Genomic DNA, 139,932 nt, shown 5'->3' with positions numbered 1-139,932 from the left:
AGAGGTACATAGAAGTAGCAGTAGTAGCAGTGGTAGTAGTAGTGCAGTTGAAGCAGCAGCAGTAGTAGTAGTAGTAGTGGTAGTGGTAGTAGTAGTAGTAGAAGTAGTAGTAGTAGTAGTAGTAGTAGTAGTAGTAGTAGTTACGGTAGTAGTAATAACAGTTATGGCAGCAGCAGCTGTACTATTTGTATCCACTTTTGTAAGGAATCACAAATACATATGTAGGCCTACATAATAATCATTCAAATACATCTATTAACATTTGTCCATATAGTTTTGCCTAAAAATCATCTGATCAATAGGCCTCCATATGATTGATATATGATTTTATATATATATATAATATATATCCTATACTATAATACTCGAAGTTGTTGTTGTTGTCGCGGCCTTATGTATTTCCTGTTTTATTTCGGCGTTGCTGGTTTCTCTATCTCCTCCCGAGCCGTCGGCTCCGGGTAGTTGCGACCGGTGCCGTCGGCCGCAGGAGAGTATCCTACATCGAATGGCGCAGGTTTCGTCCCCTCTCCGTCTCCGTGTCGACGTCGAGGACGAAAAAGAAAAATTAATTAGCTACATGCATAATGCATTTTTGTGCGTGACGAAAGAGCCGAGCGTTTCAATATTCACGGAACCTGCGCTGGCCTCCTGCTTTCTCGATCTTCCATCTTTTAGCTTGCAGAGACACTGGGGGATACTAAAGATGATGGTGCAGCGAAATCTCTGACATCTTCCGGCGGACGCGCACGCACACACACAATGTACCTCGCAGAACTCTATACACACTCTACACTGTGTGTATATAGTTCTGTGATGTACCTTTGCCTCCGCCTGTTACGTGTACTGAATGTATTGACGATGGTTACACGAATCTGTGTGTGCGTGATATCAGGGCGGTGAGACAACTACAAGGGCATTTACGTACAGTTCGCCATTTAAATTGGCGTCCCCAAATGAAAACAACGAACGTCAGGGTACGTCATTTAGTTTGCTCGCCGTTTGCTCTCAAGTCCGGTGTCACTGTACGCAGACTGTTTAGGACGCGGCTAAATATATTTGCCGATCGTACCCTTACATATCAGATTACACGCGCAGCTGTGTCCATTCGTTTACTGCAGAGCTGCTGTAATCATACATATTCATAAGATGAGCGGACGTAGAGGAAAACCTCGCTTTGCCGACCGCCTATTTTTAAAATTGCAAGTGGAAATAGAATGTGTGGTTCTATGGTCTATCAAACCAAGTTTTGGTGACAAAAAAAGAGGGAGCAAATGAAGACGAATGCAGTGATGTATATATTCTTCTTTCTTCCATAACATGGGAAAAATATTAAAGAAAAAAAAAACGAGGTCGTGAGAACCTACTCCCACGGGTGCCTTATTAAACCTGATGACTATTAAACCTGATGACTATGATCTCCCCCTCCCCAAATAATAACAATGATGATAATAATAATAATAATAATAATAATGATAAGGATAATGATAATAATGATATAATGATAACAATAATAGGAGCAATAATTGTAGGCCTAATATTAATTATGATAATGTACAATCTGAAGCAGATGTAGTTCTATATTAATATGATATATCAAGCCAAGTTTTGGTGATTAAAAACAAAAAGGAGGGAGCAAAATTATGAAGACGAAAATATCTTATTTTTCTCTCATAACGTGGGGAAAAGAAACATGAAAAAAAAAACACAAAACAAACCGAGGCCTTGAGACCAGCCGTGGATTCCCGCGGGTGCCCGCGTGGATGCAAGAGCAGGGGGTAATCAAAGTCATAGTGTTAATATCTTCCCGTTTCGACGGGAACTACCTGTGGGCAGAAATTTCGGGGAATCTCATTTGCGTTTTTGGTAATTTTTCCCTGAATGTTTTTGTTTTTTACCCTGCGGAGGTGGAAATGTGTGTGTGCGTGAGGGGGGGGGGGGGGGAGGGGTGAGGGGCAACAAGACAACTGTTGGACTTCAACGGGTGCAAATAACCCCTCGAAACTCAAGTTCTATAATAAAAGCAAGTAGTGGCGGGAATGATCCCTACCAATGGACCGGATCGCCTGGCATATACTACAAAAATGTATTATAAAATTTCTGGGAAGGGTGGTCATTTAGAAGACAGCACAATTAACGAAAGAATGAGAAGACTTTTCTTTTTATTTCTTCAATAAAAATGTGCAAAATCGTATTATGAGAAAAAAAATAAAACCCCTCAGACCCGTGGATTTCCACGGGTGCTGCTAGTATATATATAATCATGTATCAATATATATTATATATTATATGTAATATCATGTCTGTGTATGTGGATCATATAATGTACTTTAAGTGCATATACTGTGCAATGCATAATATGTATTAAGAGTCTATACATGTGTCCTACTGAGCTGCTTGCAGATATCAGTGCCATAGACGCACACATCCAAACTGCCATTCAGAAATACGTCATGAATAGTACATACAGCAGACAAGAGCCGTAAGAGTTTTTTTGTGTCTCCCTATTGCAGAGAGAGGGGAGATGTCAGTTAGGCATTTCATCCCCCTCACCCCCCCCCCCCCCCTTCCCGGCTCTTCTCACTACAGGCGACTTGTAGTCACTGAATCCACCTCCGCTCGACAGGAAGTCTGGAATAATCCAAGTTCATGCCATACCAGGGTCAATGCCTCATCAAGCAGTCGTGATATATATATAGCGATTACGAGCTGGGGTCGCAGCCAGGTCAATGGTATAATTCATTAGTCAGAGCGACTCCCTCCACCCCCTCTCTCTCTCTCTCCCTCCTCTCCAAATCCCCCTCCCTCCACCTCCCCTTGATCGCTTTTGCCGTGGAAGTAAGTTTGATATCTCTAATTATGCACATTATCTCAATCACAGATATATTTCCACAATATCCTTCTTCCAACACCCCATTACAACCCCTCGCCTTCCCCCCCCCCCCCTTTCGATTCAACCTGAGCTCCAATGTCATTTTTGTCAAGTGCATCCGCGGTCACCTCACCATGAACCCACTTCGGGCCACACCCGTTATCATCTCCCACTTCTCCTCCGTGTGAGGTGGATAATTGCTCCGCACCACCTTTGATGCGGGCGACATGCCATCGTTATCCCGTTTCGCCCGTATCGTCGCCCATCGATCCGAATGGCTTTACGGCAACAACACGACATTTGCGATCAATTTGTCACGGGCTGCCATTGAGGATTCACGCGACCTTTCCCCGCGCAAAGGTCTCGCATCCAACGTCATTGCCAACTTTGGAAAGCTTGGCATCTGCAATACCACAGCACTGGATGATTTATCCATTCCTTAGAAGAAAACAACAATGATGAATTGCATACCTCTACATCTATCTATCTTTTATGCACACATACTCACACAACCACAATAAAAAAAAAAAAAATGAGCATTAATCAGAATTGGAATCCAATACACTCTTGAACAGTGACTATCGAGGAAGCACTGACACCTCTGGGAGGATTGCTAAATTTCAACCATGGGGGCATCCCCTCCATTGTACTTGTACCAACAAATAATGTGCTATTGGAAATAATATCCCATTTGAATTTGAATTTGAATTTGCTTTAGAATTTGAATTTGACTTTGAATTTGACTTTGAATTGTAATTGGAATTGAAAATTGAATTGGAATTGGAATTGGACTTTACTTTAGAATTTGCACATGGCAAAAATTGAGCAGCAGCACACAACATACGTCCAAATTCACATTAAGGTTTTGTTTTCTGTGATCTTGCCCTTAACTTTCCTGGTCCACTTTGTTCATCTCTTTGATGTTTCATTCATCTGGTGCCGATTCCTCCTCTAGGGGTATTTTCAGCAGTCCACTTACATCTACCTACCCACACAAGAAAGATGGGTAAATGATGCCTGACCCCTCTTGGTTCGCCACAGGTGACTAGAAAGAGTTCGCAAATGGTATCAACCAGGCACATTGTGTCATATAAGAAAAAGAAGAAGAAGTTTCTGGAACTCTTTTTTTCTCCAACTTTATTTATAAAATATAAACTACAGCTCCATATCTATATGTCCTCTCTTAAAAGCAAACATATAAAAAACACACAAACTCGTAGCCATACAATCTATCCTTTCTTTCCTACTATTCACTTCCTCTGTCTTTTTTTTTTTTTTTTTTTTTTGTCTTGTACTTGATTTAACCTTGTGGGTCGTCTCCAACTATTCTTGCAGACTCTCCACGGCCAAATGGTATTGCCTGCAATGTGACTTTTATGGTTCAATATATCATATCTTGGCCTCATACATTGTATCTTCCCACGTACATAACAAAAACAAAACAAAAAGAAATATCAGTCCCCCTTTGTTCCTTTCGGAGGGATATCCAAGTCAGTGGGCATGATGGTAATCGCCTTAATCTCCCCCATACAAGTCACTTCCTATTCTTTTGCTCTAGAACATGATCCTGTATGAATATGTGTGTGTGTGTGTGTGTGTGTGTGTGTGTGTGTGCATGAGCCATTTCCTGCCGCATTGTTCAATGACATAGTAATCATGAATTGATGAATATCCTTCCACTCATACACTGCTGCCTCCCCCTCCCCTGAAAATGCACCCCTCCCCTGAAAATGCACCCCTCCCCTTCCACGACACACCCCTCACCTCTCCCAGCCCCACCCCCCATACACCCCCTTCCCATCATGCTTAACTCTCCTACTTCCATACATTCTTCACCTTACACATGGTTTACACAGGCAGTTCCCATTCACATCCTCATACACTGCTACTGTGACATCACACTGCAGCAAGCAGATGAAAGTTCCGGTGTGAATCGGGAGGAAGGCTCCGAACGTGAAAGAGCACTTCTATACCCTTAGTAACCAAACTACTTTCTATCTGCTTACATAGGCCCTGTTCAAGAAAAAAAATTCCATTGCCCTCTGCGTAACCTTCCCGCATTTTGCTGATCACACAGCCGTCCCGCTCTCATTAGAACGTCAGCACAAGTGGAGCTGAACACGATTCACTGTCACTTAGGATGACAGCTGATACGGTGATATAAATCACAACACTCGCTTTGATCAGCGCGTTAATGCTAGTTAGCTCTTCAAGGGATTAGAAATGATACTAGCCTGCTTGCCATGGGCTAGCTCGTGGCTGAAAATTACAAACTGGTTGAAATGATTCCTCACTGACTTGTCTATTTAGTGTAATGTAAGGGGAACCACTTTAATTTCTCAGATGACAACTTCAATCTACATTCTTTGGATAATGCCAACTCTCATAACCCTTTGTGTGATTGGAGAGTCCATTGACACAGAAAACCCCACAGCATAGTACCCACTGTCCAAAGTCCCAGCACAGAAAGGGTTAAAGGGGATGGCTAGTAACTGATCAGATGAAATCAGTGGGAATGCTGGAGGATGATTGTTCCAATTCTTGTGGGATTCATTTAAGAGTACACTATATATCTATTGTTGTGTGAAAATTGTTTGCTTCAGAATGGTCTCATATCTAAGTAGTGTGCACTTAAATGTTTCCAGGTTAGTGTGCCTGGTCAGTGACGGGGCATTAATCTGCACATTACTTGAATATGAGACCGTTCTGAAGCAAATAATTTTCACACAACAGTAGATATATAATGTACTCTTAAATGAATCCCACAAGGATTGGAACAATCATCCCTCAGCATTCCCACTGATTCCCAACGATCGGTTACTAGCCACCCCCTTTAAGTGCTTTAAGAGTACAAAACTAAAGCTGTTTATGATAAAAGCAAAGGAAGAAATATGACTGTACTGAGAAAAAAATTCATATGAATCTTATAGAATTTGGCAGGGGATGCTTGAATAGAATGGCATTAAGTTATAAAAAAAAACATGGCAACCTACTGACACTTCCACTCAAAATTAACTTTCTCTATTCTGGGACCATTACTGGCATCACATAGTACTCAGAAATACACTTAGAGATGAAACGTCACTCCTTTGCACCATGGCTTTCTAATTTAAAAATACAAAACAAAAATGGACAAAAATTGAGAACATGATATGGGCACAAAGTACTGAAAATACAGTCACGTTTTCCCCTGCCGTTCCCTCAATCAGCCCTCTCATTTTGATATTTGCGTCAACGAGCCAAGCTTGGCTCGTCGTCTGTCGCTGGATGACCAGGCGATTCTAAATCAAGATCTCCTGGAGGGTCCAAGAGGGTATTTCCGCCCTGCTGTATTTTCTCTAAGCCGCGCCCCCGCGCCGCAAAGCGGTGCGTGTGCGGCGACCTTCGGGCGACCCGATCTGACCGGCTACTTCCTGCTGGATGTTGTTCTTATCACCGGCAACATGGTTTTGTCCCGAGGCCAGAAAACTGAGGCGCTTCACTCGGTCAAGTCCTCTTGACAACCACAACAAATGCATCCACAGAGGGGAAGGTGACAGGGGAATAGACGGTAAGTAGTAATGGGACTCTACATGTACGCCTTACAAGGAAAGAACATTAGAAAATAAAGGAAAACGGGAAAACAAGTTTGACTGTTTATCATTGGATGATCAGTTTTTTATATGAATGAGGTATATACACACATATATACATGTATGTATGCATGCATGTATGGATGCATGTATGGATGTATGTATGTAAGTATGTGAGTCTGTGTGTGTGTGTGTGTGCATGTGTGTGTGTATTGCATGTGTGTGCCTGCATGTAAATACCTTTAACAAGAGATACAAGCGAATCATAATCATTCTGCCCAAAATAATGGCCACAAATTTTGGGTAATTTATATCCATGATATACAATTGTAAACTGCACGGATATAGGCCTGAGTAAAATCATAAGGACCTGCCCAGGAGCTTGTAGACATGGTCAGTTCAGTTCAGGACACAGCCGGTCAGACTTCCCCTATACACAGAGTGATAAGGTCACCGCCAACCTGACCATCAGATAATTGCCTTTCAACTGGGAATCAATGTTATATATATATATAGGCCCTACACAGCCAATGACGAGAAAGTTCAGATTTTCAATCATTTGCCTAATTTTCGGCTTGCCCATTCCCACCCCGTAAAAGAAAAAGATGAAAAAAAGTTTGCAAATTTTCCGCAGCACTGTCACTATTTAACATTGGAAAGATATTGCTTGACTTCTGCATCTTTGCTTATAAGGCAGTAACATACATCCCACATAGTGGACTGTGTAGAAAGGGATAAAACATACTGGACCACAAAACAAAAAGGACAACAGAAAGTAGGGCTGGGTACCTTATTTCTGGTACAAGGAGTTAACACACACAAGGACAAGGGGGATGAGAGAAACAACAGTGGACAGGCAGACAGATGGTGGACGGTATCAAAGGATAGCCTGGGGGCAGGAGACTATCAGGGGACCTTCCAACAAAGGACAACTGGACAAGCAAGGTAGGGAGCACACATCGGCCTTTCACTCTCCCCCATCTCTCTGGACGCACGCACGTGACCTTAGCCCCTTGCACATGGTCAGACTGACCTCACAGGGCGCAATAATGACCACTGACCACTTCCCCTTGACACAATTACCTTTGTAGTCTACCAAACGCAGACTGTTGTGACCACTGGTCCTCCTAGCAATAAACCCTCCTACTAGCATGCCTTGGCGCCAAACAATGATCTGGACAATGTAATGGGGTGTCCAGCAACTTTGCAACTGGGCTACACATTATCAATACATCATCCTTTATCAACTTAATCACCTTGAATTCTGATAGAACACGAACCCCTGCTACACAATTTTATCAAAAAAATCTGCTAAAATCAAATCACATATTGAACATTTAATATCACAGAGACAGCCAGAACCGATAAACCAAGCCAAGAAGGAATGTCAGTATTCTTCATTTATGTACTGTATAGGCCTATGCCATATATTTACTAAAATCTAATTTTTTCATGAAACGGGACTTCCTGACAATTTCTCAAATGATAAATTTGTGATTGTGAAGTACAGAAATGAACATGGAAATATACGCATTCAAGTTGCATTCATTTCAGGATGAGAGTTCACATTTATGCATGTTCTAAAATTTGCAAATAGCATCCAACTCACAAGAAATTGTGAAAATAAAAACCCCGCGAAATACATGGCTCACACAATATTTCATCATACCGATCTGCGGAGTTGTGATGTACACCTGCATTACATTAGCTTACATTCTTGGGCTTGGTTTGTAAAAACTATAAGTGAAGTGAGTTGAGAAAAATGTGACTTGGCAAGGAAAGAAAATATGTGACTCGCCACAACAAAAGGATCCTAAAGTCGCTGACGGCTGAGCCGAGAAAATTGTGTTTGCAGTCAGATCGTCAAAATCGGTCAAAACCATCAGATTTCTGTTTTTTGGCATAATTTTGTAGTCCAATGTATCGTCCATCACCTGTCAAAATTTCGAAGCTAAATGATCAAAGGAAAGACGAGAAAGTAGCGTTTTTCTGGGCCATGATTTTCTGACGTTCAACGGAACAGAAACATGTCCGACGATTTGGATTTAGTGCAGCAGATAGACTCCGCCCCTAGCAAGGACGGAGTGATCTTATTGGTCAGTGCGTGGCACCCTGGTTACTGATTGGTCATGCGTAGACCGCTGGCACTAAGCTTGACTGAACATCGTGGAGGTTGCTATGAGCAAACCTTCCTTTCCCAAGAGGTGAAAACTGTCTTACCTCCCCTTGATCACGATTGTGTCGGAAAGAAAACTTTGAAGGCAGTTTTCTTGAAACACTCATTTCCTAGACCACTCAACATGGTCTCATAAAATCATTGATATCTCTGCAAACCAAGTACTTTAATGAGTCATGTCCTTTACGAAATTAAAGCAGAAGAGTAAGGAAATAATGTCATGTCATTTTCAGGAAAATTTCTTCCCCGACTTACGGATCCTTTTGTTGTAATGGGTCATATATGCTTCTCTGTGTCAGCAGGACTGCAATCTGAGACAAACTGACTTCATCAGAGGGTCTGCACCAAAGACTACATAATGACCGGAGATCATCTCCAGTCAACATTTATGACTGAGACATTGACCAACGTGACCTCATCGCGCAGGCTACTGACCAAATTCCATCTTTTGCTGGTAGCACAATGGAGTAGGCCCTACACAAGTGTACAGAGAGATGATGCACACACATCATCCACTAATTCTTGTCCAGATTTTTCTCTGTTTTTTTTTAAAGATGACCTCATTTTAAAACTGTAACTTTTTTTTCTGTAGTGAAGTATGCCAAAAAATGAATCATGAATTTGATTTACAGTACAAGGTTGATTTCTTGAGAAAATAATAAATGGATTTACTAATTCCAATGTAAAAGAAGACCATTACGTAAAGATATCCTATAACCTGCAGAGCAGGTGCAAGATGAAACAAGACAATATGGGGGGGGGGGGGGGGGGGTAACAGGGGAAGGAAATTGAATTTTTGACCATTGGAGCCCTTTAGACGGTCAATTTAGACCACTGCAAATACAGGAAAAAAAGAATCATGCATAATACGAATGGTCCTTGCAAAGTAAACATGTAAAAGCTCCTGAACACTTAGACTGCACAATGGCTGACCAACCACCCTCCCTTAACCCCCAGCAACAAATCCCTACCCTGGGGAGGCTTAAGGGAGGGGGGGGGGGGGTAGGAGGAAATCTAGCCAGACCATTCCTGGTAAGATCAACATAACCCGCATAATAATGCTGGCAGGAGGGAATAGCACCAGCTTGACCACGGTCAATACCACTCATCAGCCATTCAGGCGGACACACTCCCCCGCCATGTGGCTAAGGCTGCCCACTGACCCCAGGTGGCCATACACTGAATAGTCCATGAACATTCTGTCAGACAAAACACTGCCTTGGTTGTAGTCTGTGCTTCCCAGCCTCTCTTATTTCCTGGTGCTCTACCTGTGCTTTTAGTTAATGAATATCTCTATCATGGTAATGTAATACAAAGCCTCTGTACTTGCTATATGACAAATACAGTACTCATAAAAGTATACCATAACTATTTTCATCACAAATCCCCACCAACAACACAAAACATTTGTGCAATCTTTTGCCAGGTAGGTGCTCAATAAGAATACACCTCAATGCACTGGATATTTGATATTAAATGTAGAGCACCATACCACTGACCTGTGCATTTGTGACTATATGGCTAGACTATACCTATTGTACTTGTGTGTGAAGAGTTGATGCTTTTCTTTCATCATTACAGTGCGACTACATTGTAGTTCTTAGAAGCAATAGGCCTATACAGTGTAGGCCATATTCATTGAATGTATAAGTATTATTCTAATGCATACACAGACAAAGTGGTGGACAGAATTCTTATGCTTGGTAAATTGTGTAAATGCAATTTAACATTTCTTTCATTTTTATAATTTCCTTTTCTCTTCACAGAAACCATAGCCATGCTTTATACTGTAGATATTTCATTGTAATCTTTTTTTAACAAAAAAAAAATCTTCCATTGCGAGGTGGTTCCCCTTCAAATCAAGAATGTACGGTGTTGTTAAGTCATATATAGCCTATTACTATTTTCAAGTTCGCAAAGGACCTGAAGAACAACTCTAATAATTCCTGATCATACGAGAAGGACATCATATTTCCTACCTCCTCCATGTAAACTGATATATTTTCATTCTGTGAATGACATGATGGACAATTCCCCCCCCCCCAAAAAAAAAAAGAAAAAAGAAGAAGACAATAGAACATCAATCACTCTGGTCTACTGGTAAACTACTCCATGCAAAAATTCACCATTGTCACGCTAGCTAAAGTTCTATGCCTCTGCACTTTGCTAAGTCAAGTAAGAATGGCACATCATAAAGAAGGATAATTGAGTTCCTTTTAATGGGAAGAGAAATAGATGGGGATAGTGAATTTAAAGTTAAGCAAAAATAGATGAAGGGGCAAAAAGACAGAGAGAGAGAGGAAGGGACAAAGAGTACAGATATAATGGCAAAGAGCACATAAAAAATGACAAATAGACCACTTATACACACATAACATACATATGTAAATGCACAGACACTATGATCCAAAGAGAAAAGGGGAAAAAAAAATGAAGAAAGATGGTCTAGGCTAGCAGACTAGCCAAAGACCATGGGGGTCAGACGGGTTGACCTGGCCAGACAGCAGGCCCTCAGGGCTGGCTGACCTCAAGTGACCAAAGGACAAGGTCACAGACCTCCCCACCCCCACCCCCTTCTCCTCCACACAGTCTTGTCTCTAGACCCCACATTTAACACACCTCATTACTCTCTCCCCAAACTCACTATCATTCAATCTCCACTACTCGAGATAAAGAAAGAGCGACCAGCCAATTTGGGAGCCAATTTAGGAAGGACGGACCGAGCACACAACTATCAAAAGAGTCTGCCACTGGACGCGCAATATGCACTGAACATTACTGGAGGTACTTGGTATGAGTCATTGAGCCGGTACTGAATGGACAGTTAACAAGTACTTTCGGAGGGTCCCTGGGCATATTGCATTAGATCATCTGATTTACCTTACAACTCACTACGGGAGCACGGAGAGAGACTGAGAAAAAAGAGGGGGGGTGGGGAGGGAGGGGATCACCATTAAAAATGATGCTCATGAACAGCCAGACACATAGCACACAAATAACCACAAACCCATTCAGGGTAATATTTCTCCCTAGAGCCATAGAACTGGCAACCATCACTTATTATAGTGAGATCATGTCAGTTGTTTGTGCGCCCAGCCGGCCTGGCGGACCTGTACTCCAGCGATCATTTGAAGCAACTGAATCGCTCTCGTTGATAGCCCATCCAGAGACGACTAACCAAAGCGAGGACTCTCCAGTTAGCTCTACCGAGCAGTACCTGTCTCCGTTTTCTTGTTCTCCAATGATATTTACCATTTATGCTCATTCTTTCTTTTCTTCTTCTTTTTTAACCCGTTGAGGACGGGCCGATTTTGCTACAATACGCATTTCCCATAGACCCCTGCCCGAGTATAATCAAGACTTGTTCTCAACGGGTTAAGGGCACAGTGGATTGATCCTTCATCTTCCCTATAATACTGTAAAACCAGAAGCATTCCCAGAATGAAACTTTCGCAAATTGGAGCCTGACAGCCTTTTTCACACCATGAAACTTTCACAAATTGTAGGCCTACGTGTGTTGCGTGTGTGTATGTATGTGTTTATGTTCAGCAGACTGTTCCATCCAGGGATACAGAGTTTAGGCAGCTAATTAATGCAAAGCTCTTTTGATTATAGGGATAAGACGCATTTCTGAAACGCCTAAAAGTGCGATCTCAAACGCATTTGAGCCAGAAACATGTTTCTGTAAAGACGATAAACCGTTTTGAAACAGGTTTAAAGTCATTTTGAAACGGGTTTAAAGCGTGGACCTGCCCACGGCAAACCACTGCCACTACACATCTCTGCTCCTCGGGGCAGACTGTGCAATGGAGCTGTGCAGTGACAAGGCCTCCTTCACGACTAACGAGGGAGACGATGAACTCAAACAATTCGAGAAACGCAATCCGAAAGGCCTTTACAAACATGTTTTGATCATAGGGGTATCGCAGTGTGTTTCGAACATGAGGGAGATGATTAATGTAGCCACAGACATACCTGCCCCCGTACCCCTTTCTCAACACATGGCAGCACAATGTTGCTTGTGCGTCATCTTGTCTACAAGACCTATATAGAAGGACCCAAGCCATGTGAATGAAATCCAGACTGCCTGCACTAAAAGCGGGGTTGTGACTCGTTAAGTCACCTCACGTCACCAGTAGCTGGTCCGTAGATAGAGTATAGAAACCACAAGGGGGGGGGGGGTACTATAAGTGGGATAAATGTACTGTGGTAGTGCACTATACAATTGTGGTGCCCCCAACTCCATTTTCGAGGCAAATGCCTCCTGTTTGACCCATAAATCATGGCCCATTAGAGAAGCACCATACTTGTCTCCTACCAGCACCATATAATTCCCCTTCCCCATCAACCTCCATAATTGTAAGGAGGCAAGATAATTGTCCTCATTTCTTGGTCTCATTTCCGATGATGGGCTGCTTGCTGAGCCAATAAGATTTTGTTCTGTTTTGCTCCGTTTTGTTTTGTTTTGTTATGCCTGGTAATTCGTTCTATTTCCTGGAGGCCATTGACACTGACAGTTCTATGCAAACGATCATGCTAAACTATGCCAAGCCTAACACATATTTGAAAATGACTGGTTTAAGTATTTCCAGAATGGCTTAAATATACAGGTTTATGGAGCTTTTTATTCTTTATTGTTTTTATCTATATTGTCTGGAGCATTTTATTCTCTATTTTTTTTTTTTAATCTTTATTGTCTGGAGCATTGCATTCAACATACAGCACCAAATCTATGAACAGGGTATCAATAAAGATAATAAAATTAAGTTCTGGAATAAAAATGAAATAGGGTTACATAGAAATGTGTTTTAAATTGTTTGCCATATTTTTCAAAGCATAACTCTTCTGCAATGAAATGTTGCTTCATGAATAAGCCTACTTCAAATAACAATAACATAATGGCAGGCAGAGATACAGCTTCATCTGGGCTTACTAAATTGACCGTTCATGCCCTATGTCTTGTACTTCTATACCAATTTTCACTAAAACTTCAAATTTCATATATGTTTGTTTACCCATCAAAAAATTCCTCACACATTTGCTTTAAAGCAACCAAGGATATTTCAGAAGTTGTTGAGTGGTCTTTTCCACTGTCACAGGACTCATCCTTTGAGTCTTCGCAGAAAAAAGGGTCAACGATGACTGTGATGGGTCAGCAACGACGGTGATTGATTACTGCCGACAGCCACAAATTGGGGGCATTGTTGATCCAAAAACGCATCATCAACTCAGCTCTAAGAGGACACAATTAATCATGCAAAAGTGCAAGCAGACGTGCCCCAACTGACCGGCTGGCCCAGCCAAATCGGTCAGCGCGATCGGCTGCATTCCCATCATGACTTATAACTCCTCCCTCACCTCCACTACCCCCCCCCCCCCCCCCCCAATCCCCCACCAGATCTTTGTCGCTTACACCTGTGACAATAAGAAGTCCTTAATTAGCATCAAACACCGGTTGAGGGAAATATTACAAATTAAACGCAGCCTAGCTGCTATTCAAATGCCCAAATACAAAGCTGCGTATATTGGTATTATATGGGTAGAGTTTTGGCATCAGTTTCAATGAGGAAGTCCCCCAATTTCGGCAAGGTAGCACAAAGGACTTTTTGATAAGATCTTTTCCTTGATTGTCGTGCACGCAAGGCCACATAAAATTATGTTTCAATGTTATGTATGCCACATTATGACTGTTCCAATCCTGTGTGTTATATCATGTTATATTAGGTCGACATAAATACTGGTCGGAGATAGGTCATGATTCAATGGCAAAATTTACGCAATGAGGATCAATATTGTTATATTGCCTGCGGTGATGTCAGGTCAGGTAATATAATTCCTGAATCTGACTGGCTGCCAAAAGGGTTAGAATGAAATGATGCGTATTCATGTTGGCCAAATAAAATAACAAATATTGCCTTGTCTACTGTGAAGATATAACATTTAACAGTCCCTTGCGAGTTACATATTTCCTCTTGAGGCATCTTCGCTCAGAACCCTTTATGTATGCCATTTTCACATGTTATATCATGTATGTCGCAAGATTTAGTTGATAAGCGCAATGAAATGTTAATCGAATAAATCTGACCTCCTCTGTTTTTGAGATGACTGAGAAAAGGGAAAACTACTGATGTATTCCTGTATCATGGCAAATATTAAGGTCCATCCTCTTTCCATTGTTTAAGGCATCCTTGTTACTTTGGGAGAAAGTCTGACACATGAAACTTTGATTGCTACTGCTGGGGTAAGATGGACTGGGAAGGAGACTGGAAGGCGTGTCTCCCATTTACAAAAAAAAAAAAAAACAGCAACAAACGCCCCGATTCCTTCTACATATATCCACATTTGACATCTAATTTGCATATAATGTCAACGTTCTACATAAATCCGTCCTCTCCATCTTGGGTTGATGCCTGAATGAATGGGGTGGGGTGGGTGTGGGGGATGGATAAACTGAAAACAGCTAGCAGCACTTAGTTTGTTTATGTCATTTCTGCCGTCCAGAAATAGCACCCCACTTTAGACGAGGGAATTCACCCCCGAAAGAAAAAAACAAGTCAGATGTAACGTGCAGTTTTGAATGCAGGGCAGCCACATGAAAAGTTACATATCGAGGCGGTAATGCGAGTAGAATTAGATAAATATGAAAGCCAATCATTTTCAATCCGAGTGAGCAATGGAACATGGCATGTTAATGGCCTCTCAACAAGCCGTCTGAGCACTTATCTGCCATGCGTCTGACTAAAGATTTCCACATTTTGCTTTGGACGATGGATTTACACAACCAAGAACTCAAGTGCCCACACACGCACATACACATGCACACACATGCACACACATACACACAAACATCCCCCCAAAAAAGGTCCAAGGAGCTTCCCATGTCTTAGATGATGTGCTGCAATAAATCGTCTTTGATTCATCTCAAGAGTAGACGCACATAGAACACTCTTTTTCTCAAGAAAGCGCACGAGTGATATTTCATAATACTCTCTAGGTCAGATGGTTTACTCAATCATGTCTTAATATTAACTGACATAACATGCAAAAAAAAACATTCTTGTACATTCGTCTGATGTCCTTGGTACTTCTTGCTGGTATGATCATTTCAGAATTGCAGAGGTTTCCATTCAATTCCAAACTTTCTCATGGGGGAGGTGGGGGGGGGGGGGGAATAGAATATTATCCCTGACGAACAATGTCTACATGGAAGCAGGGTGAGGTCTCGCCCATGTAGGGTGATGCCATTGACCTTTCTTCATAGACTGGTCCGGCAGAAAGGCTTTTCTGCATAGACGTGCATGCAGAGGCAGCAGACAAAAGGACATATATGCCACCCTGTCCCCCCTAAGTACACATGACCTTTCGTGGACCACCAAAGATAGTCACTGAGCACATATCCAGGTGGAGTGGGCCTTGTGAATGATGCTAGTGCATGTGTGTGTGAGGGGGGGGGGATGAGGCTGGGAAGAGGGTGGGGCGGGGAGAGCTGCGAGTTGGGGGGGAGGAGGAAGAATGTGGGGAGAGAAGAAGAAGATGATGGATGTTTTTCAAGGAGTGTTAAAACTTGATATGGCACTGGAAATTGCATAAAATCCACTCTGAATTTGATATGTTGGCTAACTTGGCCAGCTGAATTTCACGAAAATGACTGTGGTTTAATTTTGCTGAACAGTTATGGTCTGGACACATAAAGACCTAAGATTATGTTTAAAAATACAAGTGCGTGTAGCCTTGTCTACTACATCTTTTAAAGGTGCTGTTATCAGTTATGCCCTACATAATAAATAATTTTCAACCCCCTAGTTAAACAGCTCACTGTCCGCTAAAAAATAATACCTCTTGGCACTTGAGGATACTACTCATCATAAAACACCCCTGCCAAAGAGTTTGTTAGATATTGGTTTGCATTTTTACAAGTTCTCGCTCCCTCTCCTCCTATCTTTGCCTTTTTCTCTTCTGTATTCATCCAACTGCCGCAGAGCTTCCTTCAACAATGACACATTTTCTAATTCATTAGCAATGAGCATGGAGACTGTATAGTATCATGCATACAAGAAAGAGCTTATCATCACTAGTTCTCTTATTGTATAGTTTAATGTTTGAGAAACATGAGTGTCCAGTGCTCAATATCATGATTGCCATGACAATGACTTGTCTGAAGACCAAAGATTTGATGTCTCCATTCACTGGCTTACTGACACTGGGCCATTTTTCTCACCTTTTTCTTTCTTCCAACTGCAGTATAGTGTCATATTTTGTTTCCTTTCTTTCCTTCCAATCATAACTCTACCAACAAATCTTCCATGGGGGTTCCAATGGACCCCTAAGCCTCTTGGTAGACCCCATTCACTAACCCCCCCCCCCCAACTCCAGACCCCTCTCCACACTTCAGATTCCAGCCCCACCCAGTGAGGGAAAGGAGGGAAGGGTGGGGAGGGGGTCAGTGGGCTGAGCAATGAAGTGACCCCCACCCTTGCTATGTACACTTGACCTTTCCCCATTCCCCAGAGGAAGAGGGGAAGGAGGTGGATGGGTACTGGATGGTCAGACAGATAAATGCCAGTGGGCTGACTGGACTGAGGCCAGACTGGGAGGACCAGAGGGGGTCGGTCACTCCTTTGGTCAAAAGTGATGTACTGCAGCCAGCTGCTGCTCATAGACGTCTCTGACAATATCTACAATCTCCATTGGCTGGAGGAGCAGTCAGCATCTTGCCGGAGATGCACCTTCAGGCAATTAGCCTGAGTTCCTGGTTCCCACATCCTAGCACTTTGAATTCAACTCACTTTCAATTCAGTTCACATTATTGATAATCACAAAAATTCAAACTCTCTCTCTCAAAAAACAAAACAAAACAAAACAAAACAAAACAAATCCCCTGGTTTGGCTTTTCATTGATGAATACCTGCCATTGCTGTTGTTGCCGTCGTTGATGCTGTCTCTTCTTCTGCTGGATGGACATTCACCTTAGAAACTTCTGACCAATCAGCACTTTCCTTGATGAAATGTATGCATATGCATACATAAACATACAAACACACACACACATATGTAAGCATACACATGATTACACACCACAAATGCACATTTGCAAACATACACATGATATCACACGACCTTGCAAATATTATGGAAGCATACACAATCAAAACATTATGAACGCAGAGGCGTGAAAACTGCAAATTATCTTTTCCCATTACACATCTGGGATACAAAAACTTTGTTGTTGTTGTCACTATCATTGTTGTTGATGCTACTGTTATTGTTGTTGTTTTCCCCTTCCTCTCCAATGCACATACATGTAGTTAAGCACATTGATGAAAGCATGTATGGTTGCCCATACTCAGAAGTTATTCGGGCCTACGCAAGGTTATCATAATATTCTCACTTCATGAACTATATGTACACATATTTTCATTTGAACTGAATGCTCTGCAGCTATGTGGGTCTCTCTGGCATACTCATTTGCTTTGTTTTGAAATTAAGTTATCAAAGTGGCTTACACCACAAAAAACAAATACACAAACAAACAAACAAACAAACACATCCCAAAATGAAACTGGAGTGGTGGACATGGTAAGTCACAAACCTATTTTCTTAGCTTTGTGATTGTGTTTCTGGTCACCCATTACAAGTGAGAATGAAAATGTGGATCCTCCTACATATACTTTATTTTCACATTTATATATCATTAATAAAAAGTTATTTCATTTCCATAACCGTGATGTGTTTCTTTCTTGCTCTATGTGTGGTCTGAAGCAGTTGTGTTGATTGGAGCAATGCCTGTCTTTACCTATTTTTTTTCTTTTGTGTATATGTGTGCATGTGTGTGGGTGTGGGTGGGGGGGGGGGGGGTTCATAGCCGATGCAACCTGCAGAGCTACTCATTGTTATTTCATCTGTTTTCATGTTCACATATCTGTAATGTGGCTCTGTTATATCATCATGGTGACCTTGTGCCACAAAAACAACAGAAAGTCATACAGGTCAATTTCCTGACTAGCCTGAAAATATGTGTTGTGGGTAAACATTGTTGACTTCCCATAATCTGTATTCCCCCCACAGCTCTAAGCCATCATCTGCCTGTCCGGGTCGTACATATGTAGTTTAGAAACATTGACTAAGCGAAAGTATTTCTGTTTTTCCAGTTTTTGCACTGGCAAGTTTCTCAAAGTCAAAGTACTTCGTATGTATGTTTCTGTTTTTTGTTGTTGTTGTTGTTTTTTTTTTCATTTGATTCAAATTCATACCTATGAAGCATACAGCATACTGCAAAACCCGGAATAAAATTCAACAAAGATATAACACCTTAGGGTAAAATTGATAATGTGATGTTATGTTTGAAAGAATGTGGTAAAGGGAGAAATTCAAAAATTATGAATAATCTGACAGCCAGGCTGCCCTTGTGGTAGTTACTGCAGAGTTTTATATAGGCCTACCTTCCTTCTGTAGAGAGAAACTTAACCTCATTGAGAAGCCCCATTCTTTTTCTATGCAGTAACACCACAGCTTGGTATATTGCAACTACGCTGTAATTGACAAATTGCCCTTCGATTATGTAAATAGATACCAATTATTCAGATTGGATATATTATTACATCTCTTATTATAGCGGGCCAGGAATGTCCAATTTTGATGAGCTGTATGTGTCATTTTGGAGCTGATAATCTCATTTTTTCCATCATCTCTCTGTCTTTTACTTTCCGTTACATCATCCAGCAACCGTTACCTTTGAATGAAATATGGAAGTCTTCTGATCACAGTAACGGCCAGTGCCAACTCATTCCTGTAGTCCCAGACAGTCAACTTTGTGAGTTCAACGTCAGTTTAGAGCCAGTCCTGCAGGGTAGATAAAAAACAATGGAAGAAGAAGGAAAGTGACTCACTGAGGTTCAAAGGAACTGTCAATTTTTTTTTTCTTTTTTCCCCTTCATACAAGGGATTGTACTAGCGGAAAAGAAAAAGAGAACTAAAGAAAAGAACCCACATGTATAATAATACACGCCCACATGGCAAACATGAGCTGGTTGCCTCAAAAGACGGAAAACCAGGACTCACATTAGTGGCCGCGCTGTCAGCGCATATGAGCCTGCCTCACCTTGAAAGTTTACACCTGTTAAGTCAACAGAACGACATGGCCCCCGCGTGCTTTCCCATCGCTTACTGGGAGGCGAATGGAGAGAGTTCGTGATTTTTCATACAATGCATGTTAAGTGAACGGGAATTGACCGTACAGATGTTCATGAACTGTCGGTTTACGAAATGTCGGATCAGTCCCAATGTTTGTTCATCATACCAAGGTACATGTATGTCATCGCATTCCTCCTCTCCCGAAACCCACTCCCCCCCCCCCCCAGGAGTTTATTCTACTCAATTAAAACAAGAAAAGATCATACTGAAGACAAGCAGCAACATGCATTTATCATTTTTTCCTCGTCTGTGGATAGGACACCTCAGGATAGAAAAATGGTACTTTAAAAGAAAGGAAAACTTGTGTGGTTGATAAAAAATACGCACACCAAAAAAAAAAATTAGACTTTATACAAATTGTATACAAAGCCATTTTACAGCAATACTTCGGTTACTCACCAACCCCCCCCCCCCCCCCCCCCCCGCCATCATTAGGTTTGTGAAGAGCTTTCATGCCAATAAGTCTTTCACACAGAGGTAATCATTTCCAAGTACATCAACAGAATCAGTCACTATGACATTTTACTGCACAATTGAATATATATTATGATTTTGTAAAAAACTGGAAATATGCGGATCTTTACGTCACAATGGATTTATCTCTGATAGAGTAGCCAAGAGTGCTTCAAAACTGGAGTGCTTTAAGTTTCGAGGGCCACTTGCACTTTTTCAAGAGGAGTTACTGAAAAACTTGATGCAGTTGCACATTACACCAAACAGCAGGGGAAAATCATCAGGTTTTTACATCACACACAGCAAAATGCTGCTTCTAGCCTTCCATGCTCTCAATTTATACACAAACACACACAAACACACACTACAAATACCTATATACACACATATAGATATAGATATAAACATACATACACACACACACACACACACACACACACACACACAAACAATGACACAATGATAAACAGCAAGACATAGTCATGGCAAGACGTAATAAAGACGTTTCAGTGTGTGGTATACGTGAATATATAAACATATAAGACAGCTGTGCGCCATTTCACCGATATTGACTCGAGATATCGACCTGGTGCGCATTTTTCCTCCAAGTCCTACCCTGTCACATGCAATAAATGCAATTGCGCAGACAAAGGGACCCTTAACGATTCTGACACCACAGCGCATTTCGGCGCACACGGCACACGTGGAATACCGAGCTGATACCCCGAGCTGATACCCCTTCCTCATCCCCCTCCCCTCCCCCCTCCCGGCAGATGTTTTCCCTGCTCCCCGCTTTGCTTCTTTTCTTCCTCCGATCGCTTTCCCGCATGTCGCTGCCAAAATAGAGTCTGCTAACATTATCCCCAGCCTACTACGCCGTTCCCCATCTATTTCTGTACCCGCGCACTACTCAGCTACTACTACGGGCTCACGCTGCAGTATATTCATCTTGGCAGCTTTAAGGCTGGAGAGTGCAGGTTGGGGAAACCATCGGGAAATATTGCAAAATTGTGCTCTCCATGCCGTGGTATCAAATTTCTCATTGGTCCATCCTTGGCAGGCATGATGTAGTTAGACACATGGTTCCCCTTGACAACACAATTTTGATACCTGACTCACAGACATACAATTTTGCATGGATGTAAATTTAAAAAACAAAACAAAACAAAACAATGATGGCTGTAGTCCCACACACCTACATTTATGTCATTATTAACTGCTACACATTATCCTCCCAAGTTCTTACCAATAATATATCAGTATTGATGTTTATTCACGACAGCTACTAAGTGTTTGGTGTGGTACCAAAGCAATAAATGAATAGGCCTATAACACACCCTCAGATTGATACAAGTGGCTTTCAAAATCATCTGTTGAAATAATCTAATAAAGTGATATTTCTATCAATAATTAAATCGTACATTCATTTCAAATTTGCCTTTTTGTAACTCTGATAGTGTCTCCAGACAGCCAACATTTAATAATCAAAGTCAGGTGGGTTCTAAGGAGGAACATTCACAGAGGTAATTAGTTTGTTACCAATGCCATCTCAACAGACAAGATACAACTGACATACCAGAGAGGCCTCTAGGCTTATACTGCCCTATTTTGGCAAAAGGAAGCAAGTGACAAAAGTGACATTTCTCGTAAAAGAGCAAAATGTGTCTGTCATTTACACTGATGTCAATGGACTATCATGATGTCTTATCTAACATATCTCTTTTAGTAGAATGAGTGTTTCTGCATGAAATTTGGCCTGGAAGAAGAGCTCATTATGTGAATTATGAAAACATCAATAACTCAAATTCGTATGGTATGTCACTTGCTTCCTTTTGCCAAAGTACAGCAGTATACTCTCTTGTCAGAAGAAGCAGAGAAATTTCACTTTTCTGGGAACATCTTGGGAACTCTGGGGTCTGTATAACGAGACTAGCATGAAGTCACTCTGCCCCTGTTAAATAGCAGGGTTATTACATAACCTGCTGGTAATCCCCCTAGCTGTGTACAGTTATATGACTATAAGGCAAATGAGGGGGACATCCCTAATCCCCCCCCCCCCAATCTCTTTACTAACAAAAGTTTGTTGACCTCAGGGAGAGGACATAGGCTAAGATGGCTGACCCTCACACTTCCCACCGCTCCTGTCTTTGGATTGAATTTCATTCCGAGGCCGGATGGGTTGAATTTCTTTTAGAGGTAAGGAGTCACTAGCTGACTGGTTTAGTCCTTGGCCCTGCCTTGGGGTAAGACAGCGATTCTATCCGTCCGCTACTTCTGTAAAGAAGGCACAGCATATTGTTCTTACTGCCAGCAATTCCACCCTGTCTGATGTGTATAGATGGGAATAGAACACATAACCTTAACGTCTAACCCTTCCAGAACTAAAACACTTGTAGCATTCCTAAGTTTTCATTTTGAACAAGATAGGGCCTATACCCTTGGCATCAAATCGTGGTGGCCTTGTAAAAACTTAGCAACAGTGTCACTAAGAGGGAGGGATATTACAATGTACAGTACAGACTACTTGCACCTTTGCACCTCCCTACCACAAACCTGGAGTTGTTTTTTGTTTGTTTTTGTTTTTAATGATATTCTTAAATTTGAATTTCATGCGATATCAGGTCCATTTAACAAGGAGTTCCTTGTTGAGAAGCTTGAGGAGTGTTATTGAGTCATGATCCTTTCCTCTAACCCTTACTGCGCTTTCTTTGACCACTAGCATACACTCTGGAGTGCTTTCTTAGCCAGTTGGCACACGTGTCTGGAAACTAATCGTAAATGAATAGAGATTACCTAATACCCACTCTAATCCCTTATTGTGTCAGCATGGCCTTCCTGTTGGATCGAGGCACGTTGCTACACCTCAGCTGGCTTGCTAAACTTACAACTGGGTCAAGTTTTGGAAGGATTATCTTAATGCTGATGAAGAAAGCTTGGCAAGTTAGGCTAATTGCCTGGGCATATAAAGGCTTAACACCCTTGCTCTGAAGAAGATCCACCAATTTCTTTCATTCTCTTCATGACAAGCTCTTCATCGTTAAATCCTCTCATGAGCATAAGAGACACACCATATGGAAGACTGCTCCTTAAGAATCCATTGAGGTTCATTACTATCAATGAGAGTGATTTCATTCACATCAGCGCAATAAGGGCTCCTATCACAGCCCCATTATGCAATAAGGACTCCTATCACAACCCCCATTATGTAACTTATTGGCTCTGGAGAGCACACCTCACGAGAGGGATGGTATAGTTTTCGTTGAGATGGGGGCTTCAGGTTTCCAACTCTTTTTGCGAGATGATGAGAAACTGCTTACGAGATATGAATGAGCATACAATTCTAAGCAGCATTCAAAGTTTATTTGATGAAAATTGGTTTTAAAATGGTAGAGAAATAAAAAAACAAAGAGGTCACAATGAAAGTTGGGACCTATCTTTTATTAGGACCACTTTGTTTTAATTTGTTTTGTGATATCTCTGTCATCTTAAAACCAATTTCCATCAAATAAACTCTGAATGCCTCTAAGATTTGTATACTCTTTAACCCGTTGAGGACGAACTGACTTTGCTACAACACGCATTTCCCATAGACACCTGCCCGAGTATACTCGGGACACATCCTCAACAGGTTAATATTTGATAAGTAGTTTCCAATTATCTCTCATAAAGTTGAAATATGAATCCCCCATCACAACTAAAATAATATCATCATTTTAAAGAGTAAGATGTCTTGTTAGGATTTTTTCCTGTGTATTTTTCACTGATTCGACTGATTCTCAGATCAAATAGCACTGGAAGAGGCCCACTCACATAATTCTATCAATTCTGAGAAATTCCACCAATGGCTTAACATTATCATTCAGATTCTAGAGGTCTATGTTATTTTGTACATGTGGTGAGTGTACATGCAATAAACCAGTACGGGCATATTGTGACTCGCAGGGCAGGTCTGAGCATAGTACGTCTCCCTGTACACAGTGCTTGTCTCTTCATCACTTTGGCTTAGGCCGTGCAGAAGCTGACATGTTTTGGAGCGCAGGACTCTGCGCTCGCCTTGTTTTTCATCAAGCACGCGCTCGTGTTGTTTTTGCAGAGTCCAATCTAACTGTTCCCATATGTTTTACAAAGTCCACAGGGGGATGCTATCATGGCTGTGTTTAAAACAAGAAAAGAAAAAGAGGAAGAAAAATTTCCCACATCTCATGCACTGGTCGTCTCTGCTGCAGCCATCCCTCGGGATGAGCTGCTTCCATCAAAATTCACTTCCAAAATATGTAAATATATCATCAGCTGACAAGCAGACAAGCACCAACACTGAACACAACCCGCTGGAGGTTGGGTTCTTTTATGCCTTTGATTAGACGTGCCAGCCGAGCTGCAAAAAGGGCATTAAAATACATCAATTCCTGCACAGACCTCGGCAACACTGAACTCAATATGCTCATGCCTTCAATGGCCTGAATTGTTGAGTAGGTTGAGTTTGTTGGTTGAGTTGAGTGGCAAAAAGGCATTAAAGTCCTATCTTTATTCTTCATCTCCTTTTTGCATGAAGTTAATCCCCTTCTTCTCCTGGAATATGCTCATGCCTTCAATGGCCTGAATTGTTGAGTAGGTTGAGTTTTTTGGTTGAGTGGCAAAAAGGCATTAAAGGACAAACTTGTCCTTTAAAGTCCTATCTATATTCTTCTTTTCTTTTTTGCATGAAGTTAACCCCCTTTTGCTTCTCGGACTCCGATACATACAACTGATCCCAATGATCACCGCAAGTATTAAGATTGCCTACTGCTTCATCAACCAAATCCTAAAAGATGAACGATGGCACACTGGAGTTGTACACGTTGGACAAGAACGTACGAGAGCGTACAAGAGCGTACGACTCTGAAATGATACCATTCAAACCCAAAGACCAATGCTTCAAAAAACGTTGCAGTCAGAGTATTTGGGTCATAAATAATGTTTGGTTAATCGTGATCTGGAGGCGTGTTCCAACCAAGTGTCTCTTGATTCTGGGTATGAAATATTGTAAATCTTAACAGTTTGACCTCTGACATATGATTGATTCAAGGAGCCTACCTTGACCTTAAATCTACTTCTGCTGTATTGATTCGATTGAAGTGCACATTCCTATGTGTAAATGAATGAAGAGATACGTGTTTGATGGACAGGTAATGGAGTGTTTGGCAAAGCTGTTGTACATAATGCCATTTGCAGCTAGCTAGCAGAACGTTTAGAAAAGCCAACGTATTTCAGTATTTGAATGCCAAGCAACTCAAAACCTGCTTAGGAACACGTTAAGAAAGCCAGCTTTTTAACAGTGATTTCAAAACAATCCCTTTTTTTTGGGGGGGGGGGGGGGGAATATGTCAGCACATTTCAGTGATGGATAAAGGTGAATCGAAGTCACTGACTACACTAGAGCTGTGGCCTTCTCTGCACGCTTAGGTCGTATGTGATTCTCGGAAGAGCTATTAGATGGTATGACCAGTCCATTCTTGACATCTTCATATCCAAGGTGATCTGAAGGGAAGCGAAAAATGCAGGGATTTTTCCCTGAATATGAGCTATAAACATTATGATTCCCCACCTCTCGCCATTCATATAAGGCAATAAATTTCATCTTTCTTCCTTCTTGGGTTTTATGTCCTCGTTTGTTTCTATCCCGGAATGTATTGCAGCTTGATTGACATTAGAAAAATATAATATATCATTCAACAAGACAGTACTGAGAGTACATTGTTATCATTGCTATTATCTCTTCAATTCATAGAAGTCCTCCCCCCACCACGCCCCCGCCCCCTACACAATCCTCACAGCGCGGGATGTTTGCGTGCATGAAGCAGAACTCATAAGGTGCTGGGGGATTGTGGGTAAGGTCATTTTCAGGTCAGTCAAGACATGTTTGTCGAGATGAGGCTAAATTTCTTCCAAGTAAAGATCAACCAGCTGTCTACATTTTTTTTTCCGCCTTCAAAAGCCAATGATCTATTCATGCCTGACATATTTAAAGAGAAGCCATTCTGCTCCTCCCCCTCCCCCTCGTTGCATTTGAATGAACAAGCATGAAATATAGCCTGGATTTTAAACATAGGGGGGTGAGTTTCTTTGTAGTCGAGTGTTAGATGTTGAAAGGGGGAAACAATCGCTCTCTGTTCAGATATACAAACTACACGCATCAACAGAACCACGAGCACGTACTGGAACAGAAAATAGGTGTCTGCAGAAAAAAAAACATATATATAATTTATATAATTTGTGAATGTTTAACTTTATCCTTATACACCATGAACTCTTGCACATGTATCCAATGTCACAGATACGCTTCATAATCCTTGAACTTTTTGAACACCCTGTGCTCACCCTAGCACGTATTGTAGACTGTTAAAAGGATACATTTATTTACGACTCTGCGTATCTTCGTGTATGATTCAAAACAGTTTGCATATGAAAAGATTTTCTAACTCATATACCCTATGTATTATCCACGACACATAGGAACGCTTGAAGATAAACATGTTGGGAAATGTCTTCTTTTTAGGGGGGGGGGGGGGGGCGAGAGGAGGGGGCGAAGAGATCCACCTGCCTGGGGGGTAAATTCTCCAGCTTCCAGACTGAGTTAATGTGAGATCACCAACATGTTTTTAGCCTTGAACCCTTGTGTCACATCGCGCGCTGAAGGATATCACCACATATCATAAATTTATAAAAACAGATAGCAGGAGGGGGCGGGCGGTGGAGGAGAGAGGGTTGAGTAGGGTGAGACAGAGGCCAAGATTTAAACGGAGATAAAAAAAGAAAACAGACAAAAGACTGAACTTGAAAGAAGGGATGGGGAGAGGTGAAAAGCATACGATGAAATCATCTGGCCTACATGAACACTTTTGATTTTTCTATTTTATCCAAAGAAAGGTCATTTTCTGGTCATGAACCTTTCCAAGTATTCCTGTTATGTTACCAGTCTGGGAGTTATAAATATGCTCCAAAGCAAGAACACATTTCTTCCAAGCTGGTAGACAAGGTCAAGTTTTCTTCCTAGTCACATCCATCCTAAATTTAGAAATCTCTTCAAGTATACTATGAATAGAATACTGAGAAGGATTGCTGCGTTCATATCAAACAAAGACAATCAAATGTGGAACACACATTATCTTTAATACGAGAATCTCAGGGGTCTTTGCATCTTCCAAACAACTTTCAAAATCGTGAAATTACTCTTTCTGTAATGCTTCGTCTAATGCCTCCTATTTTTTACCAACAATAGGGCCTATAGCCCTGTTCACACATGTGCCATACCCCACTTTTTGACACACGTGTGAACCCTCTCAAAAAATGTTCATCGGTGAGATTACTAAAGTCAATATTAACTTCTGTGTGAGAATGTGTGCCTATCTGTCTGTGTGTGAACAAATTATTAATGTGAATGAAGCAATGATTTTTATCTCACTGGGCATCATAAAAGCGCATACGGGCGAACCAAGCATACCCCGATCGTATAGGATTACAGGATAAGGGGGTTGCACTCGAGTCGGTGAACATGGACTTTTTTTGTATAGTCAGCAAAGCTCACAGAATTTTTTTTTTTTAATTCCACAATGCTAAATGCATGCAAAAAACAGAATAATTTCAGATCATCATCTGAAATCTAAATTTTGTGAGGCTCTAGCCACGTTTGGACCACTGTCGTTGTGCACGTTCAAACGGGTCTATATTCTTCAATTTTTCTGGTAGGCCCTATGTCCAAGGGTGGGGATGCAGTTGCTGCCCACCAAAGCGAAAAGAAAACAAGATGCCGAGAAGATGCGCCATCTCCACAGTAACCGAGCACACAACCATTTCCCAAATTTGATAGGCCCGCGTGTGTATACAGAAAACTTTGCCGTGGGGTGAAGAAAATACACACCGTACATCTCCTCCCCTTGCCAAGACAACATTCGTCTTCTTTTTCATAAAGTCCATCACCCACTGTCAATTCAGACAGAAATATGCCACCGAAAGCCGTTTCGTTTTTACCCTCATATTTTTCAGCCCGATAAATTACCGGTCTAAAAGCCAGACGAGGGATGGAAACGGGAGATTTCGTGTCATTCAAAGTTCAGTATCCCTGAACGTTGGCTGCACTACACAAGAGTAAAATCAACTAAACAGACTGGTACAAGTTTTAATAAAAATCTGACAAAGGATTTTTAAAAAAAACAAAAAAAAACAAGGTTACAGGCTCGTTTACCTGAGTACATGGAATCCTCTGTATCAACTGATTGTTGTGGCATAATAACCTTACTGTTCTTGAGTATTCAGGTCACAGGGGTTGTGGTCACTAAATAATTGACCAAAAACACAATTTTTCAAAGTGGTTTCCTGATTAGACCCACCCAGCAACAGAGCTATGAGGTATTGACATCTTCTCGTCACCTCATTTGAATATTGTCGTCTGATAACCCAGAAGGGCATTATCGCAACTTTGTAAGGTACTAAGTTATTAGTATCACAATGTAGAGCTTGATCTCCTCTGCTATATGATGTTGATTCTACATTCTTTTTATTTTCAGTAAAATGTTGCAAACCAAAACTACAAGGGCACTATTTCACCTGATATTTGGAACAATGCTGACAAATCTACCCACTTTTGATTAAGTAGATTTTATTCAAAAAATCCCAGAATGCACTAGTGCCCTTCTGGTTCTCAGCTGGTGATATGTGGTTACAATATATCATGGAAACACAAGAGTACTGATAATTCCATAACTTCATCGAGTCATATACAAATCCTGTGAAACTCCCATTGTTCCCTTTTCTTAATGATGTAATTCCAGATTGCTCATTTTTAGGTCAACCTGAATACAACGGCGTGGGAAACTGCATTTTCCAAAAACACACCCATTTTTTGCCATTCAGTAATGCAGGGGAGTGACGCTCCCCTTTAAAAGAGGTAGACAAAAGTCAAGCAGAGGTGAGGCTCAGTTCGGTGGGTGCGTGCCCAGTGCCCGCACTCACTCACGCCAGGGCCCGAGCCCAGCGGAGCTGTACAGCATGCATGCAGCCGCAAACTTCTTCTTCATACGGCCCCACCTCATTGGTAATGTGCGTGACCTGGAATTCAACTCTGCCATTCTAGGCCTGTTTGCTCGGCCTTGTTCAATACGAAAGTGAGAGGTGAGGGCAACGAGAATGATGGAAAAGAGGTAGCTAGGGAACAGGGGGGGGGGGGGGAGAAGGAGAGAGCCTGGAAGAGAGAGAGAAGGGGAGAGAGATGGAGAGAGAGGAAAAGAGAAGGAGATAAAAACCAGCAAAGCCAGACAAAATGGAGAGAAAAAGCAGCAGCACACAGAATGAGAATTGATGGTGCATGCGAGAGAATATCTTTCTTTCTTTCTTTCTTTTTGAAAGACAAACATACTGAGAGTGGTACATGAACACACAGAGACAGGTTCACAGGAGAACAGAGGTGGCAGACTGAGAAGAAAAGAGTCATATCTCCTGTTATACATCAAAAGGTGAGCTGTGTAAGATCACCCACGTTTACATAATGACAGTAGTAATAATCAAAACAGTGCGACTTCAGAGGCGCCAAGCTTGTCAAATGTTCAAGGTGCAGTAAGCAACAAAAAAAAAGAAGAAAAGAAAATAAACATGCAGTTCAAGATGAATGATTTACTAGAGACGAAAAGTGAGAAAGAAACGAAAACTTGCAAACACCAACCTGCCTTCTTACACTGGCAGTACACACAGACACAAGGACACAACACAAATACACAAACACAAAAACATACAAACACACATAAACACGGTTACAAATACAGTTACACAGGCATGATTACGCATGTACACAGTTACACAAACATAGATACATAAACACCTATGCACACACACACACACACACACACACACACACACATATACATACACATAAAATGCACACACACATACCCCCAAACACTTCTGATGGGAGAGTGGCCAGTAGAATACACAATTCACAATGCTTTGGGGGGAAAAAATATATCATAGGGCCTATACTTTTAAAAAGGTTGTGTCTGCTACAATGCATATCTGATGTCAGATCCCAAAAAAAGAAAAAAAAGTATACAAACACTAAAATCTGTAAGTTTCTCTGGATCTATACTCGAATAAAAAAAGGCAGATGAACTTTTAATCGGTGTAGCGCACTAACTGTCATAGGATCCCTGTAGGATTTGCAAGATCACGAAAATCGATTGCGACAGAATATATATTCTCTGAGCTAATAACAGAACACAATTTTGTGCAGCGACCCAGAAAAAGGGACAACAAATTGGACAGGGAAATGACGGGTACAGATTTACCGCAGGTTTGGGACAAATGAATGTCAAGGTCAAATGGTGGGGGGGGGTAAGGGGAAAGAGCCTGGAGGGTGGGGAAAAATATGAGAGGTTGTAAAGACATCTAAACTACAAACTAAATCGGCAGTGATCTATTGCAGCTCCTTACTCACTTAAACTGAGGGTCTGTATGAAAGGTTTCTCACTCTGCACAATGTACCAAAGGTTTGTCTATTTTGATACTTTGCAAAACAGAATTCTGTCTCTGTCAAGATATGACAATATCAATAGCTACTCAGAGAAAAGGGGGGGGGGATTGGAAATTCAAGAAAAGGAAACAGACAAAAAAAAAAACCAGAAACTGACACGTACACGTACAGCCATGGTATTACCCGCCACGTATACATGAACATGGCAGTCATGGAGGCATACTATTTTGAGTCGGGCAAGTCCTTTTCGTTTAATATCTCCAGCTTCCAACAGCCCTCCAGTATATCTCTCATACCATAACACATGCAAGCAGATGCGCACGTGATGTATATCATATACGTGACATCTAGACGGTGCAACACTCTGTGCACCCCGAATAATTGCACTGCCGACCGCCTGACCTCCCCACGACCTCCAGAGCCCGCTGGTTGCCCGCAGAAACCAGGGAAGGATAATGCTTTCACTTTGGATACACACAAGTTTCCCTGACAGGTATGTGTTATGAAGACACCCTGCCGGTTGTTCATTAAATCTGGATTCGCAGAGAGAGAGAAAGTGCATTTGTCATGAACATACTTTTCAACCTTGGAATCTCTCTTGAACCAGGGATATGCTTTGAATAAATGAGACACAGAAGCAGAGAAAACAACATCATGCCAAACAAGCTGAAATATCATCAGACGCTGCCTGCTTCAACCATAAACACCTTGCGTGAATGGGGAATTCAGCACGAAGCGAGAAATTTGTTTGCCACAAACACAACAAAGAGAGAATAAGTAACTGCACTGAAACTCGAAATGAGGGTGGAAGGGAGGGGATGAGATATGCAATGATTTATGAATGTTTAAAGTGACAAAGGATCAGCAGGTTAACATAGCCCCTTCACAGTCATATATCGACGTCAGAATTTTGGTCATATGACCAAGAGAAAAGAAAAAGTGAAATTTGTTGACAGCACTGAAAGAAATGATGCTCCTGTAACACAACCTTTCTGCTTGGTGGTGGCCCAAAACACTGAGCTTCAGAGCCGTATATAACCTAAAGAGAGTCTGGCCAACTCGGTTTTCGACTTATGACTTTGAACCGTGGAATCGGTCAATAGCTGGTCCCATGATCTACAGAAGCCATGACATTAGCAAACAGCGGTTACACGCCGTGCCCATTGTCAGCTATGCTCTATTTTGCTTGTTTTAATTATGACGTCTGAGCATACATGCTAACCTTCTAACGCGTAATGCGCTCAGTGACGACATGGCGCCCATTGTCAGCAGTTGGCCGAACTCTCTTTGTATACGGCACTGTAGAGCTTCTGCAAGAATGTGCTAAGACTTGCGATGTTTCACGCAAGATCATATCACACGATCCATGCACAAGAAGAATTCACAGTCACAAGACCACAATGGCTATTGTTTGATGCATGCAGGTCGTTTCATTTTTTAACGACTTGCTCATAAAGTTTTCACCGAAGTCCGATTTTAACATCCGTGCCCTCCTATACTTTCCCTGGTGTGTGCTTCTGTTTTTTTACTAACTAAAATATATACATTCATCTTAATCGTTTCACTATTAGCCCAGCTTGATTACGAACCATTTTCATGATCCTGAAGACTGCTTTGGTTGCAATGATAAAAAGGGTTATGACTCTCTCCATGATAATCTGCTATCTCTTTCTGAATACTCAATCGCCTGGAATCACTTGTGCAAGCCCCACAGTCTATTAATACCTGTCTTCGTTTAATATTTGTTTTACTTTCTTTTCTGGAAGAGCACAAGGCCAATCAGAAAATTTTGATAGGAAGGCCCAACTTGGCCAGCCCACACAATAATCAACAATATACAGCATTACATATGCCTTCATTTCATCAACCATAAAGAACCATATTTTCTATTAAAATTAAGTTTTTGTTGTGCTTTCAGTTGCTTAATTTTTCATTTTTGTGTGAAATAAATCTGTTCAGATAGATGAATTCATAGGGTGAAAGAATACAACAGACTGTTTCTGTAATGTATTATGATTTATTGATATTTCCTTTCCTACAGACTGGTAACAAAGTATTTCATTCATCTGCTTCCTCCCATTAAGTTCCATAGGCAGGAATTCACTCAGTTGTTGCTAGGTAGGGCAAGCCTCCACAAAGCTTTGTGGTTAAGGGCAAGTTTTGTGAACAAAACATGCATAAAATCAGAATACATTACACAACCGGTCTATCGCCACTACAGGATGTGTCTGTACTGAGGAACGTGTCCCGAGAAAGGCGGTTGTTTGCGAGGGCGCCCAGAAAAAGCTCTGTGACAGGCGCAGCTTTCTGTGAGGGATCCGTTTTCACTCGGCCCGCAACTCGCCATCGATTATTCACGAGATATTTGTACTGCCAACAACTATTTACATACGAACCGGGAGACACACTACCCTTCATCACTGACACCCACCCACACACACATACTACAAAAAAAAAAAGAAGTATATGGGTCATTAGGGACTTACATTTGGCTGGTAGCAAAGCATGAACAGTTCATGCCCATTCATTAACATTTTTATTCTTTGCCAAGCCTTTTCTATCTTTTTTTTTTTCCAAATGCATGAGAGTCATCTAAGACTTCTGATATCACTTCTTCATCATTCTGCATCATCAATGGATGGTTCGACTTCGTTCTGGATAAAATTAAGGTTATCTTAACCCATTCTATACGGGAACCTGGTGGCCTGTGTATTAAGTCTATGGGGATTTCAGGATTCAGTATCGAACCGGTTACATTTGGTTGTTTACAGAGGCCATTCCTGTTACTTATGATCTCTCTCGACAAACATGATCAACAATCACTCTTCCACCCGTAACCCTAACTGTTTTCGCTTTGTCAAAAATCATCAGTAGCAAATACAGGATAAATGGTGATGACAATACTAAGTATAAACCCTCTTTTTGTACCCATGAACCCTTTTTTTGTGCCTCGGCACCTGGCAGCAACTCCCAAACTTGACCTGATTGTGAGTGAGCGAGTCCATTCAGGCATCGTTTTCTCTGTGCCTCGGTCCAGTTAGGAAGACCCTGGTGATATGACAGGGCTTTAGGGGATGAGATAATCTTTATTCATCGGTGATCAGTTCCCCACACATCTGTGCCAATCAGCAGAGAAAATACACTCCATCGGATTTGCCAATCAGCTAAAAAAGCACAGAAGGATTTTTTATTACTACTACTACTACTACTACTGCTGCTATTACTGCTACTACTACTACTGCCACTACTACTACTACATGTACATAGATTACTGTATGACACGATATATCGCAGCAAGAAAATGTTGCGAATTGGAGTCGACGACCTTTCTCACGGCATGAAATTTTTACGAATTGTCACTGTCATCTAATGCACATTGTGTAGGCAAGAACTTTCGTATGCACTTTAATTTCGCGAATGTTGCAGCTCACGAAATTCGCGAAATTAGAATACATGCGAACATTCCTCGTTTTACAGTAAATTAGATTTTATCTTGCTGAAAAATAGTAGTATCGCCCTCACTCAGTACTGTCAAATGGTTGATTACAACCTGAAAATGTCAAAATTTGGATCAGGCTGAGCATTTCTGACCCTTACGGTTCACATAACTGGTTCATGCAGCAGTTGAAGGAGTAGTAGTAACAGAAGCAAAAGTAGTAACAGAAGCAATAGTAGAAGTAGTAGTAGTAGTAGTAGTAGTAGTAGTAGTAGTAGTAGAGGTAAAAGTCATAATAGTGGTAGTAGTGGTGATGGTGGTGGTAGTAACAGCATAAGTAGTAGTAGTAGTAAGTCGTAGTAGTAGTAGTAGTAGTGGTAGGTGGCAATAGTAGTAGTAGTAGTAGTAGCAGCAAAAGCAGTAGCAGTAGTAGTAGCAGAGGTAGCTAAGAAGAAGCACTAAAAGTAGTGTAAAAAGTGTCATTTTCATGATATAGGAGAAGAAAAACAAATTTTCAGCCATTTCCCATGTCATCACTTCTAGTACATGTAGGTGTTGAACACAAAGATGGAAACACGAGATTTACTACAGCTTCTACTTTCCTGAAAGGTAAGGAATATTCCTAACGAAAAGGAACAGATTGCTAGCATGCATTCCATTAACATGCAATCAGAGATTGCAACTGAACTGTGACAAAAGTCACTAGAAATGTCTGGGCATCAATAGAACCTCTGATCTACATTACATTGACGGAGGCATAAAAAAGTTTATAGTACATCACTACCAAAGCATTTGAACTCCATGTGGCCTCTATACAGCAAACACTGTGTACACATCACATGACCTTGTACACTACCCAGTCCTCTGGATACCAGCACAATGGAAGAAATGAAAGTGACTACATCACATAACGCACACTAAAAATATACTTTAGATGTACCCTGAAATTAGAATCATCCATCCAAGGTAATATGCAAGCTTGCCCAAAAAAAAAAAAAAAAAAAAAGGGGAGAAGAAGAAAAAAAGAAAAGGAGGGGAAGAAAGGCAAAAAAAAAAAAATTCAACATGTGTAAAAAGTTCAGGGGTTCAAAAGTTCAGTTTCCGCGATTGTTCAATGTGGAATGGAAGACTCATTGGGAACAACAGGAAGATGGCACTTCAGTTGTTTTTTATGGAAGTCGGTGGCAAGCAGGGATCTAGATTTCAGGGGGGGGGGGGTGGTAAAAGGACACATCCATACAGTCTGTTGTATGCAGAGGGGAAACCATAGGACGAGTCGAATGTCTATGATCCGAGTTCACTCAGGGGATAAGACCAATGCACAAAACAAAGCACAGGTTGCTTCGGCTATCACACACGCATCTGCCAGAAAAATGACTGTATTTCGAGTAACCACCAGTTTCCTGTGCAACCGATATAGATCCTGTTTGGATTGGTTTTGTTGGGTGCTTTCTATTTCTTTCTCAACAAAATAGGCCAGTAAAAAAAGAATACAACAACATCCACAACTTTAACTTGAACCTCCCAGAGGACTCTCCAAACAGTTTAAACGCACAAAGTTTCAGTTTTAATATTTCTCTGGTATCTGCGCACAGCTCCGTGAGTGGTAACGTGGAAAAGATCCAGTGGGGATCATACTATGGTGAAATTGGATACAAAACATGCAGATTATGTGACATTTGACTGAAAAATCAATCGAGAATCGATGAAAACTCCCCACTCATCTTTCGGGGCGCCGGGTGCCAACGTCGCCACAAAAGGTTGCAAAGGGCGGGGGGGAGGGAGAAAAAAATACAGTAGGAAAATCCATGGAGAGTGATTTTAGTGTTTAGGGTATCATGACAACATGGGGAACAGCGAAGACCACCGATAATGCAACTGGTGAAGATGATTCGAATGTTACGACCAGAGCGGTCACCACGTGGATGGACTGAGATCAGTGGCTGGGAGGCTCAACGAAAAACTCAAGAGCTGGATGGTGTGAAAGGGGGTACACGGGTGATTCCAGCTCCCAGAAAAGGAAAAGCCTTAACCCGTTGAGGACGAGTCCCAAGTATACTTGGGCAAGCGTCTATGGGAAATGCGTGTTGTAGCAAAATCAAACCGTCCTCAACGGGTTATGGTTTACTCAAAACAATGGGTGGAGGCTGGCCGGATGGCAACGGCAGACAGGAGGGTGACAAATTTTTGGATGCATGGGAGCAGTTTGGTACACAAAGCAAAGTGCCACAAAAGATTAAAACTATGACAACATAGTGACTGCATCCATTGTTTAATGGTGGAAAGCTTTTGCCAATATCCCTATTCCCCCAACACAACGACAACAACAACAAAGTAACAAACACGGGGGGACATAAATACTTTCAAAAGTTATATCCATTTTTTTCACCATCTTTATGTTTTCAGATGAACAAACCTTCGGAAAAGTGCACCCTATTTCATTTTTGGAGTAACGAACCTTCGGGAAAGAGAACCTTATTCTATTTTCGGAATTACAAACCTACAGAATAACGAACCTTCAGAATAACACCACAGATGTTCAGATTAACGAAAACATTTTCATTTTCAGATTAAAGAACACCTCTGGGTATACGAATATTTGTGTGTTTTGGAATAATAAACCTCTGGAATAACATACAGTATGTCACTTTCAGATTAACAAACCTTCAGAATTACAAACATCACCTGTTTCATCAAGCCAAATTTGTGATGATGATTCCACGAACGGGGCTGTGTATATAACCAATAGAGAACACAAGACGAAAGAGAAAAATGTAGAGGAAGAAAGAGAGGGAGAGAGAAAGAAAAAGCATACTATTCAGAAAGATTCTTAAGAGAATCATATAGGTATGAATTATGGGAAATAAACACCAATCCAGGATGTCTCACTGCCTTTGAAATAAAAGGGATGAAAAAAAACAACAACAGCAACAAATGAATGAACAATGAAATAATAAACTAAGAAAGCTTCGTAGTATTGGCAATAGCAAGGCCATCAGGACAATCGCGATGAATTTATCCCGTAGTTCAAGCAGAGTTCATTTTTGCATGATTTAACATGGACACTGTGCGAAAAAAAAAAAAATCAGAATAAGTGATGGAAAAGTAAGACTTCGGGGGAAAAAATCCAGGAAACATAAACAACAATGAAGTTCAGCTTATAACCTACATAGGAGGTATCCTGGGGGGGGGGGGGGGGGGGGGGGGGGGATGAAATTGAAAGGGGGAAAAAAAGGAATAAACATCAATTATACAATATTTTCTTCACGCTAGAGTAAGTCTGGCAGAATAAACATGACTGCAGCGGACCTCCAAGTTTTATCAAGGCATGTCAACATTTTGAAGTCTGCAGAGTAGCTCTTTTATAAATTCTGTTTACCATTTTCCCCCTATGATATACGTTGTATGTGCCAATGTGTGTGTGTGTGTGTGTGTGTGTGTGTGTGCCTGCGTGTGTGTGTGTGTGTGTGTGTGTGTGTGTGTGTGTGTGTGTGTGTGTGTGTGTGTGTGTGTGTGTGTGTGTGTGTGTGTGCCTGCGTGTGTGTTACTTGGAGGGGGTGCAGATTGGTAGACTGCAGGTTTTCTGAACTGTTTGCAAATCTGCCAAACACTGTCACATGGCTGCCAATCCTTTTCGGTGACACAATTCACGCCTTGAAACTAAAGAGAAATATTATGTATCAAGATTATGAGTTTGGGGGTTTAAGAATGACGAACTTTCGGTTATTTGTTAAGGCACAACGTATTATGTGGCTAAAACGCCTTCTATATGGAGAAAAAGAAGTTGGGTGGAAATTATTTTTTGACTTCTGTTTTAGTACTGTAGGAGGTAGATTCCTGTTTATGTGTGACTTTGATTCATCTATTATGACAGATAATGTACCACCTTTTTATTCGGAAATATTGAAGGTTTGGCTCGATATCTATAAATATAGACAATTGGAAAATGAGGTTGTAAATCCAATAATATTTAATAATAGGAGTGTACGCATAACAGGTAGGATGTTTTTTCATAGAGATTTATTTGATGCAGGAATAATTACAATACAAGATATATTAGATAACGGTCATTTGAGATCTCAGTCACATTTTCAAAGCTTGGGTCTTGGTTTTAAGGTAGAAGAATTGCTTAAACTGAATGATATATTTAATGCTATACCCCAGAAATGGAAGGATTCTATGAGAGCAGGTACACTTCAGCAAGTTGATTCCACAAACTTTGACTTAAAATTGATTTTTTCTGGTCAGAGAGTAAATTTGCAAGTTTTAAAATCGAGAAAAATATATGAGGCTATGGTGGAAGATTTACAGTCATCTTATGTTTTACAAATCAAAGATGACCACAGTAGCTATGATTATACAAACAAAGAAATAAAAGACCTTTTTATTAAACCGAGTAAGTGTACATTGATAAGAAAATATAGAGAATTTCAATTTATGATGTTACATGGCGTAGTTTACACTAAGGAGCGTTTAATGAAGTTTGGTTTTGTAACAGACAGCCTTTGTTCCTTCTGCCAACATGAGCCTGAAACTTATCTGCATTTATTTTTACACTGTGTTAAAGTGAAACCGTTATGGGAATTCATAATTAATTATTTTGATATAAATGAGTTAAGGAATATGAATTGGAGAGATATATTTGGGGGAATTTCTGGTTATTCAAATAGATCAAAATGTGTAAATACTTTGATTATCTTAACAAAATACATCATTTTTAAATCTAGAACGGGAAATAAGTTACCCACTGGAGAAAAGATGCAAAAGATTATTGTTGAATTAATAAATGAGGAAAAAATCCTTGCGACCAAGGCTGGGAAGCTACATGTACATTTACAAAAATGGGAATATTTTGAGACTTCGTTGAATAAACCAGTCTGAAGCTACGTGCAACGTCTGTGACTTTTAAGAAAATAGTAATGTTTCCATAGTATTCCACTCTTTCTTTTCTTCATTTTTTCCCCTTTCCTTCATTCCTCCTCCTCTTCTTCTTCTTCTTCTTCTTCTTTTTTTTTTCTCTTGTGTTGTTTTGTATTTTCTCCCCCTCCTTTCCCATGCGTTCCTGTCAGCCTGTTGGCGGGCTGATTATATAACTATATTTACTATATTGTGATGTGTAGGCAAGAGCAGTTAACCAAATTAGGTGCATGTGTATGTGTGTGTGTATGGGTGTGTTTGTGTGTGTTTGTGTGTTGCATGTGTACAGATAGGGGTGGGGGAGGAAACAGGAAGGGAGGGAACTGGTGGGGGTGGTCATAGGGACTCAGTAAGGGATATGAGTTAGTAGGTGTATGGGCGGGTATTGGTTGATAAATAATATGGTTCCATTATTTATTACTGTATAATTTTGCTGCATAATTCATTTGGATGATTATTAAGATTAATGCTAGAAGAATTGAATTATCACTGTTAAATTTAAGCAATTTTTTTGAGAGCATAGGGGAAGTGACTGTATGTAAATTGATAATTGTTCATGGAAATGTAATTTTTGTTATGTCATTATGTACAGCAATAGCAAATTTGCTATTATGATCACAAATGTATATTTTCGTCATTTCAATTGTAGCAAATGAAAATTGTTATTTTTTTTTCTATTACTTTGAATGGAACAGAATAAACATCGTTGAAAAACAAAAAAAAAGTGCCTGCGTGTGTGTGTGTGTGTGTGTGTGTGTGTGTGTGTGTGTGTGTGTGTGTGTGTGTGTGTGTGTGTGTGTGCCTGCGTGTGTGTTACTTGGAGGGGGTGCAGATTGGTAGACTGCAGGTTTTCTGAACTGTTTGCAAATCTGCCAAACACTGTCACATGGCTGCCAATCCTTTTCGGTGACACAATTCACGCCTTGAAACTAAGGTCATCAACTAATAATCTCTGTGCTACTCAAAATGGTGCCTCGGTGTGTTGAAGTACACATGTACACACTAGGTCATATCGTGTGATTCTAGTCAACTTTTTTTTTTTTAGTCATGCTCAGGAAAGTGAAGTTCGAAATCCACCTGTTCTACCTATTTTGGCAAAAGGGAACACGCAACAAAAGTGCTATTGCCAATAAATGAGGAAAGTGTACCCATCATTTCCATCGCTATGGAAACAAAATCAGAACATCTTGATAAATATATCATTTGCTCTCAAGATGAGCATTTCTGCTTGTACCCTAGAATCCAGAGTAGGATAAGCTACAAATCAGCTATAAGTGTGAATACATCTGATTTGGGGGATGTGTTACTTGCTTCCTTTTGTAAAGGATTGTGGCACCCAATACCAGACATTTTGAGGAAAAGGGAACACGGCCAGAGACCTTCATTTGATTTCCTTCGTAAAATTCAATAACAAAACAATCATAGCCATAAATGATTACAATCATATTTTCTACAGTATAAATTCAAAACAGAAATGGTAACAGTATGAGACAGTTTTAGAAAAAGGCAACAATACCCTTTCAGAACTCCACATTTAAATAGAAACGCATACACACTCATAAGTACATATGCAGGCACGCACATATACCATAAAACACACAGATTTTTGACCGGTTACTGGGACAACAACATACGCAAAACTGAAATTCAAGAGAGGATTACAAACAAATTCTCATGTATCATACTGATGTTTCTCCTTCATCCGTTTGGTGCAGGGCATGAATATCACACTCACTCTCCCTCTCCCATTTGTCCCATAATCCCATCCCACATCATCCAGCCTCCCCCCCCCCCCCCCCCTTCCCTTTCTTTCTTTCCTTTGAGCTTCTGTTTCTGTTTATTTCTCATAAAAAGGGCATGAATGGCTTAGTCCCAGCCACTGGCATTGGTGTTTCCCTAGGCCTTGGATTCCGGCCAAAGCCATTGATAGCTATTTTAGCCGGACCCAAATCTGGCGCATGAGTCAAGGGATCGGGTGAAGAAGGCGATGGGAGAAGAAAGGGGGGGAGGGGGGGAGGGGAGGGAAATCAAGTGAGCGAGCCAGCGCAAGGCAAAGCCAGCCGATGGAAAGAATGAGCGTGTTTACTTTGAAAGCTAGCCAAAATAGTATTGACTGGCTTTGCTTCTCTCTCAGCAGTAGCGGCAACCCTCCCATTGTATGACAATTGTAGTGACTTTCACGTGAACCCTGGCCGTTTCTCCCTCGACCGACCAAGAAGGAAACCGCACACCAGACCTCTCAGAGATGTCCGCCGACACGCTTGCCTCGTTTGGAAGCAGTACATCATGTCATCCACTCCAATTCCTTTCCTCTCCTTTTTCCTTCTTTCCTCCCCCCCCCTTCCAAGTTTTTCTTTCATTTACACTACAAAGGGACATTTCCTAAATTCCCTGAGAAATACCCCCCTCCACCACTCTGACTCCTGTGCCCTGTGTTTACTGCCAATGTGCCTGTTAACGGGAGTTATGAATTCCTCCAAAGCCGAGAAAAGAAAAACAAAACAAAGCAATAAATGTACACAATAATTCATCACGATATTCTCAGCCTTCATTTATCAATGCTCAGGGGGAGACAAGCCCTGTGAGATTTACAGTGCACCCGTCTGGCCGTGTTTACTTGTTCAGTTTGGGGGGCACAAGCGGCTAAGAGTTCATCACAAATTAAATCTTGCCTGACCCTCCCCTGACTTTGCTCGTAAATTTCCAACAGGCGCGAGGTATTTCGCACCTCTAGAACTCCCTCTTCATCTGCTCGGTGACAGGGGAGAGAGAATAATATTTGCCATTTTTATGCATCTTTTTGTATCTTTTCTATTCTCAATCTACCTACTTATAAATCCCTACACATATGTGAGTGTATGATTAAGTCGTGATCGAGTGATCATGGCAAATCATTACACCAAGGGTTACATATCATGTACGTGGTTGCTGGTCTTTGTATAATTCTTTCCAATGTTCAAGAATCTACAATATATTATGATTTATAACTTCCAGTAGAAATACAAGGAATTCACAATCTTCCTTGCTACATTCATAATATGAATGTGTATGCATTTGAGTAAGAGTGTGTGTGTGTGTGTGTGTGTGCGTGTGTGTGTGTGTGTGTGTGTGTGTGTGTGTGTGTGTGTGTGTGTGTGTGTGTGTGTGTGTGTGTGTGTGTGTGTGTGTGTGTGTGTGTGCGCGCGCACGCGCGCGCGTGCGTGCGTGTGTGTGCGTGCGAGTGTGAATGAATCAGTAGGTGTATGTGTCTTTATATGAAAGATGGATCAATACATATATTCCTGGTGTGCAGAATATGGGCGTGTTTGTAAGCTCACACTGTCACTATGTGAAGTTTTATCCAAGTCAATACTGATATATTTAGACAGGTAGTAAATGTTCCTTTGGCCACAGACAAAGGCTCAAGTGACCATGGTTATGAGTGCCGTAGTGCATGTGTAGTCTCGCCATTCAGACTCTGGTGACGGAGGAGTAACCAAGGTCAAGTTCGCCACCAGACTAGAATAGAGTGGATTTGTGCCTACGTCAGCGTAAAGCGAGGCACTTCAGCCAAGCTCCGTGCCCCCAGTGAGTCATCCGGTGACGAGGGCAAACACTCTAGCTAAGACTGGAGATGGGGAAAACTTTTGTGAAAGGACAGGGGGAGGGGGGGAGGGGGGGAGGGGGGAGGGGGGGAGGGAGGGAGGGGGAGGAGGCAAAGGCGAAAAGATTATGCAACTCATCCCCTCCCCATCCCTCAAATAGCAGTCACCTTGAACGAACCTTTCCTATTGTACCTGGCAATTGTGCGGAGCACTTACAAAGGTTGGAAAGAATGAAAGGAAATAATCACAGGCATGATTTGCAAGCATGGCTTTTGATTATGTTAGGGTCCTATTTATCACAAGCAGTGCGCTTGCAGCATGTGATGCCATACATTTAGACATCAATAATCATTTTCTGCAAAAATTTCGTCAGATATTTGCAGGCTCCAAGAGAAAAAAACAACTAAAAATATGAAAACTTATTTTAACAGATCTACCGAATAGGTACATAAAATTATGGTTTCTGGGTTCTGTATGTCCCTAGGGCTATGTCTAAATCATTTTTCCCATGTTTGAAACACGTTCCACTACCCGCTATCAACAATTCGTTATGCAAAGGCCTTAGACTGTGAAATAGTATTAGCATGTGGAGAGATGAGGATCTGAAGTAAGAAAAAACATAATTCTTGAATGTCTTTGAGCATTTTCTTCAGCATTACATCAATAGCACATTTCTGACATTATATTCATCCAGACCGTTTAAACCTGATACTTTCAAAATGAAATTACCGTGTTGACTTTTCTGCAGTACCAAGTCCATTTCTTATACTTGAGATTGTTAAACAAAGAAAGCTTATCACTGAGCACAAATATGATTGCTATTTCGATGGACAGGAAGTCAAGGGAAAATATATATATATATATTTTTTTTTTTTTAAGGGAAAGTATACTAATGTGAGGTATGAATATCCCACTCTCACTATCAGCTAGGATATATAATATAGATAACTACGTGGAGATAGATCAGTAGAGTATGAGTTGAGGGAGATAGTCTCACCCATGGGGTATGGGGGAAGGTGAGGGGACAGGGTGCATAGTACCATACATCTCCTCCCTCTCCCCCTCCCCCCAAAACAAAACTCGTACTTTGCCACCCTCAACATTCATGTGAGCTCATCTATCCGAGAGAAACCTTGAACAAGCTGTGAGGTAGGGTTGAAAGAGTCAAGGCCTCCTTCCAGCGTTCACCATCCCGTGCAATCTCGGGGAGACCCCGATCATCTCGATCATCTCGTCTCAGTAGGGCCAATCGTGATGGGCGACTGTCACACGCAACGCACAACAACCCACTCCCCCCCCCCCCCCAACCCCTTTCTTTCTCTCTCGACCTTGGTCCACTGCAGGCAGAATTTCGAAAAAAGATCGCGTGTCACCAAGTCAATTACTGGTTTCATTAAAGTGGGGGAACAAACAGGTTTTCGACACTGAACTACTCCATAAAAGTGACAACATTCCCCATTTCCTTTGACTCAACAAAACGGTCCTCCTCATAACTGTTGCTGAAGGTTATACCTTCTGCGGAGTATTAATCTTTAGGCCCTACTTGAATGTAAAACTAGAGTCATGTGGTGATATAATGAATTTCTGCATTATTTGTGTGTTGTTGTTTTTTTTTTTTTCAAATAAACATATACTCAGTAGTGGCATATTTCTCAAGAAATCAAAATAGTTCACAGACTACAAGTACCAACTATATCAGAACTCATTATCTGATCCCAGTCAGAGAATTAATATTTGATCTCTCTGCCCTCTTGGCCATGAATGATATTTCATTTTCCAGAATAGACCATTTAATCCTTCTTATCAGTTTCTGTAAAAGTTTGACTGCGATAGTTTTGCTACCACAAGGTAGCTTTTAACTACCATCATTAAGAAGTCTGGCCTTTTGGTTTTCTTCCAAGGAGGAGCAACTGTCGTGAAGTAATCGTCCTTCGCCCTGGCAAGGTCTCGAACTCGTGAAACTCAAGATCACTTGGCAAGTTTCCTTAGCCTTCATCTCAGTTAAACGATATGACAGAACTTTTCGAGGCAAAATGAAAATGGACGAACACATTCAGCTGTCTTAAGGTCCACTTCACAACATGTACCACACATAATTACCATCATCCTTTCTTATTTTGTTCCAATATTCTTTACTCTCTTTTTTTTTTATGAGAAGCTTCGTCTATTCTATATGTCTGTTGACTACAAGTATGTGCCCAGCAGCCAACCCATAATGCACTGCAACAGTGGCTATGCTTCACCAATTCCTGTCGAAGTGTACATTGTCACATCTCATCGTCACCTTCATTTACTACACAGAAGCAGAATGCTTCTTTTGAAATCCAGTGCTCATTATCTTTGGCACTCATCAAGAAAACTTTGGGGGAAAAAACAAAGGTTCCTTAAAAACATACACACACAAATATAAAACTACAGTGAAAAATAAAACTCAGAAAAACTCAGAAAAATCAATTTCTCATGCTCCATGTACTGTTATCATGCTGGCGATATGATAAGTTTAAAATGCAGTAAAAGTAGCATTCTGGTTGTCAAATTTACCGGTACTGTGTTCAACTTTTCTTCGTCATACGTATCTATAAGTGTCTGGGTTTCTAGGGCTACCAAAGCAGATTTGTTGTGGCAGATCTGCAAGTTTATTCCCATATCTCTGGCCTTGTTATTGAAATTTTGTCTTGATTTGAGCAGAAATTGAAGTGTTTACAATATTTCTTCCAGATATCACCTTCACTTGATGACATACAATAAACCACTTCTGTGATATGTTACAAAAATTCATGACGTTTCTTTTCCTATAGCCTAGCACACATTCTTCTTCTTCTTTTTTTCACTTGCTCCCTCCAATTAAGTTTCTTAGGCAGAAATTCACTCAGCTTCAGCCGTTCATACTAGGTATGGCAAGCATTCGTCAAGCTCTGTGGCTGTTTGGGCAATTCTATGAATAAAGCACACATAGAATTTGAAAGCATTGCAGAAATGGTCTAGTGTATCTGTGTGTATGGGCTAATGATTGCAGCCTTTCATTACTACTACATTGTGGGCATCATTGAATAAATATTAGCTTGTCCACGACTAAAACTCATCACTACAGACCTCCGCCAAGCATGCAAATCATTTTCACCACTGATCTTGTTCTTCCGTGGAAATATCAGTGATTTCCACCCATACGTACTTATAGCATTGTGTGCTGAAAGTTGCCAGATTTCCCAATATAGAAGCCTTTGTTACGTCATAAACACTCAGCTGCACGGCGCGCCTCACCCCAGCAGAAACTAGAGCACGCACTTTAGTGCGCGCAGGCAAACCTCAAATGCGCGCAGGCAAACCTCAAATACGCGCAGCCTGAACTCCCAAGTTCATTGACCCTACCTGCCAAAATGTCAAAAATCCTTCATAAATTCCCCAAAAATTCTCGGATCACTACCAAAAGTTAATCGTTTGGTACTTGTGTCATTCTCAACCTTTCCTGCAAGTTTCATCCCAATCCATTCACTACTTTTTGAGATATTTTGCACATGGACAAACGAACCAACTAACAAACAAACCAACGGTAACGAAAACATAACCTCCCCCCTTGGCGGAGGTAACAACACATTTACTAGTACCATTTTGTTTTGTTTTTGTTTTTGTTTTTTAAGACAATTGAAAATGCCATGAATGTACAGGAAATGGAACTTTCAGCAGCTTCATATTCCATTTTTTTTTTTGGCCATAATTCATGTTGCTTAAGCTAAGACATAAGACTCGCCCCAATGATAACAAATAATGCCTGCACACAAATTTGGTACAGATTGTAGAAGTTTTTGAAAAAAAAATAGGAACCCATAATCTTTTTCAGGTCAACAACAAATATCTCTAATTGCTTTTACCTGATTCTATTAAAGTAAACAAAAAATGACAACACATTTGAACGATTCCATAAATGAAGGCAATACTGTAAAGGACAACCAAACCAGGACAACCAAACCAACCTAAAGAACACAGTCGGAAAACAAAATACAGACATTTAAAAAAAAAACCAAAAAAAAATACGACCAAAGTACAAGAAGAGATATCTCCCACTTGCGCCACTGTGGGTAATGCCAGACAGTACGGTTCAGAACGACGACTGGGTAGAAGTCTTTCGCGATTACAAGATATTTGCTAGATTCTCGCTCAGGCTTTGGAGTATGTCTCTCATTCAGACAGTCAAGGCCGAGTTGTCAAACTCCTCAAGATGTAAGACACACTGTTCACATTTGGACCAGTAGAGGGCGCCGACATTGCCACAAATTAAAATCTGCTGTCAACTGGTTCAAATAAACTTCTTCTTCTTCTTTCCCAATCAGGATGTGCTGCTCAAAGCAGAGATGATATCAAGTACTTTCTACAGTAGTCTCTATTATTTCGAATTCTGTTTCTTTGTTATGTATCAAAAAAATAGAGAACAATCAAACTAAAACTTGACCTTAAAACATCACATGTGAATGCAGAGAAGAGATGCCATGTAAGAGAAAGAGAAAGAAAGGGTGGGGAAAAAGAACAGACAAACATTCCTGCACAAATATGAACAATTTAACTTTTTTTATCTCTGCAAAGTACACTTCTTTACATGGAGATATAAATTCACTAATCTAGCACCAAGGAAGGTTTGTTGTTGTTGTTGTTTAAGGAGTCTTTTTTTTCTTTTTCTTTTTTTTTTCTTTTTTTTTTTTTTTTTTGGGGGGGGGGGGGGGGGGGTGTTGTTACACACACAGCCCTTACAAGCTCGTGTGTAATGATTAGACAGACATCTACAACACTTTTACCAGTCCTGCTCTTTGCCATCCACATCGATCCTAAAAGACGAGCCAATGGCGACCTGTCGGGAGATGCTTGATTCATGACCAGGCAAAGAAAGCATCTCACATACGCCTTGAGGTCATCGTCGGGGTGAATGGGGGGGGGGGGGGGGGGAGGAAGGCACTCGGAGGTTCACGCTCCGACACCAGAGGTGTCTGACAATGCCCATCAGCACCCGCCCAACATCAATCAAAGTTAGGAATTTTATATCCACATATATACAGTATATATCCGTGTGTATATATATATATCCTAACCCCATCCACAATCTACATAGGCTCTGTTTATCAATGAACAACAGATGCACAGAAATGTCAAAGACAGCTCTGGAGTCTGGATGGGGTTGGAGAACCCCCACGAAAAGGGGAAAAAAAAAAAGACGAGGAGACCTCCCCCGTCGGCTCTTGTTCCAGCTCCACACACGGTTTGTTTTTCCAAGCTTATATGACAATACGTGCTACTTCACAACATTCACACCCAGTCTTCATAAATTGTCATCTACGAGAGGTGAGCGGCACTAGAACAGTACGTGTCAACATTTTTCAAATCAGCTTCGCGCAGTGGTTTCACCAGAAACAGATAAACTGATCAATTGGTCTTCTTTCTTCTCTTCTTTAATTTTTCATCCTTTTTTTTTCTCCAATAGTATCTGCAAACATTGCTCGAAAAAAACTTGTCCACATGTCATAAATTACCCCCCAAATTTAATGTGTTTTTTTCAGTTTCTGCAGCTCTTCACAATCTTTAACAATCTCTTGAACCTGATTGGTTTTGCCCTCTACTTCTTACTCACTTTTGGTCTTTAAAAGTGTTTAGTCTACTGGGAGCAAATAGAGCCAAACTGCTCTGCAAAGTGACTGGGTGAACGAAAATGTGAAATACCTTAAAAGATATGCTGTTAATTTCTGGCCAATCAAATTCACATGCAGATAGAACTGACTACTGATGCAGCAAGCTTGTCAACAGTGAGCTACAATGATCATCACCACGAAACAGGAAGTTTCAAACAAAGGCTTTTTTTGTCTGATCATGTTTTGAATGGCAGAGGTTTGCGACACAAGAGACTAGCTGGGCATTCACACGTATCGAGTTTGCTTGATTTGAAACAATTTTGTAATCAAGCAAACTCAAATCAAGTTTGTTAATTACAACAAATTTGCCATGTGAATGGAAACTGGAATCGTGGAGGGTGATTTGAAACTTAATTACAATTAAGTTTCAAATCACGGTCCGGAGATGTTTTTCAATCACGTTTCGCCAGAATTAAGCAACGAAACTGATATGTGAACATGATTGACCTCCAATCAAGTATTGGGGGGCGGAGCTTACGTGACCCTTCAACCGCTTCCGGAGAAAATCTGTACTATTACACAGGCTACAACAGTGATTGAAGGGAACTTGGAAAGAAGCCACACCTCCCCTCCTCGCTCAGATATTCAAAACCGAAGACTCCGCGAAGCTTCTTCCTACGTGTTAACGGACGGCGATTTGAAACTTGATCGCAAACAAGTTTGTAATTAAGCAACTCGGTATGTTTGAAAAGGCCCACTGCGTGCCTTCTCGAGAGATTCCTGACCCATTTCATACAGGCATCCCAGGAACTTGGAACATTTCCACAAACAGAAATGGAATTAATTCCTTACAGATACAGAAGAGAATCATTACATCCGACTGATCCCTCCCTCCCTTCCCCCCCCCCCCCCTCCAGAAAATCTCTCATCAGTATTTCATAAAAGGAACAACCTCAAGAGCTATTGCAGAAAAAGCAGATGACAGACAATGCGAATTGGTTGACATCAGTTCCCAGACATGAAACACGACACGAAAATCAATTCATCATCTCGTTATAATTGTCCGCTCTTCTTTGGGTAAAAGGGAGGGGGGCATCCTGGAAAAAAAAGATTTCAGATGGGTGACAAATGACAAAGAATGAGGAGGTGTAACTTACATGCTTGAATTAACAAACACATGCAAGACAGGCGCAAAGATCAAAGGATGGAAAAGGGAGAGGGAAAATAAAAGGCTGTGTTTTAATTCATGTCACACTTATTCCTCAACAGAAATGGTGAACTTACGTCGACCTAAGTCACACACATGACAATTTTCGGGAGGGGAGGGGGGATGACTGTGAGAGTCAAGGGGGTGGAGGAAGGCGGAGGGGGTGATAGGGAGGGATTGAGTGGCAGAAGAGGAGAAAAAAAATGATGGAAATAAATGAATGAATGGGTGCGCAGCAGAGGGTCTACTCTCCAGGCGCAACGGGCCTTGCAGATTAATAAAGAGGACGGGCGATCGATCGCCGTAATAAAACCGGCTGGTGACAGGCTGCAGGGGTGAACGTCTGGGTCAGCTCTGGGTCTTCAACTTTCTGCTTGGGCGAGTGACGCAAGCACGGCTGGGGAGCAGAAGGCAGTAACTCTCGACAACCACCAAACATGGGATGACAGCGGCACACTGCACTAGAGACCAAATAGGGAATAGCATGCCCTGTATCAGGTGAACAGACAGATATATATTCACTCGTTTCTGTTCCTATGCTTCACATCCTTTCCCTTGTCTTTAATATGAGCTCATCAATACGTCGAGAATCAAATTTTCAAGAAAGATTTCTGATCTAAAGTTGAAGCAATCCTCTGCCGCAGTTGACAGGAGCATCTTCAAAAATAGAGGGGAGGGGGTTAAAGAATTACTTCTGCACTAATCTACTCCTTTATCAAAACTAATAGCAATGTACATTGATGGATTGACAAATTATATGCAAGCTGGAATGTGCTGTTCCTCAACTATCCTGAAATGAAAGTGAGTATTACAGCAGAAAATGTATGTTAATATTGATTTCAACATCATCCACATTTCCCACTTCATACATTATTTTCCAGCAAGACTTTAAGTGAACATCACTCATTGTTTTCTTTTTGTGTGTGTTCTTTTTTTGTGTGTGAAGTAGAGAAGGGGGAGCAAGGGGGGGGGGGGGCAGGGAGATTTCAAATTCTAGTGGTAGATGGTCGTATCTCCACATGATACCAAACAGCAGCATACCTGTCACATGGGACTGATGTGCCTAATGGAGTGATGAGGAATTAGGCGGCACTTTGCGGGCGTCATCTTCATCAGCCAAACTCCGGGTCAGTAGGTGTCTCCATCAATTAGAACTTTGGAAATACATCTCCTCACCCTCCCGACATCGTTTTTACGTCTTCTCTATATCTTTTTTTTTCTCTCTCTCTTCTCTCATCTTATCTTTGGTTTCCTAATTGCAGTAGGCCGATGCTCGTACAAGAGAGAGAAGCTGAAACGGCAAATGAGATAACGTATCACGACATCTTCAAACATACACAATCCATCCATCTATCAAGAAGAGCGTATGGAGGGGGTGGGAGGGGAGGGGGGGAACTTCTGGGTCAGGCCCGGGTCTTCGACTGCTCTCACCTCAACCTTGGATACCATGGACAGGTTGACAAAGGACCTCATTGACTGACAGTGGCTCGCCCCCCACACACCCCGCACCGGGATACACATTTCCAGCATATTTGTCGAATGTTGAGCCTGTCCAATTAAGTTTACGCGCTGTGCAAATTTGCCTTAGAAGTCACTTTCCCCCCTCATCATAATTACCTTCCACTCTGCATTTTTCATCTGGAGCAAATGCAACGTTTCTGTTTGAGAGGACAGTAGACGTCCAAGTGCACATGCACGTTCAATCGGAAAACTAGACATCATTGCAGTCCTCAGAAAATTGCCCGCTTCTAAATGTGGGTGGACAATTTTTTGTGGTATTAATAGTCGGAATGATGATAATGGCGGTAGAGAAGACGATGATGGGATGATGACATTTACAATGATCATGGCAACCAAGATGATGGTGGTTGATGCCTTGATGGAGTTGATAATAATGCTCCTGATGATGACAATGATGCTACTGATGATGATGATAATGATGCTACTAATGGTGATGATAATCATGCTACTAATAATGATAGTGGTGCTACTGATGACGATGAAATTGATGCTACTAAGGAGTATAATGATGCTACTGATGATAATGATGATACTAATGATATGGCAATAATGCTACTGATAATGAGAATGATGCTTCTGATAATAATGCTACTACTGATGACAATGATAATGCTCCTAACGATGCTGACACTGATCCTACAGATAACAAAATTAAAACTCACGTGCATGATGCGAAAAACAGTAGTCAACAATATTGAATGCTTATCTTGCATGACCCTTGATAATAATACCCTTGTCATAAGAGAGATGTAGATGACAAGAAATGCTAATTTAAATGATGACGGAAAAAGGGAGAACGATGATGATCATGACAATGACTGATGATGATGATGATGATCATGTTGATGGTGATGATGATGATGACGAAGATATTGACAACTGGTGAGTACATTCATTTTCTGTGATTGATCACCATGCCCCTCTAGCAGGACACAGCTCCTGCATTCTATTCATCTGTGGTATTTTGCCGACTCTCACATTTCTTCTTTAATGGAATACGCAAAAAGGGGGTGAGGCAAAACCCCTCCCGCCCCTCCCGCGTGCCTCCAGTCTCGGAGGAATGACCCGGCCGAAATTGTCGTCATCTCCCCAGACTAAATCCAGATTTAATTGCCAAAGGATCATCCGCCAATTTGCAGCACATATAAATGTCTCTCTCTGCACTCCCAGACGGGCCGTCATTAATTGTTAATGAACGGCATATTATTTTTCATCTATGCAGGGAAAAAGGGCAGAGTTGACGCCAGCACTCACAGCGACTCTCCATTCATACATTCGTCTGCACACACGTAAATTTCTGCGAACAGCGTAATTCCTGTTTCGATGAATTCCGTTGTGTACTTACATGTGACTCAGCGATCCTCGCATGAATACTCGGCTAAGATCGTATCTGCGACTCCATCAATCACAGCTCTATCAATCTTAAGCGCAAGGAATCCGGGGGAAAAATATTCAGCCGCTCGATCACTGCTGCTGATCTCTGCTAGATTATCACGGCTAACATCTCACTGTGAAATATTGATAGAACAAATTGCATTGCAGCTTCAATATTCAGGCACTTGATAATATTTGGGGGGGGGGGGTTTGTCTGCGAGAACATAGGCAAACACTTGTCTTTGGCGAAAATGGGCAACATCTACTTATTCTTTGGGGACAGATTGCAAGTAGATTACATTCATCTCTCCTGCTACATCTTACACTACATCTCATGCTAATGGGAAGATTGAAATAGGGGAGAAAAAAAGAAACAATACTAAACTCCAATGCAGATGTGATAAGAAAACATGATCAAAAAGGAAACAATTTGCTAAGAAAGATAAAATCCTGAAGCTCCTTACAACCGCGTTCCCTCAGACAGAATCTGCCACAAAGCGTTTTGTTTTCTGTTTTTGACAATGACCTCAGTGCTTATAGTTGTCCTTGTCACAATATAAAATCATCCAAACATAGAGTTGATACCTAGTAATATTTCTTCCCCCACCCCCCACCCCCCCCCCCCACCCCCTACAACCCATTTTCCCATCTCCTTTACCCCCCTCCTCCAAACCTCTGGACTCCTCCCACCCCATTCCACCCCTCGCCAGCATGTGGCATTGTGATCGGAGCAATGTGCATGTGTGCACGTTGAAATCACTTGCCAGGCCCCTTTGAGCAAACAAACATACACATTTGTACATGTGCATTCTTCCACTGCCGTTATTACTGAGTCAATGACACTGGCTGAGCGTGACACAGGGCCAAGGCTTGGCGATGAAATTACCAGCCACTCAGGGTCTGGGTCCCCTCTATCCAAGAACTACTCTATAAGTAGAAGTTCGACGGCAGTGAAAAACTGCCTCATTGGGATCGCATCGTGTCAGTCCTGGCTGTTGCTTGTTTTCTCTTTGGCTGTTCGCTCGCTCGTCTTCCAGACTCTGCCTTCTTTGTCGGCGCGATTTTCTCTCTGCTCCGCCACTTTGCTTTCGTCTTCCTGTCTGTCTGTCTCTCTCTCTCTCTCTCTCTCTCTCTCTCTCTCTCCTTTTTCTTCCTTCTCTCCCCCTCACTCCCCCCCCCCCCCCTTTCTATCCTCCTCCCACTCACTATCTCCATCTTTCCAGCAATCATCCAAAGAGTCACATCTTCTGGTACAATAATATAAGTTAAGCATAATCACTTTCTGCTTCCAATACTTATTGTGGACTTTCCCGAATGATTTCCACCTTTAAAAGGCTTGTTCCACAAAGGTATGACTTTTCTGGTGATTGCCCTGCTCTTTCCAGGATATCTTTAAAGGTACATTACATAGCCAGAGACACCTGTGAAGCAAACTTTCCTATCTACAGCAAGACTCGACACAATTTTTTTTTCTTATAGTGGCCAGACCATGAAATGGGAAGAATTTGGCATAAGTTACAGTACCATGACAATGTCCGAGCAACATTTTGCGGGGACCATTTTCATAAGCAGGGGGGAAAATAAGGATTGCCCGGACGTCAACGCAGTAAATCTGATTTGAATGGCTCTGTTAAAATGGAGCCTCACAGTCTTGCACCAGCAGCTTTCTTGCTCGGATTCCACAGATTCCTCAGTTGTTATTCCGGTGAATTACAAAAAAAATGTGTATGTGTGTCTTTCCTGTTTTAGTGACAGGAGGATTTTTCTATCCCTGAAACTCAAATGTTATCCCAGAGATTCATGAATGAATGTCATAATCACAGGCTGATAAATCACAGCAAACCCTCAAAAGAAAATTGTCAAAGTCAAGATGTTCGCTGCGACAGCCTCGGTCTAATAAAAAAGTTGCTTTACTGCCCATGGAGATCTCTCGTACTCCACCTTAGATAAACAGGGTGTCAGCTGCATGGTTTAACAGCCATAACTCAACATGGCCCAAACCATGCTGAAACGTCTGTTGAATATCTATATATTATGTCTGCATTCATCCCTGCAACCAAGGAATATCCACGTTCAATGATATTGAACTGTAATGGCTGTCTCAGTCATTCATGTTTCTTTGGTTAATTTCAACCCATATTCATTTTGATTTAAAAACTTATGTAAGTACAGTACCATCCAACAAATCCAATTGGAGTAATTTTCATCAAAAGCAAGAAAATGTTATGAAAGTAATGAAATTTTTGAAACTCCCACACATATTAAAATAAGGAGGTGATGTCACCATCAAACAAGTTTCTGACTTTTTCCCACTAATTCTAAATACTTTTTTTTAAGTCATTTCAAAGGGGGAAAAAAAAGTTTCCCAGAGTTATAATGACGTAAAGACGAATACTTTAACAACAACAAAATACACATAGTTGCTTATACTTACAGTTTGCGTGTTCCTATTGAAACCCTGACAACCGAATTCTTTTCATACGCCAGCTTATTGTACAGGTAGGAATCAAGATTTTTCCTCAGAATGATAAGATTGGAAACTTCCTTATGACGGAGAGGAAATAAATACTATAGATTGAAATTTAGTTTATTTGGACCCCCCCCCCCCCCCATAAAAAAAAGAGCTATTCTTGGCACAAAAGGGGTGCATATTCGCAAGTAACAAGGGTTTAGTTTTACATTTCTGTTCAAAGAAAAGAAAAAGAAAAACTTTGAGGTGTGCATTACTGTGAGATTTTATATACAAGCTGTTGGGAGACACTACTCTTCACCATGCAAAATTTTGTGATGTCTGGAAGAGGTATACATATTGAGACAGGAAATGGTTCATCAGATACAAACCAATTTAAAGAGAGCAGAAAAAACAATAGGCTCATTGTTTGCATATAATAGGATGTGTCTTATATCACTGCTTCATAGGAATGAAGCCTGCAAGGTATAAGAAAGGTTTGGTGACAATTAACCGGTTGAGAACGAGTCCCGAGTATATACTCTGGCAGGGGTGTATGGGAAATGCGTGTTGTAGCAAAATCAGCCCATCCTCAACGGGTTACCAGCATTCAAACACGCTCCTGTTCTTTTGTTGTTTGTATGTTCTGCCTTAGAGGGCCCTGGATGTCTTCTATGCAGATTACATGCATTATAACTGCACAAAGTTAGATCTAATAGAACAAAACAAACAGAAAAGCCCCTATATGCATTCTTTGGGTCCTTCTTCTTCTTCTTTTCTTTTTTTTCTTTTTTCTTTGGGGGGGGGGGGTGATTTATCATTTGCATTTTCGTATCTCTTTTTGTCCTGGAAGAAATGTCCAGAAAGAATGCCTGTCTCATTGGCAGAACTTGCATAACCATCTGCACATGTATCGAGTTAGAATTTCTCCTCTTTCTACCCTCTTTGGCAAAACCATCGATTGTATGAAAATTTATGAGGATTAAGTTCTACAGACTCTGCAGAAGTATAATCCCGTGCAGGAGACAGTGGCCCACTTTTTCTTGACGTAAGCTGCGCCAGTTCGCAGCAGCACCTGTAGTGGTGGCATGTCTGTACTGCCACCCATGAAGGGCCGCTGCACATCCATCCACTCAAAAAAGGTGAACTCACTGCTATCATTACATTATTTTTCCTTTTTAAACTAAACAATAGATAATGAAGCCACATACCCTTGTCCCTCCCGAATTCATTGTTTCGTGGAAAATTTTGCAATGAGAACAAGGCAAAAGCACGGAGGCACTGATCGAATGAAAGCCCTAATTCTAATGAAGCCAGAATGTTATGGAATCTCAGAAAATTTTTACGCAACTTGTCACCTTGCCTCCAGAACAATGTAATTTTCCATAGGGTCGCAACATGACACACCCTGTTTGCCGTGACAAACCCACTACACACTGCTGTTTCAATCAGCAGCAAGACCAAAAACACATGGATTGCTCATGTTTTACTTTGAATAAACAGTCACACAGAAAATAAAATAAATACAGAAGTACCCACAGACACATGAATTTTGTTTACTGACAGGCACTGAAAAAAAAAAAATCCTCTCAAGGATATATGAAAAAACATTTGTTTGAAAAATATGAATATGCCATAGTAACACTCAAAACCAAATAATGAAAATGAAAAGAAGAACCAACTCAAGCCTTGGCTTTATCATTTCTTTTTGATGAAGTCTGATACAGACAATGAATATCAGCCTAACCAGCAAACATAGTTAATGTCTTTTTCCATCCTTGGAGGCTAATACTCTCAAGTCAACTGCTACTAACATACATACATACACACACACTCACACGCACGCAAACAAACACACACCCACAAACATGCATATGCACACGTATGCCAAAGACCAAAACAAATGAAATATTACCTTGGTTGTCACGGTAACAACTCTGGCAGCAGTTGAGCCACACTCTGGAAAAAAACAAATTTGAAAAAATATAGCAATATTAGAAAACAACGCACACAGTGATCATAAACCTCTGAACACAGAAAAAAAAAATTGTAATTAATTGCATGGATATCCTTCAAAAGTTAAAAAGCACTATGTCTTATCAATTTTGTTGGGCACATCATATTCTCTTAGGGTTTCTTTTTTTTTCAGCTAATCTCATGTTGAATGAGTGTTTCTTTGAAAAAATATCATGGAATATATAAAAATTTGAATACAATAATTGTAGAAATTGTGTACACTCATAATCTGTTGTGTGTGTGTGTGTGGGGGGGGGGGGGGAGAGGGGTATTTGCCTTTTGCAATAACTTGTTTTGTTCACGGTTAGTTCATTAACCCCAACACGGTTTGTTGAGGTGTGCTGCTGTACAGAAATTGCTCACTACAAATTCACTTTCACATGCCACAATGCAATGATCGATCAGGCATAATCATGTTCCCTCGAGCAATATTGTTCAAACGCCACCGTACCATGTGGATTTTCTTTCATGCACAAGTGAGCCTATTGTTAACGGCAAACCGCTCTGGCTGTCTGCCTGTCTGTCTGTCTGTCTCTTTCTCATACATATTCTCTCCATCTCCTCTGCTCCCACCTCTTCTTTCTCCATTTATTCATCTATCTCTATCTATCTATTTCTATCCATCTATATATTTCTATATACCTCGATCTATCTATCTATCGCTGTCTATCTCTATCCATCTATCTATCTACCTATTTATCTTTATTTATCTATATCTCTCTATCTATCTTTCTACACGTATCTCTATTTACCTCTATCTCTATCTACCTCTCTATCTATCCATTTATCTACCTCTATGTCTATTTATCTATCTCTATCTATCTGTTTGTCTATCTCTACCTATCTCTCTCTCTCTCTCTCTCTCTCTCTCTCTCTATCTATCTCTCTATCTTTCTATTTCAATCTATCTATCTATTTATCTACATAGATCATTTTCTATCTCTCATTTTTTGGCAAGAAAGCAATGTCAGGTATCAGACTTGTAGTGACCCTGCACAAATTTAATTCTTCTACCTATTCAAGACAGTACAAAATATAAGAAATTAATGCGCAGTGGCATAAATTAGGCGATTTTCTGTTCAAGTTCTTTAGATACCACCCTCTAAAGAAAAATGAGAGAGACATTGGGGAAGGGAAAAATAAGAGAATATGATTAACAAGTGTATAATGATTCCGCAGTCAAGATGCAGTGTGCTCATTCCTTGTATGGGTGTGTCTGTTGCGATAACAAAATGGTGTCCCAATTTCAGCGACCTCCAACATTTCAAAAAAGATCCACAACGCACCGTTTAGCATGGGCATCAAGAAATGCTAATTTCGAATGGCACACTGCAACAGCCTAGTTATGATACTCCGAAAACACATTTGCCCTCCTCTCCTCCTACCCCCCCCCCCAAAAAAAAAAGCTATATTTCCCCCCCCCCCCCCCTATCTATCCATATGAACACTGTGAAACCCTCTCACACATTCAGATCAGGTTGACTCACTTCTTACAGATCTGTTTATCTGAGCAATTGCAGTAAGCAAGCATTTCTAAATCTCCGAAGCTGGCAATTTCTGAGAAAGTGGAGTTCACTGGCAGCACAGCAGACAAACTGAAAACACCCTCGTTTTCGTAAAGAAAGGCTTTAAACTTCAATTCCTCTTTCATGGGGAGAGGGGGAGGCGAGGGGGTTGCATCGAGGACTGTTTTCATGCCCCCAAAAATAGGAAAAGAGAAAAGTGTTTTCAGCAGTAAAGTCTGCAAATGTTATAGGGGGAGTGGGAACACATTTTGTTTTTGTTTTTTTAAGGGGGAGCTACAGGTCATTGAAACAAGGGCATTGTGATACCCTCCCCCCCCCCCCCCCATTTTTAATCTTTTTGAGCGCAATATTCACATAAAGTTCCATGCCCTGAAACATCCCACATTTATGGTATAGTTTAAAGTTTGCAATGGCTGTTTGAATTGGAACACGAGATGGAATACGTCCACAAAAAGCTACCGGTAACATGGTTCACGAGGATCATTATATGGGTTCACGAGGATCATTATATGGGTAACTCCCACTACAGTTCATCAATTTTCCTTCCAAATGACTTTCTTTAAAATCAGAAACTCTCTGTGATTCTAGCCCAAAGATTCAGCAAACAATAGCAAATCATTCCTAGTGTGTGTTAAAGATATACTTCATGGTATTCAGGTAATGAGGTTTCCTTCCACAGGTGCTGTGGTTGCTTTGATGCACGCTACACTTCCAATGAGGTCAAGGGTTCAAGACTTGTCAAGTGAACTATGTCTTCAGGCATGATACTATCACCCCCCCCCCCCAATCCATGCTTTCCCATACCCAAGTGTCTGCATACTGACTGCAGGAAAAGGAAAGTTTTAAACATCATGACAGTGGGACTTCGGCATGATTTAGCCCCGGGAGAAAAATCTTGCCTGGCTTGAATGCTCCGTAGGAAGTGTGGGTTGCGAGTTCTCTGAGACTGCGAAGGGTTTTGCTTTCCTTTGTTCAAGGCAACAATGTTGCAAGGTGATCTTCCACACCAAGCCCCGACAGATAGGCCCTATATGTACACAATGATTCATATTAGCCCTTGAACTCTTCACTTTGCGAAAGGGCAAACAGTTGCCACGCACTAACACATCTGGCGCTGATTTATCGGTGCTGTTTCTATATTTGGTTGCTGCGAGCAACCAAACTTTGGAAAGTTGTGATAGAGGAGCAAAGCAAGCAAAGAGACCTCCCCACCACCCCCCCCCAAAAAAAAAAATAAGTTTGTGAGAATCATTTTAACAATGGCTGGATGCCACTTTTTCTCATATATCACTATATTACAGCAACATTATAGCAATAACACTTATCATGTGATATAGAGTACAACTGTTATACACCTAGCATTTTTATACAGCATAAGATATCACCCACATTTTCACCTCATATCAGCCAGCATTTGGTGAAAAGGAGGTTCCTAAAATTCCTTGATATCACAGGATGAATTATCAACAAACATAGGATGCATCCCCTAAATGAGCACTGCTTCTTTATACCAATGCCTAAGGACCTAAACCACCCTAACACTTCTTATCTCAATGCCTGGTACTATTAGAATACCCTTCATTGACAGCGAAAGCTGACTGCAGAAAGAGCAAAGAGAAACAGCCAGAAGAAGAACCGTGTCGGCTCTGAGGAGAATCCACGGCAGTTACGACCTTCTGCTTCTCACAAATTCATGAATTTCGGGTGGGAAATTCAGCTTGGCACTCAGAAAAACAAGGCTACATAGTACATCATTACTGCAGGGCAACTTTGGCACAAGAGGACTTGTAGAAGTTGGAGACTGTTATATGAGTAGAACAAGTTTCATGACAAAGGATGCCTGAGACTTTTTCACTTCTTCAGTAGATATGAAACTACTTGCATACCTTAGTACTGTAAAACGAGGTATGTTCGCGAGCATTTTAATTTCATGAATTTCGCGAGAGCCGAGATACGCAAAATAAAAATGCATGCAAAAGTTCTTGTCTACACGATATGCACTGAATGTCAGTGACAATTCACACAAATATTTTTGCATAATATACTTCTGTTTTACTTCAATGTTTCTGTTTACGCCCTGTTTTAACAGACCTTACCCTGACAACATCACGACTATGTCCGGAGAGCAAAACTCCTTACCTCTGGCAATAAAACAGCAGGAGAGAGAGAGCAAGGGGTACCATCTTAACAGAAACACATAGAAACCCATCTCAAGGTAGGTTTCCATAACAACCTACCCATTCATGCACGAAGGGAGTGTGGTTACAACACATGCGCACAGTATGATTGGTGAATGGTGTGTCTTTCTGTTTGGGCTATTGCAAATACATGTTGAGTGTGTATCAAAGGCATGTTACCGCCAGAGTGGTTTAACAGAGGGTTGTTGGGGTAATGTCTGGGTAATGGTAGGGTAACGTCTGGGTAATGGCGGGGTAATGTCAGGGTAATTACCCTAGCTGGCTAGGGTAGAATTTGGCAAAGTAACTGCAACAACGTCCAAGCAACATTTTGCGGGAACCATTGGAACCATTTTAAACACGAAGGGTAAAACGAAATTATCCGGACCTTGTCACATTAACTCTGTTTTGAAAGGCTCTATTAGAACAGGGTTTTAGTTAATTCTATTTTTTTTCTCTCTCTCCCAAGAGACCTATTTGATACAAGCATATTTTCAGTGGGTTTCTTCCACTACAATTAGTAAGGTTTAGTTAATTGCATGTATACACACTTTATGTTCTGTCTTGTCCCTAGAATTATTATGTCATTATTCAATGTCATGCCCCATAAGACTGAATCTCTAAGGTTGTATTAATTTGCTTCCTTAAAAACTGGAAAACTCTACATGTCTTTTTCTAAAACAGTGTTATGGGTAACTTATTACCAGTTATGTTCCAAACTTCAATGAGTTCATCTTGTGTCCTGTGTGTATAAAGTGAAAGTGTCATTTTTTTTTTCTTTTTATTTCATACCGATATCACAATGCAGTGATAGGAACCCTGTGACTTCATTGAGCTAGGCAACCTAATTGGTACGATCAGTGGTCTTCCACAAGGAACTCACATTATCATCATTACCGACGTATTGTCACGTACATGTGTATATCTATGTATTGCAACAACACCTGGTTACAGAGGGACAGTGTGGGTTGAGATATCCTGGGCTGTACAATTTACCAGACCAGAATATTAACCACTGTCACAGGGCCGTCATGTTCGTGCATCAAAATTGGGGGGGGGGGGGGGGGGTCCATTGGGGTAGGTCATGGGGGAGATACTAGTATGTTGCTTGTATCTCACTACGCAATAACAACTCCTAACTTGGGCGTGGGGGGGGGGGGGGGCTTTCATATATTCTTTTGTTATGTTTTGATGGATTAATCAGGGACATCTGGCAGCTCTGCTGTCTTCAGGTGGAGGGCCTGAGTAATTATACATAAATCTGAAAGCAATCATGCCATTTACTTAAAGTGGACACATTTTTACTAAATGACACTATTTTGGTGCAATTGTGGTCTTTCAATGGCAGGAGTTATGTGTCAGCAACACATGAGTGCCATATGAGACCGCAAAACTGTTTCGAAGCATGCACGAAAATGGGGAGGAGGGTGGGGCTGGGTCAGATCATATGGGAGGGAGGGGCAGGGGCCACTATTATGAATCTGTCAAGATTGTAAGAGCAGATGTACATCCCGACACATATGTTGCACCATAGAGAAAGAGAAAAATACATGCACTTGCCTTGAACTCTTCTACAATCAGGCAGGAAATGGGGGGGGGGGGGAGGGAGAGGGAAGCCGGAATCTAATTCCATCCCATCACAGCCGGATACAATTACGTGATGATTTTGCAGACAATTTTTTTTGTTTTTTCCCTCGGCCACTCTCTCGTGCCATTTACCTTGATGATCACAAACTGCCAACAGCACAGGTGGATTGGAAATTCCCAAGCAGGGTCGCTCCTTTCAATATCTGATTGAAAACTTGTTGTTTTTAAGTGCTGTCTCAATGACTGAGGATATGTAATAGGGGTATTTGTTTTCTCAACAGCCAAACAGACGATGTAACTATTCTTCTTCTTTTATCTAGAATGACAGCAATGTCACCACAGAAAGTAAACAATTCAATAAAAATTATGAGGGGGAGAAATATGAATGATGTACTGCACGTATGCCCTGAAACAGTTTCAGAGAGAGCTGCAGAGATATTCTGTCTAGAAGGCTCCAGCCTTTTCACATTTAGCATAAAATGCAGCCATGCTTATGCTTTTAGCAGGTGGTTTGGTGGAAAATACATTAAAACCATGAACGGCTGTTTTCAAGGCTAGAGCTGCTTGTAAAGAGATGCAGGAAAATATATCCGTAGATGAAAATTGTTGTCATACATATCACTAAGTTGGTATCCACGTTTTTTTTTTTGTTAAATACAACTAATGTTCCTCATGAGCAACTTCATAGTATTTCAGGGGGGGGGGGGGGGGGGGGCCTGCATAATTCGGACTTGCACCTGACTTTCACGTTCTGCCGTGCACAGCAGTCATTTACATCTTGCTTCTAATCCAGCAATCACTTTAAGAATGGCTGACACATCTCTGCTTCCAAACGCAATGCATGGAAACAAAATAACATTTTTCCTATGTATGCCAGTACTGAACATTAGTACATACCAGCACAGGTCCAATGCCCTTCTTTCTCTCCGGACAAGGGGAGCAATGGCACCACACTGTTATTTCCATCCCATTTGTATGATGCAATTTCACACCTTTCTAACCTTGTAATATCTATATGTACTTAGGCTCTCTTTGTTAGAGTTCTGCATTATTTAGAACTATCTCCCTACTTGTCTATCAATAATATATCTTGCCTGTCCATCATTTTGTTTTCCTGTTGAAACCAAGAAGCAGCAAAAGGCAGGTAACTTCAGTCAGGTCCCCGCAAATCAAACAAAACTCCATCCCTCCAATTGCATCCCTCATCATCTGGCATTTTCAAATGTGGCCAGAATGGCATCAGCACACCCCTCAACCCCCTTCCTCGCCCCCCTCCTTCCCTTTCATTCCCCCCCCCCCCCCCCCCCCCACCAATCTAAAGGAGTTCGACCTCCCAATCTGGTATGCGAAGCGTAAGGGTTAAGGCTGCAAACTGCCGTGAACTTCGCCACACAAAACCTGAAGACACCAGGCACCGCAAAATGCTCGCAGCATCTCCAGAACCATTTTCGTTTTCAAGTCAATGAATAATGCAAGCCATATTGTCAGCAGAGACATATGAAACAGTTTTTTCCAGGTCTTTTTTTTTCTTTACTTTTCTTTTCTTTTTTTCTTTATAGCTGCGCTGCAGGCTCTCTGATGAGGACACTGCAATTGCATCCATCTGCCATCAATAATGCAAATACTGAATGTACAGTCTAGACAATAACAGCCAAATCAAAAGTGCATTCAAAAGTCAAGGTGTACTTTTTTCTTGAGCAGTGACATTCCTCCCAAATAGCATGTACCAAGACACATACACACACACACACAAACACGCACACATCTCACACACACACACACACGCAACGCACACACACACACACACACACACACACACACACATGCATTAGCTGTTCTGTTTTTTCGGATGGGTACACTGTAATTTCACATCCCACACTTTTAATAGGTGTCTAACCCTTGCCAAGAGTCTGATATTTAAGACAGCTAAACTTTTTGCTTTTTTCTCACGAGTGAGAGATCAGGGCAAGTGATAACCCAATTGACTGACTGGACGCTGGATGGAGATCTGAATAGCCTAATTCTAGGCATTTTGTTATTTGTTATCTTATCCGTCCAATCTTTGTCTGTAAATTGGGTCTCATCACTTTTCCAAATATGAATAAATTGGACAGACTGGGAGATAAGGATGATGATTAAGTCAGACCAGCATGTAGTCCCAGATACTATGTATGTTTGTGTGTATGTGTGTGCATGTGTGTGTGTGTGTGTGTGTGTGTGTGTGTGTGTGTGTGTGTGTGCACACGCACTAGATGTATGTACTTACATCCACTAGTATGTCTATACTGTATAAACAGAATCTCTCCTCTCCAGTATATAATTTGATATGCCAACACGGAGATCAACTTTCATTTCATTCGGATTCCCAACCGAAGAGCCGTAGCAAGGATAAGAATTTGAGTTCTTCCAGTTTTACATTATTCCTTGAAATCTTGGGGGGGGGGGGAGGAGGGCTCAAATCAAGCATGGCCCAGCCTTCTTCGACCTATTCTGACGTCAACGATGAAATCTGATGAACTAGAAAAAGCAGGGACATTGCTTCCTTTTCCTTTTTCATTTATTTTTTTTCTCTGAAGTTTCTGACTGCAGCTGTAGCTACGTCCAAGGCCATCAGGGATCATATCAACTTAAGTCGAGAATTGGCTTTTTACTAAGAGCAGTGGTAGGATCAGATGTCAAAATTAAAATAACATGTTGTCCATACATTTTTATTCCAGGACATTCTGTGAAATAGCCACGGCTGAATTTTGTGGGTTCTTCATGAGGTGGGCGAGGCCTTTGACACACCCTACGTCAACCTCCTCCCAGGAGAGGAAACAATGTTCTATTACCCCTCTTCACCCCAGATCATCTTTCCTTTCTTTTTTAATCCCCATAAACTTTTTTTTTTTTCCAATCTGTTTTAAGGATTACCATTCCTCAACAAACATCAAGTCGCACACAGTCAACTCAGGGAAGAACGACTTTAGAGAAAAAAACTTTTGCTTTCCCAGTTATCTTTTAAAACTGCAGCAGATGGTATGCTGTTGACAGCAAGTTAATTCTTCAGACAGCATTATAGTATTTTATGGGATGAATTGAGATTTTCACATGATATAAAGAGTTTGATCAGAAAATGCATTAAGCACCATTTTTCCACATTTTAGAGGCCATCTGTCATAAGAAAGAGTAAACATAGTATAAAAGCTTTCCAATAATACCATGCTTGTTGCATTTTAACAAGGGATATTATTGAAGTTATGATTTAAAATATCCAACTTTTTCATTGTAATTCTTTGGTTTTAGCAGGTTTTATCACAAATACCTCAAACTGACAGGACTGAAGTTAACTTATTTTGGGTTCAGACTCTTTATATGGTTTTAATTGCAATGTTACCACTAACAGTACATTCATCACGAAACTTTCATGTGCTCATTTAGACCCCCCCCCCCCCCCAAAAAAAAAAAAAACAAGGAAAAGTAGAAATTACGCGGTGCGTAAAATATGTCCCCGCCGGAAGTAGCATTTAGTAGCAAAATGTACAATATCGGTAAAAAATCAAGGTCAAAGGTCAAAGAAGTCAAAGGTCAAAATTCTGTGTAGAAGTTTTGAAGCCCTCACCTAGTGCCATCACAAAAAGCAAACGGAATTGAAATCGGGTTAGAAATGGCGAAGGAGTAGCATTTTGTAGCCAATGTACAATATAGGTCAAAAATCAAGGTCAAAGGTCAAAGAAGTCAAAGGTCAAAATTCTGTGTAGAAGTGTTGAGCCCTCACCTAGTGCCATCACATAAAGAAAACGGAATGAAATCGGGTTAGAAATGGCGAAGGAGTAGCATTTTGTAGCCAATGTACAATATAGGTTAAAAATCAAGGTCAAAGGTCAAAGAAGTCAAAGGTCAAAATTCTGTGTAGAAGTTTTAGCCCTCACCTAGTGCCATCACATAAAGCAAACGGAAATCGAAATTGGGTTAGAAATGGCGAAGGAGTAGCATTTTGTAGCCAATGTACAATATAGGTCAAAAATCAAGGTCAAAGGTCAAAATTCTGTGTAGAAGTTTTGAAGCCCTCACCTAGTGCCATCACATAAAGCAAACGGAATCGAAATCGGGTTAGAAATGGCGAAGGAGTAGCATTTTGAAGCAAAATGTACAATATAGGTCAAAGGTCAAGGTCAAAGGTCACAACTGAAATTCTGTGTAGAAGTTTCAAAGCTCCCATGTAGTGCTATCATATAAAGCAAACAGAATCAAAATTGGCTCATAAATGACAGAGAAGTAGCAAATTGAACATTTTGATCACACACGGACGCACAGACAGACGGACGGACAGACAGACGGACGGACGGACACACGGACACACACACGTACGGAGCCCGTTTCATAGTCCCCTGCTCAAACTCGTTCGGCGGGGACAAAAAATAAATAAATAAATAAAATTAAAAGAAAAGAAAAAAAATATATATACAGAAAATACAGTAAAAATGGCTGTATGTATGTACATTTTTGTTCTTGTTAAACAAAGTCTGTTGCAGCTTGTTTGGATGAGACATTGTTTTTCCGGAATAGGCACTGTCTGGGCTGTGATGATGTGAGTCATTCGAGAGAGGGGGTTCACAGTGAAATCGTGTAACTCCTCCACAATGTCTGCGACAATATCGATACGGCATCGTCTGGATTCACGATCGATGAGCAAGGTCAAAATATTCTCTCTCGTCAAGCTGGCAGAGATAAGAGGAAAACAAGAACCAAACTGCGAGGATTTTGCTTCCAGATTATTACGTCACTGTCCTCGAGAATTGAAACAAAATGCCGGCCGAGGACCCACCATCGATATTTTGGTGAAGCTAGCAAAAGCGCCCGTGTGTCTTCTCCTTCCAACGATGTGGGGACAGACCGATATTGATGAGAGGGCATTGGGCTTTGGCAACCTGAGGGGCCTTTCTTTGCTGCATTATCCAATCCCATCCACAATTCACCACCTCTTGAACCAACTCCCAGGGTCAACAGCCTGCTCAATCATTAACACTAGAGGGAGCAATTTCAATCACCGTACCCAACATGCATGCATAATGCGGCGAGACTGAAAATGTCAATGTTGTCACATTACGACAGGGGAGTGGGGTGGGGCGTGGAAGGAAATGAAGAGAGAGAAAGAGAAGGGAGGAAAAAATATTGCAGACATAAGCTGAATCTTGAGGCGCACGAAAGGAGAAATACGAGCAGCACAGACGTCATGAATGAACTCTTCCCTTTCTGGCTTGCCAGGGTGAATAAACTTTCAAATGAGCGCCCGGTCAATCTTTTCTTCGGAACTCAAACTGCCATGAATTTACACAATGACGTACTAGCCTCATTCAAGTGAGGGGGAGAGAGGGCGGGGGAAAAAAAAAAGAGAATGAAAGAAGAAATCTACAGAGAGAAAAGAAGAATTATCAAGCAGATGTCTGAGAGAGTCTCAGACACGCACCAGTATCTGGGGATTTACACATATGCAGCATACTTTCATAACAGGTAAGTTTCCCTGCCATATATAGCACTTTAATTCACACAAAGCTAAACAAGATGTGTGAGTCTGTCACCATCAGGTACAAGAAGTGCAAACAATACACTCACAATCGTATTATTATCACAAAGCTAAGCAAAACACATGGCACCATCAGGTACAAGAACAGGTACACTAGCAATCAGATGTCAACCGACCTTTTTGCACTGCAATAGCCTTTCACTCATTCAAATACAAACACACATGCACACACACACACACACACACACACACACACATACATACATGATAAGATGGTATATATTTTCCCAGTAGCCATAATAGATAGATGAATACACACATACATACATCCACACATACATACATAAAAAGATAAATACAGATATATAGAGAGATAGATGGAAAGATAGATAGACATACAGATGGAGAGACAGATAGAAAGATAGATGTGAGAGAAAAAGAAAGATGAATATGATTTGAAAGAATAAGAAACTACATGAGGAAACAAACATGGCAATATGATTTAATAATGCAATATCACATAACTCTTGATATTTAGTCCAATACTCATTCCACACAGGAAACACATTTTTCATGGCTCTTTGCTTTGATGGTATGAAATAAGAAATCCATCTCTTTTCAAAAGTGCATATTATTCTGGCTGTTTTATGGCAGAAGTTCGCTCCTTTGTAGCAAAGAGGGAGAGTGGAAGGAGCATTTTGGATGCAGTCTACGTCGTCCGGGGAACTTCCTCCCTCTTAACCCGTCCTCTGCATTTCATGAATGGGGGGAAAGGGGGGGGGGGGAGATGGAATGGAAAAGTGCAGGGGGCTGCACGTGAACTTGCCCCTAATCCAAATGGAGAGGAGCGCTATGTACCGGCAAAGCCTGGAAAGATGGCTGGAATGCGATGTAACTTGGCGACAGTCATCTGCACCCACGTCTGTCTTTTCTTTTTTCTTTTCTTTCTCCCACTACATTCATATTATAGGCCTATATATTACACTTCCTTTCTATTTCTCTTATATATCTCTTCCCTGTGCACATATATTCCTTCTTTAACATCTCTCACCTTCATACTATATACTCTAAGAGCTTTCTTTCTTTCTTACATCATATGCACTTCTTGCATCTAACTTCTCTCTCTCACACACACACATATATACATACATATATATACATATACTTTTTGTCTTTGTCATTCTTTTATTTTTATTTTTCATATAAACAATATACAAATTAATTCATGACAAGACAACACAAATTTCATTATAGCAATAATATTATATCAATATTATATACACACACACAACACAAAAACATACACCAGTTCTCCTCTATACCAGGAAACCAGTAACATCGATGAACAAAATGTAACAATTCAGCGGTTTCTGTGAGGTCATGAACTTACATCTTATCCACACCATAAAAGCACAATTCTTGTTGATACCTCTTTCTTTCTATATTTCATCTCCCCCTTTTTCTCTCTCCCCTTCTAACACAAACTTAGGAAATGGGAAAATTCATAAACTCTTTTAACATTAGCAAGATCTGATGCATACCTAGCTTCTTATTTCTCCCGTCTTTCTCTTTCACATGTTTTTTTTTTGCCAGTATTTACATTCATCCTTTTTCAAATCTCAACTTCCTTATCTCATTCACAAAACACAAACATTCACACGCAGAGACATACACTCATACACAGTGAACCATGCACTTGCAAGCAGGGTAGTGAGGCTACTCCTATGGAAAACACGCAAGGTTGATGCTACAACCGCAACTCCCCATCTCTCCTCTGCTTTATCGTCCTTTCGCTATTTCCCTCGCTCGCTCCATCTTTCTTTTGCTCTCTCTCTGTCTCTTGCTCTCTCCATCTTCCTTTCGTTCTCCCTCTCTCCCTTACTCGTCTCCAGGTAACATCCTCATCGGAAACCATCAGATGGAGAGACAACATGGCTGTCTGAAACAAGAGACCCGCGGGTCTAGCGCTCACCTGAGTATCGCAAGTTCACCTTTCACGCAGTCACTAATCTAAATTATTCACAGCTCTACCAAAATTTGACGAGGCATTCTCAAGTGGAAGATGAAAATGTACAATAAGGGCCCAATTTTTTCAAGATTCCTTAATTTGGGGGAATTGGGGCCCCCTGGGGCCCTCTGGGTGGGGCATGGTGCCCAGTTTGATAAATTGAGATCCTGACCACCTAGGGATGCTACCTGCCAAGTTTGACAAAAATCCATCATGAGGTTTTCAGGAAGAAGATGAAAATGTACAATTCAGGCCTCCATTTGGACCCTTCCAACCACCCCCCCCCCCCACCCCCAAGAGGGGCACCCCTGGATCTCCTATGAACAAACTTGAAACTACAGTCATTACTGTAGTCACTCATAGTATTATCTCAGCTCTATAACTTCTGATTCTAGAGAAGATTTTTAAAGATTCCTTCATTTGGGGGGTTTGGGCCCCCTGGGGGCCCCCTGGGTGGGGCATGGTGCCCATTTTAACAAATTGAGATCCTAACCCCCTAGGGATGCTACCTGCCAAGTTTGGTGAAAATGGGTCATGGGGTTCTCAAGAAGAAGATAAAAATGTACAATTTAGGCCCCATTAGGACCCCTCCTCACCCCCACCCCCCCCCCCCCCCCCCCCCCCCCTGGGTCCAAAGGGGGGCACCCCTGATTCTGCCATGAACAAACTTGAAACTACAGTCATCAATGTGCTAACTCATAGTATTAACCTAGCTCTATCACTTCTGGTTCTAGAGAAGAAGATTTTTGCGGATTCCTTAATTTTGGGGGGTTTGGGCCCCCTGGGGGCCCCCTGGGTGGGTCATGGTGCCCATTTTAACAAATGGAGTTCCTAACCCCCTAGGGATGCTACCTGCCAAGTTTGGTGAAAATGGGTCATGGAGTTCTCAAGAAGAAGATGAAAATGTACAATTTAGGCCCCATTAGAACCCTTCCCCACCCCCCTCCCCTGGGTCCCAAGGGGGGCACCCCTGATTCTGCCATGAACAAGCTTGAAACTACAGTCATCAATGTACTAACTCATATTATTAACTTAGCTCTATCACTTCTGGTTCTAGAGAAGAAGATTTTTACAGATTCCTTAATTTTGGGGGGTTTGGGCCCCCCTGGGGGCCCCCTGGGTGGGGCATGGTGCCCATTTTAACAAATTGAGTTCCTAACCCCCTAGGGATGCTACCTGCCAAGTTTGATGAAAATCGGTCTTGGGGTTTTCAAGAAGAAGATGAAAATGTAAAAAGTTTACGCACGACGCACGACGGACGACGGACGACGGACGACGGACGACGGACGACGCACGACGGACGCCGGACGAAGGGCGATCGCAATAGCTCACTTGAGCCTTTGGCTCAGGTGAGCTAAAAAAAAGAAGGGGAGTGGGGAGGGACATAAAAAAGTTCAAGTGACCCCATCGGTGTGGTAATTGCCCCTCCGTTACCGGCATCGGCGCTGGCGCGGCAGAGCCAAGGTAATCTGACGGCAGCGCGAACGCACCGGCATACATACTGCCGCTTCTGATGATGATAATTGGGAGTTGGGGAGGGGGGGTGGGTGTAGGGCTCAGCCTCTTTCATATAGGCCCTCTGTAACTTGGCATCCCTAGAAGAGGGGGAATCAGAACGGTTGGGGATGGTCCCATCTGGGTGTAAGAGTCTGTGTTGAAATAAATAACATTTCCATATACATCAGTGGCGGATCCAGGCGGGGGCACACCGGGCGCCCCCCTCCTCCCTTTAATTTTCGTTAAACAAAAGAAATAAAAAGAAAGAATGGGGGCATGTGTTTCCCCCTTTAACTTTGGAAAGGCACCCCCCCCCCCCTTTTACGAATTCCTGGATCTGCCCTATATTATGTATATGCAGCAAGATTTTTAAAAAGAGAAAGGGCTATCTAGTCAGAGTTGTGCATTTCTACGGCCTCATAAACACTTCTCAGTCGTACCAAGGTTTGTGCGGTGAAGAAATGTCCCTTGCTACTTGCTACCAGCAGCCACGCCCTGGCCACGCCCTGAATCGACAATCTTAAATTCCTCATTTTAGTGTGCTTTTAATCTCTGTTTTGAAATGACATTTATTTCAAAATGAGTTGAGAGTCAACTGAGTTGTGAACAAAATACATTTCAAAAGCCTAATTAAGGCCCCAAAAAGTTAAGCATCAACGCACCCTCATACCATACAGCGACATCCACTGGCATATCTATTTGGTTGTATGATTGCTACTGCCAACTGTGGTCATCCCCAACCAGCCTGATGAAGGTCTGTAGAACGGCCACAGTTCGCAATTCTGAAGAATTATTAGTATGCATTCTTTTTTTTTCCATTCTCAGATTAACAAACCTTACTTCATTTTCAGAATAAGTCATCTTTTCTCATTTTTGGATTAGCTAACCTGCGGAATAATGAACCTTATTTCCTTTCAAGACTAACAAACCTTCGGAAAAACACAAACCTACAGATTAATGCCACCGTATCAGGGCAAGTACCCCCAAGTACAAGTACCCCCTGCTAAATACTGGTTAGTGATAAGGTTAGAGTAAAGATTAAGGTTAGGGTTAGGATTAGGTTCAGGATTAGGGTTAGAGTCAGGGGAAGGGTCTGGGGTAATTGTCCACTGGGTAATTGCCCTAGACCCAAATGCCACATATGTTCGGATATGTGGACATCAAAGTATACAAATTTTGTGTGTTTCGGAACATCAAACCTTTGGAATAAAAACTGTTTTTTGTATTTATATTAATGAACTTTCGGAATGACGAATATCGCCCACAGTAAAGCAGACCGAAGGATTGGTGAAATTAACCAATGTTGAAACCTACAACTGTAGGAATGTCAAATGCAACCTACCCCTTCTCACATTGTATTTATTATACATACCACATACGCACACACTCACACAAACACAAAAAGATGCTGTTCAGGGGTTTCCAAACCTATCATACGGCTTCAAGAGCTCCATGATCACACAGAAGGACATGTACCCACCATACTTCAAGTAGGTACAGAAATTACAAAACAGAGTGGGGAGGGGGGAGGTGGGGTGGCGGGAAGAAATGAAATATTACTATGAACGAATCCTTACAATCGTACATCCGAGCTCAAAATTCCTCCACGCTCATGCAGGGATTCCCATATAATCCCTACGTACAAAACATATCTTTATAAACATTCTTGTATAAAAGTTTGGGTGAGGGCCTGTAGGGTCAGAGTACAGTTGTATAATGGACAGTTTGACCCAGAACAAAGGGTGGGGGGGGGGGGGGTGATGTTGCACATGGACATGCCTATCACTCACTGTAACAGTGTGAACTTTGCATGTGACTAAAAAATACAAGCAGTATTATACATACATGTATAGGGCCTACGCCTATCCTTTCACAACATGTGTATATTTGAAGAGTTTAAATGAAAATCCGATATATCAATTTTTCATCAACTTGAGAGATTTGATATTGGAGCTGCCGAAAAACAAAGACACTAACTTTTTCCTCTGGTAGCCCAATTGTGCCACTATAATCTGCGCATTTCAAATGTTGGTATCCACATAAAGAAATGTGGTGGTCCAAAACAAAAGGAAATTACCCCCCCCCCCCCAAAAAAAAAAAAGACTCTGAATATCTAATCGGGCTATTCGGAAGTTTGTTGGCCAGACATCAATTTTTAGTGGCCCCGTCAAGCTCTGTACTTATATTTGGCCCAGGTATTCATGGACATTACAGCCAATTATGGTTATATTTATGGCTTGTGTTACGCATAACTGGAAAACACCATGAGTAATGTCTTTGAACTTCTGGGCTTGGCCAATCAATCTTTTGCGCAATTCAATCTTGCTTCACGACATCACTAACCAGTAAATATTTATCACGACCACTGCTGCATTTATTTCGCAGTCAGAAGGCAACTTTCGATTCTGTGCAAGGCAGAGGATGGGGAAAATCATGCAATGGATGAGAGAGGAACCAAATGGGAAAAAAAAAACACCTTAATCAACAAAACACTTCTCGGAGCAAATCTAGCAAAACAAATTAAGTACACATTGCATGCCACATCAACACCCATTTCTCTGAGGGAATTCTCCGGTATATAATGACTCAAAAAAAAATGTTCCCCAAGTCTCTCCCGGAAATTTAAGATGTTCGTGTAGTTCAACGCACGCTTTCCTCTTCCCGATGCCCCTGTGCTTGAGGGGAAACTATGATGGGGGGGGGGGGGGGACTCTGGGAGACTTTTCTGTGGCCTTGACGGAGGAGCGAGCAAGAAAATTGGGGGGGGGGGGGGGGGGAGGAAGGGGGGAGAAGAAATCTACGAAGATTGTCTGCAAATGCCAGAATGAATGTTTCAGCGAAATCTACAAATCCTAGCTACAAGGACTTGACCCGAGCCACCCCATTTGCACATGGTGTCATTAAACTCCCGTCGACGACCTTCTAGATCTGTCTCGCTCGTATCTCTCCTATCTATGTTCTCTCCTCAATTTCATCTGCTCTCTCCCTCTCTCTCTCTCTCAGGCTCTGTGTCGCGATGCTTTCATTTCCTTTGCACCGACTGTGTTTCATCATCGTAACACTTTCATCTTCGTTTCTTCTTCTTTTTTTCTGCTGAATACACTGCCCCTGCTTTTCTAAGTTTACTTTCACGTGTCAAAGCATTGTGGCGAGGCTGAGGTAGAGATTGTGAGACATTGTTTTCAAACTGAAATGTAACGTGACCCTGGGCATCCGCCGTGTGCGGACATACTGCGGCAAGTTACATTATGGGATAACAAGATTCGATAAAGGTCCCGCGTAGAACAGATTATCATGAGAGATTTTTTTTTTTATCAAGCAGGACTGACTTTCGCAATTGCAATGCAAGTCGCCAGAGTTAACAGTTTTGTTTTATTTTTTATGTGTGTCCATGCACACAAATTAATGAGAGTGGGCGTTCGTATATGCTAGCAAAAACTGATTTCCAAAAACATTCATTTCAGGGGAGTGCGAATGCCACTAAAGTCATTCGTTTCTCTAGAATCAAGAACTCCAACCAATCCAGCGGATTCCTCCTGAGCAAACAATCACTCTACCAAAAAGGTTCACACCATGAAGGAAAATTCCCAATTCAACTATACCTAATACAGGTTTGCCACTTGACAAGAAAACACATTTCTTTTTAAAAGCAGTGTGTTTAAGATAACTTCACGATATATTTGAAGTACGGGCCAGCTGGCACAAATCTCACAATTCCAAATGTCACACGATGTCCAAGAGAAGTAATCAAATACAGAAATCAAGAAGATGTCACATAACAGCAAACAAGGGTTTCCAACAAGGAGGTTTCTCACTGCAAATTGGAAAGGCAACCTTCATGTGAAGCCTCAAAAAAAATCACACAAAGTTGTGCAATTTGTTTGTTATGCAACTTTCCAAGTTATATAAATTTTCTAAAAATCTCTGCACTTTTATGCTGTTAGCACTTGTGATTATTCCAATTGATCAGAATATATTCCAGCAACCTGCCCCCACAACATTTCAAAAAGTGAACCAAAATAGATTATATGATAAGTGTGTACTAAAGTATACATAACAATATAAATGTATGTGCCTAATTTGATAATGTAATTTATTCATTCATACACACACACACACACACACACATAAACACTTTCTAAATGTAACCATTACCAATGTGTTGGTATGTGGACCATCATTACCTTAAAGGGATCGTACAGTTTTGGTTGAGACCTAATTTCAGGTTTCTAACATTTTTGGTGAGATAATGAGAAACCTCTTATGATATATGAAAGACTGCATGTAATTCTATGAGGAATTCAATGTTTATTTGATGAAAATTGGTTTTGAAATGGCTGAGATATCCAAAAAAAGAGTGATTCTAATGAAGTGTGGGACCCACACTTTATTACAATCGCTTTGTTTTACTTTGTTTTGGATGTTTCAGTCATTCCAAACCCGATTTTCATCAAATAAACTTTGAATTCCTCTTAAAATGGTATGCTCTGTACCCCTGCATAAGCGTTTTCTTGATATCTTGCAAAAAGTCGAAAGCCCAATTCTCATCTCTACCAATACTGTACCATCCCTTTAATTCTCCAAAGATCATTAGTACAGCCAGTGATTACATCCAAACACTGCAAAGGAGCTAATTCCAAACAAAACAAAATTCAAATCATGTCACCACATTACTAAAAAAGAAAAAAAAAATGTCCATTTCTTGGTCGGGCATTAGCAAAATTACCCACCCTCAATAACTTTTGAACAGTCCAAACCACACTCCACCTCACCTCATATGTTTCTGACTGTTCCAGCATGAAAGGTACTGTTTACCTTTGGGAGCAGTGATCTTAAAATTTTCAAGATATCACATTTAATGCGTATGTGTAGGTCAGTTGTATCACAAAATATCCTACCATGGAAAAAAACTGTTTGCATTAAAGCCTAAAATATAAGGAGATATCACCATTTTTCTCAATAATAAACCGTAACTGGAGACAGATTAGTCTAGAAACATTTTTGATATAACTATTGTTCACATTTTGAATATTTAACAATACTTAACATTGATCATACCAACTTTTTACAGTGGTTGTTTCTATCCGTAACTCACAATTTAGAACTATTTTCAAGCACTAAAGCTGTTTTTATTTTTCATCTGCAAATGGTAAATTATGCCTTTAACAGGTGGAGAATAGTTTTTACTAACACCCAAGGCAATGTGCATTATTTGTTTATTGTTAACATTACTACCATTACTGCCACTGCAAAGTTCAGTATGTGTCAGAATAACAATGAGAAAAAAAAATTCAAAGATCTACAACAACAACAAAAGATCAAGTGAAATGGAAACTCTGAACAAGTCATAAAATACAAAACAAATAAGTAAAAGGATAACCCCTAACAAAACCCACAATATTAAGCACAGACAAAATTAGTAACACATGCTTGAATTCTACTATCAAACACAAGCCCGGGACAGTCACTATAATTGAAGGGAGGGGGGTCCTTACTCTTGTGAACATGAAATGTGAACGAAAGATCCCCAACTTACGAAAACAAAAAAAAAAAATCTCTTATAAAAAGCTCTCATCTTAAATCAACATATTTCTTTTGTTGATCATCAAATTTAAAGGCAGATCAGCCCGAGGAAATACAGGCCTACAAATGGAGGACTAAATGTTCATTTCCTGTGTGGCTGACTCATCCAGGAACCTAGGACTTTGTAGGGAGGGAAAAATCTACCCTGCAAAAACTTGAAATCCATGACATTGAGGCATGCTAGTCTCAGCTCACAGACTGGGATGGATCTGTCGTAATTTATTAAGATAATGAACATACATGTTAAGAGTTTATCTCCATTAAATGCACCCTTCTGTTGTAAAGATATGGACGGTATGTATCTATGTATGGCTGTTTGTATAATGTGAGTATAAGTATGTAGGCACATGTATGCTCATGTGTACGTACATACAAATTGTATGTACAAATATGTTTATATTATGCATTTCTTTGAAAATCAGTCAGAACGATACTTTTTAACAAAATAGGAGACTTTCTATGGTCATGCATGACAGAGTTTCTATGTTTCCTGCTTTGTAATTTTTTTTTCAAGTTTTTTCAATCAAGTAATCAACACCTACTGTCCATTTGGGAAAAAATAATAATAACATTGCATTATAAAATGCAAATTGCAAATTCATTTCCTCTATTCGGCAGTTCCTTTCCATAGATTTCTTAAGCCCTTTTTACACTTGTGTTTCTTAACCCCGTACTTTCTCTGACCAAGGACTATCATTAGTCCCGTACCAATTTTTTCAGCTGTTTACACTGGCCAAATAGTCCTGTACTAAGCTCTTGTCCCAGGCTAAGGAGAAAACTGACCTTTTTACACTCGTATTTCTTAGTCTGGTACTTTCCAAACCACATGAATATTCATGATTACGTTGTGTACTGTACACGTTCACGCACGCACCGGCAGCCCTTGATTACCTAATTTCTGATTGGTCAGTGGGGGTCGGACTTCGTCTCCGTCGCTTAGCCCAGGATTATTTTTTCGTTCTGTTTACACTCGCTTGCTTGGCACCGCAATTGCGGTGCTAACCCTGCTATTTTGCAGGGCCAGATAGTACGGGACTATCGGTGGGGCTAGCCCACTTTGGCAAAAACAAGTGTAAACAGAAAGTGGGCTAAGGAAAGTCCGGTACCAACGGTGGGGCTAACGCCCCCCTTAGCCCCACCGTTGGTACGGGACTAAGCAAAAATTTGCAAGTGTAAAAAGCCCTTTATACAGTCATTGTGATCTTGCAAGGTTACAAAGCTGAATGGTCAAAGACCGCACTTTGCTGGATGTGGGAAGATAATGGCGGACATATGTAGCATGTCAGAAAAAAAAAGGAACCAGCAGGAATCGCACCTGTCCAGTGCGGTTCCAACATGTTTCTTAAAATTGCAGATCAGCATTTGCGATTGTACAAATTTCATTTGTACGGAGGGCAGACAACTTGAAGAAAATTCATATGCCATCTTGACATGCTGTTCCATCAAATGCTTCTTCAATGCAGTATAATACGCAGTCACATTCAGAGCTGCCGATACAAAGCAGACGGTTTGATAATTTCCCCAGAGGTCTTCGCTGGTCAACAAGAAAAAAGATAATTATGATAATGATTGCAATACTAGCAAAAGCTTCTGCTGCGCTAAGATCATTAAAGAAACCACAGTCTGGAGGCTGGAAGAGTAGACTAATGGAGAACATGACCCTGCAAGGGGGCAACGAACCACCCTCTGCGATCACACTCACACACGTAAGCCCCCTTGGTTTATCCCACATCTCGGAGATGTCCCACATAAAGGGGATATGTGAAATAGATGAATTATTTGCTTCGTAAAGACAAACGAGAGGGAAAGAAAAACGCATTCATTATCATGCGATACTGCATCTGATAGAGAAAGATTAGCAGGCTAGGTCAGGTTTAAGACGATTCTCGGTCAGTGATTCGCAGACACATATGCTCGTCATATCTATCCATCACCGCTGCCTGGCAGAAATTAAATCTGCAAACTGGTTAGCTCCTTCTACCATAATAAAAAACAAAAACAAAAAAATTGAAGTTCGACAAGACACAGGACACTTGCCCTTTCTTTGCTTGTGTGCAGCAGCTGGAATACAAGATCGGTTTTCACTTGTGACTTTGCTTGTTCGTGTTACTTAGGTGACAAAAAGCAGCAGCGGAGTGTTACTGATCTTGTTTCGAGAATGAATTTGTACACCATCATGCATATGATGACATACTACATCAGTCAGTGCGCAATGCAACAGATATCAAATGGATCCTCTTGAACTCAAACGCTGAAACTTTCAGCGAAGTTCCAAAAATCATTTACTTGAATCTACAGAGAATGATCTTGAACACTAATTCACAAACTCCCCAATTCCTGATTCTGCTTTTGATGTATATTACTAGATAACTCTGCAAAATCAAATGTACCGTATACTGCAAAAGCTTTTATTTTTGCGAACAGATATTTTCACAAATGAGGAGATCACAGACATTTTCAAGGGAAGTTGTTTTTGCGATTTTGACTTTGAGGCTACTGAAAGTGCACTAATGCCTGTCCGTTCGCAATATTTTTGTGCGTTGTTAAGTTCACAGCCCAACCGTGATTTGCGAAATGCGTTAAAAAAAATTAAACTCTCATGAAAATAACAGCTAGTACAGTATGTTATGTGGCTACTGTATCCATTTGCCTAAGACAGTGGCCATTGAAATGTTCCCTTTGAATGAAAAAAAAAATCCTATAATACCTTGCACTCAGAAAAGATGGCCAACTCTGGTTGCCAAACCACCCTATCTATAGCGGTTATTTTCCTATACCTGCCCAGAGGTGACCATTCTATACAGGTAAGATTATAACTACACCTGCTTGTCACGGATACGAATGAACTTCGGCTAGCCCCGAGGCACGGATGATATCACACAAAATAAGCATGCTGTGGCAAATCACATTTTCCCCGAAAATTAGTGAGAAAATATCCCCGCTCAAGGAGTTTTTGTACGCACTATTACTAAAATCACAGTTCTCTCTAGTTGACATGTGGCAAAAAAAAATCGCTGCCTTGCAATTTCCTTATGCAAAAACCTTTTCGCATAGCAAGGGCTGAAAGAAGCCTCCAGGAACAATCAAATACCATCCATTTACACGATCATTACTTACTCACCGTTAACAAATTGCAATGGTCCATCCCATATGCCCTGATTGATTTCTTTTTTAAGAAAAAAGAAAGGCAAAAAATATCCTATTTCTGGTTACAGTTCTGAACAGGCCGCACGCAACGATAACAAGTTTAATACATTATGGATGGAAGAAAAAAATGCAGTTGGGCAAAAAACAAGTTTGCGTGTTACTCGGTAACCGGATGTAAAGATGATCGTTCCTATCTTTAGACTTTCTCATGCATCTTCTATCCAAATATATCAGCAAGAACATTGAGGATGTATCAAACATATGAGATATGTGGCATTTAAAATGGTGGACGTGGCCATTTCTGCACTACTCTACATGTAAACTTGCTTTGCATTCACGTCTTCATATTCATCGATACAAGCTTTCGGAGATCTTGTGCCCCTGTGATTCTGCACGTACGCGGAAGAGACTGCACAGAAAGAAAAAGACTACCAGCCACGTGAAAAATCTGAATTTATCAAATCATAAAGCGGAACATACTTCTGGATTAATGATAATCATTTCACAGAAAGTCCATCCCCCCCCCCCTCCCCCAAAATAGCATGAACCCTGAAAAAAGTACAGAGGGTGAGAGGTAATTGGAACAAGGCACCGCCGGTTCATCCTCCCTTTCACTTTAAAACAACTGGGAAGAAGTCTAGGGGCAGGACGGCAGGTTAAACGAGGGAATTAAGCGTAGTGATAGATTTTAGGATGGAAGATAATCATTTTCATTCGGCACCCATGCACCCTATGAAAGACTTGAACTTTCGAAAAAGTACACAAGGTCAGAGGTAACAGAGAGTGAAAAAAAAAAGAAGAAGTGGAATGATAATGTTGACTCCGCAGTGCCAGCGACTTTGATATAAAACATTTTATAGGACCACAAGTACAGGTTTGCAGTCTAGCAGCGGAACATATATCGATATGCTGGAAGATCAGACATCAAAAAAAAAAAAAAAAAAATGGTGGATAAAGAACATGAGACTGTATATTCCCTTGAGCCAGGAATAAGGTGGATACGCTTTATTTTTGGAAAGGGATCACAAGGGCTCAACTTTTGCCGCCCTAAAGTCCACATTCACCTCTCTTACAATTTCCTAATCATAAATCATAATCCTTCCACCCCCCCCCCTTTTTTTTTCCGGACTGGGGAAAATGAAAAAATGTACATTATGTATTCATATTCTCATGTGAATATGTTTTGTTGTTACTAAGCTCAAACTCAACCTTGTTACAATATAATACAATAACATTTGAAATGAGATATCATAATTTGATATAAAATCATACCACTTACTATATTATTATATGACATGATATAACGCACATACAACAGACATTTATAATGGAATATATGTCTGTGAGTGGTCTCAGTCACCCAGGTAAAGCATCACATGAACTATATCGGTATATCTAGTCAACCCGGAGAGGATGTGAAATGTCGCTACTCCAAATTACAAGTAAGTCCAGCTGACTAGATTTACCGATATAGTTCATAATAGATCGCTGCTAATCTCCTCAGAGACAAATAATTCACCATAAACTTCAAATAATTTATCTGACAGCGGGCACTCCATTGAAACTTTCACCTCTGTTCTGTTCATGCGATTTTATTCAATTGAATATCGTCACCTTGAACATGAGATGGCATTGTACTTGACAAGTTGCCTGAGCGCAATGGACATGATTTCCTTAAGGGTTTACAAGTGCTCTGCAAAGAATTTCGAAAAAGAAGTACAGTTTTCGCAGACCGCAAGTAGCCTAAATTGATAGGCTAATCTAGTTATCCTTTATACATGTAAATATCTAAGCCAACATGAGTCCGGCCAAATTAATGTCACCTCTTTCCAACAGCCATTATCTATTCTCTCCACTTCTTTCCCCCCTTCCCTGTAACTTTTCATTAAAACTGAGCCAAGCGATGAACATAGACAGAGGGTTGATTTTCACACATGACGACTCGCCCTCCCTAGGCACCTGGACATCTAAACCAGGATCGACTCAAAACACTCACTGTTTGTCTTTGCATCAGCAATTCTGGCACGATGTTTTTGAACTCTGATAAAATGCTCTTCCGTTAAACTCACAATAGCTACAAAACACACACACACACACACACACACACACACAATTACAAAAAAAGCCAACTTCTAAATGCAACATCTGGGCCCTGTCTCTGCACACTTTTTTTTTTCTCTCGCACTTTCCATATTTCTCTTCTTCTCTCCCTCTCTCATCCTTATGTTCCCCACTCACTCATATGCCTACTATGTCTCTGCTATAAGCCTCTTATATTGTGTATGTGTTTGTGTGTGTGTGTGTGTGTGTGTGTGTGTATTCTCTTCCTCTCTCTCTCCACTATGCACCTGTTCAGTGAAAGCCAGAAGTTCATTCACCCCACATAATGCACATGTCACCACTACCGAGCATTCTAAGGCTATTCTCTCCACTGTCACCCCCCCCCCCCCCCCACTTCTTTCATCTCACTTTAGACCACGGAAAAGGATAGCCTGGCTTGGGAACATTCAAGTTCATGTCCGAATGAAGCACCCAAGTCATGCGCACCTGATATGTCGGATTAGATTGGGTTTATTTTGGGAGGGAGATTGGCTGGGACATGCTGGGGTCAGATGGCTGGATTGGGGGGGGGGGTAGGGGAGGACGAGATGGGGAGAGAGGGGTGCAGCAGCAGAAGTGTAAAGGGGTGCATAAGGCTGGGGTGAGGGGGAAGAAAAAATGGACAGCACAATATGAATCTAACCTTGCTTTCACACGTATGAAGAGCGCTTAATTTACAACATGATTGTGATGATGCATCACTAGAATCGTGTTTAAAATTGAGCATTCTTGCTGTGTGAATGCCAGCTGGAATCGCTGAGGGTGATTTGAATCATAATTCCAATTGTGTTGCAAATGATCTGGAGGTGTTTTCCGATCACATTTTGCCAAAATTCAGGAGCGGAACAGTTGTGTGAACGGATTGACCTCCAATCACATTTTTGGGGCGAAGCTTACGGTGACCTTTCAACCACTTCCGCAGAAAGGCCGCGTTTCTCGAATGCTCGCACTGCAGTCAAAGCGCATGCTATTTGCGGCTCAAGAGCGATTGATGGGAACTTGGAAAGAAACCAAACCTCCCCTCCTCGCTCTATAATTCACAACCACAGAATCCATGAAGCCTTCCTCGGTCGTGCGAATACATGATGATTTGAATCGTAATTGCAATCGTGTTAGTAATTCGGCATTACAATTACGTTTCTCGATAGGTGTGAAAACGACCAAAGAGTCAATGCATGGCCTAATGCTACACATGTTTCCTCTTTGATATAATCACAACATCTACCCAAACAGAGAGGGTACGAAAAGGGGGAGCACCATGTTCTATGTCCAATTGTATATTATCAAACACAATATTGACTCTAAAGGCAAGATGATCTGCATTGTTGCTACTCAAATGTGAGAGATATACTTTTGTTTTGAAGTCCTGCTGACATTGACTTCAACAGAGGTAACAGTGAAAGCAGAGCTGCCATAGTTTTGAATTCTCTTTGTTTATCATGCAAAGGTCCACACTCTCTCTCTTCTGAATAGCACCTGCCACATTAACCCTCAATAAATTGTTAACTGCAAGAACTTGATAGCTTTTTTTGCATCTTCGTTTCCTGTCTTTGGTCTGATTTCGTATCATCAGACATCATCATATGCAGACCATTACCTACATGTACATTTGTGCGCCTTATTGTTTCTTCCTATAGATTTCCACTGCATCATTAAAAAAAAAAAATTATATATAAATATATATATATATATTAAAATAGGCAAACTTTAATTGCAGAAAACTTTAATGCACAAAACATAAATAGTAAAAGAATTTGCAGTTTTACCATGGCTTCTTCCTTGTAGAGCAATCAAATTGAACAATGAACCCAAATGGTATGAATCTATAAGTATATCAATAAATTATTTAGGGTTCTGTATTTTAAATATCCAGAAACATTTGTTGGTTATAGAGTGTCCTGGCTTGAAGAGTATGAATACGACGTGATCTCTTCAAAAAATGGATTAATATATGTACATTTTTTCCAGGGATGCTCTTGTTGTATTATAATGACTGATAAAGAACACAATTTAGCTTCTAGCTAGCGCATACTTTGGGCTAACTGAAGTTTTTATTCATGATAAGCGGAAATAAAGTTTGGTTCCCATCACTTGCCATCCGAAACCTCAGCGGACAAAATGGACATCTGTTTCTACTGTTTACCACAGGCAAAATTGGTTTCCATTTCTTACGGAACAGCTATCCCCTCTTCAAAACACAATTTGGGGTCCAATAGTCAGATCTACTGTAGATCAAAACATGTCCATCTGAATGACAAAATATACAAGTTTTAACATTTCAAAATAGCTCGATGTGAAATATAATTCCATACAATAGATTATCCACTATATCATTGTAACTCTTAACACTATGGACTTCCTATCTACCGTAAAGTTCCGTGTATAAGACGCACTATTTTTTCGTCGGAAAACGTTGAAAATCGGGGGTGCGTCGTATACACGGGTACAGTCGAATCGAGGAAAAAAATCCGTCATGTACACCCAATTTTATAAGGCCAACTTGGGGCCATGTATGCCCATCGACGTTTGGAAGGTAAGCAATCACTAGAACTTACGGATAAAAGAGCGATCTTTCAATCTGGACACCCACAAAAGCTGCAAATACGAGATACACTTACATCGGCCTTGTGCAGTAACGATGTATCAATCTGGCCATAGACAACAGCTGTAATAGCACTGCTGTATGCTACCGATGTCAGTCTACCAAGCTACCAACAGCCCGTAAATATGAACGATGTGTGAAGCATGCATGCATATCCATGTCGTTCGTTTGCTCTTCATTTCAAGAGTGCGAGACCAGCTAGGATAGCATAGCTACACTGTGCTGTAGCTAGCTAGTAGCAAGCCTTTGGCAAAGGCAGCAGCTGCAGAGAGGCTTTTGCAATGGACTCGCGTGCACACAGCGATCGGATCGAAGCGCGCTAACCCGTTGCGCGCTGTGTGTGCAAGTCCATTGCTCTCTGTGTGCGTGTGCTGAAATTATAGCGAGCTGCCTTTTGCAAAAGGCTAGCACTGTGCATACAAGCATGGTACAATAGACACACATGTTACTGGTAACAGTGCATGAGTGTAATTACCGTACGCACCGTACGTCTTGCCGTATGATCCCTCTGCTACACTTGTTGATGTTTTTCTTATTTTTCGTGATGAACCTTCCAGTCTGACATGCGTCAATATGCGAGACACCCTCTGCTATGTATGACAGCAAAGATCGTACTGTGTTGTCAATAATTCTACTTATGAACCAGTATTCTTCTACTCCTGCAGTATAGACAGCCATGTTTGGACCAATAGTAAATTGTCAGTTTACAGGGAGGTATCCTGGTCCAGTGGACTGAGCACTGTGCTTTGAATCAAAGGTCTAGGGTTCAAACCCTAATATGGCATTTGCTTCTCATAGGGAGACAGATGCACAATAAGCAGTCTAGTGTGTATGTTCTCAATGCATTGTGTAATGTATGAAAGGGAGGAAGACATAATTTGAAAAGTACACTGCTTCCAATAACAGATCAGAAGAAACTATCACGACTTGCCCTGGGGTAGCATAATAGCGAAATCTGGGGTGAACTCACGACGGTCCTTATGGACACAAGAGGTGAATCTTCCTGATCTCCATTTCAAGTGTTTGACTACTGCCCGAGATCTGTGTTATAAGCAGTGTGTGTATTTATCTCATCTCCCACAGTGTGCTGAGGAGCAGAGTTTAATATACAATATGTAAACAAATGCCCACAGCTCCCTCTTGAGACAAAAACATTACAGTGTCTACCCCCATACTGCCAGGAGCTTCAGATATGTGGCTGAGAACGAACTGAGGTACATTGTCTTTCTATGTGTTTCTAACTATGGACAACTCCCCCTCCCCCCCCCCCAAAAAAAAAAAAAGTATTGGTTATAAGAAGCTTACAGAAAGTGATTGAATGAAACATCATAGAGTAATCAGTGAAACCAATGCTACAACACTGTATGATACTTGAATGCAGAATAATTTTTTGTCTTGTTTTTCTTTTTGTTTCATTAGATGTTATTCACCAGTCATCTTAACTTTTCCAACATACAACAAAAAACAACAACAACCTCTCCCTGGCTGGTTACTTTGAGAGGAAGACAAACAGATGGAGTCTAGGTTTTAAGACTCTATATCCATGGTTCTGCCAGACTTTGTGTACATTCTCTCTCACCATGGACGCCGATTTATGCAAGCCCATATTAATGCTGAAAGTGTCCCCTCCCCACCTTCCCCCAACCCCCCCCCCCAAAAAAAAGGGGTGCGTCAAGTGACAAGTACAACACCCACTCTATAACATGTCGTTTGCTGCATTGAAACACAGTGACTGGAAATACAAAAAATATGATCGGTCTGGAAGCACAACTACACATCCAAGTGCAAGGAACTCCTTCAAATGCAATTCCCCCCCCCCCCCCCCCCCACCGTAACAATCCGCAGGGCGGATTTTTCAGAAGGGTACGCGAGGTCTCGTCTCATAATGGTTTCTGCCAAGCCCTGAATGAGATAAAGTGAGGTCGTTGAACTCTCCGGGACATGGACCACAAGCCCGTGATTATTTTCCAACTGAACACAAATCAACACTTTGCATTCTTCCTAAGACTGATAATTGATGGCGAATCTCCTTCTCGATTTTTCTACCTCTCTCTCAAAAAGTAACCGGTGTAGTCAATCCTTTTATCGCCTGCTTTATTTTGTTTCTCCCAGTCTGCATCACGCCAAATGCTTTCACTAAAAACACAACAACAAAAGCTGCTCGGCAATCCTCTACAAAAATCTGCCAAATGGATTCAGTTATCACAGTTAACGCACACTGATGCTTTTTCATTCTTCATATTGGTAGCACTCTCTGATCCGACACGCTGCATGAACAAACACACAAACAAACACACAAACACACAAACAAACACACAAACAAACATACAAACAGACAGCCACCAAAAGCTTCATGTCTTCATCCTACAAAGATTCATTAATGCAAGCTCAATTTTGTAACTTTTCCAAAAGTAATTTGACTCTTCCCATACAAATGAATCTTCTTTACAAAACAATACTATCCACCCCCCCCCCCAAAAAAAAAAAAAAAATCACCAGTGTCAAGTCAACTAGAACAAGTGCTAGCAATAATCTCTCAAGAATTATAAGTGATCAGTAATCTTTAAAAAATAAAAATAAAAACAAAACTATATCAATGTGCTTACAATTGTACACTTTCATAGCTTCACGCTCATGTTTTTGTTTTTGTTTTTGTTTTTGTTTTTGTTTTTGTTTTTGTTTTTGGACAATATAGAACAAGTTATGGGGATTGATTTGTTTGTTCTATGACTGAAAATTTCAATGAATGACTATCAAATGTTGGTCTTCTTTTCTTAAAGCAGACATCTTTGTTTTTTCTTTCATAGAATGACACTAAGTAGCCCTTAATGTACTGTGGCTTTCCATAAAATACATACTACTACACCTACAAGCTAGAGATAATTTCTTTAAATTAATGACAATCAAATTTTGGTAAATGAAAATCTATTTTTTGCTCAATTGTCATACCATTGTCAAACCTTCACCTAGATGGAATGACAATGACAATTTGTCCTGATTTTGCTTTTCTTCTGTGGCTTACCACAATCAAAAAAGGGTTTGCAGTTAAAAGCTAAGAGTCAACGTTCTGACGGAATATGAACACAAATGAACTCTGGATGCAACCACCTCTTGACGTCATTATGGGTAACTATCTATGATGCAAATTGAAAGAAATGAAATACGTACCTCACAGAATCCAGTTCAAAATCGTCCCTTTTCTTCTAGTTTGCTCAGGCTCTGTAACAGGGTAAAAGAGAAAGAAAATATTGATCTAGTGTGACTGAAAAGAAGCATTTTATACAAAACCAGAAGGAAAACTGATGCTGTGAAAAGAGATTGATTCCAATTGAATGGCTTTAAAATGGTTATTCAATCACAGAATGTGGTAGTAAATACAAAGGGTTTTTGAACTTTTGGGGTGAACTTTTTTTTTGGGGGGGGGATTCTTCATAACATGACTCTTCATGGTTTTTTTTCCTTGCAACATAAACAGTTCACACACTCACACACACAAACACACACACTCACACACACAAACACACACACACACACACACACACACACACACACACACACACACACACACAGACACACCATGAGTCATGTATATACTCAAATGTGACTGAATTCAACACATGTGTAGGGATGGCTGATTCCCATTACACTTCACAGACGTCGCAACCATTCATGCATCACTCTCCCTGACATTTTCCACCCCCCCCCTCCCCCCACCCCTCTCTCTCTTATTTTCCAGCCTCGTCACTTTCTACCCAAGTTTCTCACACACCCAGTTGAACTGAAGAATGGGCTAGCATCTATTATCAAATAAAAGGAACATGCATAACAGCAACATTTTTCTCAACTCCTATGGTGATGACCGCACTAGATAGTAGAAGTTGAATGACACCAAGCTGTAGGCTTCAGGTTTCCACTGTGCAAGGTGGGGGAGGGGTTGTTCCTCTGTGAACACTAGGTGGGGCTATTTCACTTCGGTATTCTCAGACACTTCTGTGTACTCAGAACAGATGTGTTCCATTTCAAGTGAGGTTGCACATGATTGTATACACTTGGGTATGTGCTATCACTGTGTGTGTTAGGGGGGGGGGGAGGGGAGGGCTTAGGGGAGGGGGGTTGGGGTTTGGGGGTTCTTCAGAGACTCCAACCCAAAGCACCTTCTGATCTGGAGATTCTCCCGCCTGAAACCCCTAGCAAACGGGAGACTCCAAGTTGATGTGTGCGAAGCGCCAAGTTCCTAGGGTTCTAGATGCTCTCTGGTGCTATCTAAGGCTTATTTTTTCAACATACAATAGCAATAAGTAAGAAATCCTTTCCAACGGGAGACACAGAGCCAGGGCGGGAGAAATTAAATCTCAAGCGGGAGAACGAGAGATTTTGCAAAAATGGGTTTTGGCGGGAGATCTCCCGTCGAAAACGGAAGAGTTGGAGTCTCTGGTTCTTCCTTCATTCGCCTTCCCCATCAACACTTGCTCTTTGCAGACTTCCTTGCTTCACATAAGGCCATAACACTGCATTCATGATCTGTTAACTCCAATGCCATCAATTTGCAGTGTTCTGACGGCGGGCTGCTACTTCTTTTGAGGCAAGAGACGGCGCCGCCATCTTTGCTTTTTATTTTCAAGGTTCTGGGCTGCACATCTCAAAATGCACATACCGCAATAGATGTCACCGGACTGTGGATTAATTTTGCTTCATAATCCAATTGCTGAAATATACAAACTTCTATCACATCAGAAATGATATTCACATCTCTGTATGATTTCATACATCATGGAAACATATGAAGATGCACACTGTTCTCAATGTTTGTAATACAGAATTACATGAAATGTGGAAATGATGAAATTCCACACCATGTTCAGTTCATCTATTGAAAAGTGTGCAGGTTTGATTTTGGATCTAATGAACAGACATCAAGATGCTACATTCATGGCAGGTTGTTGGAACATCAAAATTGATGATATAGTGATAATCTCATCAATAATGTAGCAATCATTTGTGTGCCTGAGTGTGTGTGTGTGTGTGTGTGTGTGTGTGTGTGTGTGTGTGTGTGTGTGTGTGTGTGTTAACAAATTGAGTGGTTGAGTTATACATTTGGTAAAATGAATATCAATTACTCTTTCAAAGCTACCCTGTGGCCAAACAAGTGCAAATGGCATATTGGAGAATATCCCATGATAATAGACGCAACTTAAGTCAGGTACTTGTTTTTGGTTTGTCTGTTTTTTATATTCCCAATCATGTAGTCAGACTTCATCAAACAAATTCATTTCACTATCATTCTCGTTTCCCCGGTGATAGACGGAATAACTTACGGACAAAGTGGCAATTATTCAGAAAACAACTTGCTGACATTTGTTCACCCCACAATCATTCCACTCTACAACTTTTGGTTACCCTCATTCCCTACATTAATTTCACCTTGAAAACGTTATTTCTTGTGGATGCTTTCTAAGGACAAACATTGTATTTTATCCACGAGTCCAAAAACTTTCACAACCATCCCACCCCCATTTGTGTTTGAATTTATCTCCTACTGAAGGTACAGGTCATCACAAAGTTTGTTTTTTTTAAATTAATAGGGGCCAAGGCCAATGATGAGATACTTACTCGCTGTACTTCGAAGTGACAAACCTTACACAATAATAACGGCTTTATCAAAATTTCTAATCATATCTCAACATTTTGTGACAAAGTACATCTGAAAATAGATCTAAATTCATTGTACAAAAGCAAAGAAATTTAGAATATGCCAACAAAAACATTTGAGGTAATTCAATATCAAACATATACACATAAGTTACACTACAATTCTCTTGAGGTATGACAACTTATAACACAAAGCTGCAAGTAAAAAAGAAATACTATTCAACTCATCTAAACTTGAGTAACAAATAAATCTAGCATAATCATGCCTGTAGTCCAACTTACAGACAGTTTGCTACCAAAACAAGATAAACAAGATGAACAGTCTTTAAAAAGACCACAATTATATTTGTATTCATCTTGATGTTATTTCTATATGATATTCTGTAACCTGTTGAGGACGAGTCCCAAGTATACTCGGGCAAGTGTCTATGGGAAATGCGTGTTATAGCAAAATCAGCCCGTCATCAACGGGCTAACATAAAACATGGTGACATCAAATACGAAATACATCATTTCAGGGAGTTTTATTCTTACTAATTTTAGATGTCAATTGATAATGGGAAAAATCATCACAACTCCAGATATTATTGCCTCTCATAACTTAAATGTAATGTTCATCAGCTCCTGGGTAGAAAAAAAAAAGTACACTTTTATTCTTTTTTTCCGAAAAGCAGGATAACATTCCTCTCTTACCTTGCCAATATCTTTCTCAATCATGAATTCAACCACTCGCAAAATTACCTGACATCGGCAAATCAAAATTCACAATAAACCATACTCCCAGCACACGTGGGTCAGTGCACACAGTAGAATATTATCCACAAGCATTAACCCGTTGAGGACGAGTCCCGAGTATACTCGGGCAAGTGTCTATGGGAAATGCGTGTTGTAGCAAAATCAACCCGTCCTCAACGGGTTAAGGTATTTCTCGAGATACAGATTGAATTAAAGATGGAAAAGTATCCTCAGTCTTGTCCATAATTCCAACAGCAACGACAACACAACTGAAAGAGAAAAGACATGGCACAATGACAAAATAACTTAAAAAAAAAAATAAACAAATTAAAAAAAAACCTTTAATGATCACAAGGGCTCATTATGTCAAAAGATTTCAAATCCAGGGGGCATTTCATCAAGCATTTCTGTCAAGTATTTTTTATTTTCTGACCAAATTTGCCCTCAGCCAATCAGACGCAAGGATTTCCATAGCTTAAAAATGTTTGTTGGGGGAAAATATCTGACAAAACGCTGGACTGAAACGCCCCCAAAATCTATGTCTCCAGACATTTATGGAAAACGTACTTCAATGAAATCTTGACAAAGCAGCTTTCAGTAATGTACTCACCCGACAAAATGTCTTTGACACTTCGAGAAAGGCAGACAGGAGGGGGTTAATTGTCTATCTTCTGTACAGTATTTTAGTACAATTACATCCCTGTCCTTTTGGCTCTTTGCTGGTAACTTGCACCCGGCTATTGGCTGGATATTGAGCCTACCTATCCTGGCTCACGTTCGCTTGTTGTCAAGGTAACATAACTCTAATCCACATCCACAATCCAAGGTAGATGTTAACAAGGCCATGGACAAATATATCTGAAAAATTCCTGCTTCTCGCTGTTTTTGTTTTTGTTTTTGTTTTTTGATTTGTGCGGGGGTGGGGGGGAGTGTGGGGGAGGGACATCATGAAATAAATAAGTGATGTACATGTACATCCTGATTACAAAACTTTTATATGGGTGTTGTCTATTAGGCCCGAGGTCAATCAACCAAAAGCCTAGTTTATTACCACAGCTCTTTCTGACCGCAATCGACCCTGAGAAAGAGAGAGAAGTGTTTGGCTGTGTATCCATATTTTTTTTTTTTTTTTGTATCTTTTCTTTTGTCGCTCTTTGCTTGGAACGCTTAGTCGGGCGTGGTGGAGTAAACAATTAATCACCAGCCATCCTGTACGTCATCTCATCGATGTTCTCCGGAAGTTCCCCCCCCCCCCCCCCCCAACCTCCCCATCCACCCCCCATGTTAGCGGATTTGTTCTTTCTCCAATCTCACCCCCGAATCGTCCCAGATTCTGCCCCAGCATTCGTATCACACCAAATACACACAAACCAATTTTATTAACCTTATTGTAAGGGCATATCAAGATTTAAAGGCTGCAGTATACAAGTGAGTTGATCTTATCTTTTTTTTTGCAACAAGGCTAAACATGAAAATGACACAGGTGACAATGTGTGTTTTTCAATGTAACTTATCAATAATTAGGTAAAACACAATGAAGATCACAGGTACCGTGATGAGGGAACTAGATGGAAAACTGTTTCGGAGCAGAATTTCACCATCGATAATAAACATACACAGAAAAATCACATAGTCTTCTGTTCATCATAATTCCACATTATTTACATGTCATCTAATATCACAACTCATGATGCACACTCAAGCCATGTCAACATTCTTCCTTTTTCCTCTTCTTTCATTTTTTTTTTTTTTTTTTTGGGGGGGGGGACGTCAAATACACATCCAAAGTCAAAAGCACGGGTAATTCTAGTTGGGTGTTGTTTACGAGAAGAAGGGGCGTAACACTAAATTTCACCCCTTGGCTGTATATTAAGCTCCTGTTGTCACAAAATCCTCCTCACCCTCTTCCATCCTACCTCAGCTTTCACTCCCGCAACCATTTCCCGCTCCCCCCACCCCCCCCACAAAAAAAAAATAACAACTTTTTCCACAAAATGCCGTGACTAAGGCAAACTTGGCATAAAATCAACAGTTGTGAGTCATGGCGGGCAATTGCCCGCGTTGACAACCGATTCTCAGGGACTCGATCGCAGGATGCATCTCCCTCTTGACTCACCGTTCTCTCTCATACCGTTTCTTTCTTCTCATCCATCTTTGTCTGCGACTTTACTCCCGGCAAATCACCAGCAGCGCCAAGTCCCCACTGCCAACATACCCCGTATCGCGGCGCAGTCATCATTTTTCAACCATTCGACCATCACTGCTATCGTTATCACTGCATTCTGAGATCACGCTCCTTAAGAGTATGCCATCTTTATCTGTTTTTTAAACCCAACCTACTTCATCCCCTTTTTAGTCACCCCTCCCTTATCAAGAGGGAGCCAGATTTGGCAAACAGTCATGCACTATTTCCTAACAACACGAGTATCTACTTTTCATTATTTTCTTGGGATGTGAAGGATGGGGGGGGGGGAGGGGGGGTGGGGGTAGGGGACAGAAAACCTGACTCGTGATATCATGAAGCATGAAAGACTGTTTGGAAGGATTTAATCTATTGATCTGAACTGCTCCGTTGCACCTGTTCAATCTTTTTGGAAAGTCCTCCCCAATAAAACCTGCCACTCAAAAAAACTCCAGTGGCAGATGACAGTAGTTTCAATCTCTCATAACACTTTGTTAAAATTTCACTTGTTCTGACAGTTTTCTCTCATTGTTGGGTTGTCCCACATATTCTGAGCTATGTGGACAAATCCAAACTACCTACTGCCTCATCTAAAAGGAATCTAAATGATCTGGGGGTTTTTTTCAGATTAGGATAATGCAAAGCTTAATGGAAAACTCCAGGAAAGAACAGAATGAGAGATGAGATAAAAATGTAAATTCATCTACCAAAAGCAAACTACAGGAGACATTGTTAAGGTCAAGTGGTTTTACCAGTGGAAACATTCTTAAATAACCATCTATAAAACAGCCAACATGATTATAGGCACGTGGGACTGGCACTACAAGTTAAATTGAAAATTTATGATGATCTTCACACAGTTTTGTTCTGTAAAACTGAACTGATGCAGTTGGGTCGTTGCAACATATAACGAAAACTTCACTAATTAAGATTTAAAAGAAAGCCCAAATTCTCCCCCCCCCCCCACCAAGTGGTTCTAAAAAAAAAAAACACACACACACACACAAATAATACATTTGGATTTTGAAAAACTTGTCATCACTCTAAACTCCTTTCTACTACTCTCTCCAAGGCTGTGATGGACTAGAATGTCTGTCGACACTCGGCTATCTGTGTTGCTTAGTCTGACAACACGGGCCTGTCATGATACTGGGCATCCCACCAGATACCACTCTCCTATGGTTACAAAGAACCCTGGATGCCTACCCTTGGATGTTCAGAAACCGATAGCCCCCCTGGTGGCATCCCCCAGCGCCACAGTCCTTCACAGAGCTGTATGGTATTGGGCACAGGAGGGATGCCAATGGCATAATAAACAGCACCCTCTTGTGGTCAAAACGGGAGAGGGGGAAACCACGAGATAAGATCAGCTGGCCATCTCTCTTTTCTCACGTTGGGTCCATGTTTATTTCCTCTCGCATGATAATTCAACTTCTCATTAATACCCATGAATGGCCAGTCAGAAATGATAGCAAAAGTACAGTGCTTGTGCGATAAACTGCCAAAATTCTGTTCCACAGGATCGATCACACTGCAATGAAATAGAATCCTCTTTTTATTTCCTCTTTGAATCCTCTTTTCAGATTTGATAGATCAGACGCCAGGTATATAAAAAAAGACTCAGATGAAAAAAAAAAAGAAGAAGAATATAATTGCTAAAGACTGTATACTCTAAGGTTCTAATGGCCTCATGGAAGCATGAATCACCCATTACAATACTAGTAGATATCATTTGTCATCACAACAGTAGTTTCCTGTATATACCATAACATTGTGTGGTAGTTTGATATTTGCAAATTTTGCAAGTCAGCTGATAATTGTGAATTTAACAACGTGCAAAACAATTACCTTCTATGATGTAAGTGAAATGTATATTACATCTTCTCCAAGATGATAAATTGCTTTATTTCACACCTAGAAGATGGGAAATAGTTATTCCTCATTCTGTTGCCTCAGGTCTCAGTCATAAATTTGACTGGAGAAATTACTTTACTTTTGATTACTCTACTATTAAATGGACAACTTTTCCTAACTATCCCTAAAAAAAAAAAAATATATATATATATATATATATATATCCTTCTTGCCTGACAAATTTGCCTGACCAATAAAGCCAAATATCTCAGATTGTCTTAGAAACAAGATTTGCCAGCTTATATAAAAAAACCATCAAAGTTTTCAGTCGATCAGACAAAACTGGCACCAATTTGCAACTATCAAAAGGACGTTGACAGGTTCCAACAGCCAAAAAAGAAACAAGACAACTGTTTTAAGAAACGTACTGATCAAATCTGAACTTTCTCGCCAGCAAACATGATAGCCTTCCTAATGACAGCCCCCCTTCTAACCTTTCCCACTCAAAATGGGAAGGTTTACGTCCTGACTCTTCTCTTCTTCCCCGTTTCGAGGCAAAGCAAAGACGACAGTTTCGCTGAGCTCCGTGGCTCGACTGCACCGAGAAGAGGCGCTAGGTACAATCTGACATTCACACGATAATGGCTAATATACACACAGCATGCTGAGATAAAATGGCTATGTTAACCGCTGATTGCGAGCCATGACTAAGGATCAGAAATGGAGGGGGAATGTGTGTGTGGGAGGGGGAGAAAATCAAACTTTCAATCTATATTGAATGTATCCGCCTTAACACTTTGCAAAAAAGGTCAATAGGCTGGAGTTGACATGTAGGCCTACCCTCACAAAATATTTTTCTCCAAAACCTGAATAGAGACAGAGCTAATTGCGGAGATTTCTCTTTATTCAATTATAGATGCACAAAAATCCACACACATACATGTTTTACATAACTACACACATGCACATACATACTAACAAATATATGCTCATACACCTATTATACTTACATACACACTTACATACATACATAATACATACAGAAACATACTACAAAATAGTAAACACACACACTTACACAAAACAGACTAAATGCATATTTGAAGGATCTGATACAGCAAATAGAAAACAAAACTGTTTAACAACCCCCAAATCAAGACAAGCGCAGTAAATGCCCCCCCCCCCCCCCCCTCATGGATGTGTACAGCCAAAAGGGAGTGAATGTTTTTGGTTACAAGATATCACAAGGTTGTGTTTCAAAAACACAGCATATCTGCAGATGCACTCGTTTCTGATTAACTCATAAACAGCAAAAGTCAGTTCTGCCAATGTGCTTTTTGCGCTTTTATGTTTTTCTCTATCTGCGTTACACGACATTCAGATACACCCCATCAACAGATCCAGCTAAAAGGGCAAGGTTAAAATATAAACACGTAAAACTGGAGTTCTGCTGGCATCCAACCAGCTTGATTTGGGGCCAAAAACGTGGAGGTGTCACACTTGTGGAGCTGCTTTTACACAGGGAAAGGACACATTATGCAGATATTGCCTTTTAGAGGTATATATTTTTCATGAATATCACTTTCTGGTTTGACTTAAAAATTCAACATAAGTATGCATAATTCAGTCACCTCAATGAACTCAAAACGGCACAAAGTCACCTTGCATCAATCAGAGCTGTGTAGAGACATCTACAGTATGTTTACATCAGGTGGTTCTCTTCTTCTTTATCCCAGTGCGTTGCAATGAGAGATATTCCAACAGGAAACTTATTAATATGTTATCTGCACACTTGTGGCCCATTGCACAAAATATCTTAACTTTGAAGTCAGGTTACTTTTTAACAGTTTTTTTTTTTCCCCTGCGTTAAATTAAATGGCAGAATCATATCAACTCAATTTTTCTCAATTCTAATCAAAGTTTTTCTCTCTCATAAAAAGGTTGTACACAACAGGTGACCGATGTGCTTTATTCGTTACAGTCAAATATGCGCAAATATATGCTCTGTACTTGCAATCAAATTTCTTTTGTTTTTTATTTTGCTCTTGCATTACTATAAACACAAAAAATTTTTCGCAGTATTTCACACTACTTCTGGCTAGCGAGAATTCTAAAACCCGCGAAAATATCTTCACAATTTTCATTGCACATTATGAATGGTTTGACAATTGGGCAGCACGAATTCAAGAACCCGCCAATATGTTTTTGAGCAGCTCAGTGCAAGAAAATTAATCATATGAAAGTATCAATGTTTACAATATGCCCTCTGGATGATTAAGGGTTCACCCTATACCTTCATGGTTAGTATTTTGTACATAACCATTTTTCTTGTTCTTTTTTTTGTTTGTTTGTTTTTTTTGAGAAGTTTAGTTTCTGGAAGCTGTGACATGCACACTTAAAAAAAAAATGTTAGCTGTTAATGCCTTATCTAAAATTATTGGGTACAACTATAGACCTCTGGAACTAAGACTACTCGCCATGGTTGGGGGAGGAGGGAGAAAAAGAAAGGGATGGGGGGTGCCTTTTCTTACAATCAAAGACCCGTCCTACTTCGCCCTCATGTGCACAATGTTGGCTGGAAGCCAGGTGAAGTGCTAGCCAAAACATACTAACCTTGGTAGCAACCCACTCGATTTGCAGGATTTTTTTCTCTTTTTTTTTCTTCTTAATGAGTCCATGCACGAACACATGCACATCTACAGGTATCTCAAAGGGAGTCTTCTACAATACCAAATGAAGCAAACCTTAATTTCATGTTTACATGATTCAATTTTCATACAAAGAAGCTACATCACCTGCTAACACCTGTACAGGTATATATATATTTTTTTTCTTTCTTTTTTTTCTTTATTTGTTTATCCATAGAGAACAAATGTCCTAGTGCACGTAACAAACTTCTGTTATCAATTCAATTCAATTCAAACTTATTTTGAACTACATGTAGTTGACAGATATACATCGAGAGCTGTGTACCTCACACCATTACTTGAGAAGCAGAATGGTGTACCTCCATTGACCTTGTCTAGTCACAATGTCATTTTCAAAAGCTGATACTACACGAACCATACATTTCACAAGCAAAACATTTCACAAATCTGGATTTTTGAGACAATATCAAAATTGCTTTTGTTAAAAAAGAAAGAATGGAAATTCTTGGTAAAGGGAAAGCCCTTTCCCTTTGTCAAGAAGAAGAGGTCATGATTTCTGACCTTGGAAACAAAATACATGGCATCTGTGTTCAGGGAGACAATTTCCTTGTTGTTAATTTCATGACTGATAGTCAACTTTTAATATTATATAATATTTAATTTCACATTATATAATAGGTCAATTTCATATTTTCACTCAATTCTTGACCTTTTTAAAGGCGGGTCTGCTGTTAAAATTTTGGGTCCGGAGTCCACAAAACGTATTTTAAGAATGAACATTTCTTCACTTGTGGCACATCTGCGGGTGATCACATTTGGTGAATCTGAATCTGGGGGGAATGCGCCAGTCACAACTAGAATGAAATATATAAGAAGTTTGATCGCAAAACAAGATAAGGGCCATTTTTTGATCATTTTTCTTAATATCTCCATGATCACACAGAGCTAAACAAAATCATTTCACTGATACTGAAGTTGTTGCATAACAGAGAATATTCTTGAAGTTATGATTTAAGATATCCAAAATTTTCTCATTATCTGCTCTTTTGTGGGTGTTTTTTTTTCCAGCTTCAATTGCAATTACCTCAAATTAGCAACAATGGAGTTAATTCCTTTTGCAATCAAACTCTTCACATATAGCAAACTGCTTCCTCATATATGCCACTGCCAACACGCCATACTTCCTAACAACATTCATCGCTTGAGTTTGACTTCTCATTCCTATCCACATCTTGAGTACAAAAATTTTTTCCAAGAGTAAGGGGTAAAAAAAAATGGGGTGTGTTTACAGGTGCTGAGGCTCTTGTTCTGCGCAGACAGCTGGTCTGAAATTCACCCTCCCTGGGTTTTTACAGGACTCTAGGCAACAGCATGATCTTAGAAGGTTTTGCTGGAATCGGGTGGGGGTAGGGGTAGCCGTGTGGATGAGGGGTTAAGGGTCAAGCCAGCTGCAAAAACATGATGGAGAATAAGGAGTGGCTTTGATTGGCTGTCCAAAAAAAAAAAAAAAAGTTCACTGTCCTTCTTACATGGTGTTCACAGTTTTTTCAGCATGGTTCTAGAAGACCATCAGTGAAAACAGTTACGCTCACACGCAGTTGCCAAACTTGAAGTTCAGGTCAAAATCTTCAACTGTCGATGGTAAACTCAACTCGTGAATTCATGATGCAGGTTCACACACACAACTAAACTTTCCTCTGACTTTTTTTTTTCCAACAAGTACACATAAACTATGTGCATGAGCATGTATACTAGATGAGAGGATATAAAGTCCATTACCATTGGCAAGGTGTTTGCATGCATTGTCAATGGCATCTTGAGGCTGTGGTACTAGGATGGTCAATACTGTAAAACAAGGATGTTCATGTGCATTTTAATTTTGCAAATTTCGCGAGCGCCAAGATTCGCAAAATTAAAATGCATGCGAAAGTTCTTGTCTACACTATATGCATTGAATGCCGCTGGCAATTCGTGAAAATTTCATGCCGCGAATATATCATGTTTTACAGTATCTGATGCAAAAATAACAATTGACCAAAAAATTTGTGCACGTCTCTCTCAAACTATTATTTCAATACAATATATGGTCTTTGGCCCACGAGCTGACCATACAATTCTTGAAAAAATGTCTCAGTGAGGTATTTTGAGCTGCTTTTTTTTTTTCTCTCTCTTTCATCTACTCTGAACATTTGAAGGAGGAACAGCCTTTCATCTACCTGCCACACAGGGGGAATCAACTGCAACTTTGCAGTCGCCGCACATCAGCGCAGGCGCGTCATGGGTGTCAGCTACAACCCTACTGTCAACGAAGCGTCAGCACCGCTTCTGTTAGCGCTCCAAGATATCGCATTTAATTTGGCTGATTTGATGGGAGGGGGAGCAGAGTAAGCACACACTTGACACGGGGAAGGAAGAGCGGCTTGCCTGATGCACCGATGAGGGAAACTTCAGTCCTGATGCCAGCTCGCTTCAAAACAAAGAAGGGGTGTGGGGGGGGGGGGGGGGGGGGGGGAAGGGGCAGGGGGGAGGAGTGGGTTGGAGATGGATACCTGCCAAATCTTAGCCCCATTTCAACACCAGCCTTAGTGCATTCGGTGACATTACAGATCCTGTTGCTACGAATGTATGTATGTATGTGTGTATGTATGTATGTGCGTTTGTATGTGTGAATGTATGCATGTATTTGAATATGTGCGTATTTATGTGTGTATTTACACATAACAGAAAAGCAGATTAGGAGCAGGAAGACAAAACTTGATAAGGTTAGCCGAATTAACAAACCAGATAACAGAGGAAGAGGAAAACGAGGACCTGAGAAGAGCTAAAGATAAACGGTGAGAATGTAGGACATTCCACATTGTTCGATTTCACAAAGATAGCACACAGTCAATGTTACACAGATATGCACGAACACTGTATACCAAGCAAACCAGGTGAGTGACACCGCTCTACCTCCTCGATGTGGGTAACGTGTGACTGAAGATGAAAAATCACCCCGCCTCATGTAGAGATGATGGCAGTTACCAAAGATAAAGACTCTGATCCCTATACCTGCCATACACAGACCACCAACAACCAGCAAACAGGGACAAGACTTAAAGGCATAATTTACCATTTGCACAAGAAACAAAACCCCAGCATTAGTGCTTCAAAATAGTTCTAAAATGTGAGTTAGGGATAGAAACAACCACTGTAAGAATTTGAATCCTTACAATCGATGTTAAGTGTTGTTAAATACACAAAATGTGAACAATAGTTATAATAAAAATGTTTCCAGACTAAACTGTCTACAGTTACGGTTTAATGAGAAAAATACTGATATCTCTTTATATTTAAGGCTTTATTGCAAAACTTTTATATGGTAGGATGTTTTTATGATACAACAAACCTACAAATATGCATCAAATGTGATATCTTGAACATTTTTTAAATCACTGCTCCCAAAGGTAAACTGGACCTTTAAGTGTCGCACCAAAAATAATAGTAGCACCATACTTTAGGATTCATGGACAACTACATACATAGATGAAGAGGTGGCTACCACAACATATCAGTGCATTAATCAGAGCTAGCAAGAAGAGGTGTCCATGGGATGAGATGAAATAATCACTTTACAATTACAGTGCACTCCCATTGCAACGAACACAGTAACAAAATTTTGGATTCAACAAAGCAAAATTTAGGGCCAAAAATTACAATCTAGATATCTCAAAGAAATATTGCATTTGCATGGCTATTCTCAGTATAAAAAAAGGTGGTAACAGTGAATACAATAACTAAACATATCTCAGATGCTTGAGTAGAAATGAGAATCTCCCCTCCCCCCCCCCCAAAAAAAAAAAAAAAATGGTGTTAAAAGCTTGCAGAACGGTGGCAACAGAGGATCTTGCATCCATTAATCAATTGAAGCAAATCTGGGTTTGGAATCTTCAGTCGAAAAGATGAGAAAAAAAAAAATGGTGTTTGCATCCTGAGTCAAGAGTTTGGCAGAATTTTAACAGCTGTTCGGGTGCAAACAGGGACACTTCTACATTCTACAGGGAGAGCATACAGCGGGTCTGGATGCTAGGGATATAGGGATTGGAGCGTATCTGTCAACAGCCTACCTACATTTGAGCAGTGAATCTACTGTACAGGAATCAATATCTCTCATGCGTACATTTTTTTGTATCTCATGTGAAGTTTGAATTACCAAATGAATACTACGGTACTTCGTAACGTATTTTGTGGTGTATTTCCAGGTCTACTCGCATTCACATTACAAAATGAAACACAAAATACCACAGTATTTCATTGGCAATGCAAACGCACCTAAATACATCCAATGCATGCAGTCTACCTCATAAACTCATCTTTGAGCAGAATTTAGGGGGTCTTGACATAACCTAAATCTTTGTAGGATGCCCATCCAGATTGATGGTCAGTGTTTCAGTGATTAGTTTATTAGTTTGTATTAGTTTATATATCAGCATATTAATTTATATTAAACCATAGAGTTTATATCCAACCATAGAGGAGATTAATACCACATCAAAGCTTTGGAGCAAATGGAAGACAATGATAATAAGGGTGGTGGTGGTGGTGATGGTGATGGTGATGGTGATGGTGATGATAATGATGATGATGATGACAGTGATACTGAATATGATGTTGACCATAAGGACCCCGGAAACAAACTACCATTTCACAATTCTACTTTACTTGGGATCAATTTGTTTAAATCCTAGATCAAACACAATCCTATTTCTATATCCGTTGCCCTGCTCGAGTACCAATCTCTGACGAGTCTTTCGCCGGGAAAGACCCGACCAAGTCTTGGCATGGGTGGAGGAAGCTCCCAGGGGTGGTATCCAAGGAAGACGGATGTGGTCTACGGGATGATACTTTTGGTGATGCGAGATGGATACGCCAGGGCCAAGTGCCAGAACTACTTACCTTTCTTTTCTCCTTCTCTCCCCCCCCCTCCCCCGCCTCTCTTCCTCAATCTCTCTGAAGAGGCTACAAGAGATGAGCGCCGATTGATGAGGATGTACCCTTCATTCAGTGGAGCTAATACCAGTGGGATCTGGTTTGCCCTACATTTGATTGACGGAAAGGGGAAAGAGAAGGGGATGGGAAGGGGGGGGGGATAAGAAAGAAATCGAGAGACAGAGAAGCAAGGGTGTAGAGTAGCAATGGTGTCTGACAATGTCTGATGCAGGATGGAGCCCTGGGTGTGAATTTCACACAAAGGAAACCAAGAGTCAGCGAGCAATATCATCTTTCTCTCTTTCCTCTTCTCTTCCGCTTTAAGTCTCTCGAATTTTTGCACTGCAGTGCCAACTAGAAGGCACTGAGATGATTTATATGATATGGCAAACATTCAAGTCGCGGAAGCATCGAATCCCAAGCATCCTCAGCAGCGTAACCAACCATTTGCGTTTCCATACAGATAACATGAGAGGAAATATTGTGACCATTATCTACATTTTAGTACTCAAGTTTTACCTCTCTCTCTTTGTAGAACTTACCTACAGAGTCACAGACTGGGTCTACTTCCGCTGACAAACCACCCCCTGCACTAATTTTACAAAACAAAGGAATTCCAGCCGCAAAGCGATCTATTCTGAAGGCAATGTGTAAGTCTGTCTATGTTTCTTCCTGTTTCCCTGTGACTCTTTTGTAGAATGCTTTGTTACACTACCTTTGACTAACAATCATGGTTGCACATTTTGATTTTCTATCTACTGTGATGTCATAAATGCACATCAATGTTATTGTTGGGAATACTTTTACATGAGAAATACAAAACTGAAATCTAATTGAGACTAAATCTAAACTTGTGTCTGAAAGTAAAAGCGAAGTATGCTGAAGAGCAAAGAAAAGAACAAATATTACTGTACTCAACATTCGTGGCTGAGAGCTCAACTTTAAGATTCATACGATATCTATTGAGACTGTCTGTTGAGAACCCCAATGCAACTCAAGGCAAAGATACTCTTTGGATGCCTTGTGCTACCTTGGGATACATAGTCCAAGGTCTTAAAGATAAAAGGTCAATAGCGTGTCCTTTTAAAGGAATTTTATAGCTTTTGGTTGAGATGAGGCTTTAGGCTTTTAACTTTTTTGTAAGATGATGAGAAACCTCTAATGAAATATGAAAGAGCATATAAATTCTAAGAGCACATCAGTGTTTCTGATAAAAATCGGTTTTGAAATGGCTGAGATATCCAAAATCAAAGAGGTTCTAATAAAAGGTGGGACCGATCTTTTATCAGGACAATTTTTTTTTTTTTTTTTGTATGTCAGCCATTTCAAAACCAATTTTCATCAAATACACTTGAATTCTTCTTAGAATCGTATGATCTTTATCATTTCATAAGTGGTTTCTACTTATCTCGCAAAAAAATCTGAATCTCCCAATCTAAACCAAAACTATACCATCCCTTTAAATCTGCAGATGACCTCCAAGAATGTGGAAGAGATACAATGCATGTCACCACCCAGTGCCAGTACTGAGGATGAGGTATTCACAATCTGTGCTGGAAGAATTCTGAGTCAAAACAAAAGGAAACAAAACAAATTGATGAAAGAAAAAAAAAAGATGAGTCATTAGCGGTCACCTCCAAAAATAGAATTGACCTCATTCTTTTTGATGAGAAAGTGATCTGGCCGTAGGATACACTCTAGTCCAGTTTGGGGCTGCCAGAGAATTAGAACCTGGCACTGGTCCACTAGGTGATGGAGAAAACTGCTTTGGAAGGTGTGCGTGTGTGTGTGTGTGTGTGTGTTTAAAGTCAGTGTGTGCATATGTGTATATCAGTGCCAGTAAGTATAAGTGTGTGTGTGTGCGTGCTTTTGTCTGTGTGTGTGTGTGTGTGTGTGTGTGTGTGTGAGTATATTTGTACCTATGAGTGTGGGGTGAACGAAATTGTGTGTGTGTGTGTGTGTGCTTGTTGGTTTGTGGGTACGGGGTGAATAGGTGTCCAGCCTTGTCCAGCTGTGTCCAAGTGGCCTCCAGAGGACAGATGGTCAAATATGAAGCATGCAAAATGAATAGCCCCATAAAGAATTAGCATCATCTCATAAACTGCATTTCCTGTGCCCTTATTTGACCGTCTCGTTCCACACTGACCTTCCCATAGGACTTCATGCGGCAGAAAAGTGCATGCTCAGTGGGTTACAACATGCAAAGTTCAGTTTTGGTTTTATCTTGATAATTCTCGGTTAATCTCAAAAACCCAACTCACATTGCATTGCTGTAGCAAAATGTATACCTAGGGTATGCTGGGTGATGAGCATTCTGAATACTACGTTACCATCTAATGGAGATATCTTCATAGCTGCTGAAATTCCATTTAAATTTCACCTGTTCTATGGCATCTGCCATCGAAATTCTGAACAAATTCACAGTGCAAATCAGAGTACTTTCAATCTCATCGTTCAAAGGGGGAAAAAAAGCCCTTTAATTTATTTTCACTTTGTGTATGCCTAGGAATTTTTCTGTTTTGAGCATTTTTTTTTAAATTCAAAATCCTCAGAGATTTCATTTTTCTCACATTCATAAATTACATGACTGCAGATTAGTGGCGTTGAACAGCTAATTAGCTAAGATGCCACTTTCAACAACATGGGTACAATCTCCGTTTGTGATCCTCACCCTCCCGTTCACATGATGCCTTCCCATTTGCATCCAGCTTACAGCCTGTCCAGCATGGAAATCCGCTTGTAGCTCTTTGAAAATATTGTAATAAACCCTATGAGTCATTCCTTTTCCCCCCATCAGAGCTGACCACAAAACAAGGACAGGCTTACAGTCCAGGATGACTCAAAAAAAGTACATCTGCCCGTATTGCTATTTACTCTTCCCAGGGAGACGACGACCACAATCTCTGGTGGGGCCGAAATAAAACATGATGACAAAATCTACAAACACGCTCAGGAAAAAAGAAAAATCCGAAGGTGTGGCAGATCTGTGATTGTAGTCAGAGATTTGAGAGAGAAAAAAAAAAAACGGAAAAAAAAAACTGAAGCGTCAAAGAGGCAAGAAACTTTCATCAAAACTTGGGAGTTTTATAACAGACCAAATTTAATGATATACTGCTTCTGAAAAGGCTTTCATAAATACTAGCATCATATGATTTCAGACTCATCATCATCAACAGGCATCCCAGCGGTTGTGTTACTGGTGTGAACGCATCCCAAGGGGGTGATTTAGCCTGATAGAGTTTGGAATTTGAATCAGGTGAAATTTTTGCCCCGCGAGGGTAAAAGTGAAACAAGTTGAAATCGCGGGTAAATGCCAGTTTAAAACAATTTTCCCTACGGGTATCAAAGATTGATAGGACAAAATGATGATGTATATTTCAAGAGGTATAGAAGATGGGAGCCGTTCTTATGAATTTTTCCAGGCTCAATACAAGCACAATATCATATCCATATCTTGATAGCAATGCACTGCAGATGATACCACTGCAGTAGCTCAGCTTTTAAATTGTCATCTGAACTTTACACAACCAGTAATTTAAAGGAGATGCCACAAGGAAATGTCATGAAATAAGCACACATTTATTGATAAGAATATGAATGCAATTAGTACAAAGCTTGCAGTAAGTTCCTCGCCTGGGGTTCCATGGAATTCAAAAATTACAACAACAACAACAACAAAAGAAATGCCTAATACCAAAAAAAAAAAAAGATGAAACTTTCCAAGCAATGTCCTCTACTCTTGCAAAGTACTGTATCTGCATCCCCCTCCTTCTAGTTAGATAAAGCATCAAGCATAAACCAAATAGGACAGAAAGAACACCTGCCGAACAGCTGGGGCAAGACCAATAAAAAATACATTGTCGAGGCTGGGAGGTAGGCTAGACAAAAACAGCTTTGTGCTGGAGTTCATCTTACAACCATCACCTTCTATTTACACCACAGGTCCTTCACCTTTCAAGTACACTTGCTCCTGGAGAGGCTTTGTGAGGTATTTTCTCTAAAAGTTTTCTACTTTCTTCTCAAAGTTTCCTCTTCCCCAGGAACCCCCCCCCCCCCCACCAAACAATGAAAAAGGGGAGGAAAAGAGAATCATGAGATCAAATATCGGGGTCAGAGTTTACACCCGAGGGAGGAGTCCCAAATAGTCCTGAACTCCATACCACTGAAACAGGAGGAAGTGCCAACTGCTGTGAAGTTGGCAAAACATTGGCTAGTCTGCTTCCTCAGACCCTTTATCACAGCTGGAGTAAACTTCCTGACTAGATGAGACTTGGTCGTCTTGTCGTGGTTGGCTTCAGGCTTAGTTTTCATTTTTGTTTAAATGGAGAAAAATTTGCATCAAGAAAATTCACATTAAAAAAAAAAACATACATACACAGGCCTATAGCTGCATCTGTGCATATTTCGACGAATAACTGCTACACAGTAACAAACAAATACCACCAGCTTGATGGGGCTTGAAGTCCACTCTGAAATAGGGTAGCAGTTCCTTTAAGTGCACTTTTACAATGACTCCACTGTAAAGGCATCGTTTCAAAATTATTTCCAGTTCGGAAAATCTGACCTTCATGCTGTACCAGGGACTATGACATTGTGTAAATATGAAGCTAAAGCAAAAAAAAAAAAAAAAAAAAAAAAAAATCAGGGTTATATTTAAACAATTTTTAAAAAAAGATGAAAATCTATTAATTGACCGTATGAACCATTTTCGATGTTTTCCATAGGTTGCACTGTTAGAGCAGATCATTTAGTAAGCGCTTTACATGAGCATGCTGATATTTGTTCATAAATCTCATCGTAGTGACAGCAGATTTATATAACTTTAGTACGCTGGAGTGTTGTTTTTTTCTTGTTTTTTTCCTCATATATTCGGCCATCATTACCGAACCACTCAGTAATCGCAACAATTTCAGAACTTTGAGCCGCAGCAATACTTAAACAGTGTCTGTAAGGGAAAAGCAACAAATGGACACAATTCTGAGACGGCTTGCTCGCTGCTGCCACTGCTGAGTGAATGGAGTTCACTGACCTCTGCATAGAATGTTAATACATTAGACACCCACAGACTCAACACAAAGGCTCCCTCCACTATTTTTGTGTATAACGCATTGGGAACGAGAGAGCATTGTTAGAGAAAACACACGAGAAAGACAGAGAGAGAGAAACATATGGAGAGAGATAGGGAGAGAGAGAGAACTGAGATCGGAGAAGAATTCTTTCCCCAACAGCGAAATATGAAAACATATATCCTTGACTTTGACATCACGTTTCTGTATTTCACAGGAAAATTTTGGTATCTTTGTACACTTGTATTTGCACACAGTAAAAGGCAAAAAAAAAACACCAACAAAAGACAGATTGAATGAGAAAGAGGGGTGAGAAGAGAAGGGAAAATATCTATATATTCTGATCACAATAATGTACAAAATGATTATATGTACCTTTGAAATCACAATAACTGTAAATGAAAGAGGGATACCTTGGCGTTTGGGGAGAAAATCAGCATCAATCCATAATCAACATCTGGGGCCTGTTTCACAAAACTTGTCATCAGTGACAACTGCCACATTTCTATGACAAATTTGCTCTCAGCCAATCAGATGCAAGGATTTCAGTAGCTTGTCACATCTATGACAACTTGTCACTGATGACAAGTTTTATGAAACGGGCCCCAGGACAACTTTTATCTTGTGAAAAGCCAGAAACTACATGGCAAGACCATCCCAGTAATGATGGATGAACAACTCACATTATACCTGTGGCAGTAGATATATTAACTGTCGGGACAATAAATATGTGAAATTCTTGTGTCACACAGGTATGTGTAATAACGCGGGCTCAAAAAGTGATTATTGTTCTTGTTGCCATGGCAACTCAAAGCAATAAATGGCACCGCACCATCAGACAGCGGAAGTAAACTTCCTACTGGCGTCTCTCCCATTGCTTGTGCCCCCCCCTCCAATTCTAAACTAATCAAAAGAAACTAATCAGACCTCATATGTGTATTTTTACAGACTTTTTTTTTTTTTTTAGTGTGATCAACTAGCTATACGCTTTGCTGCCAATCGAGACTTCAAAGCAATTTCCACATTATTATTCCTGAGTAAAACCACAGGATGTTTACAGCAAGTCACACTTAAACATAATCTCCATAGCTTGCTTCGTAATAATTCTGTGTGTATATATCTGCATATTATACATTAGTCTGAGCTTTTACAGAATTTCTTTTTGAAGTGTGATCAACATGCTATAGGCTTTATTGGTGTCTTACTTCAAAGCAATTTTCAAGTTAGTATTCAAAAGTAAAACCACAGGATGTAAGTCATACCATGAACATGATCTCCACAGCTGTCTTCGTATTAGATCTGTGTGTATGTTTGCATATGTATACATGAGTGTGTGTGTGTACGTGTGTGTATGCATGTATGTTTGTATCAAAATTTCAAATTGATTCCAGTATCAACATTTGCTATGACACATTCAATATGACTCATCAGTTTCCTGCCGCAGCGATGGTTTTTATTTTCAAATAACTATCACCACCGTTTAGATTATTACAGCTGACTTTCATGGCAGCAGGAACACTCATCTGTACTGTCTAGACCTTGCAAGAATATATGCTAAGAAAAAAAAAAGAAACTGACAGCCATGTTAGATGGAGGAAATGAAAAAAAAAAAAGTGATCCACTGTTATTATTGTACTTCCTCTAACACAAACCCATCCTCCCCTTCCCCACCCCTCCCCTCACTTCCCAACCCTACCCGTCCCCTCCATACCCATCCCCTCACTCATCCTTCCCCCTTCCCTCTTCCCCTTCAAATTTTCCAGTTCTCTCCTCCCACTTCAACTTTAGATTCTTCCTTCAAGAGTTTGGGGGGGGGGTTGTTAATCTATGTTTATGCTGCAAGTCTGTGTGTTGGGGGGGGGGGGGGGCAGCTCCCATAATATCTCTAACGATTTCTTGCAATGAGAAGATCTGGGCCACCTAACACTGCAATATAGGACCCATTCACACTTACAGTAAAACACTGTCACATTTCGCGCAGTATTTCGTTAACGTGAACGCAAATGTGCCACCATGTATCTTGCGAAATACACCGTGGTATTTAGGCTGGTAAATCAAACTTTAAGCAAAATAATGCATGTAGGCTTTCAGTGTGAATAGCATCACGAAGTACCACCTACCGCACAGTGGAGAATTTCTCAAGTGATCCAATACGCTTCCTGTCTCCTCCATATTGGAGGTATGCATGCGTAATCGCAGTACTTACATCAGAGAGATGTACTTTCGGGTCAGGAATACCACGGCATTTCGCGAATGACGATGGTACTGACTGAAATACCGCGATATCTGTTACAGTGGTATTTCGTCGATGAGAACAGGAGAACAAATTATCATGGTATCTAATACCACGGTAATTTCAATGTGAATGTACCTCTTGTCTACTGGAAGATGAGCAAGACTGCTACGATGATGAAATACATAATGGCCACTCATTTTCATTCCCCTAAGCCCATAAAAATAAGTATGAGTCAAAGAAAAAACAACAACAATATGACATAATGGCATACTATATCACCTTGGCTTATTTCTGAGCTCATAAGTTTTGTGTGATCAAATGAATGAGTGAGGGAGTGAGTAAGTATGAGTGTATAATGTGTTATGGTACACAATTCCGTACCTTTCTTTGTCCTAACCTTTGTTTCCGTTTTCATTTCAGGATGCTTCTGTTTTGCTTTCTTTGGGTTTGTTCGGTTCTGAGAAGCTGGAAGGGGTCGTGATGAGAGGGCAAGGAACCCTCCCTTTAATCCCCGCTGATCCCCCAGCAGACCCGACTAACATTCAGGCCCTCATGGGGCTACTCCTGGTAGCCATGGCAGTGGTGAGGGGTTGCCACGTAAACAGTGTCAGCTCAATTAGGGCACACGGGCGTGAGGGGACCGGGCGAGGGGCGCACCGCCCGTCCTCCATCTCCCCGCTGGTTTGTTCTCCCTCCGTCGGTCGGTCCTGATGCATGCGATAACCCCCTCATCTTGGCAGAGGCGGGGCACCACACACCCCCCTCCCTATGGTCCTACCAGGCCATTCTGCACGTAGCCCATCAGAGTTCCTTACCCCTTGCTTCCTCTCCCACCCCCTTCCCCAGCAACCAAAGTACCCTTTATGTTAAGGCAGTATCCTTTGTGTTGTTTAGGCAAGGCCCAATATCAATTTTTTCTTTCACTTGCTCATCAGGGATGTAAAATCATCAATTTTTTTAAGTCTTTACTTGCCCAAGAGAAAAAAGTACTTGCCCAACATAGCACCAATGTAATGATTTACTTGAGGAACTTCTGATTTTCAAGTATTATTCAGCATCTTTGTATTTTCACTTGCGCAAAATACAATTCTACTTGCCCAGGGCAAGCAAGCAAGTAGTAATCTTGAGCCATAGTAGAGGACTAGTACAGTAGTAGAATGTTAGCTCTACATCTATGTGTGTATACATACATACATACATACATACATAAACACACATACACAAACATGCTTGTGTGGGGGGACTAATGTTCTACTAGGGTAATATGCTACAATAAGATTTTTCCCATCCCATGTGAATTTTAGTGTCAACAAGAGCAAGAAATCGGCATAAACTTGATAAAGGTATAATTTTAAGCAGCCCACATCATGAGAAATTCACTGTCATGCCAATGTCTGCCGGTCATCTTAACTCGGTATTTCGTCGATGCCGTGGAGCAGAGATGATGTCATCACGTAACCGCCATGTCATTTGTGGTTTCTGTGTGCAAAGTGTCGCTTGCTTCATGCTCCGTTGGGATAGCATAAGCATTCTCTCCATGGCTTTGCTCGGCATTATACAAAAAAAAAAAAAGGAGATCATTACAAGATGAGACATGCGCAAAGACAAAGGAAGTTGATTCCCTCTTACGACTACAAAATGACTCACGTTCATAATTCTTTTTTCTCTCCCTCTCCACTCAAAACAAACACAACATCTCCTTCAAGCAACATCAGGGGTAATGAAGCAAGATGTCTATATTTCAAAGTTTCCTACAAGGCACAATCATTGTATGACTCAGAGATAGACTACTACTAGTCATTACTCCCATGGTACTTTCTCCATTATTGCGCTCAAACTTCTCCCACTGGGTGCAGAAGATAATTCATCTATGCCATAAAACACACACACACACACACACACACACACACACACACACACACACACATACATACATACATACATACATACATACATACATACATACAGAATTTCTAGGGTGGGGTCCTTTCCATTTGAATGTGACACTGTAATTTCTTTCCTAGCCCTAATACTCTATCTTTATACTTATATCAAAGTTGTTAACAAGTTGTGATAAAGTTCTTCCGCTTGTTGTATTTCAAAAAGCAAAGAATAAGAATAACTGCTCTGCAACCTGTCAGAAAAATAAGAGCAGCAGGAAACGGCACAGATATCAGAACTCCAGCACATCTGAATTCTGCCTAGACAATGGCACCGTCTGATGTGAAAGGCACGGATTATCAACTTTCCGCTCCCCCGATGGGTCGCATGAGAAGAGCTGCAGAGGCGCTGGGATGACAGCTCCATGGCAACCCTGCCAACAGGAGCAAAGTTTTGAAGCCCCCTTACGTGGGGTTGATGGGGCTGGGGGAGGGATGGGGGAGGAGGGTTCTGCCACACATCTTCTGAGCTGGCGATTCTGACATCTACTCATGATTGGGGGGGGGGGGGCCTGCAATTTGGCATCACCAAATTACTCCCTGCAATTTGACAAGTCCCCATTTAGACATCTTTACTTAAATCAAGTCTTCTGATGCCCCATCTCTGCACCTCACTGGAAGAGGTAAAAAGAGAGCTATGATTCAAGGCACTGAGAAACTGTATATGCCATATATTTCGCGAGTCTAAACTTTCGCAAATCGCGAATTCCCGACGATTTCGCAAGTGGTTAAATTCGCGATCGTGGAGTCCTGCACTGAACGGAGAAATGTACACGCGTACGTCACATCCACATCGGGATCAGAGTCAATATTTTCGCATGTTTTTAATTCGAATAGCACCTCGCGAAATATTTGGCGTTTGCAGTAATGCTGAATACTATCCCACATCCCCCAGCCCCACCCATCCCCCAAGCCCCTAGCATCCCCCCTCCCCCATTGTGTAACCCGTGAAGGAAGATTCAGTGAAAAATGTATTATGTGTCTGTTTGAGCAAGTGCATTCTCCTTGCCTGAATGAACATAGCTCATGAGAACTACTGATCTTTCTAAATTAATCTGTTTGCACTTGAAATATCTTATTTGCTATATATGTCATACTCCATTAATGGATATCCCTTTACTGTACGGCTATTGCAACATACACCCCTGCAGAAGACCAGATACTGAACGAATTTGGCCACCTTTGTCAACCCCCCCCCCCCCCCCCCATACACCCATCTCTTATTTTGCTTCCTAATTTGATGAGACCTTCATCATTTTTGCTTGTCTGGTTTTATTCTATTTATCAAATATATTACGACTTGAACATGGAGTGAAAATAGCAACTTTAAAGGGAGGATAAAGTTTTGGTTGACATGGTGCTTTACATTTCCTACATTTTTTGTGAGATAATGAGAAACCTATGTAAAATATTAAAGAGCTCACAATTCTAAGAGGAATTCAAAGTTTATTTGATGAAAATTGGTTTTGAAATTGCTAAGATATCAAAAAAGCCCTTATATAAGGTGTGTCCAACCTTTTATTAGAACTAATATGTTCTACTTAGTTTTTGGATACCACACCCATTTCAAAAACAATATTTCATCATATAAATTTTGAATTCCTGTTAGAATTCTTGTATGCTCTTCAATATTTCAAAGGTGGTTCCTAAATTATCTTGCAAATAGTTAAAAATATGAATCCCGATCTTAACCAAAACTGCATCATCCCTTAAAAGAGAGTTCATAGCCGAGGCTTGGTAAGGGATACCAGTGGGTCTGAATCTAGACTCTGGCATTCTTCCCAATCAAAAAACTTCTCTGCCAAAACCTTAACATTTTCAAGCTGCCAAGTCTCTGACATTTTAAGCATCATAAATAAAATAAAATATAATGAATAGAAAAAAAAATCTCAAATCAGGATTTGGCAAATAATCTCTTCTTTTCCTGTTTTCTTTCTCGTTCTTATAACCAAGTAACAGCAGACATGCCTTCTGAAAGGTCAGAAATACAATCTGTTGAAGGCAGAATTTTCATATACTATTTTTTTCTTTTTAACAGAAGATATTTTATTTTCAACCTTTTGCAAAGTGATCGGAGAGACAGCAGAATTAAATTAATTTTGTTTTTCTTTGAAAGAATCTGTTTGCTTGCTTGTTTTGATTGGTTATGATAAAAAAAAAAGTTGAAGAAAGATGAGAGAGGCATTTCTCTCATAAGAAACTAAAATATTTTAGCAGGTGCCTTAACCCATTGAGGACGGATTGATTTTGCTACAACACGCATTTACCATAGACACCTGCCCGAGTATACTCGGGACTCGTCCTCAACGGGTTAAAATTTTGGGGATGGTACTTTGAAATTTTTTTAGGTGGTACTCTAGCATATTTAGTCAGAAATTTACTGTGTTAACTGATAGGTCTATAATGATTGGGAGTTTCCAAGAATGTTTTGGAGGAAATCATTCTGATACAACCCTGGACAATCTTTTCAACTTCAGTCCATTTGAACAAATTTTATGTAACCTGTTCATACGGTGAGACACAAAAATGTTGCTCAACTACTGAGTATGTGTGCATTATTATCCTCCTCATCAAATTATAATATTAGTAGTAGTAGCAGTAATTGTGATAAAGGCAGTAACAATAATACTAATATGACAATAATGATGGTAGTGATGATGATATTGATAATGATGATGATAATAATAATAATAATGATGATGATGATAATGATGATGATAATAATAATAATAATGATGATGATGATGATGATAATGATAATAACATCAATGACAATAATACTGATAATGATGAAAATGATAATTCTATAATGAAAATCACTATCAGCCTTTATCATTATTATCTTTATTACAATCATTACCATAACAAACAGTAGTAGCAACAATACAATAACAACAATATCTTCAACACACATCATAGCAATAGGCATTTACAACGCGCTAAATCTGCCAGACGGATGCTGGCTGCAGAACAAGACTGACTTGGAAAATACCGGAATGGAATGTTTGGCAGTGTTGGCCGCGTCTGCCTGGGATGCCTAAACATTCTGGGGGGGGGGGGGGGGGGATGGGGTGCCTCTATGTTCTGGGACACTACATCCGGTGGCATCATCGCAGCCGATACTGAGCAAGCCACCGGTCAATAAATATGGGCAGGATTGCAAAGTTGGTTGAACCGGCATTGGGGGCTTTCACAGGCAGTAGAAGTGACAAATCACATCTTTCTCTGATAATGCCACTGTCCTTTCTTGTTTTCTGAAAAGTTCCGAGGGGCTGACTACCGGTAGACACAACTCTGAAGTGACAGCAGGGGTACGATGAGACTTACTTCTACTGATATATACGGATAGAGATGAAGAGAGAAAAGAAATAAGGTCTATCACCCTTTAGAGTATAGAATCCCTGGATTTACAAAAGATATAAGTTGTCTCCCTCAATTTATACATTTTCGGACAGCTTTCCTCTTTGAGAGTTTCTCACAACTTCACTGGAGGTAAAAATCCTATGACTGCTGCAGGCAGTTTCGATTTCTCCCTCATGCTGCACTTTCTTTCATTAACCCGTTGAGGATGAGTCCCGAGTATCATACTCGGGCAGGTGTCTACGGGAAATGCGTGTTGTAGCAAAATCAAACCGTCCTCATTGGGTTAAAGTAACTATTGCATTCTGACAACTCTCTCTTTTTTTTTCTCAAGATTAAAATGGGTGACAGTCAACTTGCCAAGCACTGGCTGTAGGTGCCAAGAGAGAAGAAAAGCCCTAGTCCCACATATTTCCATTTGGGTGGGTTAAGAACCTCATTTGGGAAGTTACAGCATTACCATCAGGTCTGACATCATATACCTGACAGGTTGAGCAAAGGTGGCCAGGAACTAGTAAAATAGTGGAAAAAGTCATAATAGCATCCATTTGATTCATGCAAACACAAAATCATTCTTTTATATGTCATGACAAAACAGGTGCCACATTCATGCTAAAAACGTATAAAAGTTATGTTGATAATATATCAGCGATCGCATACATGTGACTTGAACGAAGGCTATCTCTGTAGCAAGCAGTTAACAATTACACCCCAACAACAATAATAGATGCTTCGCTCTCCCCGTCTTGGAGGTTTGTGATTCACCATACGTTCCATAATTCATTGCGGGCACGTACCTCCGGAGGGAGGGGGTAAAAAAAATTTCCCATTCAAAGGAAAAGCATGGCAGGGGAGGTCAATAACTCCTAGATGAGTACATGAAATAAGAATCTCTCTCTTCGTCTTTCCCACCACCCCTTCTGCTTGGTTTCTTTTACTATCTCGGCATTTACACATTTCTCTTCGAATGCATCTGCTACTCCGAAATCCCCCCTTTAGACCATTGATGCCTGAAAATAATGAAGTATCTCGGCAAAAAGAGGGAAAATATATGACCAATCAAAGCGGCTGATAGCACGCTCAGTACACATTCCTAATGATGTGGACTGGCAAAAGCTGCAACACCAAGTTTAAAACCCAGCCAACAACAACGTACACAAATATCTACTATCCAATAAGATATGTGTGTAGCCTTGCGGGAGGATACATTTTAGGAGCACTTGCTTTCTGTTTTTCCAGAAGAACTTAAGAAATCTCCATCCATGCCAATAAATGATAGTCCAAATTTGTTTGTAAAGGAAAGTATCGGGGTGTTTGTTTGTTTTTTTAATCTTTAGTTACCTCATCTGCCACATTCTAACATATCTTCAGCCATGTAATTACCCCAGCAAAGGAGGATATGCTTTAGTCAGAATTTGCTTGTTTGTTTGTTTGTTTGTTTGTCTGTTTGCAATATGACTAGAAAAGTTAAAATCAGATTTTGATAAATTTCAGGATATTTCCCTTGCAGTGAAAGGAACAACGTGGTGTTGATCAGAATCCAGAATTACAAGGATGTAAACACATTGTTTTTGGCATAGGTGACCCCTGCATTCCGCTAGAGAGTTGTTGGAAGTAAAACCAAAACTTGGCCCCTCTACCATTTTCCAACAGAGGCTCACATTTTTTTGAAGTGGATATCTCTGGAAAAAAAAAATGTATCCATGTTTGAATGTCCATATTATGTGCATTATCCTTTCGACACTCAACCAGACAGGCATAGAAGGGGTAGCCCCGTGGTGAATTCAAGAGCATTTATTTGCAGGTTTGATTTGGTCTTCATAGCGTTTGTCCGCTGTATGGGTTTTATTTCTCTTCCCAAAGATGGAGATGAATGCATGGACAGACCACAAACTCTCTGAATCATTTGAATTCTTATCTACTGTCTATATCATAACCCATCGAAGACTGGTACCAAGTATACTTGGGCAGGTGTCTACAGGAAATGCGTGTTATGGTAAAATCAGCTCACATTCATAGGGTAAATGTCTGCAGTGCTAGTCACTGGTGCATGGGATGGATACTGCTTTTCGACAGACTTTTAATCTTGATAGCTAAAGAATGCTCAACGGCATTCGTGTGTAATTAGAAAAAGGGGAAAAATTACTTCTGTACTTACATAATTGGTCTTGAAGCAATTGTTGCTCACACCTTACTGTCATATATACATTTTGCAGTTTGGTGTTTTCTCTGATACCGTGGTAATATACAAAGGAACTTTGACCATGATTTCAGAGAAGTTTATCAGGGCTACACTGAGGCTAATTTGATACCAACTGTTGTATTTTTTCCTTTATTTCAATGTTAGGAACCACATGACGAACATAAATTATTTCTAGCCGACAAAATAAAAAATTAAATTTCACTCACAAAACAAGTGCCATGCATCAATGGCCATCTTGATATATTCTCCAATTACTCAGTGTCAAGTGTACTTTTGAAGTCTTTCTTAAGTTGTACGTCTCATCCAATACAGCAAAGATCACTTTGTCATTAATATACCATTAAGTAATCAATCATTCATACACACACACATGTATGCACACACACACACACACATACACACAGACACACACACACAAACATGAAAACTATCCTTTTTGTTACATGTCTGAAGCCAAAACATATAACCAAAAAGTGACTTGCATGGGGCTGCAGGTATTCAATTCCAGTATAAATACACCTCTTAGGAAATACCTCACTTGAGACAATGAGTAGAACTTGCCATTTCTCAAATTTTGAATTTAGAATGTGAAACGAAAACATCATCGGTCTCACGGGACGTGAAGAAAAGGAAGGATCACACGAGAGAGAATGGATACTTGAAAAATGGCTGGGCGTCGAATTTGCATCCTTCCTAGGTTGATACTGGAGGTACATTTTTAGTGTGCACTGCGTAGATCGCCATCGCCTATTACTTCTTAGGCGTGAAACTTGTCACTAATAGTCCATGATTAATTAAAGTTTAATAAAACATTCTCAATTCCCCCCCCCCACCTCCCCTTCCTCCTCCTCAAATAAAAATATATACATTCATGTGCATACTATTCTCCCCCCCCCCTCCCCCCCTGGGTACACCACTGATGTGTATGTATAATAGCAGCTCTGGTCTGTCACTGGGGAAAAGTGTCTGTGTTTGTGTATGTACATGGGGGGGGGGGGGAGGAAAGTATGAAATCAGTAAATAAAATCTACCCGTCAATTTCCTTTCTTCACAGTCCCCATCCATCATCGATTGATCAGTTTTCCTACGGATCTGACAAGCCAGTTTGGCCGGGGATATCGGCCCCCGAGTGCTAATAATCCCATCTACTTCTTGTATGCCGCATTTATAATTCATATCACAGGCAACTCTTTTCCTCTCCTTTTTTTTTTTTTCCTTCGCGCCGCCATTGAGAAAGGAGACGAGAGCGGAGAGTTATGGAGTGTGGCGTACTCATCAAGTGAGCGACTTGTTCACACGAGGAGGCATGGTGCGAAATATCACACCGCCCTTCCATGATGGTCGCGAGCGGGAGACGATTTCCTCAAATTTTTGGAAAACTCTCTAACAGGAAGTTGTCTCTGTTTTATAAATTCTACAAAATAACACACAGCTTAAATGGCCCACCGGCTCTACTCACAGAACCATCTGAAACCTGCGATTATGACTGCTTCTATTACCGCGTTTCCCCTCTTTCTATGATTTTTGTTCGATAGTCGTTGACACGTCCTGCATACGTCACTCCTCATCGTTTCTAACACTGGTGATATCAGTCATAAACTATGTTGCGACTTCAATGCAAATATGATTGCACGTGACCACATTCAACGTATGATCATGGTGCATTCATATCACTAATATCAAACGACACAGCTTTTTTTTTCCAAAATTTAAGGTCTAAATCTATCTGTTAGTCCCTTTATGCATAAACTGCTTCCTAAATCCTCCTGAAATTCATCTCAAAATTCTCCTAATTTGAAAGGAAAATGTCACTTTTAGAAGACTTTCTAATTCAGAAATTCTGGGTTGAAATTACGGATTGATTGCAAGCAAATTGCCACAAATGTCTGATACTTAAAACACTGTGAAATCAATAGTTTGACCGCAATATTTGATAAACATTTCCTGCATTAATCCATCTCTAGATTAATCAAGATTCTCAGTATTCAAGTTCAAAATTACAAGAAGGAAATTAACATTGGTTTGGTATTGTTGAGAAGATTTATAATAAACTTTTATAATCCTAATAACTACAGAGGAGTACTTTGTCTTAACCCGTTGAGGACGAGTCCCGACTATACTCGGGCAAGTGTCTATGGGAAATATGTGTTGTAGCAAAATCAGTCCGTCCTCAACGGGTTAAAGGAAGAAAATAATTGAGTCTGCTCATAACACAGAATATTCACAAACAGACAAACTTCATTCAGGAGGAAGAAAGTTTCACAAGTCCCTCACATCATTAGAGAAACATGATATCAAATGTTCCATGGAATCTATGGGATAGTATCCTATGATGCAACCTTAACCCATTGAGGATGAGTCCAGAGTATACTCGGGCAGGTTGTCTATGGGAAATGCGTGTTGTAGCAAAATCAAATCGTCCTCAACAAGTTAATAGGGCTGAACATTAGCGGTGGCCAAGTGGCCTGGGTCTACCAGAAACAGATGCCGCACCACCACTTCTGGAGGAAAGATGTGTCGGAGGCCCGATTGGGCCACCAAATTTCATTGTTGGGCCACCAAAACAATAAGTTAGTACTTTACACCATCATCAGGAACTCTAATGACCTGTGTATATAACAACCTTTCTGTATATGTGTGTGTTTACCTTTGTTTGGTTGGTTGGTTTGTGGTTTGTTTGGGTTTTTTTTTTTTTCAGAAAAGTACAATTATTTTAACCTGCTGAAGAAGTGAATTCAGCCACAATTACAACGGCTATTAATTGTATGCAGTCTTTCATTTCAAACAAGTCTGCCCCAGCAGGCTATGTTTCATTCATGCACGGCATAACAGCTGCTGTTGTTAAAGGATTGGAATCCCAACATTAACACCAACAATACGGAAATTTCCCGAAGAAAGAGCAAGCTGCAATATTAATCACTTCAAACAGAAACATTTTTTTTTTCCGGGGGGGGGGGGGGGGGGGGGGGGGATATATACTGTCAGCATTCTTTGCAGTACCTTTAGTTCCTGGGGAAGGGGGGTGGGGGGAGGGAGAAGAGAAGACTTTCAGGGGCTCAACAATCCCCTGTCGATGCTCCATCAACTCAGCCAGAGTGAGCCGATTGCGAGATGGGGCTAATCCCGCTACGCTGCACGGACACCAGCATGAACATAAACCCATGCTTTGTGTGAACAATGCTGTTATACCTCACGCCCTCTGTACCATCCCCCACCCCCACTCCACAGTCGCATGGGTCATTGGCCTCTTGCTCAGTGGCGCACGCTCACACACACACTCACACAAACACACGCACACTTACAGCCACCCCGAACAAAGGCCTGGCACGGACAAATGAGTGAGTGTGATTGGGAAACGAAAAGGAAAGCAAAATGCATACAAGAAGAGGTAACAGAAGAAGTAGAGAGGTGGTGGGGGGGGGGGGGGCTGGGGAGAAGGAGAGCCAAATCTGGCGCCAGATTACACAAAGCAGAAAAGTCAGACAGAGGCCCTACATTTGAAGTGAGGTTTGTGTTGATTGCTTAATCATTAATGCGTGGCAGGCGGCTATGTTTGGTTTCCTATGCCGCAACATTCTCAGCTCCTTATTAGGTGAACTGGCAATGGGAGAGGGGAGGGGGGGAGGGGGAGGCTTTTTGCATATATATCTGAATACAAGTATTCAAGCTTTCACTTTTGTAGAATAATGACTGCCGTGGCATGGCAAGTCAAACCTTTGTCACTTTACGAAGCGACATGATGTGATGTGACTAGATAGGAGACTGTGGCAATACATCAGCAGAAGTCTTTGTTCTGTGACATAATCAATTTTCTTTGTGTCAAAGCTGGAAATACACACGACCAAAGAAAGTTCTCTTTTTTCTTTTCTTTTTTTGCTTTTGTTTTTCACTCCATGCATCACATTATTAATAACCATGTTGCCATTTATGGCATACAAGCTGTTGATAAAAGACCCATAGAACACATACAATGCCATATCAATAATCCCACCACCAAAAAGTACAAAAACAAACAATTGTATTTCCTATCACACACATATTTCAGATGGAAATTTAGATGCGAGAATATATAAAAATTTTCAGTAAAAGCACTTTTTTCACGTATTACTGGGGTAGATATGATTTAGTTATATAAAAACAAATATCAGTGAAAGAATTGAAACCACTAACCTCCCCCAGCTCCCCCCCCCCAAAAAAAAAGGAAATATAGAAGGACTAAAATGATGTGATCTGAGATTTTTCCAAGCACACAGCCATTTTTCATCTTTTATTTAAAGGTTTATTTATGTTTGTTTGAAATATTACCCATGCCTTTCAAAGTCATCCTGAAATCCACCAAATGGCACAGCATGATATGACCACTTGAGTTTTAAAAGTTATCTTCACAGTCTCCATGACAAGCTACAATGCAGCAATTTTAGTCGCAAGAATATCATACATCACTGGCGGAAATATTACACTCGTATGTACATAAGAGAATATATTACCATGCTCACGCAAATATTCGTAGAATTCTGTATTGTAAAAAATACTGGTAGTGATAAATCAATAATTTACCAAAAAAATAATATCAGGAGAGGGAGAAAGCTGACTCGCAAGCTGAAAATATTGAGAACCATGAACAGATCAAACAGAGTTCTTTATGATACTGCAGCAAGGGGCTTGCACAAAAAAGGATGCAACAATAGATAGATGTATTTGATCTATACTTCAAAGAACAAGTTTGACAACAGAATGGAGTACCATAAAGCCATGTACTATGCCTCTCTATTTTTTTTTTCTGTTACAGAGTGGTGTTAGCACTTTATACAAAGTTTAAAAAGTTTTTCTTCTTCATTCCCCCATTCAGTTATTCTATCCGCCCTTCACACAAGTCATGTAACCGCACGACAGATGTTGCAAAATCTTTCTATCGGAGGAGACACGATTCTTTTGAGTTTCGTTTTTTACTCCGGCAAGACATTTTGCAGCACCTGGGGTTGTAGTCCTTGAAATAAAACGAAAAGACACAAAGACACGACAAGGAGAATACTTTCACGCACACTAATCTGACAATATGGGGGGACAATTTGATTGAATACTTGCGCATTTTCTGGCTGCCCGCCAATACCCACATTCGTCTGGGTAGGAGGGAAAATGGGGGTCATTGGGCACCCCCTCGCCAGTCAACTGTAGGAGAAGTCTGGTGGCAAAGTTTTCTAGCAACACAGCATCAGGCACCATTAGCTGGTTACTCACAGAAATGTTTTGATAGGTGGATTGCTTGTTCCTCAAGATAAACTACACTATTCAGAGCCCTTTAATTGTACCTGTCATTTTCTTTTCAATTCATGGAGTCTACGTTGCCTTCAATAGTTGTAGCTACGTCAGGCAAGCTTGGGCCAGGCGAGCTTACTGGTTGTTTCAAAATAATGAACAACCTTGATTACAATGGTATGCACGATTCTGAAATATTTGAATATGAAAATCAGGGCTTTATCAAAAAGAGATGCATTCATTTTGAAAGCATGGAAACTGGCAATTAACTAGGCCTACTCTTCTACTAAACCTTCTCATGAAATGTTAAATGGGGTTGCCTGTGAACGAGACTAGCAGCTTACCAGCAATAGCATTATTCATTTTCAATTTAGATAACGTGGCTCTGACAAGGTCAATGTACCTTCAATAACTTTATGAAACAGTCAAGTCTCATTACATGCAGAAGTTTGAAAGAATTCTTTTAAAAATGCATCTGTGTTCATATGGTTGTGAGCAAACCACAACACATCAGAGGTCATACAGTACTACAGTACCTTTTGTGTGTGGGGGAGGGGGGAGGGGGGCATCTACTGAAGTATGAACTGCCTGCACCCCATGTATCTTATCAACACAAATATCCTGATCACATATCAAGAACTTGTGGGAAACATCACCTTATATTTTCATTTGATCCCTTGGCACAACATGTATTTCACCTTAACAAAAATTTCAGAAATGCCCAACCACCCCCCCCCCACCCCACCCCCACCCCCACCCCCACTTCAATTAAGTCCGGGGCTGCGTATACATGAAAATACACAACTGGAAAGACAGAATGACTCAATAACACATCTTATACATCACTTCTCAATAATGAAAGTGGAAGATGCCCTGCTCTTAGTATAGGCCTACAACACTCACAGTGAGATGTAAAAGACATGGATTTATCTGATGTTTTGAGATGCCTCGCTCATCCTATCCAACTGGCATAGTGAGATTTAAAAGACATGGATTTATCTCATGTGTTGAAAAACTTGGGACAGTCATAGAATTAGAGCATGAGATCATGAGAACCCCTTTGAAAACCAGTCTTTGACTTACAACTGTATGGTGTTTTATCCAATGAGTGGAAGATAGAACTGAATTGAATTGAACTGAATTGAAATGAATCGAATTGAATTAAATTAAATTAGATTAAACGGAATTATCAAATTGAATTGAATTGAATTGAATTGAATTGAATTGAAATGAAATGAATTGAAATGAACTGAATTGAATGGAACTGAATTGAATTGAAATGAAATGAACTGAACTGAACTGAATTGAATCATGCTTGATTAAACTTAAAGAAAACAAAAATAAGCATGTGAGAGAAAGTGTGGAGAAAGTTATATCATTTACTGTAAAAGTAGAAATTTTCATAGTGTTGAAATTTTCGCGCATTTCGCGCAACTAGAAACTAGAGCGAAAATAAAAGCATGCAAATACTTTTGCTTGTCATATGTTCCTGTACTTGGTGTCTTCATTCCGCAGAATGAAAAACAAGCAGAACTCTTCTCACCCGGCCAAGCACGAAAAATCAGTCGCGCAAAAAAATCCACTTTTACAGTGGTTTGTCTCTGGTTTGGCACAAAAATGTCATGGAAATACCATGCTAGATAGATGTCAGGATTCAATCATTCAAGAAAGATTTGCAATGAATAAACATGATGGTTATGGCACAAGCAGGAGAAGGTTCCAATAAAAATGAATAATGATTATAATGTTAAAAAAAAAAGCTGAGGGTTTTGCTATACCAAATTCTTTCAGTCTCACACTTCATTCCTCTTTTATACATCTCTCTCTATCACAACGCACTCCTTCGTAAACACAACACTAAATCATATCAATGGGACTACATCACTGCAGAAAGTGTATCACACAAACCTACATCTGATAGATTCCAAAGTGCACTCCACTTGCAAAGATAATTCTCTATCTCATTCTACCCAAGACAAGTTGAGTCTGGTGACTGTGTCCAGATATTTCTGCCAGAGATTATGGGCAGGGTGTTGGACTGAGGTCACGGTCTTATCAGTTATCCTATTCTGTTAGTTTGAAGATATGAAGCTTTGAGCGAGCTTCTTACCTTGTGTGGCCGTGGGTGATAGGTGGTACCAAGCCACTGGGAGGTAGAGGTACAGCAAACCACTTATGGCGTGACACTTACGTCAACAAAATCGCACAATCAGGCCACAGGTTGACGCTTTATGTCTGAAAAAGAAAAGAAGAAAAGTCATCCAGCTGCAAACAAGGTTATGTTGACAGTTACATGATTCCGAAAAAGATAGGAAAATATGCTTAATTTGCAAAAATGACTCCTGAACTGACCAAGTAATTTTTTTGTCTGTAATATGTAATTCAAGTTATCATGCTATATGTTCCAATAGGAAGTATATCACAGTCGTTCAGAACAAATTTATTAAACAATTCTTTGACCCCCGGGACAACAGTATCACCAATCTTACGAAAGAAACTGCATATGTGACATGTTCAAAATCAATGCTGACCAGAAAGTCTTTCCACAGAATTGTCTGTTGGACATATATGCATTTACAAGTTTTTGTGCATGAGAAAGAAAACTAGGTTGGTGTCATAACAGAGAGCTTCACGCAATAAAAGAAACCAAACTGAATATGCAAAATTGATATGAGTAATTGTGACATAAATAAAAATACTGTTTGGAAAATCATTGAACAAAACAGGAAGTAGCATGTGTCTTTCTGAAACCCCTAAAATGATGGAAAATAGGTGTGGCATCCCACTGGGCCCTATTAAATTTTAGAGACTGGAAATAAATACTTCACAAAAACATCCCAATCCACTTTGCAAATAACAAAAAAAAAGGACCATTGTACTCTCATTAAAAAATAATAATAATAAAATCTGAAATGATACAAAATTAAAAGGTGAAATACAAATTAGGCTGGAATAAAGCAAGTTTCCACGAGTGTGGACAAAAAAAAAATACTATATCTGCCTGTGATTTACTTCTGTATTACCTTGCTATTGATTCATTGTGATAAAACAAATACTGAACAATTTGCAGGAAAGCTCTTTCTCTCTCTCCATATCCAAGAATCAAATCACATGCTACATTTTTTTGTAATTATGCCTCAAACAAGTACATATTCAAAGCAACAAAAATGACAAATCTTCAGCTGGCCATTATGAATGCTGAAAAAAAAAAGAGACAGACAGACAGACAGACAGACAAAAATTTTACTGCCTGGGTCAAAATTCTTCATTCGTTTGTAGAAACTGGTATCTCTGTGATACATGTCCCTCGGATAGGACATAAAATGGAGGTCCTGTGTATGAGAGAGTCACAACTCATGCACGTAAAAGATCCCGCTTCATTCATTCATCGCAAGGAGCAGGGTGTTTAACCCGGTGAAGTGGTCCCGCCTCACATCCAACTGGACCCCATGGAAGACCAGCTTAGTGTAGGTGAATATGGGATATCCAGCCATCTTCACAGATGTGAAATGATCAAACAAACAAACAAACAAACAACACATTGGTTTATGAAATAAAATGTCAGAGTATACCCATAAACTGTCTCTTACTGTGCATGCCATCCACATTTTTCAGACCACCCTCTAGAGCCCTTTTTACACTTGCGCGTTTCTTAACCGCGGACTTTCTCTGACCCAGGACTATCGTTAGTCCCGTACCAATTTTTCCAGCTTTTTACACTGGCCAATTAGTCCCCGTACTATCTCTTGTCCGGGGCTAAGGAGAAAACTGACCTTTTTACACTCGTATTTTCTTAGCCCCCGGACTTTCCAAACCACATGAATCATTCATGATTACGCTGTGTACTGTACACGTACACGCACGCACACACGGCAGCACTTGATTACCTCGTTTCTGATTGGTCAGTGAGGGTCGGATTTCGTCTCCGTTGCTTAGCCCAGGATTATTTTTTCGTTCTGTTTACACTCACTTGCTTGGCACCCCGCAATTGCGGTGCTAACCCTGCTATTTTGCAGGGCCAGATAGTCACCGGACTATCGGTGGGGCTAGCCCACTTTGGCAAAAACGAGTGTAAACAGAAAGTGGGTTAAGGATAGTCCCGTACCAACGGTGGGGCTAAGGCCCTCCCCCCCCCCCCCCCCCCCCCCCACCGTTGGTACGGGACTAAGCAAAAATTTACAAATGTAAAAAGCCCTTAGGTGTCTCATCACAAGAGGAAATGTTGCTATAAAAGTAGACATTTTCATGCATTTCCTGCGACAACAACTAGAGTGAAAAATAAAAGCATGCACAACTTTTGCTTCTTGTATATCTACTACTTTAATATATTGTTCTGCAGAATTTAAAGACACGTAAAATTCATTTTTCCTGATGGAGCATGAAAAATTTGGTGTGCAAAGATTTCCACTTTTACAGCATTCTATATGTCTTGATCGTTTCTCATTTGACTGGTCATGTTTGGTGAAAAAGAACCCGGCGCTCCTGTGTAGAGTAATTACACAGTGATTTTTTTTTTTTTTTCCTAATCATAATGGGAGATTCTACCTTTACATGGCTGGTAAAGGTGGATTCTGCCTTAAGAGGTGGTGACTGTAAACCCAGGGGCATTCTCCTCTCACTCCGCTGTCATTAATGCCTTCTAAAACTCTGTCCATTGTCCCCACGTATGTGTTTTCCAGTCACAATGCATTTTCATATACTCATGTCTCACTGCGGAGCGGGCGCGGGCGGGGTGGGGCCGCATGCATGTGTGTGTGTCCTCTCTCTCTCTTTCTAGTGTGTGCCGCGCATGTGTTGTGTCGCACAATTTGTTGCCATGTATACATGTGTCTGGTCTGTGCCTGTGTGTGAGTGTGTCGGTGTGAATGTACACAGCATGTACGGTCACAGCCCCGTGCGCCTGTGTTACTGCGCCACGGTCAGGGAGTGGAACTAATGAATAGCAGTGCAGTCATTAGCGAGGCCATTGACCCAACATGAACTTTTAATGTAGGGAGCATGGCTCGCTGGGTTTAGCCTCCGCTCAAGGCTCCCGTAGGTGTGTGTAAACATGGGCACGGCTCAGGTGGGCATAGTGTGCAATGCGACACAGAGTCCGACAAAAATATGAGTCATAATCCTATCCTCCTACTTTCCTTACCCCTTATTTTCTTCATATAATTCTCCTTCATCTTACTTTCTTCTCATTATGTATAAAGTTATTCAAGGCTTGGCCCTCAATTATCTCGGTGAACTCCTTACATTGAAATCAACAACCCAGTCGTACAGGCTTTGTAGCTACCACATCACAATGCTCCACAGCCATCCATGAAGTAAGACAAAAATAACTTAAGAAGACTGTGCTTTTGGTATAGTGCTGTACCAAAACTCTGGAATAATCTCCCTCTCTCAATCAGGCAGGCATCATCAATTAACATCCCTCAAAAATCTTCTGAAATCTGACTTCTTCCGGGGAAAAGTTTCCATAGCCATGTTTGTTTATTTCTGTAGGCTGTCCCAGGAACCTTTTATTTTATTTTACCATTTATTTGTTATGATTTATGTTATTATCAGTCCCCTTTTAATTCTGTATCATTGTTGTACTGTAAGATTTTCAGATGAGATTTGATTTACTGTATTACTACCTGCATGTCTTTTTTTTTTATTTCAATAAAACTGTTATGCACAGTTGAGCATTCGTGTAGAAACTGCACAATACAAATTTACAATTATTATCATTATCATTATTATCATTATCATCATTACGGCCAAACATTGCCCAGCACCTTAATTCTTGACTCTTTCTACGGGATCTCAGCTTGATCTTTGAGTCAAGGAGCACAAGAGTATCAACAAGGCACACAAACTTGAATGACGATTTCTCTCACATCCCCCACCCCTCTTCTTTTGCATGGGATGTCCAACCTGTTTTAGGGTTGTTGTTTTTTTGTAAGCACTTATCATCATCAAATCTTCCCATCATCACTCATGTTAAGTTATCCCCATCCCCCTTTCTTTTTTATAAAAAAAGGAAAAATAGTGAAAAAAATGAAAATGACATTGATCCAGGAAAGGAATATGATAATGTTTGCTCCAACAAGCTCCACATCACATGAGCCAATGTTCATTAGCTCTCCTGATGCAATTACTCCTGTGTCAATGGAAGAAGAGTGGAACAGTGTGAACTCTAAAACCATGGGAAAGATTTGGCACCCTTTTAGGTTCATGGGGAAAAAATATCCTATTCCACTCTTCTTTTAGGGAAAAGATCGAAAGATATCACGGATCTTTGACTTAATTGATGTTCATTTACTGCCCACCATCGTACATTCGAACACCATGACTAGCAGACTAGCACAGGCCTGCCAGAACGGAATTGCTCATCTGCGAATATGTGCACCGAAGCGTATCATGAGAGTTCGTATCCTACACTTACGACTTCGGTTGGCTGAAAGAAGTCTGCAACTGCTAAACAGTCATCTCCGAATTTGGACCGCTTGCAAGAGTATGTTGTGTGAGTGTTTTCAAAAGTGTTACAAGGATTCCTGAATCTATTCTGAGTTGGGCTAACCTTCATATTACTGTAAAACCAGAAACATTCGCGGCATGAAACTTTCACAAACTATAGCCAACAACCTCTTTTGCAACATGAAACTTTGGGGAATTGGCATTGGCATTCAGAGCATTGTGTAGGAAAAAAAATTGCATGCATTTTACTTTCCGAATTTTGGCACCTCGTGAAATTTGCGAACATTTCATACATGCGAACATTACTGCTTTTACAGTACATCGTCTCCCAATGATAATGTCCCTTTAATGGCTTGAACCAATCCTACATGTCTCTGAACCCTGCTCTGTTGTACTTCTGATCAAAGTGCAGGATCATAGCTTTCTACTGAAAGATATAATTTGCATTAATTTTGACAACTCAAAAAATCTAGTTGTTGAACGAGAATCAGACATCTATACTCCCATGACTTTCCTTGGACTACGCCCCTCACATCTATGCATTCTTGCCATCAATATGAACTTTAACATTGAAACCCCCCTGTTCAGACAAAAGCCAGTTTATACCAAAAATCAATAAAGAAACAACGTATGAAGAATCATCGTATAGCCGACATTCGCCGTTTACAGTACTCTCCAGGTTTTCATTAACGTATGCCAGTACATTCTACACTTCTCCAAACCAAAATGGGGGTGGAGGGGTGGGGGGTAGAGGGGAGGAAAATCTACAAAAGACTACCTTGCCCTGCCTACCACAAACCACAACATGAATCTCATCATTACTTCTGGCCAAGAAAATGTTCCACAGGGAAAAAAAAAATGAAAAAAAAAAGAAATGCGGCAAGGGGTCCGCTGGAGATAAGACACAGCTCTCTGTGAACGAAGAGGAGTCTAATCCTTTAACTGGGCGACTGTGTCAATAGTGGAGGAGGAAACGGGCAGATGCATTGCGGTTACGAGGCTACTTTCGATTCGAGGACCACTATCAATCGCAGGCGATCAAGGTGCCGGGGAAGTGAATTGTCAATTGGACTGTGGACACAAAGCAAACCCAGACATTTCCTAAACAGTGCCGTTAAACTTGTCACTGCTGTTTTGTTCTCGGGGGTTTCTCTTTTTAATGACAACATGAAACCAATACCGCCTACCGGTTATACAGGTTTATATCGCAGGCACAGTAAGGGCTAATAACAACAGAAAGAATGGTGGAGCTTGAGTGCTGCCCCCCCCCCCCCCCTGTTTTTTAAAATCATTAATATGAGACACCACACGCTGGGTAACTAAGATAAAACATGGATCAAATCTACACAGGAGGCTTACTTTTTGATTGCCTTTTTGATAATCAAATATTTATTGAAATAACACCTTAGGTTTCAAGGAACAATCAACAGAAAAGCACTCATGATACCCAGTACCACAACACGTACTCGTCTCCGAGTTGGTACAGACGATGACAATAGCAAAGATGCATAGGTTTGAAGAAAGTGATGAGCTGCAAGTTTTAAATTGGAGGAGCATCGTGAGATTGGTGCTTCAATAAATGCCAATATATTTGACTGTGAGATTAAAAAAAGAGCAGCAATGTGGAATGGCCATTGTCTACTGCTTCTGCAATGAATGCAATAACTCTGAATGTACTTAATACTGGTCAAAAGTATTAAAAACATGTGGTACACAAAGTAGAATTTTCAGTGGCATTTGATATTCAGTAAAACTACAGCTTTACAACACAATAAATAAATAAACAAACAAATAAATAAATAAATAAATAAATAAATCAGCTAATTTCTCTCTATGGTGGTATGACAATGTCATACATATAATCAACATACAATAACAGCTCTATAACCAAATGATTAAATAAATTGTAACACACAAACTCCAATATGTACTTATCTTCACTGCTTTATTATACCTCATTATAACAACGTATACACACGATAACTTTAACAGAAAATATAATGGGGGGGGGGGGGTATCGAGTAAAGCCTACAACTTGGTTTTCCCACACTGGTAAAGCATCAGGGTAATGTGTACTTTAACACAGAATGCAATGAGATTCAACAATCCCCTGTGAGATAGAGCAATGAAGAAGAAGCTACGACAGGACACATCATCATGCAGATCATGTGATAGAGCATTGAGGGGCATCGAAACAGTCCCCATAAGGGGTTTCGCACTTATAAATAAATCTCACGTTAGAATCGTACGTCCGAAACATGCTTCAAGCTAATCAAGTTAATCTGTGGTTTGGTTTCGTTTCGTTTTTTTCTCTTTCTTTTTGTTGGTGTTTTCTTTTCTTTTCTTGTTCTTGTTTTTAAGTTGGAGAGCACACCTGAAACGTGCTTCTCCAAAACATGTTTGTTGAATCACGATTTGCCAATCACGGTTTGGGATTACTGTATACGCTGTTATTTTCGCGTACAGATATTTTCGTGAATGACGAGGTAACAGACATTTCCGCGAGATGTTGTTTTCGCGAATTGACGCCGACGCTAACGTTAATGCGCTATCAACAAAGCGCATGGAGGCATTTTCGCGGGTTGTTAATTCGCGATCCAACTGTGATTCGCGAAACTCGCGAAAATTAAACCCTCGCGAATAACAGCTTATACAGTATTGGCTGTGTACATGGTTAGATCTTCAAAACACTATCGATGGGATGGAGCACAATTTGACCTTGTTATCACTTCTGTCTCAATGCCATGTCTATGTGAATACTCTGATGAGTTAATAAATTAAACAAGTACTACCAGTTTAATTCCACAGTCCATATGGAGCTCATGATACAGCAGTTATGTGAAATTTCCTTCGCATTTACCAAATCAGAGAGAAAACTTATTACAATGTTTGACCACTCCCTTTCTCTACATACATTTAGAAATATGCATTTGAGAAAACGTTGAGAAAATGTGACTGCAGATGTGAGTTCTTGTTGTAAGTCTGAAATCTCCATAGCGCCATAGGCACAAGCACAATGAATTAATACCGCACACATCATATATTTAGCGAGTCTGATTTTTCGCAAATCGGGACACCCCAACAATATTTCGCGAGTGGTTGAATTCGCAACAGTGGACTTGCGAAATTTGTGACAATAAAAACCTTGCGAATTATTTGGTGTATAAAGCATTTCATGCGTCATAAGATCAACATTTGGGTGAAGCACAAATCGTTCATGCTTTCAAAGACAAGCAAATAAAACTACGCAGATTATCCAGCCATCCTGATGAAAAGCACCCGCTAAGTTTCAGATGCATGCATCTGAGATTCCATCTCTAACTCCCACAGTTCCTGTAGAAGCGTCAAGGGCACAGGCACCAACTCGCCAATTTGGCGGAGATGGTGCGCACGAGTGTGCGGACCGGGAGGTGTCATAAACTGAGTGTTGGTTGCAAATATTGCAAAAGCAGACAAGGGCACCCACACATGGAGACAAAGAGACTTCCAAGCCCTAATCACACTGTTTTTATCAAATCCATCAGAAGATTCATTTCCGTCCCCAAATTCACACGATGAAATGAAAATGTCCCTGGCCATGGCCCGTATCGAATTGTTTGTTTCTGGGTTGTTGTTTGTTGTCGTTGTTGTTACTGTTATTTTTCTAAAAGCACCACTGACTGTTGTTAAATATCAGCGATTCAGAACGAAAGCTACAGCGCAAGAGCAATCATAGCGCCAAATTGATGTAGGACCATGATTCATACAGATGTCCCTGTGATTAGCGAGGACTTTGATTAATATAGCTTTCCTTAACCCCGATCCCTGTGTTACAAAAAAAAAAGACCCAACAATGAAACAGCAATCTAACAAAAAAAAAAGGGGGAAAAACATTCAGTGTAAGTATTAATGAGAATCCAGGAGACTAATTATCCATGGACAAACTTGATGGAGGTCATGGGTGTCACAGCCAAACTCCTGTAGCATTTCCTCTCTGGAAACAAACCATTTCTGACAAGTTAGTTTCCTCTAACCCTCTCTCCCCTCTATCTCCCCCCCCCCTTCTCTCTCTCTCTCTCTCTCTCTCTCTCTCTCTCTCTCTCTCTCTCGCCCTCTCTATCTATCTATCTATCTCTCTATCTATATCCGTCTATCTATTTCTCTCAATCTATCTTTATCTCAATCTATCTTCTCTATCTATCCATCTCTCTCATTCTATCTATATACCTATATCTCTATATATCTCTCAATCTATCTATCCCTATCTATCTCTATCTCTCTATCTTTCTTAATCTATCTCTATCTTTTCCCTCCATCTATCTCTCTCTCTCATATATCTCTATCTTAAATCAATCTCTCTATCTACCTCTATCTCCATCTTATCTTTCTCAATCTATGTATCTCTCCCTCTATCTCTACCTGTCCGCCTATCTATTTCTCGTATCTATATATCTATCTATATCTCAATCTATCTCTCTCCCTCTATCTATCTCTCTCTATATATATATATCTATCTCAAATCAATCAATCTCTCTCTCTCCATCTCTTATACTTTATTCCTCTCTCATATACTCTCTCTATATCTTTCTTTCCCTCTCCATCTATTTCTCTCACTCCCTGCCCAACTGTGGCCGCCATTAACGATGCGACATATGGACCACAGCAATGCCATTCCCATTTTGGCTAATGAATGTCAATTTCATCGCTGAACTATATACCTACAAAATGTAATTTTGGGCCAAGGACTGCGCACCGGTCCACGGCCAACGAGACCAGACAATATAGGCCAAACTGTGTTCTGAGCGGCTCTAAGCACGTCACAGCCATTTTTCCTCAGGGTCTTTTTGTTTTTGTTTTTGTTATTGTTTTGTTCTGCTTTGTTTTGTTTTCATCTCTGACCTAGTAAAGATACAATAGAAAGAATGTTATGGAAGACATAACCACAAGTTTGGTTTGATATGATCTTTCTTTTGTTTTAGTATCTTCATGTGTAGAAGAACTTGGACACAAGTTGGAAGATGGCTTCACCAAATGTGATAAAATGCTGACGTAACTTTTTCAAGGTACAATACACCAGCAATACTTTGTACATATTTTAGAAGTCACATTTCTTGCATCACTTAGATCTTCAAGTAAACATCAATACCCTCACATCTGCTGAGAAGAACCATTTCGTTTTTGTTTGCTGCATTCATTCCACATATTCACATGACAGATCACTCAAATACAGCCAGTATAGTTAACACAGCCGCTCCCACCCTCCCATGCAAAAAAAAAAGTAATAATTATAACAATAATAACAATAATGATCTGATTTGTCATTATTCACATGGCACCAATGCTGGAATAGAAAAAAAAAAGAAATGCATTCTTCCAATGGAAACTTAACCAATATTTATGGTAGAAGAGGGCTTTTTTTTTCCACTTGTTAATAAACATTTTATAATCATCATTCTCATAACTTCTTTCTTGCTTTGCACTCCGTTTGCTTCTGTTTGTCACAGTCAAGTCCACAAATTGAAAAACTATACTTGGGAGGCTACAGGGAGGTGAATGGCACCAGTCAACTTCCATACGCACGCATCATCTGCATGCCTGAAATATGCCTTTCCCTAAGGAACACCTGTGCCATTTTGCCAATGCTACGGAAATTATCATCAATTTAATCATCCTATGATTTATGTTTCACCGCTTACATACACTGGGAAATCAATATAAATTGGTGGTCTATCCATTAGCGATTACTGTAATGACAGATTCTGCTTCAACCTCATACAAATTCATCATGTTTGATGCTATTCACGTCACACATATCTCCGTTGATGCTTCATCCAAATGCGCCCATAACTGTGGCTCGGAACAAACACGTAATCACAAAGATGATATAAACACAAGTGACAACAATAACAGACGTTTCAGAGAAATGTTTTGCCCCAGGGAGTCTCGCGCACCATATCTACCTTGAAGTCCATCACTCTTTTTTTTTTTCATCTTGCTCATTCACACGTTTCGCTCATTAAATACGCCACCAATAGAAACTCGTAAGCACTCCCACAGGTATGATCAAGGGCATAACTTTTTCTTTTTTTCAGCCTCCTTCCCATCTGTTTTTTTCCCCCATTCATTCAATGACCTCAGAATCTCATCCTTTAGTAGATATAATCTAGCCAGCAAACCTTATTTTGTTTCATGTTTATTCATAAAATGTTTCTTCCTCTTTTCCCACCCACCCCCCGATACATTTAAGCAATTTGAAAGTGTTTACCCATAACCTCAGAGGCGATAATTCTCTTAATGCAATATATGGCCTCTAGCCTAATCAAAACTACACGTTCCGAGCTTCATAAAATTGTCGCTGGATGTTATTTGGCCACAAAAACAAGGATCACGATACATTTTGTCTGACATATGTGACCTTTTAAAGTTCATTTCCTTTAATTTATCTTTTTATCTATTTGGTTTTGTTTTGGTTTGGTTTGGTTTGGTTTTAGAGGGTGATTGATGAATAACGGGGCCATGATGAAATTCAAGGCGTGTCAAGAGCCATGATTGCAGTACGATGCAGGAAGTACATTTGTTCTCTCAATAGCACTCAGCTTTGGTTAAAGGGATGATACAGTATTGGTGGAGATGAGAATTGGGCTTTTAACTTTTTGCAAGATACCAAGAAAACACTTATGATATAGTACAGAGCATACCATTTCAAGAGGAATTCAAAGTTTATTTGATGAAGATCGGGCTTGGAATGACTGAAACATCCAAAAACAAAGGAAAACAAAGCAATCATAACAAAAAAGAGCGATTCTAATAAAGTATGGGACCCACACTTTATTAGAATCGCTCTTTTTTTGATGTCTCTGCTATTTCAAAAACAATTTTTTTCAAATAAACGTTGAATTCCTTATAAAATTACATGCTCTTTCATATTTCATAAGAGGTTTTCTCATTATCTCACTTAGGAATGTTAAAAACCTGAATCCTCACCTCAACCAGTGCTGTACAGTCCCTTTAATTCCAGTTTGGATGATCTTGTCTTGTGTGTGTGTGTGTGTGGGGGGGGGGGGGGGGGGGGTCGATGAGATATATATATATGCCATGAATGCAAACAGAAAACAGCAAAGTTTATATCTCCTTCAAGGCATATTCCTCACATGCTTCATAAATACAGAAACAAATAAAACAACACTGTCTCTAATATTCTGTTGTGTTCAATGTCCAAATGTGAACGCTAAATTCTGAATAGATCCCCATATGTGTTTTACGTTAATTAACTTCACTCCAAATATTCACACATTTCTGTTGAATTTTCATTATACATTATGTATGATGTAAATACAATGTAAAGTAATATTCTTTATTCACGCAAATAGCACATCACTTTATTTTCATGTCCCTTGCTTTTTTCTGCCATTATTGTAAACCTCGGGAGGCCTTCAACCCTGTCAAGCTACATACTTGAAGCTTAGGACTACCAAGGAGGTACTAGGCAAAGCTCTTTGCCTAGTACCTCCTTGGGACTACAGGCAGTCCCCTGAATCTACCTGAAATCGCTCCTCAATACTGCGATTGATTTCAAGTATAGTAAGCAGACAATCTACACACATAATGTAATATGCTGGGACTTTCAATTACTCTTATAAATGGTCAAATACTTTGTATGTGTGTGCATACATGAAGAGTTAAAATGCAAAAACATATATTCATGTCTATTTATTTTAGTCATTTACAATTAAAGTTGCTGAAAACACAGAAAATATTTATAACATATGTGATGATTTTGATATCTTTGAAATTTCACTTGTTATGTAACAAGGAGAATATCAATGAAAAGCTCTTATTTTTCTCTATGTGATGATGACCTCACTTTAACAAAATTGAAAATGGAGTAAATCTGGGGGGTTTTTCAGTTCAAATTCTTCATAAATATTTGTCTCTGTGAGAGCTCACCACTTAAAATAAAATTTGAAAACGAATCACCAGTCTTCTACCTCTTTCTCTAAAAGAAGAAAACAATCAATTGCTCACTTTAGACATTAATTTAAAACTTCTTTAACCCCTTCACTAGCATCCTCTCAAACTGTCATGGATATTGCATTCAAAACATTTTGCCAACTGTAATTAGAAGGTTAAAGAAAAGACATAAAAAAACCACAAGTTCATCTAAGTCATCTCACAAACAATACTTTCTTGTCAATGTACACATACATATTCTAATGCATTAATTAAGTGCATGTACAGTAGTCTATACATGTTATACGCCAAATGTGCCAACGTTGAGAATGAGTTGATTTCAGGACAGAAACTACTCCGATTCGCAGTCTCCCTCGGTGGTTTGCCAGTAACTAATATCCCCCCCCCCCCCATGCTCTCACTCTCGCACAGTATTCCCCTCCCCTTCCCCACCCCCTTACTTCCTTCTGCCCAGTCACCATTGCAAATGGCATTGAACTTGAGTATAGAAATTACCCCCTCTATTGGTGGAGACATGATACAAAAATAGGATAATCCGTGATAACTACCACACAGTCAGATATAATAGTCTCACTGTGAATGTTCTCTTTAAACTTTTATTTTCTCTCTCTCTCAGATCTTAACTAAACTTCCTTTCACAAAATTTGAACTAAATATTCCACAGTATAAAAAATGATACAAATATTCAAATAATTGAAGTTGTCAAGAGTCTGCAATGATTTTTTTTTTTTTTTGGGGGGGACATATTTTGATAAACATGATACAAATGTACATCCTTGCTAAATAACTGACTCCAAAATGACTTAAAATGTTTATGTAGGATGAAATGATCGACTTCATAGGTATGAATATTCCCCCATTGTGACCTAATCTACCATTTGCACAAAATCTTAACCTTCCTCAATTTTCTGTCAGATTTGAATATTATTTTTATTGTTCTGTTTAACTGATCTTCGCCCCTTTCTTAGAGTGTCATAGTCAACATGGAGCAGAGTTTTTCTACAAATTGTGGATGTACTATTTCTCACAACTGAGCTATAACAAGAGGAATTTAGACTTAAAGGCACATATCTCCCCTTTTCTGCATTTTTTTTTTTTTTTTTTTGGTGGGGTGGAGGTAATCCATTCTCATTTTATCACCAGCTAGACAGTCTGTAAATTTGCCTATAAAAGGAGAGAACATTTTCGAACAAAAAACAACAAGAGGGTAAGGGAAAATGTAACATCATTGCTCCTTACTCAAAATTTGGCACACATTTTTTTTTCAGAAGAAATGGAAAATTCAAGTTCCAACTTCCCGCAAAAATGGGAACTTTTATACAAAATGATTACTATTGCTTCAGCCAGATAGAGAAAATAAAGTACTTTATAATAGTGTTATACTGCCCTCTACTGTTTTCTCCATTTTAATCAATTCACATACAACATCCATCTAAAGCACACACACAAACATAAAAAAGTATATATATTATATGCACACACACACACACACACACACAAACATACACAAACAGTTGAGAAGCGCTCCTTGCTCCTTCTATATATTACACAGCTCAAACACCAGTGAGACTCTCTTCCTGCATTGCAACACTATCTTTGCTACACTATCTATCACAAACGTCATCAAAATTAGCAGCATCTCTTTCTCCCCTCCCGTATCTATCTCTCGCTCTCCCTCTCTCCATCTCTGACGTGTGCAGCCAGGAGCAGTGACCTCAAACCAAATCTGCCCCACTTAATTCAATGTCGCTTCACGGACAGATTCGTCTCCCCTCCTTACGTCCGACCTTGTGCTCTTCATTGTGGGCGGCAGTTTGTGCGCCTGCACACGCCGTCGTCATCATCATCATCGGTCGGTCGGGGGAGTTTCGCTCGCGGGGCCACGGCGCGCAGGCGAGCGGGTGGGTGTGCAGGGAGGCATCCTCGCACCCTTCCCGACCACAGGAGCCGTAATTACCCCCCTTTCAACTCCTAATGTCGGATAGGCGATGGGAGCACAAAGCAATTCCTAGGTCAATGACAACCGAGTAGGTGATAAAATGCATCCTCCATTCGATCCAAGCTCCGAAGCCTCGGGCTATCTCCACATACACCAAAGGTCTTTCACCCATTACTATTGACAAAAAAAAAGGTTGGATTAAAAAGAAAGGGTGCAGAGGTTCGTTTCGAATGCAGAAAGAGAAGCCCGGCATATTTCTCAATTCGGCTTACTCGCCAAAATCAAGCTTTGTACTTGATCGCCGAAACATATCATTTAAGGGACGAGTAAGGATTTAAACATTTACACAAATATGACACTTATGTCAAGCCAGAGAATGGAATCTCACAGCCAAAAAACATACTCACAAAGGAAATCCTGCCAGAGGATACACAAAAGTCATACATTCCACATGCTGCGAAGATCCTTCCCCACCCCACCCCCCCCCCAAAAAAAATGCAATGATGATGACTGCTGCAGCCCCAACATCATATCATACAATTTGAGGCCGTGCAGTTCTCTCAGTGTTCCCGAAAGCTTTCATACTAAAAAGATTGAATTCAGATATGGAGAATGGTAGAAGTTCAATCTAAATCCCACAGAGTATATGATAGTTATGAAACATCAAGTTTCACAGGTTTTCACCAAAAAGTGACATTGGTAGTGACATAGGATGTACAATTCAGCCCCCATTAGGACCCATCCCCATCCCCTCTCCTGGGTCCCAAGGGGGGGGGGGGGGGGGGGGGGGGCACCCCTGATTCCGCCAATCCCATGAACAAACTTGAAACTACAGTCATCAATGTACTAACTCATAGTATTATCATAGCCCTATCACTTCTGGTTCTAGAGA

The 139,932-nt window shown here is 40.5% G+C and overlaps 1 long non-coding RNA gene across 1 annotated transcript; it reads right to left on the bottom strand.

Annotated features, from left to right (window-relative positions):
* Positions 1–19,171: 19,171 nt before the first annotated feature.
* LOC139745327 (uncharacterized) lies at positions 19,172–124,863 on the bottom strand. The gene is made up of 4 exons (XR_011711883.1): positions 124,815–124,863; positions 87,776–87,826; positions 56,774–56,817; positions 19,172–19,456 (listed from the first exon to the last, which is right to left on the bottom strand). It is a non-coding gene; the product is annotated as an uncharacterized lncRNA (long non-coding RNA).
* Between the last annotated feature and the right edge of the window lie 15,069 nt (positions 124,864–139,932).

The sequence above is a fragment of the Diadema antillarum genome, unplaced genomic scaffold (genome assembly GCF_040938485.1).
Source record: "Diadema antillarum isolate AM-2024a unplaced genomic scaffold, OU_Dant_1.0 seq00001253_RagTag, whole genome shotgun sequence".
Taxonomy (NCBI): Eukaryota; Metazoa; Echinodermata; class Echinoidea; order Diadematoida; family Diadematidae; genus Diadema; species Diadema antillarum.
The sequence above is the reverse complement of the archived record's forward strand: the minus strand, read 5'-3'. Positions and strand labels throughout refer to the sequence as shown.